At 35.5% G+C, this 144179-nt stretch overlaps 2 protein-coding genes across 12 annotated transcripts; one reads left to right on the top strand and one right to left on the bottom strand.

Moving 5' to 3' along the window:
* Positions 1 to 47660: 47660 nt before the first annotated feature.
* LOC114276858 (bifunctional aspartokinase/homoserine dehydrogenase, chloroplastic) lies at positions 47661 to 124468 on the bottom strand. Of its 10 annotated transcripts, none has more exons than XR_014364433.1 (13): positions 124261 to 124466; positions 122397 to 122464; positions 121904 to 122278; positions 120369 to 120460; positions 119960 to 120263; positions 119303 to 119355; positions 118999 to 119213; positions 118803 to 118890; positions 118610 to 118723; positions 107890 to 107988; positions 107312 to 107506; positions 102518 to 102681; positions 102150 to 102370 (listed from the first exon to the last, which is right to left on the bottom strand). XR_014364433.1 is itself a non-coding variant. In XM_082920590.1 (13 exons), exons 1-12 carry the CDS (start codon positions 124389 to 124391, stop codon positions 102543 to 102545), a joined length of 1788 nt encoding a protein of 595 aa, XP_082776716.1. In that variant the 5' UTR covers positions 124392 to 124466; the 3' UTR covers positions 102150 to 102370; positions 102518 to 102542. The 10 variants fall into 10 exon arrangements, 9 of the variants coding, with proteins under 9 accessions (XP_082776713.1, XP_082776712.1, XP_082776710.1 ...); XM_082920590.1 differs by having other exon boundaries at positions 102518 to 102596; XM_082920587.1 differs by lacking the exons at positions 102150 to 102370; positions 102518 to 102681 and adding an exon at positions 47661 to 47931 and having other exon boundaries at positions 124261 to 124467.
* Positions 53516 to 81524, top strand: LOC145822745 (bifunctional aspartokinase/homoserine dehydrogenase, chloroplastic-like). Of its 2 annotated transcripts, none has more exons than XM_082920594.1 (12): positions 53516 to 53760; positions 55731 to 55798; positions 55917 to 56291; positions 57710 to 57801; positions 57907 to 58210; positions 58815 to 58867; positions 58957 to 59171; positions 59280 to 59367; positions 59447 to 59560; positions 69960 to 70058; positions 70442 to 70636; positions 81399 to 81524. In XM_082920594.1, the coding sequence occupies exons 1-12, from the start codon at positions 53630 to 53632 to the stop codon at positions 81462 to 81464; spliced, it is 1800 nt and encodes a 599-aa protein (XP_082776720.1). In that variant the 5' UTR covers positions 53516 to 53629; the 3' UTR covers positions 81465 to 81524. The 2 variants fall into 2 exon arrangements, with proteins under 2 accessions (XP_082776720.1, XP_082776719.1); XM_082920593.1 differs by lacking the exon at positions 81399 to 81524 and adding an exon at positions 79041 to 79314.
* Positions 124469 to 144179: the final 19711 nt, after the last annotated feature.

Here is a 144179-nt window from a genome sequence, read left to right as displayed (position 1 = left end):
GACAGCCTGTCTGTGTACTCGCGACGCCATAAGCAGTCCCCAGATGGAGATGTCTGCTTGTATCTTCTTTAGCTGTTTCAGTACAGCTTCCTCTTCGATCTGCTTCTCTTTCTGTTTCTAAGCTTCTTTATCCTTCCCAGATGCCTCTAGCTGGTCCAGGTGCGGGGGCTTGAAATACCGCCCGCTTCTTGTCATGTGATCAACCTCATCGAGGTACCAGGTGTCGTCTGGTTGATTGTTTCCCCAGTCTTCGTCTGTATGGGCAAGACATAAGTCATCGTCTTCCCACCATATTCCATTGGCATTCAAAAGGCACCTGTCTGGCTCGGGCATGTTTGTACTTATAGCACTTTCAGCCTGCATGCTCACAGCATCCTCTGTTCTTGTGCCCACAGCATTTCCGATCCCCTCATGGATTTTGGCTTTCCGGGTTCTCTCAGAACCCTGTTGTTCTACTTGCTTCAGTGCAGTTTGTTATTCAACTTTCCCTGTATTCACAATGCTTCTGTCCTGAGCGAAATTCTTTGTACCGGCGCTCTCTGGCAATGCACTTTGACTTTCGGCCCTTCCGGCCATCACTGGTACTCTTGCCCCTGCCAGGCCCTGTTCTGGTTGGGATTCTTCCACCACATCTGGTTGATCATCCAGCCATCCGGTGGCCTCTACCGATTCCTCATAATCAAACCAGTTGACTGCCGTGCCCCCTGATTCTTGGTCATCGAAAAACTGTAGGTTGGCAAAGTCCTCCTCCACAGCCGTCAAATCATTAGCCCCTTGCTCAAATCCGTTCCCCTGGATCACACATAGTTTTGCTTTTTCTGGCAGCCTTACACTTAGCTCAGATTGGCCTACTGACAGGATGTACTCACTTGGGTCGTAGGTTTCCCCAGCAAAGTTTCCAGACTGCTCAAACCTTGTCTCAACCATTCCATCCTTCTCTGCAACCTCTGTTGCACTGTCTTCCACAGTCGCCACCACTGGCTCAGGTTGGGTTGTAGAGATGTCCAACATGCACAAGAAGTCAGTGCAGTCGGGAAGGAGCACCTCCGGCTTAGGTAGATGGGTAGGAGTAATATAGATGCTAGGATCGTAAGACACGACCCCAGTTTGGATAAGATTGACTCTTTTGGGAGGTGGAGCTTGGTTGTGTGTAGGGAGTGGATTGGTCGTGACGTTAGGTTTCTCTGGAGGTAGAATCACATTTTTGTCAACGAGGTCTTGAATCTCGTGACGCAGCCTGAAACATTGGTCAGTATCATGACCGTGCTGCTGGTGATATGCACAGTACGTGGCTGGGTTGTGAGAGGGTGGAAGTGGATTTGGTAATGGCCTCGACTCTAGGGGTTTTAGATGCCCCTTTTTGATTAAGACCCCCAGAGCCTTAGACAAAGGCATGTGCAGTGGGGTGAAGGTTCTTTGGCCTCTGGGTTGGTATTTAGTGGTTTGAGTATTACTTCCAGATGCACCGGAGAAGGGTGTAGCTGCCATGGGCCTTGGAAGGGGAGGGGGAATGGTGGCGACCATGCTGACCTCCGAAGCTCTTGCGGTTGCAGCGCCACTCAGGCCTGCGTTATTGTTGTGGTTAAATGTTCTCCGGGGTTGCTCCCTGTCCTAGTCAATCAGACCTTGCTTCATCGCATCCTCAATTTGTACCCCCATCTCATGTAGATCCGAAAAGGTGGGGAAGGGGAGCACAATCATCTTCTACATCAATTTTGGTTGGAGATTGCGCACAATCATCCTAATTTGGTCCTTATCAGTGGGCCTCAAAGTCATCATCGATGCCTTCGCCCTCCACCGAGTTACGAAATCTGAGAAAGTTTCTTTGGGCTCCTGCCTCGTTGTTTCGAGATCAAGAGTTGTAATCTCGATCTGGGTATTGTACGAGTACTGTGCGACAAAGGCCTCGGCCATTTCATCCCAACTTCTTTTTACCTCATCTTCCAACTTTGCGTACCAGATAACGGCCACACCCGATAGGGTTCGGCCGAACAGCGAAAGCTTTTGTGGTCGGGTTAGGCCCATTGGCCGCAGTATATCTGAGAATAATCGGAGGTGGACCATGGGATCGCCGGATCCGTCGAAACGATCAATCTGTGGCATCTTGAATCTATCTGGCAACGTTACGGCCACATCGGTATAACCGTCCTCGATATCCGGAATAGCCTTTACCCCTTGTGATTTCTTGAAAAGCTTCTCGATCTTGCTCAGTTTCAAAGCTGTATAGTTTATTTCGAACTCGAAGGGAGAGTCCGGGTGGTTGGGTGTATGGGTCTTGGACAGTTGAGGCGGAAACGGGAGCGGAGCTGGCCCCGTTGGAAGGTCTGTGTCCTCTTGGATGTTCTGGACATTGGGTAAGGTGTTTTGGGTGTTCGGCAGGACATTCTGGACAGTAGGTGCTTGCTCGGGTAACGGGACCCCTGGTGGAGGAGGAACTTGATGTGAGGCCGATGTTGCATTTTGCTGTTGCAGTCTAGTGATTAGCTCGGCCTGCTGAGCCATGACTGTGGCCTGCTGTCTAGAGAACTCTGCTTGGCGGGCGGCGTCCTTCTGCATTTGTTTCATGCTCTCTTGGAGCTGACGCATCATTTCCTCCATTCCGGCTACACTCTGTTGATCCTGCTAACTGACTGGTATGTGTATTTCTATGGCAGAAACTAAAACCTTAGCCCGACTGTTCACTGCTAGGGTAGACCACTGTTCTGGTAACCTCTGCTCAGACACACTGCGTCTTCTTGGCCTTCTTCTGACAACTGGGGGTAGAGAATGAAACACTGGCTGTCCGTCAACCAAATCCTCGGATCGATTGAGCTGACGACCTCTTGTCCAAAGTGCTTGGGGAATATCTACTGGGTCGGAAGCAATTGTGCTAAAACTGCCCCTAGTAAAAAGATAAATAAAGCAATAAGGAAATAAATAAACAGATAAACAGACAGCATAACAGCTTAAAGTAAATACACAACACACAGCTGGGCATAACAACACACGGTCGATAAGCTGAATACACACTGTCCTCAAACACTGATCATTATCCCTGAATCACTGTCCTCAAAGACTGAATCTGATACCCACGGATAACTGATTCTCAAATACTGACTGATGCCCGCAGGCCTGGTGCCCAAACTCATAAACTGATACATGCATTTTCCCTGTAGAGACGCACTCTTACAGCACATAACAGATAAGTGAGAGCCAAAACACCCCTATGTTGGGGTAGGGTTTCCCTGTCCTATTTTGTCAGGAGCTAGGGTTTCACTACGCACGCAGCGGTTTCAAACAACCTATAAACGGGTAAGCAACCTGTCATAGTTTGGAATGGTCACTATGGATCCGAATATGTACTAGGTCGAATGGTCAAAAAGGGTGCCCCGGTAAAACTGGGGTTTGTGTTCCCATACTGGCAGAGCCCACAACCGGTCAGCCTTATGGTCATGCCTTGACAAGACAAGCCTCCGGCAAACCGTTCAGGAATAACAGATGGCAAACACGGTGTCCTAGGCGCACCAATGCAAATGCAATGCAAAGAAACACGCAAGTGTAATCAAAACAAGATATCATGAGTTCGAGTCAAGTTCTCTAAATTCCCAGCGGAGTCGCCAGAAACTGTAGACGTCCCCGAACGCCCCTGGGAGGAATAAGTCCCCCCCGTTCCGTTCGATATTGGGCTCACTACAGTTCGGACTCTCATATTGTCACAGTTCTAAATCTGAACCAAAGAGTCTAAATCCGGCAAATCGTTTTAAGAAAACAGATTTTGAAAGAAGTGCCAAACATGGACTGCTTTGCCAGATACAGAGTCGCCACCTAAATATTTTATTTTGGGAAATTTAGGAAACCCTGACTCATTGCCTAAGGCCACGTGTCCGTCATCACCAAAGTTGCCTCAGCTCGGGAACTTGGGTACGATTGGGGAAGGTCACTTCGTGAGCACCCCCGCTCGCCCGATCAAAGATCGGCCTCTACTAACCATGATATCTATTTTTGAAAACATTATGTGTTCTTATTCCGGTTATTAGCCTAGATTTACTATGTGATGCGCACAGCATACAAGTATAGACTGGATCGCCTGAATTGGAACAAAACATTTTATGTTTGTTTGTTTGAAAATGGTTTGATGGTGCTACTCGCAAGTAGGCTAAGACGTGGATTTGCCACCCTCGGGTGGGCTTAGAAAAACATGATTTTGCCACTATCTAGTGGGCTTAAAACACACATTTGAAGAATTGTTCCAATTCAAATAACCCAACCTTCACCCACAGGCATTCAGGCAGTTATGTCACATAAGCATATAGCCTCATGGTAAGCATGCTATTCATGGCAGTCACTCACACGCATGCAAGGATGCTAAAGCATAAAACTTACCGAGTACTCCAAGCCAAAACAAAAGCTAATTAGAAATCCATGCATGATCCTAATTATACAAAAATGCCTAATGCAACACATGCAAAAGTGCAACTATAGCAGGCTCGGCTATTCTAGACATGGCATATGAAATGCTACAGCTAACATGTATTCAACTTGGAATTGAAAATACGATGCAGTTAGTATGATGCGCCGAGCCCGGTGCATGCAAAACAGATGAATGAATGCAAACATGCTATCATACTATATGCTAATTGAAACATGCCCTAATCTAACCATCATAAGCGGGTAAATAAAAGGGAGAAAGACGTGGGGTTGGAAGACATACATCACACACACGCACACTTATTACAGTTGTGCCCTCGCGCAGAGGGTCCAAATAAATAATATACAGTCCCGAATAAATATTACAGTCCAAATAATTACAAAATCCTAATTAATTAACAAATTAAACTAGGTAAGCTGTAAACTAGCATGCAAGCTAGGGACTACCTCGATGCTGCTTCAGATGATGAATGATGCATGTCCGGGTTGCCTTGCGCGGAAATCTATTGCGATGCCCCAATTAGCCTCTGTTTGCAATTATTCTTGAGATGCGTGCGAAGCTTCGGAAGGCTGCTGATTCTTGATTTGCTGTAACAGAGAGCAAGAAAGGGGCATGGCAAAGTATTTTCACATATGTATGCATGACTACCCTTCAGAGGAGTGTAGTCCTCGATCCTCGTGCCACCAATCACGCATATCGATGCATGATGGCCGAGGAGTCGAATTGCACGACTCAATATGAAATGAATGCACATATAAACACAACAAAACCTAAACTCCATCATGGATAATCCGGAGTGTCGGTGACTGGGAATTGAGACACGTTCTGTCACTCAGAGTACGAAACGTACCTCGTTTCCCGTGCTCGGGCTAACTCTTATCCCAAGCACAATACAGTATGCATGACATGCATGAATGCAACTAATATACAACCTAGCATGCACAATGCTATGAAATGGCATACACGATGCACGAGGTAACATGGCATACACAATGCGCTAACATACAACCTAGCATACACAATGCTATGAAATGAAATGGCATACACAATGCATAATGGACTTACACCAACATGAGTGGACCTCAGCCACACTCACATTAGTAGTCAGGAGATGAAAAATGAGACACTCGAAATGCGTGCACATATGCGCGCAAACCGAGGACCGATCCTAAGGCACAAATGCCACTCTAACAAAGCATGGCAAGGCGTGAAACATGATATGCAAAAATGCAAATTTCAATACCAAAATATGATGCAAAACAGTCCCGAAACATGGAAACATGGCACCCGATACATGGAATGAACCCGAAACATGAAATTAGGTACATGGAATGACCTATGGCTATACAAAGCATGCATTATTTGAACACGAAGTGTAAAGAAAGAATCAAGGCAGTCCCAAAAAAAGCATATTCACAGTTTTAAGCAAGGCCAAAAAGTGAACACAAATAGGGCTAAGTTAACATGCAAAAATGGCCCCAAAAGAGAGATAATGAAGCAAGTAGCAGCTTCTGGCCCTAAATGGCCATGAGCCCTTCAACAGAGTTGAAGAGAGGCTCAAAACATGGTACTTTACAGTTTACAACAGGCCACGAAAACAAACACAAGTATGGCTAAACTATTGTGCAAGAAATGGGCCAAAAGGGGGACAGAGAAGCAAGTGATGGTTGCTGGCCTCAAACAGAGGAGGGCCCTTCAAAAAAGTTGAAGAGGGACCCAAAACATAGTGTTTTAAAGTTAGTGACCAGACCCAAAACAGTGCACATGCAAGCTTAAAATACTATGCAAAATAAGGCCTAAAAAGAGGTTTAAACACAAAGAGAAAAAAAGGGAGCTTCAAACAGAAAAAGTCCCTTGATCAAACATGAAGAGGGTTCAAAATAAGGCTATTTATAGTTTGGACCAAGGCCCAAAAACACAAGCACGAGGGGCTAACAAAACATGCAAAAAATAAGGCCAAAAGAGGGATAAAGAGGCAAGTGACAAAAGGAAGCCTCAAACAGTGAAGAGCCCTTCAACAATGTTGAAGAAAGGCTCAAAATAAGCCACTTTACAGTTTATAACCAAGCTCAAAACAGTTTACAAATAGGCCTAAAATACTATGCAAGAAAGAGGCATACAAGAGAGGTAAAGAAGCAAGTGGTAGCTAGAGACCTTAAACATGGAAGGACCCTAAAAAAAAAATGAAAAAGACTTCAAAATAATGCTATTTTCAGTTAGGGTCAGAGCCCAAAAATGCAAGCAACTAAGGCTTATATACAAAGCAAAAAAAGACTAGAAAAGGGAAGAAAGTGACTTACCCTTGTAGACCAATGCTCCAACAACCTTTGAGCCAAGTTTAGGAGTTCTTCACCTCTGGAAATCAGCCTCAAGCTGCTGGAATGGAGGATGGGGGTGTGGTGCTATGAGGTGGTGTAGAAATGGTGTAGGGTTTAGGGTTTTGGAGCTTGGAATAGAGAGAGAGAGAGAGAGAGAGAGAGAGAGAGAGAGAGAGAGAGAGAGATAACACCAGTGCCTTAAACCAAATTTTGTAACCCTTCAAATGGGAGCTGGAGGGCCTGATATATAGGCAAAAGTGTGGGAAAAAGAGAGGAAAAAAAGGGGGGGATATGAATTCAAGTTTCCCCCCAAAAGTGCACCCCCCCGGATACACAATCTGGGGGGAAACAAAATACATATCTATAATGTACCTGGAGAGAGGATCAAGGCCGGTTGGTTAGCTAGGGTTTAGGTGGCCGGTCGGCCTTCCCCATGGCCGGCCGACCAAGGGTCAAAAGGCTCAATGAAGATTAATGGCCGGCCATGCCAAAAAGAGGGCCTCTCATGTGTGCTCAACACAACCATGTGGTCAAAAACTGGAGAAAGTGAACCAGGAGAGAGAAAAGGCCACTTTTAAGAGGGGTTCAAAAGGGTCACACACAATTACTGGCCGGCCATGTGATATTTGTGGCCTCCCAGGTGTGTACAACACAAATATGTGGTTTAGGGCTTGAAAAAGTGGCCTTAGGGTGGTCAACATTGGCTTTTCAAGTGAGAAAAACGGGCGACGGAGGGCGATGGAGGAATAAAACTGGTTGTCAGAATAATTACTGGCCTCCCACCCTTCTACGGCCTTCTTAACAATGAAACAGAGGTCCCTGCCAAAAATGAACCCAAATCGATGCAAAATGAAGGTTCGGGGGCCGAAACGCGCAGCCCGAGGCCCCGAAAACTGACTGTTAGGCACCAGAAGTGGTGTTCGACCACGAAGCTGGTCTCTCGAGCCACAATGTCCCTCAAAAGGGAGCAAATAAGACGCATGCCAAAAACCAGCGCAAACGGAGGTGGTTAAGCGGTCCCGAACCGAGGCACACGGCCAACGGCTCCGAAAATTCGGAAACCGGACTCCAAAATGGCCTATGACCACGAAACATAGCCTACGGCCATTGAGAGATGATCTACGAGATCTCTCCCTTCCTTTGGGAAGAGAAAACAGAGAAAGCAGAGCCTGGTTCGCAAACCGAGACAAAGCATGAAAGAGTCCGGAAGTCTGGAGGCTAGGCTCGCAGCCGAGACTCTAAAACCTCTGAACGAGCATGATATGCAATATCACCAAGCGCTCAATCGGTGACGTCTGAGTCTTAAGGTCTGTCAAAAATGGGGTGTCTACAGTTAGACTTGTGAATTTATATCTGCATATTTCACCCTCTTGTACAAGTAATTGGGATAAATGAAAGATAATAATTTCATCATGTGTTGTTATGTAATTAATAGTGTGGGTGGTTTATATCAATTATTTCGGGGCGTTACAGTCATTGTGTGCTCCAGTAGTGGTTTTGGTCGCTCCAGCGGTGTCACTTTTCATGTCTGTTCGCTCGAGCGGTGTTTTGGTCACTTGAGTGCTCTATGCGAATATCAGTCTGAGAACGAAACTTTTGGGATCACTTTTTCATCTATCCCTCTCTCTCTCTAAACATTTCAAAACCCTAAATCTTTACCTTCTCTCTCTAGTTCTTGTACTCTAGCTCCAAATACTCTAAATCCGTTGGTTTCCTCACCCTAGTCCTTTGGAGTAAAAGATTGAGCATGTCGAGGGCTTCGTTCTAATTAGTGAAGTTTGTGTTTTTGGCTCGTCAAGTTCTACTCTTTGTTTCCTCATGTCTTCTACTTTGAGGTAGGGATTCTTTGACTATTTTATATGATTTTTAGCCTAGTTATTTGCTCTTTGAAAAGGTTGATGATTTGGGGATTTTTGGAAAAACCTAGGGTTTGAGTTTGAAATGAAAATAGGGGTTTCCCAAATGGGTTCTTGAAAATGGTTATGGGGATATGGTCATAGTTGAGCTTTGTTAAAATGATAGATATCTTTTCTTAAAATTGATTTTGTAAAAAAAATAGGGTTTTGCCCTAGATTTTAGATATTTGGAATTGTGAAGGGAAATGGAAAATGATGTTAGGTGTTGTGAAACTGGAACAATGTTTATGTTAATGATGATGATGGTGTTGGATATGTAATATCATTCCCATTGGAATTGATAAAATTGTATGTTTTGAAATAGAATTGTCTATTTTGAGCTGTCGGTGGAGGATAGTCTTGATAGTTGTAGATATTGCATGAGGATTAGATTGAATTAAAACTAATTTCTCATACATTGTGCATCGAGCATCATTTCATATTGAACATTGTAAATGTGTTGGTTTTTAATAAAAAAGGGGTGAATACCGTTGTGAATCTAGTTAGGGAGTGTGGTTGTGGTTTTATTATGTTGGCCTGTGTGTCCATGATAAAAGTCCATAAACTCGTGCGGTTAGATGCCGATCCTTCTGGTTAGTATCGGTAAAATGGCCTTGGTAATGCTTGCATAGCTTATTGGCAGACACGTACCTAGAGATTCTTAGTGTTTTGTATCTATTGCCCTATTTTCTGTATTAAAAGATTATTTTCATGAATTGATTTATAATCTGGAATTACATTGTTTTGAGATGGAAAACGAGAAATGTTTGACAAATGGCATACATGTGCATTCACTTTATAATTTTGCTAATATTTATATACTGTGTTAAAGTATCTCTACTGGGCTGTGGCTTGCCCTATGTGGAAAACAACTTTCAGGTGCTAATGATATGCCTCCACCAAGGACATAGCTTGGGAGGACTTAGAGCTTAAGGCTTCATTTTTGGTTTCTTGATGCAATTATTTTTGTTTAAGCCCAACTCTTTAATTATATTGAGTTTAAACTCATTTTGTTATAACCATGCATCATCTTGGAAAGTCGTAGCCATTAAAGCATTTCATTACTTGGTTTTACTTTCTCTTTTTTTTACTCTTGTGTTCATGTCGTATGCTATAGATTCAAGATCTAGGATTTGTGAATATATATTGCATATATCACCTTTTGCAATGATCAAAGATATAACGGAAGAGAATATATAATGTTGTTGATCAATTATACGTAATGATTATGAGTTGGGTTGTGCTATTATTTAGGGACGTTACAACTGTTTTCCACATAGAGTGAGCCATAACCTGATAGATATACTCTAACACAGTATATAAATCTTAGAAAAATTATAAAGTAGATGCACGTGCATGCCATTTGTCAAACATTCCTCGTTTTCTATTTCAAAACAATGCAATGCCATATTATATATCAATTCATGAAAATAATCCTTTTGTACAAAAAACAGAGCAGTGGATACAACACACTAGGAATCTCTAGGTACTTGTCTGCCAGTAGGCTATATACAAGCACTACCAAAGCCATTTTACTGTTGCTAACTGGAAGGATTGACACCTAACTGCGCAGGTTTCTGAATTTTCACCAAGGACACACAGGCCAACGTAATAAAACCACAACCACACCCCTAACTAGATTCACCCTGGTGTTCACCCATTTTTCTTAAAAACCAAAACATTTACAATGTTCAATATGAAATGATCCTCGATGCACAATGTATGAGAAATTAGTTTCAATTCAACCTAATCCTCATGCAATATCCACAACAATCAAGACTATCCTCCACTAATAGCCTAAAACAGACATTTGTATTTCAAATGATTCAATTTCATCAATTCCAATGGGATGATATTACATATCCAATTCCACCATCATCATCAACATAAACGTTGTTCTAATTTCACAACACCTAGCATCATTTTCCATTTCCCTTCATAATTTCCAAATATCCAAAATCTAGGGCAAAACCCCTTTTTCTTACAAAATCAATTTAAAAAAAGATATCCGTAATTTCAACAAAGCTCAACCATGACCATACCCTATAACCATTTTCAAGAACCCATTTGGAAAAACCTCTTTTGATTTCAAACTCAAACCCTAGGTTTTTCCAAAAATTCCCAAATCATTAACCTTTTTCAAAGAACAAATGACTAAGCTAAAAATCATATAAAAGAATCAAGAAACCCCTACCTCAGAGTAAAAGACAAGAGGAGACAGAGTAGAAATTGATGAAGCCAAGAACATAGACTTCATCGATTAGAATGAAGCCCTCGACGTGCTCAATCTTTTACTCCAAAGAACAAGGGTGAGGAAACCAACGGATTGAGATTATTTGGGGCTAGAAATGAGAACTAGAGAGAGTGTGTGTGTGGATCTAGGGTTTTGAAATGTTTAGAGAGAAAAATAAATGAAAAGTGACTAAGAATAGCTTTCTCTTGAACTAATATACGCACAGACCACTCTAGCGCAAGAATGGTCGCACCGCTCGAGCGCACAATGACCCCCAACTAATAGGTCAGACCTGTAAAAGATCACTCGAGCGCAAGAAACACTGCTCGAGTAAAGATATCAAACTCTCAGTAGTTTTGCAAACTATAAAAGACCGCTTAAGCGTAAGAATGGCCGCTCGAGCGAACAAGCAAAATTCTGAGCAACAACTCTTTGAAATACTAACTTCCCAACATATTTCAGACACAACCAAAACTCCCCATAGACAAACTCAACACGCAACAAGATGGAAATGATATGGACAACAGCTAAGTACATGGGTTCTTAGATCCAAAAGTAACAAATGGATCAAGTCTAAATCAGAATCGTTATATTGACTATTTGTTTAAATTTTTTGACTATCTATTCAATTTTTTGCCATTATCTATTCAAATTCTTGCCCTAATTTTTCAATTTTTATTTGTTCAATTTATTATCTGTTTAATTTTTCTATCTGTTAAAATAACAATTCAATTTTTTTTAATCTGTTGAAACGGATATGATATGTAGTATATTCAACAGATCAAATCTATAGACATCTCTCTCTCTCTCATTAATGACAATGAATTCATCATCCAAATTTGATCAAATTCAATAAAACAATAATAACAAAAAAAAATTATCTGTTCATTTTTTTAGGATTGATCTGCTGAGAAAAAGAGAGGGAGAGAGACTTATCTGTGAATGTTTTTATTTGTTCAATTTTTTTTACAAGAAAACCAATCTAGACAGTGTTTTTCAAAGGATTTGTTCAACTCATACGAGAGTACAACACATTAACTTCTAGTATGACTATCATGCCTAGATATATGATAAAGAAAATCAAACATGAGAAATACCAAGTGCTTTTGGTGCTCCCTTAATACAAATCTCACAAACTACTAAGCTTCCATTAACTTATTCAAACCTTATCATGTTATCTCAAGTAGGCAACCCAAGAGGGGGGAGAATTGGATTTCTAAATAAATTGTCAAATTAAAAATTAACCCAAATAATAAATAAATAAATATCCTAAAAAATATTAAATAAAGTAATGAAATAAAATGAGCAAAGGAAAGAGAAAGAAAACTCAGCAATTTATAGTGGTTCGACACACCAGGCCTACGTCTACTCCCCAAGTATCCTCCTCGAAAATTTCTCCACTATTTTTTACATAGTAATTACACCACTACTTTCACGGGTGCTAGTAAACCGTTATTACAAGTGATCAATCCCGATCACTTTGACTAGTTTACAATCTGATGCCTAGTCACACCTAACCCAAGTGATTTTATCCCAAAAAATCACTCACAAAATAGCCAGGCTAGTTTTGAATTTGGTGTCTAGTTACACCTAGCCCAAGTGATTTTATCCCAAAAAAATCACTCCCAAAAACTCTATCTTTTTACAAGTATAAAATGAATAAGGGATATAAAACCCTTTTACAATTTTGCTCAAACTCATAATAAATTTTCTCACAGAAAATATAACTCAATGAAGCACAATACAATATTTCAGAATATTTCAATATCGCATATTTATCTCTTCTTCGCTTCTTATTTTTCTCCAACCAAAACATTTCTATATATACCAAAAATATATCCGTTGGAGAGAGACGCTCCTCCGCTTCAGATCATAAGGGCCAGCACATGGGAACAACTTTTTTCAAAAATGGCAGATGAGGGAATTGAATTAATAGCCAAGTCACTTTCGATGAATAGTGAAATGCACAGTAACTTAATATTTTTTCTTCCAAATCTTACAAATTTCAAAAGTTACACAGTAACTTAAATAGTAACTTTTTAATTAAAAAATATATGATGCACAGTAAAATTTATTTAAATAATATTTATAATAAATACATCCTACAACATATATTATAACACATGTAACTCCCCGAAATAAACACAATAACCTAACTACAATATTAACAAATGACAACAATAAGAAGATAATTATATTCCATTAAGTTCCAGTTAAAGTTTACAAAAGAGTAACATATGCGGATATACATTCAAAAGTCTATCCCTGAATCTATAGCATATGTTACACAATAGAATGAACTTCAAGTAAAAGAAATGCCTTAAAGGCTTACAATTGTCCAAGATAGTGCTTGGTTACAACAAAATGGATTTCAATCCCATACAGTTAAAACCCTAGGCTTGTACAAATAAATATAACAAAATAAACAAGATGAAGCCCTTGCTTCCAAGTCCTCCCAAGTTATTGTCTAGGCGAAGACATATCATCAGCACCAAAAATGGTTTTCCCACATAGGGTGAGCTAAAGTCCAGTAGAAATAATCCAACACAACATATGAATCTTAACAAAAATATAAGGGTGAAATGCATTTGCAATGCTAGTGATGAAACATTTTATATCTCTTTCAAACCATGCAGTGACTGATTCAGATCATAATTCATAAAATATTCTCTTTTCAATGGAAAACAGGGCAGTGAATCATATCTCTAGGAATCTCCAAAACAAGTATCACATTTTATGAAAATTTCGTCAACGAGAAACCGTAAAATGGCACCCATGTAAACGTAGGCTATACAAGCACTACTATTGCCATTTTACGGATATTTCATCCGCAGGATCGGCACCCATCTATATACGCAATTTTTTGGACTTTCACCCAGAACACACAGGCTAACTTATTTGATGTAACAACAATTCCTTCCGAGATTCACCCTTTTTCTCAAAACAACATACATTCTCCACGAAATAAATATACAACAATGCTCAATGCAAATGAGTGGGAAAGTGGTTTTCAATTCTCCTAATTCCCATGCAATTTCTACAACAATCATAGCTATCCTCCACCGATAGCCCAAAATAACTATCTTTAAACAAATAGATAATTTCAATTAAGATAAACTTTCCAAATTTTAAGATATGAGTGATAATACATATCTAACTCCACTATCCTTGTCCATAACAACTCAATGTCACCATTTCAATATCAATTCCATTTATTAATACAAAATCAACATTTGAGATTTCTAGGGCAAAAACCCTCTTTCCTTTATAAAACCATTTCCTAAGGTACAAACCCTTCTTTTCATCATGCCTCAACAATAAACATCTTTTTACAATCATTTTCGATAAATCATTTGAAAACTCGTCTTTTGTTTTCAAACCAAAACCCGAGATTGTTCAAATATCCGTTTCTTTCATAAAGTGGTTTTATAAAAACAAATAACTAAGTTAAAAGTCATAAGGAAGTGTGGGGAATCCTTACCTTAAGCTTAGGAGGTGGTAGAGAAGAACTCGAAAAAACTTGACGTTAACGAAACCACAAGCCACTCAGATTAAAAGGAAACCCTTGAGATGATCTACAATCTATTTCAAAGGACCAAGATGAAAGGATACCTCCAAGTGAGTAGATCTGGGGATCTAAGTGGAAAAAAGTTAAGTTTAGAGAGAGAAGAGAGAAATCACGAGTTGAGAGGAAAAGAGATGGAAAAAAATAAGGGGAAAGTGTTTTGGACTTTATTTATAGTGGCCAGATATTAATAGAATAATAGCTCCAAAGTCAAATGAAAAGTACAAGTCAAAAATTTCCAAAAAGTAGGACCCAAGCCGAACAAAATCTAGAAAAAGAGTCACAAGGGTCGACCCTCGCGACAGTGGTGTTGACCCTCAAGACGAAAAGCTAAGACACTTGTGTTTGGCAGTAGACAAGGGTCGACCCTTGGAAGTAGTGGTGTTGACCCTATATTTCAGTAGACAATCCAGAACAACACATGAAGAGAAGGGTCACCCTTGGGAACCCATGGTGTCAACCCTATATTTCAGTAGCTAATTCCAAAAACATAGCAAGACAAGTGTCGACACCTCCAAGACTGGTGTCGACCCTCAAAGGCCAAAAATCAAGACAAGTGTTGACACCACCAAGACTAGTGTCGACCCTATTTTTCAATAGCTCCACCGAGAATACAGCAACAAGGATGTGTTAACACCACCAAGATGGGTGTTGACCTTGGGAGCAAAACAAAACAAGGAGAGAGAGGATGAACAATAGCTACGAACATGGTTTCCCGGATTCAAAAGCATTAAATGGGTCAGGTCTAACCCGGATCGCTATAACACATAATATTTTATGTCAAAAATATAAAATATGTATATTAAAAAATCAAAATTTATCTCATAATATTTCAGACATCATCAAGATTAAACCACATGATTAACAATTTCCCCCTTTTTGATGATGGCAATCCATACATGAATTTGAAACAAAATTTCACAGGAATAAATGCAATATAAAAATATTCAACACTCATAATGCAGACATTTATTTGCATTATATTTTCTCTCCATTTATTAACAAATTCTTTGTCAAATAAATTTATATAAAAATCATATTTCTTCTCATATTTTAACATCATCAAAATAAAATATTAATATAGGTAAGGAGAATCAATTTTTGAAGTAAATGCAACAAAACATATTTATCAATAATAAGGCATGCATTTGTTTTCTCCCTCTTTAAAACTTCTTTACCAAAATCATGTGAAATTGTTTTAACTTCTCCCCCTTTGACATAATAAAAACATTTGTGAAAATTAGGAGTAAATAAATTTAGAGTAATTTCAGAATATATTTTTAGGAATACTGCCCCTGAGATTATGCAGATAGATATCCCAGATAGGCAACCCAAGAGGGGGGTGAATTGGGTTATTAAAAATAATTTTAGAATATTAAATATAATAATCAAAATATTCAAATTTTAACAAATAAGAACAAAACAATAATAATAAATATAAAATTAAAGGAGATAGGGAGAGAAAATCAAACATAGATATTTATGGTGGTTCGGTACGCTGGGCCTACGTTCACTGTAATGCCCCCAAAATATTACAATAAATACAACCCATAAGCAGAAAGATAATAGAAATAATGTGCTTTCATTCATCAGAATTCGTATTCAAAAGATAACACATCCGATATACATTCACAAATGTTCATTCTGAATCTATAGCATGTGTTATAATGATAGGAGAATTGAAAACTAAATAGGTAATAATATGCCCTATTGACTTACATTTTTCCAAGTCGTTGGTTGGGCCTAGCTCAACACAATTTAAAGCCCTTGGCTATACAAAAGAATACAAGAAAATAAAGAGCTCTTGCTCTCCAAAAGTCCCTCCAAACTATTGCCTTGGCGGAGGCATATCACCAACACCTGAAAATGATTTTCCCAAATGGGGTGAGTCAAAGCCCAACAGGAATAATCTAACACAGTATATGAGATTTAACAAAGATATAAGTACAATGTGCATATACAATGCTTGTGACAAAACATTCTCATTTTTATATCATCATGAAGTACAAAGTTCATATTTTATTCCACTTTCCTTCAATTCGTAAGCCAATTTCATTATCTTTCAACAACCTAACTAAGACTACAACTCAGTGGTTATCTAATCAATACAATTACCACACAAACACTTCAATCTGCCATTTTACGGAAATTTCGTCCACGGGATCGGCACCCTTGTATATACAAGATTTCAGGACTTTCATCTTGGACACTTCGGCCAACTTAATTGCAATGGAGTCCATCCCCTATCTCCTCCCAAACAATGGAGTACATCCCTTTTCTCATCCCAAACAATCATACATATACAATGTATATAAATCATAGTCAAATTCAATGACAACCAACAATAGATTAGTTTCAATTTACTTAATCCTCATGCAATTTCTATAACAATCATAGCTATCCTCTACCGATAGCTCAATACAAATATTTCTAAACATATGTATTATTCAAATTTCCATGGGTGAAAGACAACACGTGTCCAATTCCACCATTTGTATCAACAATCGTCAATTTCACATTACCATTACCAATTTCAGTTATTTGTACAAAATAACAATTTGACCCATTTAGGGCAAAACTCCCCTTTTCCCCAAACATCAACCCAAATGACCCAAATCAAGTATTTGGCCACAATACAGCCTCACATTCAACCCCATAACCATTTATTTCACATTTACTTAGAAATCCCTCTCTTTATTTCACACCCAAACCCTAGGTTTGCTCAAACTACTCTCAAATCCCATCATTGTTACACAATGACAAATAACTAAGCTAAAAACCATATGAAAGTGCAGAAAATCCCTACCTCAAAGAGAAGACGAACCAAGCAAGAGTGAAACTTCAAAGATGTCCAAACCCAACTCTATTTGGATCAAAATGGAGATCTAGAGATGGTCTACCTTTTTATCAAAGGGATTAGGGTGAATAAATCACTAAAACTAGTCGAAAATGTAGAGAGAGTGTGTGTTTTAAAGAGAGAGGGTCTCAACTTTAGGTTTTAGAGAGAAAAGATCTGAAAAAGTGATATAAAAAGTCATTTTCGCGATCTGATATGCACACAGTCCGCTCGAGTGCAAAAGTTGACGCTTGAGTGTCAGACACAAAAGTTGTTCCACTCGAGTGCCAAGACACAATGAACAAGACACTCACCGCTCGAGCTCAAGAAGTGACGCTTGAGCGTAGAAAACACACATCCAGTAGTTTTGTAGACAACAGACCAATGCTCGAGCGCAAGAAATGCCGCTCAAGCGCCCACCCACTCGAGCATAAGAAACACCGCTCGAGCGTAGAAATCACTCTTCTAGTAGTTTTGTAGACCTGCAAAAGTATTGAGAGTTTGCAAAGCCTGCTCGAGCGGAGGACCAAAATTCTAGGCAACACAAGGTTTGAAAGTCAAGCGACCAACCTGCCCAAACAAAACCACAACAACCCAAAAGCCAATTTCAAAGAGATACAAGGGAAACACAAGGTAAACAACACTATGAAAACAATAAACCCGAGTCTGGGATACCACAAAAGCCGAGTCAAAACCGGGATGGCTATAACCTCCCCCCTTAAAGAATTTCGTCCCCGAAATTACAAATCACATTTCAAAACCAAGTTTCCTCCTTGAGAATTTATTCACTATCAAACAAATCAATACAGCACTAAAGCTTCACCAAGCTTGTGGATTTTACGTGTCTTACTCTTATTTATTGAGCCTTACTTAACAATAAATGTCTCACCCTTACGAAATTCCCTCACAAAATAATGAAAAAGGATATGTGGTACTTTAACCCTCTTTTACAATGATTCTCTCACAAAGAGTAGATATGAAAGTGTAAGAACAAAGACAATACTTAGATCTTAAAGTGAAAGAGCAGAGTGAAAAATACAATCACAATTTTGAAGCACACATAATTTTTTATCTTCAAGTTCTCCAATTTTTCTCCACACAAAACACTTCTATATATACTTAAAAATATACTCGTTAGGGAAAGCCAGACGCTCCTCTACATATTACTTTCATGCCCAGATGCTCCTCTTGCTTTTTCTGACTTATCATCATGCAGAGCCTCATGAAAAAAAGAGATGTGAAAAGATACTAGTTGATCTAATTCAAATGATTATAATAATATATATTATAAAGTGTTTTCTATGAAATGGTTTGTCATGTGTATATTTACACATGCCAACATGCATGCATGTAACATGATAAGATATAAACTTAATCAAAAGTCTAATTGTCCACGTGGATATGTTTCTGTATTCCAATTATATCATATATGAAAATTTATACCTTGTTAAAAATTTTGTAGTTTTTGTGGAGATTTTAAATGCACTTTAAAAATAACCCATCACCCCATGTAGGTATACCAATTTGTCAAAAAAAAAAACAACCCATAAAATTTGTCAAAATAATACAACCAATCAATATCAAATTGGTCAAAAGATGAATAGTGATCAATCGAATTTTTCAAAACGTGAATAGTAAAGTTTTCAAAATATTTTTATTTATAACAAATTGATCATACATTATATATTTTAAATATATAATATTTTGTGTCAAATAGTATAAAATATGTATATTAAAAAATCACAATTTTTCAATTAATATTTTAGACATCATCAAAATTAAATAACATGATTAACAATCTTCCCCTTTTTTTGTGATGGCAATATATGTATAGATTTGACACATAATTAAAATCAGCAAAATATTTGATAATTAAAACATATGCACAACAATTCAAATTCATATTTTTCTCCTCCTTTGACATCGTCAAAATAAAACATTGAAGTTTTTTTAGAGAAGAAAATTTTCCATGTCCAAAACGAAAATCATACAGACCTATTGGAGAAAATAATCTGATTTGATAAAAAAAATATAACAATTTTTCTTATTTCTTCCTGTGATCATGTTTGAGATGTTATATCATCTCTAGAAAAATGGTGCAGCAACGCCCAAAATGTTGACAAACAAGAGATTTGAGCAGATATGTATCGATTAATGGATCGATGGAGTGTATAAAAAAGTGACATAAATGATATGCAGAGATACGAAATCTTTAAGTGTTTAGAAAAAAATTATTTACTTTCTGTGTAATCATGTCATTCCTTACCTTAGCCATCAGCGGTTTTGACATGAATGAGGTGCCTAAGATTCAGGCAAACACTATTCTAGTAAATGAGAGTCCAAGTGTTTTTGGTAATCGAAGTGATATCGATGCTATTAATAACACTATGACTCTTAGCACATAGACGATGACTGTAGTTTCCAATATGGCTCGACAACTACAAGCAATAATACAAGAGAATCAGCAATTAAAAGACGAGGTGAGTTATTTAAAACAACAACTGGCTAAGACTCGTCAGGAGAAGAGAGATCTAGATAGGAAAAATTCTTAGTTGGAGAATGCGGTGCAATATTATTCAACCGCTATAATGCCAAGACTCAAAGCAGTCGAAAATAGAGAGAGACATGTATCATGAAACGCTATTGAGAGAAGTAAACGCAAAAAAAATTGTGAAGTCTTCTCAAAACTTACATGTAATCTAGCAATTGTTTCTCCTTCTAAAATAAAATTGCAAGCATTTCTCTTTTTTTTAAAAAAAAAAATTGTCTGTCTTTGCTATAAAAAGAATTTTTGGTGCACTACGGATTAAAAAAAAAATTAGTGGATAACTATATACTCCCCTAAAATTATGCATAGAATATACAACCTCCCATTAAGATTATGCTTCTTTGATTGTTTTAATCTCAAAATATTACATAATACGAGTCTCTCTAAATTAATGCACTAAAAATTACAAAAATTGAAAGAACCAGATTACCAATTTATAATACCAAGGGCCATTAAGATTCGGCCATAAGCAACTTCATCGAGTGCACTAGCATGAAAAGATAAAATACAAATAAAAACAATTTCTTCATACCAGGTAGAAGCAATTGTTATTAAATAGAAGAGAGTTTGTAGCACATACAACCAAATAAGAAATATAACATAGTGCAAAATAATTTTAACATGTTGATAAGGAAATGATGCTTGTGGATGTAAGGATTGATGACGGTAAGAAAAATCGGTGATGGTGATGAAGATCTGTGACAATCAAAAAAGACGGCGAAGATCGGGGATAGATTTTGTGTAGATCGAGGACAGATTTGTGTAGATCGGAGATGAATTTGTGTTGATCTGGGATGGATTTGTGCAGATCGAAGATGTATTTATGTAGATCTGAAACGGATTTGTCTAGATCGGAGATGAAATTGGGTAAATCGGAAATGGTGGATGATGGTATCAGATGATGGTGGTAATGAAGACAGAGTTGAAGGATGAGAGGGAGTGAGAGCGGGCAAGAGAGAGAAAGATATGAAAACAGAGAGAGAAAGGAAGTGAAAGCGAGACGATGAGTGGGTGAGCAAAAAGAGAGAGGAGATTTATAAAAATATAATTTTGCGTTTAAAATTTATTTTATTTTATTTTATTTATTTATTCTATTATTATTATTATTATTATTATTATTATTATTATTATTATTATTATTATTATTATTATTATTATTATCATTATCATTATCATTATCATTATATAGGAATATTCATCACACCAAGTTCAGTTCTAATATAATAAAATTATTCCTCATTAAGAGGCTTGGTAAATATGTCAGCTAATTGACAATATGTAGGCACAAATTGAGTTTAATATCACCTTTGAGTACATGATCTCTTAGAAAATGATGCCTTATTTCAATGTGTTTAGTAGGGGTGGGCAATGGTTTATCCAATCCGCAAAAACCACCCAACCTGTATATAAATGGGCGGTTTCGCAAACACAATGCGGACGGATGCAGTTTGAAATATGACATGTTTGCTGGTTGCGGGTTTAACCTACACCTGCAAGAACCCGCCCGCACTTTTTTTATTTATTTATTTTTATCTTAACCGTTGATTTCATTTCTATATTCTACCTAGATATCTTTGCCCAAAACAAAACGCCCTTTATTCTTTGAACTTACTCTAGCATTACATTTGCTAATAGTATTATATCAACTGAAACTAATATTGATTATATTGTTATTGTTACATAACTGAACTTGTCCCGGATGAAGTGTGATTTGGAATTTTAAATTCTTTAATGAATATGGAGTTCTAGTTCAGGATTTGAAAATATGTGCTTGTATTAGTTTATGATTTGATTTAAGATTTTGAATGATTTGTTTGTGTTACGAATTGATTTTGTTGTGTTTTTAATTTTATAAGTTTTAATTCATTAATTATTAATGTTGGAGCATTTCAAAAAATGGGGAGAAAAGGGCAAAGGGCCCAAAATAAATATTTACAAAATGGGAAAAAAATAAGGCTCAAAAATAAATTTTTGAAGAAAAAAAATCCAATTCGTAAACTGCCTACAACCACCTGCACATCTGCGAACCCTATCCACACGAACCGCAAACCGCACAGCGGGCAGTTGCGGGTTGTCTTTTTCTCAAACCGCATAGATGCAGGCGGGTCCAAACCAATCCGCAAACCGTCCAAATCCGAACCGCGATCACCCCTAGTGTTTAGTGCGTGAGTGCTGAATAGGATTTTTTGAAAGGTTAATGGCATTTGTGTTGTCACATTTTATAGGAATATGATCATAGTGAAATCCAAAATCTTGAAGTTATTACTTCATCCAAAGCAATTGCGCACAACAACCAATGGCGCCAATATATTCCGCTTCAGCAGTTGACAAAGCCACTGAGTTTTGTTTTTTACAAAACCAAGAAGTAAAAGAGTATCCAAGAAACTGACAAGTGCCACTAGTGCTTTTTCAGTCAAGTCTACATCCAGCAAAGTTGGCATCTGAGTAACCAAAAAGCTCAAAAGTGGTTCCCTTAGGATACCATAAACCCAAATTTGGAGTGCCAACAAGATATCTGAAAAGACATTTAACTGCAGTGATGTGTGACTCTTTAGGTGCGAATTGAAAACGTGCACACATACAAACAGTAAACATTATGTCGAGTGTACTAGCAGTAAGATAGAGTAAGGAATTGATCATACTTCAATATTTCTTTCTATCTACCAGTTTACCTTTCTCATCTTTGTTAATTTTTATTGATGTACTCATTGGAGTTGCAACAGGCATTGATGATTCCATTTCAAATCTTTTGAGTAGATTCTTGATATATTTCGTTTGATTTAAATGGATCCCATCCTTGGTTTGTTTAATATTCAATCCGAGGAAGTAATTTAACTCTCCCATCATACTCGTTTCGAATTCACCTTACATATCCTTAGCAAACTCTTTGCACAAAATTTCATTAGTAGTACTGAAAATAATATTATTAGCATAGATTTGAACAATTAGCATATCCTCCTTTTGGATTTTTATAAAAAGTGTTGTATCAATTTTTCCTCTAGAAAAACCTTTGTCAAGTAAGAAATTACTTAATCTTGCATACCACACTCTAAGAGCTTGTTTTAAACCATATAAAGCTTTTGAAAGTTTGAAAACATGATCCGAGTATTTATGATTTTCAAAATTGGGAGGTTGTTCAACATAAACTTCCTTCGAAATGTATCCATTTAAGAAAGCACTTTTAACATCCATTTGATACAATTTAAAATCTTTAAAACAAGCAAAAAAAGTAACATTCTAATATCTTCAAGTCTAGCAACCGATGCAAAAAGTCTCATCAAAATCAATATCCTTTTCTTGATTATAACTTTGGGCTGCCAATCTAGCTATGTTTCTAGTAACAACTCCGGATTCATCCATTTTATTTCAAAAAACCCATTTTTGTACCAATAACTGAATGATCCTTAGGTCGAGAGTCAAAAACCAAACTTTATTTCTTTCAAACTGATTTAATTCTTCTTGCATAGCTAAAATCCAATTTTCATCTTTTTCAACTTTTAAAAAAAAAATTTGGTTCAATTTGCGAAACAAATGCTAGTTTACCACAAATATTTCTAATAGAGTAACGAGTTTTTATTCCTTCCGCTGCATTACCTATAATAAGGTCTTTAGGGTGGCCATGAGCATACTTCCATTCCTTTGGTAGATTTGATTCGTTTTCTAAACGAGCATATTCTTCTTGAAGATTCTTCATTGTTATTTCTTCTTTATGTTCAGGGGATGGATTTTCTTCATTTTCTGTTGTATAAATGCTTTCCATTCTTGGATGTGTTTCTGTGATGCCCCGAAATCCGAGACCGTCAAACAAGTACAATAATACAACACAAGCAGGATAGATAACCAAAACATCTTAATACACATATATAACCAGAGTTAATATCACAGATAATTCGTTTCTGTTCCATTACAGGATTACAAAACATTGCCAAACCAAAATTCAAAAGAAAAAAAAGAAAAAAAAAACCAACTAGTCTAAGTCTTCAAATGAACCACGGGTCCAACACTTTATTTTGTTTGCCTTTAAAATAACCTTCACCATTGTAAACTGCTTCATTACTTGGCATGACACGCCATGAGCTTGGAATGCCCAGTAAAAATGTATACACCCTTCTACCTTTAATTAACTAATCAACCATATACAGAACAAATCGAGTAACACACAATACAATACTATAATAAGGTTCTCTGAATTAGTAGTTAGACTAGACATCTAGAATCCCCCAAAGAGATCCTTCCTTTCTATAGCGATCCTGGTTTAGACCCCACCCGTTTGATATTTTGGATTCGGGTTTCATTGTCATATATAGTTATCCATGTCTTGTTTCCACTTAAATCTCTTTGAGTTTGGCTTTTGGGTTGTGTTGATTACGTTTAGAACAGGTCGATAGCTTGTTTTTCAAACTTTCGTTGCCCAGATTTTTGTTCCTTCGCTTGAGCGCCACTTATTACGCTTGAGCAGTCTTTGTGAACCTTTAGTACTTTTGCAGGTCTGCAAAACTATTAAGAGTTTGTATTCTTTACTTGAACGAAGCTTCTTGCATTTGAGCGACAACCTCTGTCAACAAACCTACTACGAGTGTGTGTTCTGCACTCGAGCAAAGCTTCTTGCGCTCAAGTGGTGAAACTTGTTGTGTCTGGTCACTCGAGCAACACATCTTACGCTCGAGCGAACTGTGTATACATCAATTCGTGAACAGCCCATTTTGAGTCACTTTTTCATCTCTCTCTCTCTCTCTAAACATTTCAAAATCCTAATATCTCTCTAAAACTCATCTATTTCCCTTGAATACACAGATTTGTCAATCCTTTCACTCGTGTCCCTTTGTTAAAAAGGTAAAGCTTGATGAGGGCTTCGTTCTAATCGGAGCAAAGTTAATTTTCGGCATCTTTGAGTTTCCATCCCTCCTTCAATCATCTTCTAAGCTTGAGGTTGGGATACTTTTCACGCTTTTTATGAGTTTTAACTTAGTTATTTGCTATTCTTAAACAATATTGAGATTTTTGGGAGATTTGGAATAATCTAGGGTTTTAGGTAAAATCAAAAGAGGGGTTTTTCAAATAAAACCTTGAAATGGATTTTGATATGGAAAATAATGTTGAGTTGGAAAAGAATGGTTGATTTTGATCTTTGGGATTGATTTTGGAAAGGAAAGGAATTTTGCCCTAAATGCCTCAAATGTTGATTCTATATAAATTATAAAATTTATGTTGAGATTATGAAGTTGGATTAATATTGATGAAAATGGTAAAGTTGAAATGTATTATCACTCACCTCTTGAAATATGGAAAGTCTATCCTTATGGACTATATATTATCTATTTAGAAATATCTGTTTTGGGCTATCAGTGGAGGATAGCTATGATTGTTGTAGAAATTGCATGTGAATTAAGAGAATTGAAACTATTTTCTCATTCATTTGCATTGAGCATTATCTCACACTTATACATTGGAAATGTTACCGTTTTGAGAATGTGAGTGAATCTGGGAAGCAATTGTTGTTACATCAAATAAGTTGGCGTCCAAGGCGAAAGTCCCGAAAACCGCGCATATACATGGGTGTCGATCCCGCAGATGAAATTTCTGTGAAATGGTAATAGTAGTGCTTGTATAGCCTACGTTTACATGGGTCCCGGTTTACGGTTTCCTTTGAATGAAATTTTTGGGAAAGGTTGTATTGTTTTGAAATTCCTAGAGTGTGATTCACTGCCCCATTTTCTATTGTAAATGAAATGATTTATGAACCATGATATTAATTTGGCATTGCATGATTTTGGAAAGAGATGTAAAATGTTTTGGCACAATTGTATATGCATTTACCTTATAGCTTTGTTAAAATTCATATACTGTGTTGGATTATCTCTACTGAGCTTTGGCTCACCCTATGTGGGAAAAACATTTCAGGTGCTGATGATATACCTTCGCCAAGGTAACAGCTTAGGATGACTTGGAGCAAGAACTTCATTTTGTGTACTTGTCATATTTATTTTGTACAAGCCAAGGGCTTTAAATTGTATTGGATCTAAATCCACTTTTGTTGTAACCAAGCATTGGCTTGGAAGCTGTAAGCCCTTAGGGCATTTCTTATCTGTTTAACTTCTATTATTTTCTTTAGTTCACAACATATGCTATAGATTTAGAGCCTGGCATTATCAATGTATACCGCATATGTTTCTCTTTTGTAAACTCATTTGGATATAATGGAAGATAATTACTTTATCATTGTTGTTGTTTATTGATATTGTGGATGGATTATTGTAATTATTTCGGGGCGTTACACTCCCAACCTCAAGGATTGGACACCGAACTATTCAGAACTCTCCAGTTTGCTGCTTTGCAAACCTTAGCACCTATGCCCACACCGGTTATATACCGAGAAAGGATACCGATGAACCTCAAAAGTGAAAGCAAAACAAGTGGGCCTGCTTATACCCAAATCGTGCCTAGGGCTCGCTTATACCCTTCACATACCATACCAAATCGCGTCTATGGCTTGCTTACACCCTGCACATACCATACCAAAGGGCTCGTTCACACCCTGAAACCACTACATAGAGTCTAAATATATTCGTGCCATCCTAGGGTTTCGCTTAGACCATTTGCTTAAGAGTTAACTCATTGGGTTTTAATTCCACCACAATTATTCTCATTCATATGTATGTTACATAAATCATTTTGAAACACTAGTGTGAACGTCATCCATTACCAACCCCTTTTCATTTACCGTTTGTTAGATATTTTGATAAGTGAGTTAGTCATATTCGGTAATATAAACGAGCACGAGGCAAACATAAGAGAGGAAATATAGCTCATGATAATCATACATAAGTATGGTAAGGCAAGCAAACAACATTAGGCATGCTTTGAAATACTTAGAAACAAATAACCCAATCAGGCACAATTTTCAGCACTTTTTAGAACTGCAAAGTTAAAAAGAATGCTTTGGTAAAAATACTTCCAGACCATATTAGGGGTTAAAATTGCACAGAAACAATAAACAACATGTCTATTTTCAGTTCCAATTTTTAGAATTTGCATAACACATCTAGAAATTCATCTACAAGCTATGTTCGAAAACCTATCTAGATTTGTCACCTTTTGGGAAAACTAGCTTTCCTCTCAATCTACCTGATGATTTTCACCCAAATAAATTTTGTTGGAAAGAAGACTCAAAATTCTAAATTTTGACAGAAGAACCAACATGAGATGATTTTTCTAAAATTTTATAAAATTGCAAGAAGTGGACTATTTTTAGAGACTCAGGACCAGATTTTTTTCAAACGAAACATCCATGCCCTAAAAACACATAGTGAGAGGCTAATAGAATTATCATATGCTCTAAACACACCAAATATCCTATCATAGATTCAAATTTGGGAAATCAATAAATTTGATATTTCTTTTAAAATAGAGAACTTGCAGTAGTGCAGATTTTGAACAAAATTGCAAGACCAAGTCACCAATTCATACCCACACTTGCATACACACCAAAAACCCTATTTACTGTTAATATCAACACAAGTGAGCATACTAGATAATAAGATGAGATGGGTGAAAGAATTTGAGAGGACAAGAGAGAGTGAGGTTCTTACCTTAACACAAGAAAACAACTTTTCTTCTTCTTTTTTTTTTTTTTTTTTTTTTTTGTTTTCCCCTCTTCTTCTCCACTTCCCTCTAGTCACAATCTCCTCCTCTCACCCTCTCCTTGGCTGCTGAAAATGTGAGTAAGGAATTGGGGAAAAGGTCTCAATTTATAGGCAAGGAGTTTCAATTGAAAAGACAATTTTACCCTCTATCTTAATCACTAAGGAAAGTAGAAGACTAGTAAATATCTAGTTATTTTTTCTCAAGTCTTCCAGGTGGTTCCACACCCAATTTTCCCCAAAATAATATTTATAAATACCTATGTAAATATTCATGTTCAAATAACTAAATAAATAAATGAAAGAAAAAGGATAAAAATATATGAATTAATTTAGAAACTATGAGGTAAAATAAATAAATACCAAGTGTTAGGGTATTTCTAATTATAAAGTGGTGATCTAAGATTTAATTTTAATAACATACGGGAAAATTATTCTTTATTGGACCACTTTGCAAATTTTTACGAAACTAGGGGATAAAATGCTATTAACCTAAGGCTCAGGATTTCAAGTGTAATTACCAAAAGTTAGGGTCTTTATAGTTTCTGCAGTATCATCACTTACAAGATTCTTGGAAACAATGTTGTTAGATTCATCAAAGGCAATGTGTACAGATTCTTCAATAAGTAAAATTCTTTTATTAAATACTCTATAAGTTTTACTATAATTCGAATAACTAAAAAATATAGTTTCATCCGATTTATAATCTAATTTTTTAAAGTTATCTTTACTGTTATTCAATACAAAGCATTTATAACCAAAAGCACGCAAGTGACTAATATTATTTTTTCTACATTTCCAAAGTTCATAAGGGGTTTTCTTTAGAATATGTCTAATCATGGCACGGTTTACAACATAACATGCGATGTTAACGGTTTCAGTCCAAAAATATCTAGATAAATTATTCTCACAAAGCGTAGTATGAGTCATTTCTTCAAGAGTTCTATTTTTTCTTTTAACCACACCGTTTTGTTGAGGAGTCCTAGGGGCTGAGAAATTATGATATATTTCTAAGTCATCACAAAAAATAATAATACCATCATTTTCAAATTCTTTACCATGATCACTTCTAATACTACAAATATTAAGAGTTTTTTCATTTTGAATTCTTTTACATAGTTTTGAGAAATTGTAAAAAGTTTCATTTTTATGTGCTAAAAATAATACCCATATATATCTAGTATAATTATCAACACAAACAAAAGCATATGATTTTCTTCCTAAACTTAATGTTCTAGATGGTCCAAATAAATCAATATGTAAAAGTTGAAGCGGTCTAGTTGTTGAAACAATATTTTTAGATTTAAAAGAAATTCTAGTTTGTTTTCCAAGTTGGCATGCATCACAAAGTTTGTCTTTTTCAAAACTAATTTTAGGCAAACCAATGACTAACTCATTTTATGAAAGTTTTGAAATTAAATCTAAATGAGCATGTCCTAATCTTCTATGTCATAACCAACCAGTTTCATTTATTGCAGATAAACATTTAACATCAAAATAACAAGACAAGTTATGCAAATCAAACACATATACATTCTTATGTCTATATCCTACAAACAGGGTTTTATTATCTTTGGTGTTCTCAATTGTGCAGTGAGTTGTCTCAAAAATAACTCTATTATTTTTATCACATAATTGACTAATGCTAAGCAAGTTATGTTTTAAACTTTCAAATAGTAAAACAGTTTTTATAATAGGAGAAGAATTTTTACTAATACTATGTACACCAATGATCTTTCCTTTCCTATTGTCGCTGAAGGTTACATATCCGCCATCCTTTGATTGAAGTGTGGCGAACATAGCTTTATTTCCGGTCATGTGCCTCAAACATGCACTGTCGAGACACCATCTATCGTTACTGGATTTTGTCTTAAAACATATCTACAAAAATTTGATTTTTCTATTGGTACCCATATTTTTTTGGGTCCATAAAAGTTAAAATTTGATACTCTTGACGTATCTTTGGGAACTGACATCTTTTTATTTTGGCAAAACGATTTCTTTTAACAGGACATGAAGGTGAAATATGACCCTTTGTACCATAAAAATGACACATGAGATGTGAGTGTCTAGAGATGTATAAATAAAACAATTTTTAAAAGTTTTTCCTTTTGAAAAAGGTTTATATCCAATTCCTTCTTTACCAAATGTACGATTTTGATTTTTAAGAAGTTTATCTAAAGCATCTCTTCCTTGAGTGAATTTTAAAAGAATAGTTTTTAAACCTTCTATATTTTCGTTTAAAATAAGTTTCTCATTTTTTAAAGAATCATTTTCAATTTTCAAATCATTTAATTCCTTTTTTTTATTTTAAAATTTCATTTTCTTCTTTTATTTTTAAAAAAATATTTTTGTAATACTTCAATTTTATTAGATAAAGATTCATATTCTTTTGTTGAACTTGAAAGCAATTTTTTAAGAGCAATATTTTTTCTTTTTTGCCAAGTTTTCAAAACTCATTATGCAATTCTTCAAATGCGGATTGTAATTCATCAAAAGAATAAGACTCATTATTTACCTCATCATTATTTCCTAGTGCCATTAAGCATAGGTTGGCAACTTGTTGCTAACTTTTCGTGCTCCTTGGAAGGGTTTAGTCTCCTTGGATACGATAGCCCTATAGTTCGGACTCTCGTGGTTCTGTATCTGGTTTCACAAGTGCAATGTGAAATAGATAAACACAAAAATGACCAAATCTAACAAATCTTTGGAAATTGATTTTTAATCAAAAATGCCAAAAATGGACCGCTTTGCCAGATTTTAGAGTCGCCACCTAAATATTTTTGGAAAATTTAGGAAACTCGTGACTCATGCCAAAGGCCACTTGTCCGTCATCACCAAAGTGTTTCGGCTTGGGAACTTAGGTATGAGAGGGAAAGGTCATGAATTGAGCACCCTACTCGCCCGATCAAAGATCGGCCTCTACTAATCATGACGTGATTCTTATGTAGAGTATATACTCTTGTTCTGATTATTATGCTATCTTTACTATGTGATACACACAAGTATAGACTAATTCGCCCAATTTGGAACGCTTTGATTTCATATTTAATTGAAAATTGTTTTAAATATGTACCACTTGGAATAGTGATCTCATGTGTATATTTAATCAAATCATCCCAACTTAAGTAAAAAAGCCTTCATCTACCGGCATTCAAACAGATATATCAACCAAGCACTTAGCGTCATGGTAAATATGCTTGACATGGCAACACTGACATACATGTCATATGCTAAAGCAAGAAATGCTTACCTAGTACTCAACCGAGGCAAGCCAAAATAGAAGAAAAATAGTTAGAAAAATGCATGATCCTAACAATGTAAATGACTAATACAACACATACAAAATGCAATTAATAGGCTCAGCTACTAATGTGGCATGTGAGTCAATTCAAGGCATGCGACGAAGCACGTATTCAAGTAAGGAATTTGAAATCGACATTGATTAGTATGATGAGCCAAACCCTTATGCATGTGAACATGGGTATGTACACATGGTAATGATATCAAATCAAAATATGATGCTACCATTATAAGCGAGTAAATAAAAGGGAGAAAGAAATGGAGATTAGAGGACATACACAAATTATTACATATTTGCCCTCATACAAGAGGGTCCGAATGAATGTCCTACTTAGGCTAATTATTATAACACCAAATTAATTAATTAATCAACTAGCTATTACAAGTTTCAAATGAATCTACTAATTTAGGTACAACATACTATTATTAGCATTAATTTCATGAGCCACGGGAAGCGAAGAATCGCATATGCAACCAAGAACACCTCTCGAAAACGCCTCTGTTCTGCTGCCTGATTCTGTTCTGTCCATAGGCAGAAAATAATTTTGTTTTTGCCTCAGCTCCTGCTCTATTTTGCAAGAAAAATGTCACTGTTTTCTTAACAAACGGTGGTCGGCCGGCCAAGGAAAGTGGTCGGCCGGATTCAAGAGGTGGCTGACTGGCCACTAATTTTGGTACTGCCCTGTTGCAACAGAATGGAAACAAAGCAAAAACAGAGTGTTTCTAGGGGATGTTTATCCTCTTTGCCTCTCCCTATCATGAAATTAATCAAGAGATGAGTAAAATCGGTCCACAAATCATCAATGGTCACAAAGTTGTTGCATGATGATCCATGAATCGATGGGACAAGGACTTAATGAATGAAAAGAAAAGACCAACAAAACCTCCTCCCTATTATGGAGTTATTTCAAGGGAAGTGGTAGACATTGATTCTTGAACCATTATCATCATTAAAGAGTATGGAATGACTCAAGACTCAATGGGTTCAATATAACATCCGATTGAACTCAACTCAATTTTATTATCTTGTACCTCTTTTAGTCCAGTTTTATTAGCCTTTTTTATTACCTTTCCATTCTTTAATCATTTTGTCCAAAAGTGATAATTACATCCACTAATGAAGAGAAGTGTCAAATAAGGAGTCATTCTTGGCATGAGAGAGATGTAATGCCTTGGTAATGAACCTCCGAAGAGATTAAACCATTAAGCATAGAAGGTCTCTTTTGCATGACTTAAACAACAATTGTTTGAAACAACTCTCAAACAAATAAAACCAAGAAAGGAAGGAGGGTGCAGAGATGGTTATTGCAAGAGTGAGGCAAAAGCAATTACATGTATGAAAAGCTATGAAATAAAAGCTATTAACTCAAATAGCTTGGTGTCTAAAACCTAAACTACCAAACCTATGAGGAATTACAACAACACAAGCCTAGTATTCAAAGCATGAATGAAGTAAACACACTAAAACAATCCTAAACTCACAAAACAGTACTGGAAATTAGTTTGAAAAGCTAAAAAAGTGAGCAAAAAAAGAGAGCTAATTAAAGCTAGTAAGCAAGCCTACGGAGGGGTGGCTAACCCCTCCACTTTTTGAACCTCAAAACCACATATTTTAGCCTCTGAAAACTTTGAAAATCAGTGGCCAAAAGTTGAGAAACAAGTGGGAAACAGGATAAAAGCTTATGGAATAAGGTTCAAAGAATGATGGTTAACCCCTCCACCTTTGGTAGCTTTAAATCACAAGTTTTAGCCCACCAAAATAGTCTAAAAATAGTATGAAAACAGCAAAAAAATAGAAGAAATAAGTAGTCTAAAGATGACTAAAATTATACCTGTAGTGGCCCGGATTTTAATACTTATCAGATTGGTGTAAAGTGGTGCTCGTCACCTTAAACTTATGTGGTTTTCGGACTCTTGGTATTGATGGGTTGGCAAATGAACATTAAATATTATAATTGAGGACCCTTGCGCGATGTTTGGAACCTTTGGGTTTGAGTAGCTTACGTTCAGCCTCTTATTTTAAATTCGGGAACATATACCAAGTGTGTTAAATTAAGAGTTGTGCTCCATCTGTGTTGGGTTGTCTATTGTTTCGGTAACTCCAATTTCGAGGATGAAATTTCCTAAGGTGGGGAGATTGTAGTGGCCTAGATTTTAATACTTATCGGATTGGTGTAAAGTAGTGCTCGTCACCTTAAAACTTGTGTGATTGTCGGACTCTTGGTATTGATGGGTTGGCAAATGAACATTAAATATTATAATTGAGGACCCTTGGGTGATGTTTGGAACCTTGATTGAAGCCTTAACAAAGTGCTTAGGCAAGATTAGATCAAAAGCCCCAAATTTGAGTTTTTATTTTTGACCAGCCTTCACTATTTTGCCCTTTTCTCTTTCCATACTTTGAATTTGGATGTAAGGATAGAACCATTGGAAAACATGTTTCCGGGGCTTCGATTTGGACACAAGAACGACCTAAAACAGAGTCCGAACGAGAGAGTTATACCTGTTTGAATTCTTAGTGCCTCTGTTGGTTTTTTATAGGGTCGACACCAGTCTGGGAAGGGTCAACCCTCTTATGTTGCAGAATTTTTGTGTTGGTTGCTAGAAAATAGGGTCGACCCCCTCTTGTCTAAGGGTCAACCCCCTTTGCTTGTGCCAGATTGTCTTTTCTACCTAAGGGTTGACCCTCTTGCCCGAAGGATCGACCCTTGCATTTTTTTTTACAGATTTTGGGGTTCAAATAGGCCCCATCTTTGGGGGGTTTTGGGCCAATTATTTTATTGACCTTAGGGCTACTTCTCTACTACTATAAATAGGCCCCAAGCATGGTTTCATTTCACTTTTCTCCTCCTTCCTCTCTCTCAAACCGTGAGCCTCTCTCATCTCTCTCTATACCTAACTTTTTCTCACTTTGATTGCTAGATCTACACATCTAGAAGCATCATCTCACCTAGGTCCCTTGAGGAAGGTTATAGAGCGCGCCAAGGGCTTTCAATCCATCCAAGCGGATCGTGTTTTCGTTGAATTTGAAACTTCGGGTTTCTCTCTCTCTCTCCTTGCTTAAGGTAGGGATTCTCTTACTTCTCTTCAATATTGTCTTGTGAATAGATGGGTGATACTTTTTATTGCATAAAACCCTCATTTTGAGGAGATTTTTAGAAATGGCATGTGAAAGGAGCTAGGGTTTTTGATTTATGGAATTTGAATTGATGATTTAAGTGGAATACATGATGTTTGGGTCATGAGAATGTGGTTTTGTGTTAAATAGAAAAAAGCCCTAATTTATGTTTAACCCTAGTTATGGAATCTATGTTGGGAATAAAGAAAGCTTTAATTGACATTTGATTTATGGAATTGAGCTAATGTTTTGTAGAAGATGAGAATAAATTATGATGAATAATGGTTAGAAAATAACTATTGTAAAGAAAGGTTATTTTGAAGAAATTAAGATGAATAATTAAATTAATTAATTGGGGATAACTTATGGTGATTATTGTGTTATGAAATTGAGTATGAAGATTTGATAATTTTGTGGAAAAGTTAAAAGACCTTTGAAATAAAAGAATTGAGAATGCTTCTAAAAATGCGCCAAAAGCTCTTAGTGGATGTGTTATTGAATGAATTTTGTGATAAAAATAATGAATGTTATTATTGATTTTGTTGGGATTGTAACAACGAATGACTTGATGAATACTAGAGAATGGTGGAAAATAATGAGTACGTGTTCTTGAGCTAATAAGTAATGGAAATGATGAATGAATGTGTTGGCTTTGCCCACAATTCATAATGAGCAATGACTTAAGAAATTGATGGATTGTAATGTTGCCTTGGGGTCTGTTTCCCACTGTATTTGAGCCGGCAAAGCGTGGCGCTTAATAAAGGTTCTGCCTTCCTTCCGAAGTAGTGCCCGGTAAAGCGTGTGGGTTCCACGTTCCTTCTGGCTTGTGACCGGTAAAGTGTGAGGTTCCACGTTTCTTCCGGCTTGTGACCAGTAAAGCATGAGGTTCTGTATTCCTTCCGGCTTGTGACTGGTAAAGCGTGTGGTATGATGTTAAGGCTTGGTAATGGAGCCGGTGTCCAATTTGGACTGTGTGGAATAATTATAATAAGGTTTGTACATGGGTTTGAGATAATGGAAAGTGAGTAATCTTGATTGGGCAAAAATCGAATATATGGAAGTGTATGGGTTATTTTATGTGGATTATAATGGGTTATAATGTGTTGTGACATGTAGGAGTATAACTCGTTGCTATGTTTATAATTCTAGATAAAGTTAGCAAGGAATTCTTGAAAAGACTCTTTTTTTTTAAACACATATTTGACTGATATAGAAACAAATGAAAGGGTTTTCTTTGAAAAGTTTTCATGAATTTCCTTTATGAGAATGGTGTTACCTATACATATTGTAATTTGAGTATATTAAAGAGCACAAAGAATTTATGTTTATATCACTCTTTAGCACTTTATGATCTCATGTATTTAAGGACTATATTGTTTAGAATCAGGGAAGATTCGTACTGAATTTCGTGTTCATCCCAATTATTTTAACCATTTTTCAGGAACAAAGTTTGGAACGCCTGATTGAGGATTGAAGAGTTTATTTTCTATTATTTGGTCATAGTGTAAATGAGAGATGCTTGTTGTAAATGAGAGATTCATGTGTATTTCTGTCACGCCCCAAACCCGCCCCTAAAAGTTTGGGCATGACCTACTTAAAAACGGATATTTAACCTGGTATACTTAACATACGGGGCCTTATCGGAAGCATTAAATAGTAACATAACACTGATACAAACAAACTCCACTGAGCTACCTCTAATATGCCAGGATCAAATACATCACATACATCAGCATAGGCAGATAAAGTCCAATAATATGTCCCTGAGCATCTGTTATATATACATATATACAGTCCCAGCCCCATGGTTGGGCGTATACAAAAATATTGAAGTTATGTACAATCAACCCTAGATGGACAATCAAAACACAAGCCACATCTTAGCAAAACTTCCCAAAAATAAATGGCCTCATCTAGTGCCTGGACACACAAGGGTTGACAAAAGAGGACGGGCGTCCTGGTTTAGAATTGACCACCTGGTTGGTGACCTACAGAAACAGACATAACACAGAGTGAGCCAGGCCCAGTGAATAGTAATACATAAATAATCTGATGCTCAACTTGACACATAAGACATATTAGTGCGTATGTAAATACAGAGAACATGTGGTTAATCTATTTCTGTTTTAATTTCAGAACGGCCTTGGGCCCAAAATGACTTGTAACATAATATCTTGAAACATATTGGCTTTCAGCCCTTGAACGGAATGGCAGTAAGCCCTTGAAACATGTTGGCATTTAGCCCTTGACTATATCGGCATTAAGCCTTTAAACTTGTCGGCATTTAGCCCTTGAACTTATCCATGTATGAACCCAAGAGGTGTCTCACACGGATTCTAGAGGTAACTCACTTCGTAGCACTTAGTTTCCTATAGCACTTTGTTTCATACCATACCATAACAACTTATACGTAATGGCCATAGGCCCAAACATCATCATAGCAAACTTATCTCAGAGTCTTACGGAATTCCAGAGTCATGAAAGTAGATTCATCCTTTTCATTATTCATTTACATTCTTGGAATCATTTACAACTTACATAAATAACAAGATTAATAGAATGCTAATAGCAATCATTAGCTGTAGTAAAGCGTATTACTACTCACAGTGTTGTGGCAGAGCGATGGTTCCTCCTAGAGTGTGTCCTACACACATACATAACACACACATTAGTTTCCTTTTTCTTGTTAAATCTTTCCCGGAGTCATTACGTTTCGAATGAATTTACAACCATCGTATGATCATCAAAAAAATATTTAAAAAATAACAGAGGGTCAAGCACGCAAAACAGAGCAAACATTTTTTTCCGGCCTGGGCCGCACGTCCGGCCGTACCCTCCGCTCGAGCGGCCGAAAGTAGTATTCAAAATCAGTTTTTCTTCTCTTGTCCGCACGTGCGGCCATGACCTCTGCACGTGCGGTGATGACCTCTGTTTTGGGCAGCTCGATTTCAACCCAAAATTTAGCAACACCACTTCATTTTACATGCAACCCAAGATTGGATTAATGCAATACTTTAGCCCAACATCACCATAACATGAATTATAACTTGAGCATCACAAAATAAACATGATTAGAAGCTTAATCAAGTCATAACCTTTCTAAATTCCATCTTTTTAATCTAAGTTTCTCATGTCCATAAAACATAACACATTACATAAATATAATTTCATAGGGTTGGCATAAAAACCAAAGATTGAAGTGTAAATTTCATACAACACCTAAATTAGGTTTCAAAACAACCAATTGATGAGAATACCCTCTTTAATCAAACATGAATCATACATAATCCACAACTACAAATCCTAAGTTGTCAAAACAAGAAATAAACCCTTCCTTAAGTCCAAGTGAAGGTTAAATAGGTGGGATTGAGCTTACCTTGAATTAAATCCCACGACTTTCCTCAATTTGACAATCTTCTTTGTTGAATTTCTTCTCCCCCAATTCTTCTTCTCCACACTCTCTATTTTCTCTCCTAGGAGATTTTGGATGGAAAAGTTCCTAAGTCTTAGCTCAATAATACTCTTATAGATATGTACGCATATATAAGGTTGAATAGAGACAAAATTCAATCATTTAAGCATCCCAAATTGAAATTTCACAGAAACACTTAATATTACTTAAAAATTATGCTGATCACATATATGAAATCAATTTCAGATAATTAAGCCCCTAAGGTGTCCAATTTCTGATTCAAATATTCTAAGTGTAACAGATACTTTTCTTGTTAAACAGATAGACATCCTTAAACATGGGATTCGCTTACTTAACCTTAATTACTCAGAGAATTTCACAGTAAGCATTCGAAAGCACAAAACAAGAACTGAAGATATATCAGAAAATATGTACGAGGGTCGGGTTATTACAATTTCAATGTGAATGTTGTACATGTATCATTGTTGTATTATTCAAGAGAGAACAATGTTGTTGTTACCCCATGTAATGGGTGTTTGCAATAATAACTGTAGTTAATTAAATGGACTTGTATTAAAGGTTTTGGTTATAGTTTTGAGTAATAAAACTTGGGGCATGACAATACCTCTTGAAGAGGAGTTACTCTTTTGTTCACAAACCACAAGGCCTTCACTCTTAAAGGCTGATATTTGAGCTCAAAAACCTCAGCAAGGAGCCTCAAATTTTTGGTTTAGGAAGTGTATGTATATTGCAAGATAGAAAGGGAGAGTGTTTAGCAAGATTTTAAGCTTTGGCAAATTTTTCTAACCTAAAACCATAAGGGATGGTCAAGTATATATAGAAAAACAGACTGCTATCTCGAAAATATTTGTATTAAGCCAGCTGGTGCAGTGCATGCACATGAGGGGACAAATAGCAACAAATATCTATTCTGCCAGAGAACCTAGCTGGCCAGCCAGGTAGCGGACGGCTGGCCACTAATTTTTGGCCATTCAACCACCTGTTGGCCAGCAGGCCTCTGGGTGGTCAAGTTTGGAAAAGCTAGGTTTTGGCTCAAAGGAGGTGCAAGGTTTTTAGGCTTTGAAACTCAAAACCGAGGCTCCTTGCTGAAGAAATCGAACGTTTACGCAGTGTACTAATTCATCATTGAGTGTTCACAAGCACCCAAGTCTTAAGGACGGTCAAAAATGGGGTGTCTACACAACCTCATTATTGTTGTCATCATTTTCTGAGTCACTTTCATCGCCGTCTCCCCATACAGCAACTATGGCTCTTCTTTTGTCTCTCTTGTATTGTTTCTTGATTTCAGGACAATTGACCTTGATATGACCTAGCTTATTACACTCATAACAAGTGATTTTAGTTTTCTTATTGTTTTCTCCTATTGTAAAATCTTTTCTACTATATTCTTCTTTGTTAAAATCTTTTTTAAAAAATCTTCTTCCCCCCTTGATTCTTTTTCATAAATTTTTGAAACCTTTTTGTTAAGAAAGCCATCTCTTCATCATCAATTTCTGAGTTGTCTTCATCCTCATCTTCATGAGTGGAAGTGGTTTTGAAAGCTATTTCCTTTTTTTTCTTACTGTTTTCTTCTTCGTCTCTTTCTTTTATAATGAGCTCATGTGTGAGAAGAGATCTCATTAGCTTGTCTAGACTTAGCTTTGATAAGTCCTTGACTTCTATAATAACAATAACTTTTGTCTCCCAACTTTTAGTAATGACCTAAGCATTTTTCTTACAATTTCAGCATTAGTATATGTTTTGCTAATATCAATAAAACGAGTAAAAATTTGAGTAACAGTTTCATCAGGTTTCATCCTAAAAAGCTATAGCGATTCTAGTTTAGACTCGACCCGTTGATGTTTCAAATCTGGGTTTCATTGTCATGTTCAGATGTTTATACCTTGTTTCTCCTTATTCCTCATTGAGTTTGGTTATTGGAGTGTCTTGGTGGTGTTTGGAACAGGTTAGTTGTTAGTTGGTCCAAACTGTTACTGCCCAGAATTCGGCCTCTTCGCTCAAGCGAAGCTTCTTGCGCTCGAGCGAGCTTTGTGAGCTCCCAGTACTTTTGCAGGCTTGCAGAGATACTGGGGAGGTAGTGTTCTTCGCTCGGGCAAGACTTCTAGCGCTCGAGCAACGATCTTTTACCTGTAAAACTTTTGAGAGTTAGTATTCTAGGCTCGAGCGAAGCTTTTTGCGCTCGAGCAAGAAAACTTATTTGTGTCTGGTAGCTCGAGCGAGACTCCTTGCGCTCGAGTGAGCTGTGCATATATCAGTTCGTAAAAGTCACTTTTTTATTTCTCTCTCTCTCTAAACATTTCAAAAACCCTTGATCTAAACTCTCTCTCTTTCTTTAAAACTCACATTCTCTCTACAAATACACCTAGATTTATTGATTTCTCCATCCTATTCCCTTTGTTAAAAAGATAGAGCTCACTTAAAGCTTCGTTTTGATCCGAAACAAAGTTGGGTCTCAATGTTGTTGGAGTCTCTTCACACTTTCTCTCGTCTTCTAAGCTCGAGATAGGGATTTTTTACACTCTTTTAAGATTTTTAACTTAGCTATTTGTTTTTATAAAACAATCTTATGATTTTGGAGGATTGTAGACAAACATAGGGTTTTGGTTTAAAATCAAAAGAGAGATTTTTAAATGGATGTATTGAAAATGGTTGTGGGAGCGGAAATGAGATTGAGTTGTGATAAAATTATTGATTTAGATACTCAGAATATGCTTTGGAAGGAAATGAGGTTTTGCCCTAAATGTCTCAAATGTTTATTTTGTATTAATAAATGGAATTGATGTTAGAAATGTGAAATTAGATGGATATTGATATGGATGGTGAAGTTAGATATGTATTATCACTCACATCTTGAAATATGGAAAGTTTATCTTTGTTAGAGATTTTATATCTGTTTAGAAATATCTGTTTTGGGCTATCGGTGGAGGTTAGCCATGGTTGTTGTAGAAATTGCATGAGAATTAGGTGAATTGAGACAAATCTCTCATCCATTTGCATTGAGCATGATTATATCTTGAACACATTGTACATGTATAATGTTTTTGAGAAATAAAGGGTGAATCTGGAAAGGAGATGTATTTCATTGAATTAAGTTGGCCTGTGTGTCCAAGGTGAAAGTCCTGAAAACCGTGAGTATACATGGGTGCCGAATCACGCCATCAAAATATCCGTAAAATGGCAATAGTATTGCTTATATAGCCTAAGTTTACATGGGTGCTGAATTCCGCGGATGAAATTTTGATAAAATGGTTGTACTAGTGAGAGATTCCCAAAATTAGGATTCACTGCCTTGTTTTCTAATGTAAAGGAGATGATTCTTGAATTATGATATAAACCGATATTACATGGTTTTGGAAACAGATATGAAATGGTTTCATCACAAGCATTGCATATGCATTTCAGCCTTATATGTTTGTTAAGATTCATATATTGTGTTGGATTATTTCTGCTGGGCTTTAACTCATCCTATATGGGAAAACCATTTTCAGGTATTGATGATATGCCTCCGCCGAGATGGTAGCTTGGTAGGATTGGAGCAACAGCTTCATTTTGTTTGCTTGTATAATTATTTTTGTACAAGCCTAGGGCTTTATCTATATTGGATTTAAAATTCATTTTGTTATAACCAAGCATTATCTTGGAAGATTGTAAGCCTTTAGGGCATTTATTATTTGCTTACCTTTTATTCCATATCTCTTGTACATGATACATGCTATAGTTTCAAAGTTAGAACCTATAAATGTATCAATGCATGTGTTACACTTTTGTACCAGTGAATCTCGTGAAATGGAAGGACATCATACTCTGATTTATATTGTTATTTACTTATTATCATGGATGGTTTAATATTAATTATTCGGGGCATTACAAAAGCTAATAATTATGGACTAGCAAACTGACTTTGGACTCTTGAACTTGATCTGTTCCCACATGAGTCACTATGAGTTTATCCCAAATTTCTTTTGCAGTCTTACATGTAGAAATTCTATTGAATTTGTTGGCATCTAAGTCACAATATAACATATTTGTGGCTTTAACGTTAACTTGAGACATTCTTGTATCAGATTCAGTCCACTCATCTTCAGGTTTTTGTATCTTTTAGTCATTTACGGTTTTGGTAAGAATTTTTTAACCATTACAAATAATTTTTCAACACTTATAATCATTAGATTGTACGCGTATGGTCATCCTAGTTTTCCAATAGCTAAAGTTGGTACCGCTAAACAATGATGGTCTATTGGATGCTTGTCCCGCAGGTAAAGAATAGTTAGGAGTTGTCATAATCTACTCTAAGACGGTTAAGTCACAAAAATTAGATTGCTTGCTTTGATACCAATTGTTATCCCAGGTAGGCAATCTAAGAGGGGGGTGAATTGGGCTAAAATAATTTCACAATATTAAATATAATAATCAAAATATTCAAATTTTAACAAATAAGGACAAAGCAAAAATAATCAATATAAAATTAAAGGAGTAGGAAGAGAAAATCAAATACAGAGATTTATAGTGGTTCGACAAGCCGAGCCTACGTCCACTCTTCAAGGATCCTCCTTGAAAATCTCTGCACTATCAATAAACCACCAAAGCTTCACCAAGCTTGTGGAGTTTACACAGGTCTTACTCTTATCTATTGAGCCTTACTCAATAATAAATGTCTCACCTTTACGAAATTCCCTCACAAAATAATGAATAAGGATAAAAGGTATTTCAACCCTCTTTTACAATGATTCTCTCACAAAGAGTAGATATGAAAGTGTAAGAATAAAGACAATACTTAGATCTGAAAGTGAAAGAGCAGAGTGAAAAATACAATCACAATTTTGAAGCACACAATTTTTTTTTTTCAAGTTTTCTAATTTTTCTCCACACAAAGCACTTCTATATATACTCAAAAATAAACTTGTTTGGGAGAGCTAGACGCTCCTCTACATATTACTTTCATGCCCAGAAGCTCCTCTTGCTTTTTCTGACTTATCATCACGCGGAGCCTCATAAAAAAAGATGTGAAAAGATGCTAGTTGGTCCAATTCAAATGATTATAATAATATATATTATAAAGTGTTTGCTATAAAATGGTTTGTCATGTGTGTCTTTACACATGCCAACATGTATACATGTAACATGATAAAATATAAATTTAATCAAAAGTCTAATTGTTCACGTGGATATGTTTTTGTATTCCAATTATATCATATATGAAAATTTATACCTTGTTAAAATTTTTGTAGGTTTTGTGGAGATTTTAAATACACTTTAAAAATAATCCATCACCCCATGTAAGTATACCAATTTGTTAAAAAAAGACAACTCATCAAATTTGTCAAAATAATACAACCAATCAATATCAAATTTGTCAAAAGATAAATAGTGATCAGCCGAATTTTTCAAAACGTGAATAATAAAGTTTTCAAAATATTTTCATTTATAACAAATATAGCATACATCATATATTTTAAATAGATAATATTTTGTGTCAAATAATATAAAATATGTATATTAAAAAATCATAATTTTTCAATTAATATTTTAGACATCATTAAAATTAAATAACATGATTAACACGTATAATCATAATATAATTTTTCATAAAACTCCCCTTAAGATGATATTTTCTCTCTAAAAAAATATTTCTCCCCTGGACCATTTTCAAATATATAAATTACAACATAAGATTTAAAAAATAAATTTATGCAGTCTCTTCATTTGTATTGTGACTTTAAAAAAATATCCAATCATAATAAAAGTCATCATGAAAAATACATTTTATAAGATGTAATCATATCAGCTCATGCATTTGTTATGTGAAACTCAAATGAATATTCTAATATTTGATTATATAGTCTCATGCTCAATGATTATATCAATTCACATGTAAATATACAAATTTAATCAATCAAATTCAGCACATGTCATATCATCAAAATCATTTTAATAATAATGTGACTCAATGAAAATAATTAAATTTGAGATTAAATCACAATTTTTCAAACATTCTTGTGCGTAAAAAATCATATTTTTCAAAAATATATATATATATATATATATATATATATATATATATAACCACCTTTTTAGTCAAAACATCAAAATAGTAATAACTTTGTTTTCTTCTCTTTTTCTCCTATCTTTTGTGTCATGGTCAAAATATAAGTATATATGGCATGGAATGACAATCATGTATGTATTGGAATAAGATATTCATATATGCAAGAGAGTATAAATATTATCATCAAATAAAATATTTTGAGATTTGAAAACTGACTTTTACCAAGTTACCTATACCAATTATTTATTGTTATTTTTGAATATTACGTGATTACTATTTATCCGAAAAGATGTGATGAATATTGTCTCCGGTTATGCGTTATGAACATCCACTGTCCAATTACCATTTTCTCTTATCGGATTTCACCTTGAAGCGCACCTATAAATAAATCAAGGCTGCGTTTGGAGAAGCTTTTGAAATATAATTCCACCCCTTCCCTTGAACCTTCTGTTTGGATAGAGTATTCAAAAATTAATTCCACACCACTTTTGAAAACTCATTTCAGATGGGATTTGAATTTTGAAATTTTGCCTACCTGGTTGTCCGGCCGGCTGACTAGAACAGTGCAATTTTTTTTTTTTGGGGGGGGGGAATTGTCACCTGTAATTTTTTATGTATTAAATAAAAAATATTTTTCAAATTTTATAAAAAAAGTATGAGTTTTGAATGGAATTTTGAGTTGTGTATTTGGTTATGAGTTGTAAGTTTTTGAATCAAATATCATATGTCACATCAATTATTCCAAACTCAGTTCAAAACTTTTTTCAAAATTCATAACCAAACAAATTTTCTACACTCAAATCATAATTTCAAAACTCACAAACTCAAAATACAACTCCATTCTCAAATCATAATTTTAAAACTCTACCAAACGCAACCCAAGTTTTCGATTTTGGTACCCAAATTTTGAATTTGGTACGCAAATCTTTTTGGGTCCGTGATTGTTAGTTTCAAGATTACTTGATTTTGGAACTCATTTCATATTTCTTCCATGTAATCTTTTTTAAAATTGACATGATGAAATTGAGTGCGCTTTTCTAAAACAATAATGACAAGTAATATGTGTGGTACTAGATGAGTAAGCTTTAGTAAAGAAATTTTTATAAAAAAATTGTTTCTTGTTGGGTTTGAACTCAATATCCGCTTTGTCAAAAAAACATCTTTGATTTCCAAGTAATTTATTTAAATTTTTTTTCTCTTGTATAAACTTGAAAATTATTTTATTTAAATCTTCAATTTTTTCTTTTAAAGAATTATTTTCAATTTTCAAATCATTTGAAGAATTTTTTAGATAGTCATTTTCCTTTTTTAAACTTTCATTTTTATTTTTCAAAATTTCATTTTCATTTTTAAAGATTTCATTTTTATTTTTCAAGATTTCATTTTCATTTAAAAGACATTTATTGGATTTTTCGAGAAAAGATTTTTTGAAATATTCTTTTGAAAATCATCATGTAACTCCTCAATAAAATCTAATAATTCATCATATGTAGGAGAATTTGTATTTATCTCATCATCTTCAACTCCCATGAAACAAATATTTGTCACTTTGTTGTCGTTACTTTCTCCATTGGGGTAATTTACATCATCGTCATCATTTCCACATGCAAATTTTACTTTTTTTGTGATTTCATTTTCTTGAGTCATGTCTTCGTGTGTGACTTCTAATTTTTTCCAAATCTCTTTTGCTGTGTCACAAGCACAAATTCCATCCTATATTATTAGGATCAAGTGCACAATGTAAAATATATTTTGCTTTAGCATTTATTTGAATTCTTCTAATATCATCTCCATCCCATTCCTCTTCTGTTTTAGGAATTTTCTTTGTATCTACGAATTTGGAAGGAATAATTGGACCATTTTTAATAATCTTCCATACCATGTAGTTTGTCCATTGAATATATATCATCATTCTATTTTTCCAATAGTTGTAATTATCACCAGTAAAATATGGAGAGTTGGAAGGTGAGTGGCCATCAAAAATTTCTTTTCCTATAATGGTTGCCATTGATCAATTCTAAAACTGTTAAATCAAAAAAATATTGAAGCCCTTACTCTGATACCAATTGCTATCCTAAGTAGGCAATCCAAGAGGGGGGTGATTACGTTTCTAAATAATTTTCCAAATTAAAAATTAACCTAACTAATAAATAAATAAATATGCTCAAAAATATTAAATAAAGTAATGAAATAAAATAAGCAAAAGGAAGAGAAAACAAACTCAGCATTTTATAGTAGTTCGGTACACCAAGCCTACGTCCACTCCTCAAGTATCCTCTTTGAGAATTTCTCCACTATTTTTTAAATAGTAATTACACCACTAGCTTTACAGGTGTTGGTGAACCTTTACAACAAGTGACCAATCCCGATCACTCTAACTAGTTTAGAATCCGGTTCCTAGTTACACCTAACCCAAGTGATTTTATCCCATAAAATCACTCACAAAAATATTCCAACTAGCTTTGAATCCGATGCCTAGTCACACCTAACCCCAGTGATTTTATGCCAAAAAAATCACTCACAAAAACTCTCTCTTTTTACAAGTATAAAATGAATAAGGGATATAAAACCCTTTTATGATTTGGCTCAAACTCTCAATAAATTTTCTCACAGAAAATATAACTCAATGAAGCATAATACAATATTTGAGAATATTTCAATATCCCATATTTATCTCTTTTTAACTTCTTATTTTTCTCCAACCAAAACACTTCTATATATACCAAAAATATATCTATTGGAGAGAGACGCTCCTCCGCTTCAGATCACGAGGGCAGCATGCGGGAATAACTTTTTCAAAAATGGCAAACGGAGGAATTGAATTAATAGCCAAGTCACTTTTGATGAATAATGAAATGCGCAGTAACTTAATATTTTTTCATCCAAATCTTACAAATTTCAAAAGTTACATAGTAACTTAAATAGTAACTTTTCAATTAAAAAATATATTATGTACAATAAAATTTATTTAAATAATATTTATAACAAATATATCCTACAACATATATTATAACACATAATATTTTATGTCAAAGAATATAAAATATGTATATTAAAAAATCACAATTTATCCCATAATATTTCAAACATCATCAAAATTAAACCATATGATTAACATATCATAATCACCCCATCTTTCTCTATAGTAACTGTAACATCTACCAATTGTAACGACTTACTAGTTTCAGAGCACACATCCAAATTATTTTTGTCTATGTATTTGTTGATTTCGAAGAACCCACCAAACCCAAAGCAATGAGAGAAGAGAGGAGAGCGACATATGAGAAAGAGGATGTTGTTTTAGTTGTACGTGTGTGCTGTTTCTAGAGATGTGTGCGATGCGGTTCAATGTCGTTTGAGGCTAAAAGAGAAACCATGTGGTAAGTGGCAGATTGACAAATAATCAAATTGCAATTTGAGTGGTTTTGGACGATTTCAATGTGTTATTTGATTGAAGAACAGTTTTAAACAATTATCAAATATTTGCATAGCATAGAACACTAATTTGTATTATATTTTTCATATATATAACACAAACTAGCTTTATATAATATTTTTTTCATATATATAACTACTAATTTGTAACAAATTTTATATCTTAAATCTCTTTTACACTTAATTTTATTTTGATATTTACTTAAAGGTTAAAAGAAAATATGTATTAGCCATAACAGAGTGAAGTGGTTTCGAAGGCGGATTATAAATTTCAAAGTATAATCCGCTGTTAGTGGATAGAGTAGTGTAGATTGGTGCGGTTTTAGCGAATTTGGCGGTATTTTGTACAACCCTAGTTGTTTTATGATCAACGACAGAAGAAGCTATTACGGGCAGTGGAGCATGATGGGAGGGTCGCTACGACCACCACTCTCCTAAAAGAGTGCTTTGCAACTCCTTGAAGACGACCGCCACCCCTTCTGCCGTCGTCGATGGCAGCGTAACAAAGAAGAAATGGCACCACCGCGGTGGATCGCCATCGATGACGAGTGAGATCTACAAGTACACTATCAACGCAGTGTTGTGAGCATTGGCGACAAGTGATCTGGATCTCGATCGTGAGTCAGAGGAAGACGCGGCGGAGGGTGGCATAAGAGGGTGATGGATCTTGCGGCGCACCATCAACGTCTAGATTTTGATCTCTCGTTGATCGTGAGTGTCATGACTCGAACCCGCCCCTAATGGTTTGGATCATAACTGGCCAGTAATCATGAGGTTACCTACGGCCTCAGACAAAAATTGAATCGTAATTAAGTATATGGGGCCAGAAACGGAAGCTGATTAATAAATATTTTGTCCAATGAGCTGTGCATATATGGCATAGACAAAAACTTCTTATGTATATTAATAACTCACACTCATACATTCATAAAAAGGTGCCATATGTCCAAGATCATACATAGATCATTAACATATAAACACCAAACTTATATACAGAAGCGATCGAGCATGACCAACAAAAGGAAACAAAAAATCAAAAGACAAAAGAAACAAAAGCCTTGCTCATGAGGCGCTCATAACAAACTTCACAAAACTCGGTATCCTTCACAGGTTCAGTGAGGCTGGGGCTAGGGTTGGACATCCCGCTGTTCACCTACATACATATAAATACAGAGTGAGCTAATGATTGGTGAATAACATCAAAGTAAAAGGGTTATGTGAATAAGTTCTAGTAATTGACATAAGCATTTCTATATCATAAGCAATACATAACGGAACGACCTCGGGTCCAACAGATAACAGAACGACCTTGGGTCTAACTTATAATAGATGTACAGAATGGAATTGATCATATCATAACAGAACGACCTCGGATCTAATCATTTACAGTCTTATAAGTAATATTTTAGTAAAGATGTTTTCTTACTTACTTTATATCATAACAGAATGATTTTGTAAGTGTGAATGAGTTTTCCAAAATTAAAGCTCAAAACTTCAAGAATTCTTCAAAATGAAACCCAAATCTTTATATATGTTGATTTTGATTCCAAATTCGGTTTCAAAGCTTCAAAAACTGCAATTCACTTTCAAAACCTTGTAATTTATGCATGCATGTTCAATTCATCTTCCAAATTTAACATGGATGACAAAATCATGATAAAAAAATGGTGAAACTCAACAAAACTATGCATGCATGTATGAATTGCCTCAAAATTCATTTATCTCTAGCTCAATTCTAGTTCAATACTTACATTTAAACACATAATCTTCTTGAATTCAAATATGAAATGACTTAGTTTCATGAATTAGGGTTCAAAAGCTTACCTAGGGTCTTCAATTGAGCTTAATTTAGTAAGTTCATGAGCTTCTACTTCACAATACATAAGCCTGTTAGCAAATTCTTCAAGTCTAAGCCCTTCTCTCTCTTTAAAAGTCTCTATCTCAGAATTTTTGAGCTCAAATTATGATTAAGGGGGTTCGAGCTCTTAATTACAACATATATATATACTTGAGGATTAGATTAGGGTGTTAATCAAGGCTTAAGATTAACTAATTAATTACATTTAGTTCTAATTAGTTTAATCTAATTAATTTAACCTCAATCAAATTTTAATCAAGCAACTCATTAGACTCTAAAAATTATGCCAATCTTAATAAACCAACTAATTTCGATTTCTGTCGCCATTAAGGCCTTCAATTTTCAGATTATAACGAAAATCATAATACATATTTCTACGATCAACAGATATGAAGTCAAAAGCCACATTAATCACATAATTAACATTCAAATTCACACCTAGCACATAAGCACATGTACAATTAAAGAATTAAGAACATAGTGTGTGACGGGGGTTGTCATAGTGAGGGACAAGCAGCGCTCGGCGATGGGCTCTAAATTTGCCTCATGAAGGAGCGACGAACGTGGTGGAGGAGGCGCAGACGTGACCAAATCTACGCATCGAGAAGAAGTCGTTGTCGAGGGTAAGGTGGAGGAAGAGAGAGAGAAGAGAGAAAGAGAGAAAGACAGAGTTTGTTCAGTTTTACATGTTTGCACCGTTATAACATATATATAGGTGGGTACTTTAGTCATTTCACTTAACCATGTCCTTATAGACATAATAAATTAGCGCTTGAACATTTAAGCAAAAAAAAATTTAAATTAAATATATCGCCCAAACGCCCTAGAATTTATTAATTTTAATAAGGAAAAATTACTCATAAATCTTATTTGGGGAAATGTTAGTCCATTTAGTCCTACATGGTTTTTTATAAACCAAATAGTCCTTTTTATTTGTAATATGTGTTATTGATTTGATTTAGTAATATTTGAGTTTACTTGTTTGCCCCTTATTGTGATTTTTTTTTTTATCAGAGGAAAACAAACAGGACTCACAACCAAAACAACACCAACTAGGCCAAGCTTAATAAAGCAGTAAGAGCCAAAGATGGATAAAAAATCCAATCTAGGGGGAGAGCATTCCTGAGAGAAGCTTGGGCCCCTCATTGTGATAATGTTTATGATTTTTTTTGGGGATTAAGTGTATGTGGATAAGGTATGGTTTAAAATTTCTATTTCTTTTAGAGATTTCGTGGAGTGATTATGGAGATTATTGATGTTACTTGGTGTTACATTATTAATGTTAAATCATTAGCGTTTTCTAGGGGAGGTGTGTGGGTTGTAACATTCACATTTACCTACATAACATCAACCCAGAGCCACATTGCCGTACCATTAAGCCTCCTACTAACAGCCTATAACATTAGCACCAAACACCAACTACATAACATAATATCAACACAGTTCGACAATCCTCAACAATTAACAGCCACTACCCCCTACTATCACCAAATCCTACCAATACTTTCAGGTATATATCCTTCCACTAACATTACAAAATACACACCCAATCATACAAACATTAGCTATAATACCATGTGTCTATTACATTATAACATGCACAACATCACATTTACAATCACTTGTAACCCCAAACCTGTGAAAATATTACAACATTAACCAACAAAACCATGTGTTTGTCACATTATAAGCATACACAACATCACATTTGCAATCAATGGTAAATCCCAAACCCGCAACGTGAACAAGATCACCTAAAACCCCACATGATGCACCAATTAAACAAAAATTCCACTTCAAGCATCAATCTTGATGTTGTATTGTCCCACAAACAACCAAACTAACATCGAAGACACCCATACTTGTTGTCATCGCACTAACTAACAATCAACGATGTCGTTGATGAATCGTCGACGTTACATCCTCAATGTTAATCGCACTCCAAGATGTCCTAGTGCCCATGCCGCTTTGCCTTTGTAAATTTGATAAAAGGGATTTCCATGATTTTCTAGGATTTTTTGGGGGTTTTGTAATGTTATTTAGGGAATAATAAATTATGGGTATAACATTTCCAGATCTAGCATTCAACTCACACAAACTGAGGATCAACACTGCAACATCGTCAAGAAAACGTTGACGTTCCCATTTTTGAACTTCTGTTTGGTTCGCAATGGAGGGAAAAGGAAAAAAATGCTATAGTAAATTTTTGAACTTTTTACGCTGTGTTTGGTTGGGGGATTTGGGGAGGAATTTGGAAAGGAAAGGGAAAATGTGTGTGAAACTATGTAAAATGTATGTATATTTTTTTCACATTTCACGTACTTTTTCCATTTCTCTTTCTAAATCTCTCCTCAAATCCCTCAACCAAACACAACATTAGTAACTATAACATCACCTAAATACCCAATATACCCCCTCCAAACATCCAACTCATGTGTTACATTCGTGGCCTTAAGTATAATTAATTTTGACATAGGACCAATCAATCTATAAAATAAATTACAGTACTAAATAATTTAAACTATCTCAACTTAAAATTTATTGGTATTTTTCCCTATTAATAATTAAAATTATAAATTTTATTTCCTCCCATCATGCCTAGATAATTTCTCGAATATTATTTGCACAGAGTTGGGTAAAATTGTGAGCGTGCTCCTAGCCTACTGATTCCATAATTTGTACAAAATATACAGAAGCTCGCTCACACGAAGAAGGTTAGAATTTAAAGCCGGGGCATTTCCCTAAATAAGCCAAAATAGTAAATCAATTCCCAAACTAAGCCTAGTTTTGAAAGAATTCCCAAAATAGGCTAAATCGTGGTTCACAACTACGATTTCAACATATATGCGCCTGTCTCGCGTGGAATTTGGGAAGTCTTAAAATCGTGGTTACAAAACGCGTTTTTGATTAAGAAATCGTGGTTACAAAAGGCGCTTTTAATTAATTTTTTTTCCTTCTAAACTCGCTGTTCTAAACTATGCTTTTATCGAAAAAAAATTTTCTTCTGAACTCGCTATTCTAAACCACGCTTTAAAGATTTTTTTTTTTTTTAAAAAAACATGATTTCTAACCACGCTTTTAAACAAAACTGTGTTGTAAAGAAAGCGTGGTTAGAAACCACGCTTTCAAGACTCACAACCCACACACTCACTCACAGCCACACCACACACTCTCTCCCCCTCTCTCTGACACATCACTCACACACAACTCACACTCACACACAACTCACATCAAAATAAATATAAATAAATTTTAAGAATTAAATAAATATAAATAAATAAATAATGTTTAAAAATAAATAAATTTTAAGAATTAAACCCTAAATCTTAAAATAAAAAAAAATAAATTTTATCCCTAAACAGTAAAGTAACATTTGATAACATTTACGTTTTTAGTTTATGTTTACAAAAATTTTATAAACTGATTTTTGTTTATTTTTAGGAAAACATAAATTACAAATGCGTTTAGTTTGAACAAAATATTTTAAAAAATTTTAAAAAATAAACTAAAAAATATGTTTGTTCAAACTTAAAATATTTATATTTATATTTATTATTTATGACAATAATATCACACATATTATAATTGAAAAAAAAATTAATTAAAAAAAATAATTGAAAAATATTTAATTGGAAAAAAATACTATTTGAAAAAAAATATATTTCAAATAATTTTTTTTTTCAAGCTTAAAATATTTATATTTATATTTATTATTTATGACAATGGGATCACACATATTATAATTGAAAAAAAATTAATTAAAAAAAATAATTGAAAAAAATATATATTTGAAAAAAAAATTAATTGAAAACAAAATTAATTAAAAAAATAATTGAAAAAAAAATTATTTGAAAAAAAAAATTATTTGATCAAAAAATAATATTTGAAAAAATATATATTTCAAATAATTTTTTTTCAAATAATGTAATTGGAAAAAAATATATTTCAAATAATTGAAAAAAAAATTATTTGAAATATAATTTTTTCCAAATATTATTATTTTTTTCAATTCAATTGTTTTCCAATTAATTTTTTTCAATTATTTTTGTAAACATAAATTAAAAACGTAAACGGTATCAAACGTTACTTTACTGTTTAGGGATAAAATTTATTTTTTTTATTTTAATATTTAAGGTTTAATCCTTAAAATTTATTTTATTTTTAAACATTATTTATTTATTTATAATTATTTAATTCTTAAAATTTATTTATATTTATTTTGATGTGAGTTGTGTGTGAGTGATGTGTCAGAGAGAGGGAGAGAGAGTGTGTGGTGTAGCTGTGAGTGAGTGCGTGGGTTGTGAGTCTTGAAAGCGTGGTTTTTAACTACGCTTTCTTTACAACACAGTTTTGTTTAAAAGCGTGGTTAGAAGTCATGTTTTTTGAAATTTTTTTTTAAAGCGTGATTTAAAATAGCGAGTTCAGAAGAAATTTTTTTTTCGATAAAAGCGTGGTTTAGAACAGCGAGTTCAGAAGGAAAAAAAATTAATTAAAAGCGCATTTTGTAACCGCAATTTCTTAATCAAAAGCGCGTTTTGTAACCACGATTTTAAGACTTCCCAAATTCCACGCGAGACAGGCGCATATATGTTGAAACAACAATGATAGAGACCACTAATTTTGGACCACTAATTTTGGACCTCTAAAAAGACCACTAATGACATGGCACTCAATAAAAAAAGAAAAAAAATACAACAGTAAAGCCAAAACATTAAATCATTCCTGGTGGGGCCTACTGTCACGTCATTAGTGATAGTACTAATTAGTGATCTCACTCATTTTCCATGTTAAAATCGTGATGGTAAACTACGATTTAACCTATTTTGAGAATTCTTTTAAAACTAGTTTTAGTTTGGGAATTGAATTACTATTTTCACTTATTTAGGCAAATGTCCCTTTAAAAGCCGCCTCTCTCTCTCTCTCTCTCATACAATCAGTGAGTCAATCTGCTGTGTTGGTTAGGTAACTCTGCAACTCAAACTCATAGCAGCCAATGGCGTTTTCTTCTTCGATAGCTCCTTCGTTGCGTGGCCTCTCGACCAATGCATCCTCACGCGACTCCTATGCAACCAAGAAGATCTACCCATCATCTCTCTCTCTCCCCCAATGCTCTCCCATCTCCAAGTGAAGTTTTTTCCTCTTTTCCTTCTTTTTTTTCGCTTCCCTAATTTGCTTCTTGTTTGGCTTTCGAGAAAAATGGAGGAAAATTGGAAGAAACTAGATATCTTTTGACGTGATTATTGTTTTCTTGTGATTACTGTGCCAATTTCACTTGATTGGAGTCTGTTTTTATCTGTTTTATGTGATTCCAACAGTGGAAAAAATTGATATTAAACCAAAGGGAACTAACTCACTCTCTTGCGCTTCTATAATTTGCTGCTTGTGAATCTATGAATCTAATATTTTTATTCCTTCTCCTTTCCATGTAAAGAGAATCTGTGTACGTATCGTGTTCAATAACAACAAAATAGGTTTAGAATGAAACAAGGAATGCTAGTTGATTCTGCCATGGCTATGCAATCTATGCTATCACGTTCTCTTGATATATAAATTAAACAATACAATTGACCATATGCTACCTAAATATCTGTTGATTAGAAGAAAATTGTTATATGTAAGGTTGATATGCACTGTTGAATGAGTTAGCCTTTGTGAGGCATTGGCCAACATGTATGTTCTTCCTTTTTTTTCCTTTTAGGAAGTAGGAAGGGGTCCATTTAAGGCCAAATTTACTTGCCAAACTCTCAATGTCCTGCATGTCATCAACAGGGATCAAAATGCAACAAGAATTTTAAATTTTAAATCTAAATCACCATAAGTCCATTATATTAATAGGGAAAGAACTTATGTTACATGGACTCTTCTATTTTCCCTACACTACCCGTGTCTACTGGATATGACAAGGGTAAGGGTGTGGGATATTTGTTTGTCACATGTACCCAATTTAGGCCAAGTTTGGCATCATTGAAAAAAGACAAAAAGTCAAAAAGTCATTATCCTATTTAAGTCACATCATCTTATTTAAGTTACATCACCTCTCTAACATATCACTTCAAACCCAACCCATATTTCATAAAAAGTCAAAAAGTGCACTTATTTAGTCTTCCCAAACTAGGCCTTAATCTTCAACTTTTTGCAATGTTTGAAGAATAAGAAACACGTAGTCTCTAACATAGATGAGAGATAGAACTTCTAGAGTCTCCGTAAATTCTATTTAATTTCAAGTACATTTCTACATAATTTATCAAAGAGTATTATGTAATATGTAACATATATAACTGTCCATAAAGAGTCCTTGTACTTATATCCTATGTTGGATACATATCCCAATATCTTAACACTTAAGTTAATGAAGGTTTGACGCTTGGACACACACCTGTACCCGATAATTCTATCCAAGTCCATGTAGCACATAGGTCACAACTTTACAATACCTAAAACACCATTCCTAACAACCATAACCACCAACATGTAGCTCATAAATATGGTTTAAAAAGAATACCCTATTATTTATGTTCTACAATAAGGTAGGTATTGTATGTAGCTGGTAGGTTGGGGTGATCTTTTGCACTTAACCATGTCAAGAAGTATGGCATTTTTTTTCTTCTTTTTTCTTTCAGATTACTAGTAAGGTTATGGAAATGTATTGTAACATGTTTTTTTGGATAGTTTCATATAACTATTGTTTTGCTTGTTTCTTTGTATATAACATAATTCACAAATTTGTCAAAAGAAAAAAAAAATCATTATCATTCTGTGGTGGGCTGCATTGTGATAATGTTTGAATGTTACATCCTGACCTCAATATACCATCAGTGTTTGATTCTATGTTTGGGTGGGTGTGTACCCTTATTTATTTGCATACATATTCCTAGAATCTGTTTTACATATCAATTTTTTTTTCCAATATTTCTTCAAGGGACTTCTTTCCTGCCTTTTTTTTTTTTCCTTAAATAAATTTGTAATGCTATGCTGTAAATTGCAATCCAGAGTCATGTGAATCTCCAGTCAAGGTTTTCTGTCATAGATTTAACTCACATGCACTTTTTCTGTTGATTGAAATTGCTGATGTAGGCTTTTGTTTCTTGTTTCAGAATGGATTTTATTTGTCAATGGAGTCAAAGGAAGTTGTCAACCTTTCCTATTTGTGCTTCACTTGCAGGTTCATTATATGCCATTACTTTCAAATTATGTTTTGAAAATTGAACTCGTGTTATGATGTTATGAAGTTTTACTTTGCAATAGGTCTAATATATACCTTCCGTCACATTTATTGGCAGATGCTATGCAACAAACTTCTTCTGAAAAAGTTGAGTTTCCCAAAGGCGACACTTGGTCTATTCATAAATTTGGTGGTACCTGTGTGGGAAGCTCCGAAAGAATTCGGAATGTTGCGCACATAATTATCAATGATGATTCAGAGAGAAAGTTAGTTGTTGTGTCTGCAATGTCAAAGGTGACCAATATGATGTATGATCTTGTCTGCAAGGCGCAATCACGGGATGATTCTTACATAGCTGCATTGGATGCTGTTCTAGAAAGGCACAAGTTAACAGCCCTGGATCTACTTGAGGGGGATGACCTTGCTAGTTTCTTATTGCAGTTGCATGATGACATCAATAACCTTAAAGCAATGCTTCGTGCAATATATATAGGTATCAGAACAAATTTTTTCTTGTTGTCTTTTGCCCAATATGTAATTAGAAAGATCTGTTATGTCACCTGATAGGTTCAAACTCTTGCTGTGATACCCCCACTTAGCAGGCAAGTGCCCGAATGATGGCCAAACTTGAGGTCGCTGTTAAATCACATGCTTGTCCCTTGTATGTCATGCAACCCCAATTCTCACATATACATGATATTATCTTAGTCCTACCTGCCTTCCCAAATTGATTTTCCCTTTTTTTTTTTTTGCATTTTTTTTCCTTTTCTTTTCCCTCAATCAAAAAGCAATTGGCACATGGATGATGAGGATTTGAATCCATCAGTTGAGTGACTAATGTGTTGCACTGCCATTGTGCAATGTCATGGGTGAAGTATATTTCTATGAGAGTTACAAATTGTGCAGCTTGACATTTATAGTAGTGTTTGAAGGTGATTATAATGATTGCAACATTACTTGGTTTGCTATCAGTAAGCAATGTTCTTTAATTTATCTGTAATATGAGCTATTTTTAGTTGACTGCTGTTGAATTTATTTCATGATGTTTTTAAGGCTCCATTTGTTTTGATGTAGAATAATTTACTCTAAAAATTATTTACATTCTTCTATTTTTAAGTGTTTGGCTGCATCTCTAAAAACATATATTTGGAACATTATTTTTTGCACTTCATCATTTGTTCCACCCTCCCACCCACTTTATCTACATCTTGTTCAATTCAGACCATTTTTCCGTTCCCCCCCCCCCCCCCCCCTCTTCTCCCACCCCCCACCCACACACAGATTTTAGAGTACAGCCAAAGCTTTCAATTTGGAAGTCGGAAAGTAACTTACTGGTTCGGAATCTGTAAGTTACATTTCAGCCACTTGATGCAAATAGTTTATAGAAAAAAAAATGTTTTCCCAACTTATTATGCAAACAAACATAGGAAAATGAGGAAAATATGCTTCACAAAAATATTTTACGGCAAAACAAATGGAGCCTAAGAGTCTTGTGATATTTTGCAAACTATTACATTGATGGGTGAATGGGTCACCCGTATTGGGTAATTCTATTTACATACCATAGAAAATCTCAGTACACACCATTTCAGTGGTTCAAATATCAACTTTCGAACAAAAGTCAAATGTTTGGGCATAAACTTTTAAACAAAAACTAGTTGTTTGGACATAAATTGTTGAATGAAATGTATATTTGAACAATTTATTTTTGTTCATAAGTTTATATTTGAACATTTTTCTTTTGTTTGGAAGTTTGTATCTGAACGACACAAATGATGTGTATCAAGATTTTCTATGGTGTGCGAATAAAATTTTCCATAATTTTTGCTTCCTGCTATTACCTTTGGTTCTTTGTGCCCAAAAAGACTTTTTTTACATATTATATTGATTTACATGCTTAATGTACTGCAGCCGGACATGCAACAGAATCGTTTACAGATTTTGTTGTAGGACATGGAGAGTTATGGTCTGCTCAGATGTTGGCATCTCTTGTCAGAAAAGTGGTGCTGTGCTTATTTGCACTTTATTTTGAAAGAATATCTAGAAGTTGTGATTTTGAAATTTTCTGAATTAGTTTTTTCTTTTTATTTGATTTTTCTCTGCTGCAGAGTGGGATGGATTGTAATTGGATGGACACGAGGGAGGTCCTTATTGTAAATCCTAGTGGTTCTAATCAAGTTGATCCAGATTACTTGGAATCTGAAAAAAGACTTGAGAAATGGTTTTTGCAAAATCCATCTAAGACTGTTATTGCAACTGGTTTCATAGCTAGTACACCTCAAAATATTCCTACAACTTTGAAAAGCGATGGAAGTGACTTCTCTGCAGCTATAATGGGGGCTTTGTTCAGGGCACGCCAAGTCACAATCTGGACAGATGTTGATGGTGTTTGCAGTGCTGATCCCAGAAAAGGTTTGTGCAGTTTGTGCATTTGAATCACCACTTTTGAAAAATCTCTGGAAGATTGTTGCTTGTAAAATTAATCATTTATTCTGATGATGGAAGTAAATTTCTGGACTGGTACTTCTACTAACAATGTTAATTTTGTGTTTGATTATGGACTTGGGTACGAGTATTAGGTGCGGGTTTGTATCCAAGTGTCAGACCTTCATAAACTTAGATATTAGGATCTTGCGATTCATATTCAAAGATATGGGTATGGGGACGCGTCATATATACATATATATTAAAAAATATATAATATTCTCGGATGAGATGTTGTAAATTATGTAGAAGTATACCAGAAATTAAATAGGATTCAAGAAAAATATGAAATTTCTATCTATAATTAATGTGAGAGGCTAAAAATATTGCTTTACTAACAAATGTGAGTTTCTTCTTCTTTATATATTGTAACAAATTAAAGGATCCGAGTGACTAAATTGGGTACGGGTGTCGGACACATATCCCACGCCCTTACCCTTGTCATATCTGATAGACACAGGTATTTTGGGCGAAATAGAAGAGTCCATGTAACACACTGATTGGAATGACTAATGAACATTTCTTTTTGCAGTTAGTGAGGCTGTGGTATTGAAGACGTTGTCTTATCAAGAGGCCTGGGAAATGGTGAACTTTAATCTCATTTTATACCTGTTAAAGTTGCTGACACTTGCTATTTAGCGTTCTTAACAAGAAAAATTTACATGCTTGTGCAGTCATATTTTGGGGCAAATGTTTTACATCCCCGAACCATCATTCCAGTGATGCAATATGACATTCCAATCATTATTAGAAATATCTTCAATCTTTCAGCACCTGGAACGATGATCTGCCAGCCTTCCGTTAATGAGTTCGAAGATGGGCAGAGGCTGGAATCTTATGTCAAAGGGTTTGCAACTATAGACAATTTGGCCCTTGTAAATGTTGAGGGGTGAGCTTGTATTGCAATGATATTTCTGTTCATCCTATTTGTAGTTGTATGCATTCTCTTTAATTTCCTTTTCCCATTTAAGCTGCACCTTGCACATTCTTTTTGCAGAACTGGAATGGTTGGTGTTCCTGGTACAGCTAGTGCCATTTTTGGTGCAGTGAAAGATGTAGGAGCCAACGTTATCATGATATCCCAGGTATCTTCATCTTCTTATATCTGTTAAATATTTTTCCATATTGTAAAATTCATGTAGTTAGTGATTGGGTCTAATGCAGGCTAGCAGTGAGCATTCTATCTGCTTTGCTGTTCCTGAGAAAGAAGTAAAAGCTGTTGCTGAGGTTTTACAGTCTAGATTTCGTCAAGCTCTGGATGCTGAGCGTCTTTCTCAGGTGGTTTGATAGAATTCTAGAAGCTGATGTTATTTATCAATACTTTGTGAACGCTTTTTGGTTCCCTGGCTTTTCTATAGAGTTGTTTTCCAAACTAGTAATATGTAGTATAAGGGTTATCCTTTCTCTATATTGCACAAGATTTTAAAGGATTGTGATTGACAGTATAGTCGTCAAGGTGGACAATATTAGACAAACACACCGTTGTAGCTTTTGTGTTAGTTCGCTTCTTCGGTGACTGAAGAAGTGATTGCCTAGGATAGTCCTTCCTCCCGTCCCTCGAAGGCAAAAAAGAAGGAAAAAAGGAGGGTTTTGGTGATGACTGCAGACATGAAGCTTCCGGATTTTAGTAGAGCATTTGATTCAGTGTATAAATCATTCATACGCCTACCCCAAGTAATTGGGTCTAATGCTTAGTTGTGACAGTTAACAAAGGAATCTTTTCAGTAATCATTTCAATGCAGCAGAAATGATGTGATTGAGGACACTGTCACCTATATATATTAGCGGGATTAAGGTGGACACTGGAATTATGAGTGAAGTATTAGGGGTTCAGAATGAAGAAAGCATTATGAATTGGTAAAACTAATTAAAGAAAAGGAGGAAGAAGAGAATGAGACATATCTTCTTACTAGAAGAAAAGAACTGTCACAATTCTTGATCTAGTTTTTTGAATCTCAAAATATGGGATGTATGGTGGTTTCCCACCATGATCTAATACTGAGGGTGGTTATGAAAACCACCTTCTATTCATTTCTTCTTCTATATTAGAAGTTACGGTGGTAGCTAATAATCACGAGTAGCTACCTGAGAAGAACATGAATCCTAATATGAATATGCGAATAAAGGCTAGGGCGTTCCCCGTAAGCAACGACTTGTGCCTGCCTTTGGGTGTTCCCAAAAATGGCTAAGGGGCGCTACATCATCTCTCGAGTGCAGTGAAAAATAGGCAAGGTCCCATGCTCTTTCCTGGACAAGTGTGGGTAAAGAAGTTAACTCAGGATTGTAGGTTTAGATTAGCAGCTTGGAATATTGAAATATTAATTTGTAAATTTTTGGAATTAGTAAATACTCTGATTAGAAGGAAAGTTACTATAACATGTTTACAAGAAACTAAGTAGGTAGGTGAAAAAGCAAAGGAAATAGAAAAAACTGTGCATAAAATTTACTATGCTAGAAAAGATGAGACATAGAAATGGTTTAAGAATAATTGTGGCTAACATCTTGATGGTAATGTGTTAGAATAGCATATTATTAGTTGGGTTATTTATCCATTGTAATTATTCTATGCTTTGGTTCCTTGTAATTATTATTAATTTTCATTAATATAAAAGGGGGATGATATCACAATCATTCCCTAATCTTGGTATTCTCTAAAATTATCATGGTATCAGAGCCACAACCCTAAATCCATACACCACACAGCCACCACAAAGCCTCCACAGATATGCCACCGTCCTAGGTCAGTCGGCTATTGTCGAAGGGATTTTTGGCCTAGCTGCTAACTGCTGGCAGCCCTAGTCCCTTCTATCACCATCGTAGACAGGCCATTTGGCCTAGGTTGAACCCTTCGTCACTGCTGACGGGCCTTCTAGCCTAGGTCGAACCCTTCGTCATTGCCGACAGGCCTTTTGGCCTAAGTTGAACCCTTAGGCAGTCGGCGAGGCAAGACGTCATCTCTGGATTCCTTTGACATTCCTCTGTTGTGCGTCTCTATGTTTGGTTGAACTGCTGTTGTCGTTGACTTTGTAATGAGGTAGTGACCTAAAAGTATTTGTTCCTGTTCTGTTTCTTTTCTTCTTAAATTTTTTTTTTTTTTTGATGTGTTTAATTCGTTAATATTCTTAGTGGTCATTGTGCTTACTATTCCTCCACCATCTTCCGAGTTTGTGATTGACACTGGTTTTGTTGAGGGTTTGGTAATACAGTATCCATGGTAGATTCCACTAGCGTGTCCACTACTTCGCAGACATTTAGGAGTGAGAGTTCCATTCTACCTATTACTATGACTGATAACCCCAACCCTACTCTTAAAATCACCACCTCTCCATTTAATGGTCAGAATTATCTAGCGTGGTCGTAGAGTTTGACTATTTTTTTGAAGAGCAGAGGGAAGATGGGATATGTTGATGGCAAAATACAGGCACCCAACATCACTGACCCTGGTTATGACCAATGAGAGATTACCAAAACTTTGATTATGGGTTGACTTATTCATTTGATGGTACCAGACATTGGTGAGGGCTACTTGTCTATGGAGATTGCCCAGGATATTTGGGATGCTGTGACTTCCACCTATTCCCGCAAAGGGAATTTCTCACAGGCATTTGAGATGCGCCGCTCTATTGAGAGCTTTGTTCAACGGGAGCATACTGTTCTTCAGTATTTCACCTTCTTTATCAATGGCTGGAAATGCTTTGATCACCTATAGGACTATAAGCTTGTTTGCATTGCTGATTCAGTTGGGTACATGAAGTTCATTGTACAGGAAAGGGTTTTCAAGTTTTTGGCAAGTCTTAATGTGGAGTATAATCCTGTTTGGAGTCGGGTTCTGGGTATGGACACTCTTCCTTCACTTTCGGAGGCATTCGGCTATGTACAAAATAGGTAGCCAACTATAAACGACTAAATGAAAATTTAGAATTTGATGGATATTTTATTCCAAGAAAAGATGTTTTGATTAACTTAACCAAAGGATCAACAATCTTTAGCAAATTCGATTGTAAGAGTGGATTTTGGCAAATTTAATTGACTGAAGAGTCAAAAAAATTGACAATTTTCAGTATACCTAGAGGACATTACCACTGGAATGTTATGCTTTTTAGTTTAAATATAGCACCACAGGTATTTCAACGGTGGATAGATACAATGTTTAAAGATCTTAAGAATTGTTGTGTAGTATATATTGATGATATACTTATCTTCTCTAAAACTTGAGAGGAGCATAAGAAACATTTAAAATTACTCTGTGAAAAATTTCAAAAACATGGAATTGGTGTCACCCAAAAAGATTGAACTAGAAAAAGAATCAATTGAATTTTTGAGAATAATTATAGACCTGAAAGGCTTAAAATTACAAAAACATATTTTGTTTAAAGTATGAGATTTTTCTGATACTCTTGAAAATATAACACAATTACAGAGTTTATTAGGTATTTTAAATGATGGACGAAATTTCATCAAAAATCTTTCAAAAATAGAAATTTCTTGGTCAACCAAATTAAGAAAAAATGTTATGTTTGAATGGACATCAGATGATGTTGCTTTAATAAAACAAATTAAAGAAAATGTCAAAACTTTACCAAACGTTTATCTTCCTAAAGCAGGTGATAAATTAATTTTAGAAACAGATGCCTCAAAGTTATATTTGGGATGTATGCTTTAAAGCAATACCAAGTAAATTATAGCATGATAAAGAGATACCTTTATTAGAAAATGGGATTAGACCAAGAAAAATTCTAGTACCCATAAAATTACAAAAAGAACAACTAATTTGTGGATATAATTCTGGAACATTTAAACCCAATGAATAGAAATATATTATTTTTGAAAAAGAATTACTTGCAATAATATTAGCAATAAAAAGTTTTCATATTTATTTAGCCCCATAAAATTTTATTGTACGTACTGATAATAAGGTAGTAAGAGATTTCTTGATCAATAAAAAACCTATTGAGCAAGGAAGAAGATTAGCCTGGTATAATAAAATTTATGAATATACTTTTGAAGTAGAGCATTTTACAGGTACTAACAATTTTTTTGCAGATTTTCTTAGTAGGAATTGTTTTAGAAAATTAAATTACTAAATAAGTAATTTTAATTTTTTGCAGAAGACCTCTAGACCAAGAGGAAAAAATGAGCAACGGTAAACAACCCAGACAAGAAAAAGTTTATGTTGTGTTTGTAGGAAGACATCCTGAAATTTACATAGAATGAAATGATTGGAATAAGCAACTTCGCGCATTTCCAGAGCAAGTGATAAAGCCTATGATAGCATGACCAAAGCTAAAAAAGCTTTTTACAGTGCACCAGTGATGCTTGTTTATCAAAATAATTTGTCAAATGAGAACTAATCCAGTTCCAACTAATATTCAGACATCTAAACTAGATGAATCTGAAATAAAAGATTTTTTTAACCTTGGTCTATCCAGAGAAATTTATACAGAACTCAATGGAGTTTGGAAAACTCACATTGTAAACAACAATGTGAAATTTCAAAAACATATGGGAGTTTTGGCCAACAAATTAGCTGAGCAAATAGCTAAGTTAAAAGATTTACAAAACCTTTGTTTCAATATCCTTAAACAAATAAATTGGAATTAAGATTTTAATTTCGAAAAAATCAACGACTGTGTTTGGAAAGGTGTTCCAAACACATTTCCACCCACTAATTTGAGTGTGGTGTTTGTTTTGAGTTTGTTTTGGGTTGTGTGTTTGGTTATGAGTTGTAAGTTTTTCAATCAAAAAACTTTCTGATTTCAAAAACTCAAAACTTCCTCTAAAACTCATAACCAAATAAATTTTCACACTCAAATCATAATTTCATAACTCACAAACTCAAAATACAATTCTATTCTCAAATCATATTTAGAAAACTTTACCAAACGCTACCAACAATTTTTTTCAGCTATTAGATCTCATATTAAATGAGTTTTCTAATCTAGTTTTTAAACAAATAAAAAGAATGTCTTTTTGAAAAAGCAAGAACTTTGCTTCCAAAAGAAAATTTTCTTTCAATAAAAAATCAAGTTAAGGATCATCGTGATAAGATTAGACAAATCTTAGAACGAGTCTACGATAAATTAAATTTTAAAGATGGAATTCCCAAAATAACCATCATGGCAAATCATGACATGTGGTTTTCTGAAGATATAGATTGGGAAATAATTAATCAAGTTATTTTCTAAATTTTAGATCCATTCCAGTGGATAGAATATCCAAGATCATAGTGTAGTAAAAGGCTTCCGATAGAGTAAATACTTTATTTTTTGGATCTCTAGCACAATTGATTGGCGAGATTGAAAACATTTTTTTCCAACCATACCAAATTTGGTATCTCAAAGAAACTGAAGATTTCGAATTTGAAGATGATTATTTTGGATGAAGATCGCAGGAGGGAGCGATTAGAAAATATTCAAAAACTTCATTTGATAGAATATTGGATAGACAGTCTAATAATTGTTTCACAGGTAGCTTCTAATATCCATGGGTCAACAAAATTGCCATTCATGATTACAGATGGTAGAATACTATTTGTAATTCATTTTCCCATAACATATCAAAGGTCTCCTACACAAATTAATGAGACTCTTGACATGTTATTAAATCTCAAAAAGAGAAATAATTTGGATCTTCCGTTGGAACTAGCCATGACCACGGATGATCTGGAACAATTTCGGAATGAGCGATACAGCCAGGATCGTGATTCCCCTCTATTAGAGACTGATGAAGAATATAACAATCTCGTAAACAGGATGGAAGCATAGTGGACCCCACTATCACATGCAGTTGTCTCATGATCGACTCCAACCTTATCCAGGACATGTGGAGCAACCTGCATTATTAGGCAGAAAGTGGTCAGACAAATCTTTTCGGCCGACGCTACAAAACAGAAAAGATTAGCCAAATCTTATCTATTTCAGTCTATTCCTTTGAAAACCGAGGACGGTAGACAGTCATGTATATTTGTATATAATTGTAGCTTAGTTGGAGTTTGGTAGAACCTCCATAACTCTGTTATCAGAATCTTATGATTCGCGATTCGATTCACAATTTTTGCAAAATCGATAGTAATCTATAGGTGAATCTATTTTGGAAGTGAATTTCTATTGAATCACATGATTTACAACTGATTCACGATTTGATTCACTTTTTACGATTCATGCAATTTTTGAAATTATTGTGTCCGGCATATTTTTCATTCTTTTCTTCATCTTTTTAGTGAACATGACATAACACAACTTCTAATAGCGTTTAGTACCAAAATAACCAATATATACACATGATTTGTTGTTATTTTAGTATTTATGGATTTTTTAATAGAATCCAAACAGATTCAGTCAGGCCCAACATATTTTTAACCTTTCTTCTCATTTTTTTCCCTTTAAAAATTATAATATATCTTCTAAAGATGTTTAAGATTAAAGTTATACTATGAATTATCTATTGCTATTTTATTAAATTGAATATTACATGTGTGATGTTAGTTATACCTTTTAAAATGTTTTAGGCTTTAAAATAAAATATTCTAAATAATTATTTTTTATAATTTGCTCACTGTTACTTAGAAAAGTATATATGCTTATTGTCCAAATATCAATATCGTTAATTATTATTACTTTGGAAATTAATAGTTTGTCTATTCGGTTATTATTTTTATTAAAAATGGTTGATATGAAATATGTAAAAAAGAAAAAAGTAAGATGATTTTACAGAGGAACCTTTATTAACTTCTTACCTACTAAATTACGTGATTATCATTGAAAATAATATTTTCATTGATTTAAGTTTAAATATTTCATATTCATAAGATATATTAAACATCTAAATATGTAGATATATGTTAAGTAATTTAGAAAAAGTGACCGAATCTTTATGATTCACGATTCGATTCAATTAACGATTTAGTACGAGGCCATTTTGATTCACGATACGAATTCCAATTTGACAACTATGCTCCATAAATATGTCTAGGTGTCATGTATAATTGTCAAGTAGTATTTATAAGCCTTAAGTCTAGGCTAGTAAACTTTTGGAGTACAGACTTTTGGAAAACTTTGCAAATTTGGACGTATGTATTTGATAGTCTAACCAATTAGGTATGTATTAAATTTAGACTAGACTTTTTGGTTTTATTTGTTTATGGAGTTGTATTCTATAAATTGGCTTTCAAGCCAACATAATACAACATTGTAAATTCTCTCCATCTTCGTTGCCTAAACTTTGCCTTTCCTTGTTCTGTTAGAGGGATAGACTGAAAGCCGATTTGACACCTAGACATATTTATGGAGGTTCTGACAAATTCCAACTAAGCCACAATTATATACAAATATACATGACTGTCTACCCTCAGTTTTCAAAGGGATAGACTGAAACAGCTGATCTTTTCTGTTTTGTAGTGTCGGCTGAAAAAATTTGTCTGACCACTTTCCGCCTAATAACATAGGTTGCTTCATTTGTCCTAAATAAGGTTGGAGTCGATCATGAGACAATTGCATGTGATAGTGGGGTCCACTATGCTTCCATCCTGTTTACGAGATTGTAATATTCTTCGTCAGTCTTTGATGGAGGGGAATCAGGATCTTGGCTGTATCGCTTATTCTGAAATTATTCTACATCATCCGCGGTCATGGCTAGTTTCAACAGAAAATCCAAATTATTTCTCATTTTGAGATTTAATAACATGTCAAGAGTCTCATTAATTTGTGTAGGAGACCTTTGATATATTATGGAAAAATGAGTTACAAATAGTATTCTACCATCTGTGATCATGAATGATAATTTTGCTAAGCCTGCATGTGGAAAAATTATTAGACTGTCTATCTAATATTTTGTCAAAAGAATTTTTTGAATATTTTTCAATCGCTCCTTCCTACGATCTTCATCCAAATAATCATCTTCAAATTCGAAATCTTTAGTTTCTTTGAGATACCAAATTTGATATGGTTGGAAAAAGTGTTCTCGTTCTCGCCAACCAATTGTGCTATAGATCCAAAAAGTAAAATAATCCAATATTTCAACAATATTTTCATATTCAGTCCTATTATAGGTATTGGTTTGAAGTACCAGAATATCTTCTGTACCATAAAATAGCCTAGGAATAGAGTTATCTTCTGGACTATTCATTCCATCATTGTTTATGAAGGATATAGTTTCTAATTGAGTTATCAAATTGTTTATTTGGATTTTTGCTTCTTTGTTTAAGTCAATAGTTATTATAGAACCTAAATTGTCTATTTTAGATTCTATAGACTCAACTTTGGTTTCTAGATAATTCTGATTTGTGTTTTGATTTTTATTTAATTTAAAAAACCAAGAACACATAATATCGGTAATATTATTTAAATTAGAACACATACTATTTATATTTGTAGCCTCTTTAGTAATATGTAAACTATAGTCATATTTATTATTAACATTATTTTTGTATTTCCAAAACATATTGTATCTTCAGGGTTAATTGCCATTATAGATTGTTGTTGGTATCTAAGATCCTTCTAGTGTATTTATTTGGTGCTTAAAACCTCTCTTTATGATCTTAAAGACTTAAAAATGCCTAATTATGACCAATAGTTAAAAGATCTTAACGAGTATATGGGCTTTGACATACACTAAACATATAGGTTTTACAACAACTATAAATAAAACAAATAATTATGAAGATATAAAATACAAAAGATACACAATTTAAGATTAAACTTGACGAATAATATTTTATGATTTTCTTTTTAAATTTCATTAAGCACACCACACACAATTATATATATCAAAATTTATACATAGATAGAAATACTTACATAACTTGATCTTGCTTTCAAAAGCTCTTCACTAAGCTCTGATACCTTGTCTTGTCTTGTCATGTCGAACGGACTAATGAACTATATTAATGGCTACCTTATTATCACAATACAATTTCATGGGTTCTTTGTTATACAATCTGAAGGCCTTTAGTAAAATCTGAAGCCATATAAGCTTGCATATACCATGAGCCATGTTCTTGCACTCTACCTCTGCACTAAATCTGTCCACTATGGGTTGCTTCATACTTATCCATGTAACTAAATTTCTCCTTACAATAGTACAATATCTGGAAGTAGACTTCCTATCATCAACTGTACCTGCCCGATCTACATTAGTAAAAACCTCCAACCACTCCAATCTCAGATGACTATGATTAGAGAACAAGATCCCTTTTCTTGGAGCCTACTTAAAGTGCATAAGAATCCGATGAACATGTAGATGTACCATACGAGGATCATGTATAAACTGATTGACTACCCTAGTGTATGTCCAATATCCGATTGAGTATGAGACAGGTACATCAGTCTCCCAAAACAAAATCTCTGGTACCTACCCTTATCAACTAGATCGCTAACACTACAATTGAGTTAGTGATTTGCATCAATAGAAGAATTTGGTGGTCTACACCCAACATGCCTGTTTCCTTAAGAAGATCAGAATGTACTTTCTTTTATTAATAAAATGCCCTAGTTCGATCTTGCAAGTTCAATTCCAAGAAAGTATCTCAACAAACCTAGATCTTTGATTTCACATTCCTTGACTATATGTACTGTAAGCTGAGACTTCTTCTACATCATTTCGTGTTACCACTGTTATTCTAATACACAAGAGGGTAATTTTATCCTCATCTTGTTTAATGAATGTGGTATGATCTACATTGTCTTGCTTATACCCAAACCTCAGAACTCCACTCCTCCCACCTGCCTTGTAACCCAAGTACAAGTTTTACTTGCCTACCCCCAAACCTGCCCCTATGGTTGAAGTGCCTGAACCTATCTCATTAGGGTCAGGGTGGGGCAGGGACCATGGTATGGGATTTTTTGCCATTCCTTTGCAGGTTCTTGCTGTCCACATTGCTTGATTGATAGTTGTGGGAGGGGGATCACAAAATTGAAGTAGATGAAGAGGGGGAGGAGGCCGTACTAGCAGTCAAATTTCAAACTAAGTCAGGAAATGGTTATACCAAAAAACCAGATCACTGACCTGATGGATGTTAAAATGAGTATCACACGACTGTATCCTGTTCCATTCATTTTAGACCTACGGATTGTAGTTAAGATAATAAAGCCTTAGAGCAGCTTTTTCCCTGGAGGCCTCTAATTTTTACAAATGAGGTGAAAATAAAGAGTTTTTGCCTTTCTGGGTGTGGCCCTTATAAATCACCAGAGGTTAGGAATTTAGAAGGTATATATTTAGAAGGTATATATGCCGATTGTATGCCTTTGGTGTAATATAATACCTCTAAAAAGATAATGATGTACATGTACATTTACCAACATTATTTGATTTGTTGAGGTTTGAACCATCTATTGCTTTAATATATTGGTTTTAAATTTTATTTGTTTGAATGGGCCTTTTGATGGGCTTCAGCATACAATTCTGCTTGTGGTCCTGTCAGATGCCTATATCATATAATCATGAATTCAATTTCAAGCTTATCCACCCTTATGTGACACCTCTGTATTATATTAACATAGGCCAAGTTTGTTAGCTGACTGCTATCCACATATCCCTGGACCCCAAATCTCGAACATTTAGTTCTTGTTTTACTTCTGTGGTACTTGAGGACACGGACATCATCTTGTATTCATGCCTAGTCTAATTAGATTTCTATATACCCACTTTGGTTCCTATCTTAAATAATTTCAGCTCTTCTCAGGTTGCGGTCATCTCAAACTGTAGCATTTTGGCAGCAGTAGGCCAGAAAATGGCAAGTACTCCTGGAGTCAGTGCTACACTTTTCAATGCGCTTGCAAAGGTTGGTAAAGTTATTAAATTAGAATTATACTCTGCTAAATTTTCATGTGCAGTGCTATTGTCATCCCCTTTCAGCTTCATGCATTCTACATTGTGACTGCCTAGATTCCTGGAAATTCAAAGTTCATGAGAAGTGGAGTGCAGTGAGAAAAAGTTGGTGTGTCAATAGGGCACTCCAGAATTATTCTTCCTGAACATTCAATAAGTAGACATTTTGCCTCCGGAATTACACCTGATTACTGGCATGTGTACATTATGATAGATACTTAACTGCAAAATAAATTTTATCTGTCCTTTTCCCTGTGGTGGAGCCCAATTTCTAGGTTATATGCATGCTTCTCATAAATTTCATGAAAAAGTTAATGAATAGGTACTATACTGCAGGCTAATATTAATGTCCGTGCTATAGCCCAAGGTTGCTCAGAGTACAATATCACTGTGGTTGTCAAACAAGAAGACTGTGTGAAGGCCCTAAGAGCTGTCCACTCAAGATTTTATTTCTCTAAAACCACGATAGCAGTGGGTATTGTTGGATCTGGATTGATTGGTGGCACCTTGCTTGACCAGCTCAGGGATCAGGTACGTTCCATTTTCTTTATCAGTCAATTAGTATCATATCTATGATGGATTGTAGTTTATTGATTAAGTTTGAGTCTAGACAGTACAAGTCGATTCATGATAATTGATAGATTAAGGTTCAATGGTTAAATACTAGAATTGCAACTGTCCGCTTTTCTTTTATGAAGAGCATGAAGTTCACATATTGAATCCTCTTGTGTTTATGAATTTGGACAACATGGTCTTAAAATGAAGCTCTTAAATTCCATCATCTTTGTTGCGTACATGTATTTTATTTTTTTGGGTGAATTACCGTATCGTACCTTATTTTCAAAATACATTAAAGAGGTTTAAGAATACATAACTTTGATCTCAACCCAACTCAACAGAGCCTTGTTTCCTTTTTTAATATCTGGGAGCACCTTCAGGGTAGGGTCTTTTGGACCAACCCCATAGGATAAAACCTGGGATGTACCCCAACGCCCCCACAAGTGTACATTAGGTGAAGTTGAGGTGGCTCGAATTGGGACTTGCTGCTTTATTGGTATAAGTCTCACCGCTGAGCTACTCGCCGTTAGACAATTCAATGAAGCCTTTGTGACGACCCCATTCCACGCCAAACTATAGTCATTTCATACCAAAGCATAAAAGTGCATCCTATTCAAGGAATTATGTTTCTAAACTATGTTTCAAGGATTCATTAAGCATGCTTCAAAACATTTTAGGTAGAAAAGGAAACTAAACCAAACTAAGCCTTAAGTTCCATCAAATGAGATCAGCTACATGAATCTTTTTTCTCCACTTGACTCCTATCAACTTCCGTTTAGTTAGTCAAATTTAGGAAATTCATATCTTTATTTACTACACTATCTCACGTCAATCTAGGTCTGCCCCTGGCCCTGCCCCTAACACTTCCATCTGTCATCACTGTATCATATCTCTTCACTACCGCTTCTGTTTATATGACCAAACATCTCAATCTATTCTTTCTCAACTTATCTTCTATCGGTACTACTCCTACCCATTCATGAATATACTTATTCCTAACTCTGTCTTTTCTAGTCTTGCCACATATCCACTGTAGCATCCTCATCTCAGTAATACTCATCTTATCTACATGTTGTTTCTTAATTGCCCAACATTCTATCCCATACAATATCGCTGGCCTAATAGTCGTTCTATAGAACTTTTCTTTTAGTTTAGTGGGTACGTGCTTATCACATAGTACCCCAGACGCACTTCTCTAATTAAGCCATCTCGCCTTAATTTTATAGACCGCATCCGCTCCAATCTCCCAAGCCGTTGTGATAATCGATCATAAATAACGAAAATGTTCACTGTTAGATAGTTCTTGGTTCTCAATCTTCACTTATCCTCTGCTTCCATTATTACTATTACTAAAATTATACTTTATGTACTCTGTTTTAGTTTTGCTTATCCTAAATCTTTTAAATTCTAGTGCTTGTCTCCAAGTCTTCAATTTAGTGTTAACTCTTTCTCTAGTCTCATCTACTAACGCGATATCATTTGCAAAAAGTATATACCATGACACATCTTGAATATTTCTTATCAACTCATCTATAGCTAAAGCAAAAAGGTAATTGAGATTGAACCTTGGTGTAACCGCACAGTAATTGACAATTCACTAGTCTTTCCAGCAGACGATCTAATGTAACTTTTTTGTCACCATTTTCTTCTCTAGCACCCACCATATTATATACCGAGACACTTTATCATATGCTTTCTCAAGAAGAGATTCCGGCAGTTCAGGAGGGAATTGGCCAGGCCAATGTGGCCGAGCCAGTAGGCCAGCAGGCTATGGGCGCTTTAGCCCGAGAGATAGCAGGGGCATTCAGGGAGTCAGTAGGCATTCTCAGAGCTGAGAATCAAGCTCGGGCTGTTGTTGCGGATGCAGGACCTTCCTTTCTGAAGAGGGAGTTCTTTCGGTCTAACCCGGATGAATTTGTGGGTGATCCTAAAGAGCCGCTTAAGGCAGATGAATGGTTCGAACAGACAACGAAGACGTTTGAGATGCTTGGCATCGAAGACGAGGGGTTGAAAGTGATCTTGGCATCTTTCCAGCTGAAGGGGGATGCGGGTCAGTGGTGGAAGTTCACTAAGGGTCGGATAGGAGGTACATGGGAGGCTTTTGTGAATGCTTTCCAGGAGAGGTTCTTATCTCCAGCAGTTAGGGAGAGGCTGAAAGACCAGTTTTGCCAGCTTAAGCAGTCGAGTTCTTCAGTGGCCGAGTTTGAGGCTGCATTTACTAGCTTGTCCAGGTTTGCACCTGAGTTGGTGGCGTCAGAAGAACGCCGTTGTATTGAATTTGAGAAGAAGTTGAGGCGTGGTCTCAAGCTGCGAGTTGGGAGAACTATGATTCGGGATTATGGGCGTCTGGTTGATGCTGCAGCCCACATGGAAATCATGATGCAGGAGGAGGAGGAAGGACAGAAGGGCTCCAAGAGGAGGAAGGATGGTCAGAGTGATGGTAGGAGACAGAAGGGTTTTAATCCCCAACAGTCTCAGAGTAGCTTTTCTAGATCCACTTTTCCTGTGCCGAGTGCTAGTTTGGGGAAAGGCAATCAGGGAGACATTACCTGTTTCAAGTGTGGCCAGCTGGGTCACAAGTCCCCAGTTTGTCCTCAGAGGGGAGGAGTTCAGAGAGCAGCATCATCTTCGGCTCGATCTCAGAGCCAGAGTCAGGGTAGAGGCCAGCCACTCTCGTGTTATCAGCGTGGTCAGCCAGGGCATATGAAGAGGTATTGCCCTCAGTTGGGTGGCACACCTGGTGCATCTGGTTTGAGGCAGATTCAGGGTCAGCAGCCAGCTCAGTCGGGTCAAGCCTCGAGGGCCAATCAGGGGGCTTCATCGTCCCAGTCGGTGCAGCAATCTTATGCCCCTAGGGGTGAGCATGTTGATCAGAGGTCGTCTGGGCGCGTGTATGCTGTTACCGCGCAGGATCTTGTACCGGCTCCATCAGTTGTGAGAGGTACTTTCTTGTTTTGCAACTCGGTTGCTAATGTTTTGATTGATACGGGTGCATCTCATTCCTTTATGTCTGCTGCATTTGCATCTGTTTTGGAGTTGGAGTTAGCACAGTTAGCATCTCCTATTTGTGTAGTGTCACCTCTTGGGGGTGAATTGATTTTGAAACAAGGTGTTAGGGGTTGTGATATAGAGGTTGATTATCATAGAATCCCATTTTCCTTTGTAGTTATGCCTATGAGGGGTTTCGATGTTATTTTGGGTATGGACTGGTTATCGTCATACCGGGCAGTTATTGATTGCTACCGCCAGAGGGTCACTTGTTGTACCGTTAGCGGAGAGTATTTTCATTTTTTGGGGGACTGGGTTGGTAATGTGTTGCCACCGGGGTATGTTCCGTGAGGACGGAGTGAGCTTAGTGATCTACTTGGTAACCTTTCGATTAGTGAGGATGATGAGACTCAGATTGTGTTGCCAAGGGTGGTTTGTGAGTACTCGGACGTCTTTCCCGAGGATCTTGTTGGTTTGCCACCGCATCGAGAGATTGAATTCTCTATTGACCTAGTGCCCGGCACGGCGCCGATTTCTATGGCACCTTATCGTTTTGCCCCAGCCGAGTTAGTTGAGTTGAAAATCCAACTCCAGGAGTTGCTAGATAAGGGCTATATACGTCCTAGTGTGTCGCCATGGGGAGCACCGGCCCTCTTTGTTAAAAAGAAAGGTGGTGCTTTGAGACTTTGTATAGATTACCGGAAATTGAATCGGGCTACGGTTAAGAATAAGTACCCTATGCCTCGTATAGATGATCTGTTCGATCAGTTGAAGGGTTCCCGTTGTTTCTCGAAGATAGACTTGAGATCGGGTTATCATCAGTTAAGAGTCAGGGAAGAGGATATTCTGAAGACGGCATTCCGTACGCGGTATGGCCATTATGAGTTTTTGGTGATGCCATTTGGGCTCACCAATGCACCGACAGTTTTTATGGATTTGATGAACCGGATATTCCGGGAATTTTTAGATCGTTTTGTAGTTGTCTTCGTGGACGACATCCTTATCTATTCACCTTCTGAGGAGAAGCACAAGGAACACTTGAGAGTGGTGCTTGAGTTACTTAGAGCCCATAAGCTTTATGCTAAGTTTGGGAAGTGTGAGTTCTGGCTAGAAGAGGTCAAGTTCTTAGGCCATGTAGTTTCTGGAAAAGGAGTGTCTGTTGATACATCCAAGACTGAGGCAGTGCAAGATTGGGCACAACCTAAGAGTGTGTTTGAGATCCGCAGTTTTCTGGGGTTAGCTGGGTATTATCGTCGGTTTGTGAAAGATTTCTCCAGGTTAGCTTCGCCTTTGACTAGATTGACTCGGAAAGGAGTCAAATTTGTATGGAGTGAGACTTGTGAAAAGTCGTTCCAGGAGTTGAAAGTTAGACTGACTACCGCACCAATCTTGATTATTCCAGAGAGAGGGTTGGGTTATGCAGTCTATTGTGACGCCTCACGAGAGGGTCTGGGTTGTGTGTTAATGCAAGAAGGGAAAGTAGTTGCCTATGGCTCACGTCAGTTGAAAATTCACGAGCAAAATTATCCTACGCATGATCTAGAGTTAGCAGCTGTGATATTTGCCTTGAAGATTTGAAGGCATTATCTTTATGGTGAGAAATTTGAAGTATTCTCGGATCATAAGAGTCTGAAATATTTGTTTACACAGAAAGACTTGAACTTGAGGCAGAGGAGGTGGATGGAATTTATAGAGGATTATGATTTTGAGTTGCATTATCATCCGGGAAAGGCCAATGTGGTGGCCGATGCCCTTAGCAGGAAACCTGTTGGTGACATAGCTAGTATAGCTATCCGAGAATGGGAGATGTTGGGTGCACTTGGGGAGTTTGATTTACTTCTGGGCGAATCTGTTGAGGCTGCGGCCTTGTTTTCTGTTGTTGCACGGCCTATACTTGTGACTTGAGTGTTAGAGGCTCAGAGAGGTGACCTTGAGGTAGAATCTCTCCGTGAGAAGATTTCCGGTGGGAAGGTTGAGAAGGGTTTGACGGTGTATTCCGACCTGAGTGTGAGATACCGAGACCGTCTGTTTGTGCCGGAGTCTTGCAGGGAGGAGGTACACCGAGAGTTTCATCATTCACGCCTTGCGGTGCATCCGGGAGGCACTAAGATGTATCGGGATTTGGGTCGCCAGTTTTGGTGGCGGGGTATGAAGAGAGATGTGGCAACTTTCGTATCTAAGTGCCTTACTTGTCAGCAAGTGAAGGCCGAACACCAGAGGACAGCAGGTTTGTTGCAACCCTTGCCTATTGCCGAGTGGAAGTGGGAACACGTCACTATGGACTTCGTTGTGGGTCTTCCGAGGACTCAGCGGGGTAGTGATGCTATTTGGGTGGTTGTAGACCGGTTGACTAAGTCGGCGCACTTCATTCCGATGCGTGTGAGAGATTCGGTAGATCATCTTGCCGACCTGTACATTCGGGACATAGTGAGATTGCACGGGGTCCCAGTGACGATTGTTTCAGATAGAGATCCTCGTTTTACTGCCAGGTTGTGGCAGAGTTTGCAGAGTGCCTTAGGCACTAAGACTGACGGGCAGTCCGAGCGTACTATTCAGATCCTTGAGGATATGCTTCGGGATTGTGTTCTAGACTTTAGTGGGTCGTGGGAGAGGCACTTGCCGTTGGTGGAGTTTGCCTACAACAACAGTTTCCAGTCTAGTATCGGTATGGCACCGTTTGAGGCCTTGTATGGCCGACCGTGTAGATCTCCTGTTTGTTGGGCCGAGGTGGGTGATGCACCTCTATTGGGTCCGGAGTTGGTGAGGGAAACGACGGAGAAGGTTGAGCTTATCCGTAAGAGGCTTGTTACAGCACAGAGTCGTCAGAAATCTTATGCAGACCGTAGGAGGAGACCTTTGATGTTTGAGGTGGGTGATCATGTCTTTATGAAGATATCACCTAGGCGGGGTTTGATGAGGTTTGGGAAGAGCGGGAAGTTGTCCCCTCGGTTTATTGGCCCTTTTGAGATCCTTGAGAGGATTGGCGAGGCTGCTTATCGTTTAGCTTTGCCGCCGCAGTTATCCGGAGTACATAACGTGTTTCACGTGAGTATGCTCCGGAAGTATGAGCCGGATCCATCGCATGTATTGGATTGGACCGACTTAGAGGTAGATGAGGATGTCTCGTATGAGGAGAGACCGGCTCGGGTCTTGGATAGACGGGATCAAATTTTGCGAGGCAAGACCATCCCTTTGGTAAAGGTTTTGTGGAAACATCACGGGGTGGAGGAAGCCACTTGGGAACGCGAGTTGGAGGTCCGAGAGAAATATCCGGATCTATTCGTAGATGCTTGAGCATATGTTGCTTATTTTATTATAATATTGCACCTTAAGTGTATTGAATATAACTTAAGTTGTGAAACATAGTTTATGTTTTGATTAATGAATGTATTTTGAAACTCGCCTCATAATGGAAGTTAGTGTAACACTGCATATGTTGAATGTGTTGTAGAATTTGAGTTATATCATGAGATTGAATATGATATGGAAATGGAAATTATAGATATTGAAAATTGTGGAATTTGAAAGGAAAATGCATGTTGATAATGCAAATTGTTATGTATAATGTGAAATGCCTCTTGAAAAGAGATGGGATTGATTGGTAATGGTCAGGTTGTTAATAGAATGTTGGCATATTGAGAGAAGTAGAGAAAACTCTTTTAAAAAAAATTTTCTTGTACCTAATTTCGGGGACGAAATTCTTTAAGGGGGGGAGGTTATAGCGATCCCGGTTTTTCCTTCCTTTGTATACTGTATTCTAGACTTGGTTTCGTGGATTTGTTTTGTATCATTATCACTTCTAGCCTTTACTCTTTGTATTTGAGTCTTGGGTTGTGATGGGCAAGTTTAAAACAGGTTGGTTGCACTTTGAAACCAAAAGGTGATGCCCAGGTTTTTGCCTTCACGCTCGAGCGGAAGTTTTAACGCTCGAGCGGGCTTTTCGTTGTTGCTTCTTCGCTCGAGCGGGAGTTTTTACGCTCGAGCGTGGTTTTCCATCTCCCAGTACTTTACTCTGCAGTCCGTCCGCTCGAGCGATATTTTTACGCTCGAGCGTGATCTATTGATTTTGTCCCTCCGCTCGAGCGGAGAGTTTTACGCTCGAGCGGATACCATTGCCTGCAAAACTTCTGGAAGTGTGCAATCGACGCTCGAGCGGCTCTTTTCACGCTCGAGCGTGAGTCTGTCTTACGCTCGAGCGGGGTTTTTTACGCTCGAGCGTAGAGTCGACTACATCAGTCCGTGATTTTACTTTTTGGATCACTTTTTGACCTACTTTTTCTTTCTTAACTTTTAAAAACCGCCATTTGAGAGTTTCTCTCTCTACTCTCACCTTCTCTCTAAGATTTGATCTATTCCTTGTGGTCTTCTACCCTAGTTCCTTTGGAAGAAAGGTAGAGCTTCGTGAGAGCTTTCTTTTAATCTGAAAAAGAGAGGATTTTGAGCACTTTGGAATTTGAGTCTTCATCTCCGTCTTCTCCATTCGGGTTATTTTCTTCAAGGTAGGGATTTCCTACTCCATCTTATAAGTTTTGTTCTAAGTTTTGGTATTTTGATATGTTGGGAATACTTTGGTAATTTTGGGAAAAACCCTAGTTGTAATAATGAATTAATTTGTATAATTAATTTCAGGAAATTGGGGAATTTGGTTAAATTCATGAAATTGAGGAATTCATTGATTAAATGGTGTAGTTGTATAATTTAAATCACTCACCTATTGAATTGTTGATGTATTTATTTCCAGTCTAGAAATAACTGTTTTGGGCTATCGGTGGAGGATAGTCGTGTTTGTTGTAGACATTGTATGTGGATTAGGAAAAATTGAAACTAATCAAATTGTTTAAGTCATAAATTTAGACTATTGAATTAATACAGAATATACATGTATTGATTGAGCATTGCATATGCATATTGTTTGGGAGGAGATAGGGGATGTACTCCACGGTTTAGGGGAAGATAGGGGATAGACCTCTAAACCGGAATTTTGTTTGGGAGGAGATAGGGGATGGACTCCATTAGCATCACTATTATGTGTGCTTATTATATTGAAGTGTTTTTACATGTTATTGATATAGCACTAAAATGTGTATCAAACGGGAAGTATGAAGTGTTTTAATATGAGCCTGATTCTCATTAGTGATGTTGATATTGGAAGTAATGTGAATGTGATGTATAGTTCATTGTTGTAAGTTTGGCCAGGTTCTGAGCCATATTGATAATAATGAGAATTGAAACATGTCATAGACATTAGTGTCTTCAGACGGTATTAAGTCACAATTGATTATCTTGGTTAACCATCTATTGAATGCTATAGCTTTATTCAATGCTTATATTTGGTTTAGTATTTTTCTACTGGGCTGTGGCTCACCCTTTATGGGAACATCATTTTCAGTTTCAGGTTCAGGTGATAAGCTACCTCCAAGGACTTAGCTTGGAAGGAATTGGAGTTGGAGACTTTGTTTAGTTTATTTGTTATTTATTTATTTGATATTACATGTAAACATTCAAGCCTAGGGCTTTATTTGTATTTGAGTTAGAACTCATATTTTGTGTCCAAGTGTTGGCTTGGAAAGATGTTAGCCCGTAAAGCATTTAATTTGATGTTACATGTAATGTTTTTCAATAAGAATACTCTGATGAATAGAATAACGGTTGGTTTTCCTTTATTAATGCATGTCAATGTTATGTATATTATGGGTTTATTTTGGGACGTTACACAGCCAAAGCTTCCTCTGTCCTCTTCTAGGCCTATCGGCAGTCCTAGCTTGTCATCCTAGGTCTGTTGGCAAACCTGGAGGCCTTTTCTGTCTCTCTCTAGGCCATTCGGTAGCCTCTGGTTGGTCGACGGGGCCTTCATTACCTTTGTTGACTACTGCCTTATCAATCTGAGTGCTTTTCTTTTTTGTCTTTCATTCTTCTCTGTTTTTCTTCTCTTTTAAAACAAAAGGAAAAACAAAAAAGGGGCAGTAAGAGAGGGGGGGGGGGGGAAACCCTTAATTCTTTATGCTTTTATAGGCGTAGTAGTGTCTTTTCTTCTACTATTATCTTTCGGGTTTGTGATTGGCATTGTGCTTGAGAGTTAAATAGTAGAGTATCCGTGACAAATTCCCTTAGTGAGTCCTCTACTTCTCAGCGACCTAAGGGCGAGAGTACCATTATTCCTACTACTATGACTGATAACCTTAACCATGGCCTTAAGATCACCACCTTTCTATTCAATAGTTAGAATTATCTAGCCGGGTCGCAGAGTTTGACTATTTTTTTGAAAAGCAAAGGAAAGATGGGGTATGTTGATGGACGGATACAGACACCTAGTACCACGGATCCTAGTTTTGACCAATGGGAGATCACCAACTCCCTAATCATGGGTTGGTTGATCCATTTTATGGTACTTGAGATTGGAGAGGGCTACCTGTCTATGGACATTGCCCAGGATATTTGGGAGGCTATAGTTACTACTTACTCCTGGAAAGGGAACTTCTTACAGGCTTTTAAGTTACGTCGCTCCATTGAAAGGTCGGTACAACGTGAGATGACTATCCTCTAGTATTTTACCTTCCTTAGCAATGGGTGGAAGCGGCTTGATCACCTCCAAGATTACAAGCCTGTCTGTCCCACTAATTCTGCTGGTTACCGGAAGTTTGTGATGCAAGAACGGGTTTTCAAGTTCTTGGAAGGCCTAAATGTGGAGTATGATCCGGTTCGGAGTAGAGTACTTGGCATGGATTTGCTTCCTTTTGTGTAGAATGAGGAGAGTCGCCGCTTTGCGATGCTTCCTTTTGCTACTACTGATCGCTCGGCCTTGGTTTCTGCCCCTTCTCGCGCTAGCGACCATGTGACTCGTGGTTCTCGTCCTTCCTCTGAGAAGGATAATCTTTTCTGTGACTACTGTTGTAGACCTCGCCACACCCGAGAGACTTGTTGGAAGCTGCACGGGACTCCTTCTAGTGGCCGCAGAGGTCGTCCTGGTACTCGAGGGGGGCGGTCTAGTCTGTCTAGAGGCCGAGGGGCCAATGCTTGGGCCCATCTTTCAAACACGGTGTTGCCATCATCTTCCTTTCTAGTTGTCTCATCTGTTGCTGATGTTTCAGGATTATCTGTCTCGGAATTTGAGATTGCTCTTTGCCACTTGCTAGACCATCGAGCCTCCACTTTTGCTCTAGGTGCATCTCCTTTTTCCTTTGCCAATTCAGGTAACTTAGCTTTCTCTCCATGTGCATTGCTATCTCATACGACTGTACCATGGATTATTGATTCTGGTGCTTCTGACCATATGTCTGGCTCCTCTAATTTATTCTCAGAGTATAACCCCTTCTTATGTCAAGAAATAGTGCATATTGCCGATGGTACTATTTTGTCTGTGCTAGGAAAAGGTTTAATTTATGCCACCTCTTTCCTTCCTTTGTCCTCTGTATTCCATGTTCCCAATTTTAGTGTTAATCTTTTATCTTTGAGTTGTCTTAGACCTCGTTTGGGAACAGGCTAATTTAGTAACTTTTTGACTATTTGGCTAAAATATGAGCTAAAAAAAACTAGTATGTTTGGGATGACTTTTTGGCTTTTTACGAAAAGATATGCAAAAAGTAGAGAGAAAAGAGAATCTTTGACTTTTTGGTATGGGTTGTTGGCTTTTTTGCTAATTTAATAATTTTTTGGCTTTTTGACAAAAAAGAAGGGTTCCCAAACGAGGCCTTACTCGTGATTTAAATTGTAGCGTGACGTTTTTTTTCCTGATCGTTGTCTTTTTCAGGATCTTATCACGAAGAAGAGGATTGCTAATGGTAGAGAGGAACATGGTCTCTACATTCTGGATTAGACATACCAGTGTTTTTTAAGGCGAAAAGCGAACCGATGCGACAAGGTCTCCTAATGCTTAAGCGCGAGGCGATAAGGCAAGGCGAGGCGAGGGCTTCATTGAATTGAGGCGACCAGAAATGATATTTTTTTTAAATAAATGGTATAGACAAAAATATAAATATTTTCAAGAACCATAATGCAGTTATCATTCCAAATGCTAAATATCCATAAACAAAAGAAAATATCCAACAAAGACAAATACAATCCACCCATCCAAAAATTCTAAAAATCATCTTCAACATCAAGCAAATGAACTTCTTCTTCATTATCATTGGCTTCAGCATATCCCTCTGCATGTTCTTCCTCTCCCCATCTGAAATTGACTCTTCCTCATCAATAAGTTGCAATCTAGGTCTAGATTTTGAAGTTGAGCAACCCCTTTCTATTGCCCTTGTTGATCTAGTTCTTTGGCTACTTTCCTCAACTCCAGCAGTTCTAGCAACATCATCCCATGTCAAAGTATCATCCTCAAAGACAAGTTCCTCCTCCATCCTCCCAACCAACCACTCGTTACTTTCATCAATATCCGTCAAAGCAATGGGATCAATAGTGTCACGGGAATTGTATCGACATCTCAATGCTCTATTATACTTGACAAATACCAAATCATTCAGACGTTTTTGAGCTAACCTATTTCTCTTTTTGGTGTGAATCTGCAAAAATTCAAACCAAATAAAAATATTAAAATTTTTATCTAGGTATTAATAAATTTATTGGTATTCATATTCACTATAGTTAAAAATAGGTATTCACATGTTCAAACACACTCCAATTCTGCTCACATCCAGATGAGCCACAAGTTAGACTAAGAATTTTGATGACGAATGTTTGCAAATTTGGCCTTTCAAAACCATATGCACTCCACCAATCAGCTGTTGATTATAACTAACCAAAATTACGTAAGTATAAAATATAGATCACTTGGTGCCCTTGTAGTTCTTTGTCTAATGGCCAAAGCCATCCCAAAGAGACCTTCAGCTTTCTTATAGGTAGTCAACTCTGCGCAAACTTTATCTTATGTCTCATTGTTTGGGACCAACCTTTGTATGCATTTATACAGGCCTGACATGACTTCCTTATCTTTCTCAATATTCGGATTTGCGTAAAAATACTCTGGGTTTAAATAATACCCAGCTGCATGCAAAGGCCTATGCAATTGAACATGCTGAAAATTTGTGTTAATGTATATAATAAGATAGTGGCATGTATATAATATGATAGTGGTGTTGGTGGCAGATAGTGGCATGTATAGAATATGATAGTGGTGTTGGTGGCAGATAGTGGCATGTATATAATATGATAGTGGCAGATAGTGGTAATATATAATATGTAAGTGGCATATAATGGGTTATAATGATGTTTGTAATATCTCCTATATAAGGAGTGTCATTTGGTCTTGTAAGATAAGAAGTTTTGAATATAACAGAAATATATTCCTTCTTCCTCATATTTTCGGAGTTCTTCCTCATATTTTCTAAGTTGGTATCAGAGCAACAAAAAACACAACAGCCCTAAACCGTCATGGCCATGTCGGAAGTCACGTCCGAAACCACTTCAACCCTTGCCGCTGCCATTCCGGTGAAAACGTCCAGCTCTCACTCTGTCCAAATCACCACCATCTGCCTAAATGGTGATAATTTTCTCCGCTGGTCACAATCTGTCCGGATGTATATCCGTGGGCAAGGAAAGATCGGTTACATCACTGGTGACAAGAAGGCTCCTGCTGTTAATGATCCGCTGTTCGACAGTTGGGACGCTGAAAACTCCATGGTTATGACATGGTTGGTCAATTCCATGGAGGAGGATATAAGCTCTAATTACATGTGCTATACTACTGCACAAGAATTGTGGGATAATGTTAGTCAGATGTATTCTGACCTAGGAAATCAATCTCAAGTTTTCGAATTAACTTTGAAGTTGGGAGAGATTCGTCAAGGAGATGATTCCGTCACCAAATATTTCAATTCGTTGAAAAGGTTGTGGCAGGATCTTGACATCTTCAACACATACGAATGGAAATCGGTTGACGACTGCAACCACCACAAGAAAACTGTGGAAGACAGCCGTATTTACAAGTTTCTTGCCGGCCTCAACATTGAGTTCGATGAAGTGCGAGGAAGAATTATTGGCAGACCTCCTCTCCCATCCATTGGCGAAGTATTTGCCGAAGTCAGAAGGGAAGAGAGCCGAAGGAGCGTCATGCTTAAGAAAAAAGGTGCTGGTGAATCAATTGAAATTTCTGCTTTAATTAGCGATGCTGCGGCCAACAAGGCTGCAAATTACCAGCTCAGGTTTGATGATAAGCCACGGGTCTGGTGTGATTTTTGCAACTAGCCTCGCCATATACGCGAAACGTGTTGGAAGATCCATGGCAAACCTGTCAACTGGAAAAGCAGCAAACAATGAGAGAAGAATCGTGGCTTTCCTACCGCTAATGAAGCCGATTCAGGTCCCTTCAACAAAGAGCAGATTGATCAACTCTTAAAGCTGATAAAATCCAACTCCTCATCCGGTACTCCTAGTGTTTTGTTGGCACAAACAGGTAGAAATCCTAAAGCCTTCTCTTGCCTAAACTTCTCTCCATGGATCATAGATTCCGGTGCCTCCGATCACATGACTAGTTTTTCCCATTTATTTAGTACCTATTTCCCTTGTTCTGGTCATGACAAAATCAGAATAGCCGATGGTAGTTTTTCACCTATTGCAGGAAAAGGATTTATTAAACTAACTGAGAAAATTAATCTCAATGCTGTTCTTCACGTCCCCAACTTAGCCTGTAACCTTTTGTCTGTCAGTAAACTATCTAAGGATTCTAATTGTCGTGTTACATTTTTTGAATCCCATTGTGAATTTCAGGACCAGAACTCGGAGATGATGATTGGGCGTGCTAGGATGCTTGAAGGTCTTTACTACTTTGATGAAGTACCTGTTAGTAATAAAAAAGCTCAGAGCTTTAATAGTACTAGTCAATCTCTGTTCGAGAAAAAATAATGCTATGGCACTATAGGCTAGGACATCCTAGTTTTCTTTATCTGAAACATTTATTTCCAGAATTATTTAAAGGGATTGATTGTTCTTCTTTTCATTGTGAAAGTTGCATTTTTGCAAAATTTCATCGCTCTACTTATTTGCCAAAATCTTACCAGGCTTCCAAACTTTTTTATTTGATTCATAGTGATGTTTGGGGCCCTTCTAAAATCACTACTCTTTCTGGTAAAAGATGGTTTGTTACATTTATTGATGACCATACCCGCTTATGTTGGATTTATTTGATGAATAAAAAATCTGACGTGAAAAATTTATTCACAAATTTTTACAATATGATTGAAAACCAACTTCAAACCAAAATTGGTATTTTACATTTTGATAATGGAACAGAATATTTCAATGAGCAATTGGGTGAGTTTTTGAAAAAAAAAAGGGATTTTTCATCAATCTACATGTCGGGATACCCCTCAACAAAATGGCATTGCAGAACGAAAAAATAAGCATTTACTTGAAGTAGCACGTGCTATAATGTTTTACATGCATGTTCCTAAATATTTATGGGATGAAGCAATTTTAACAGCCTCTTATTTGATAAACAGGATGCCTACAAAGGTGTTAACATACAAAACAACTTTTGATTGTCCCAAAACTTTTTTTTCCTGACACGAGGTTGTTTTCTGATTTACCCGCCAAAGTTTTTGGATGTACTGTCTATGTTTATGTTCCCAGTCAATTTCGTTCAAAACTTGACCCCCGTGCTATAAAATGTGTTTTTTTGGGTTATCCCTCAAACAAAAAGGGGTATAAGTGTTTCGGTCCTCAAACCAAGAAATTTCATGTGAGTATGGATGTATCATTTGTGGAAACAAAAACCTATTTCCCCAACACTTCTCTTCAGGGGGAGACAAGTGGAGTAGAAGACCATTTTTGGGATATTTCTATCCCGCTCCCCAATGTCATTTATCCTATACAAAAACCACATCTGTCTGATAATGATCACTTAGGAGAACCAAGTTCTATGGTGCCTAGTCAAGAAGATTCTTGTTTAGGGGGAGAAATACTACAAAATGATCTAAATTCTGAGCTTCAGGTTTATACTAGGAAGCGATTTCATCTGAGGAATAATGACCCGAATGTCCATCCTAATGACCCGAATGTCCACCCGAGTTCTGGCATCGAAATTTTAGGTAATCCTATTCCTTCTATTTCCGACCTTGATGTTCCTATAGCAATTAGGAAAGGTGTCCGAAATTGCATTAAACATCCTATTGCAAATTACCTCTCCTATCAAAGACTGTCTAAAAACCATAGAGCTTTCACATCTAGGATTTCACACTTGTTTGTTCCAAGGAATATACAGGAAGCATTGGATGATCCGAATTGGAAATTAGCAGTCATGGAGGAGATGAATGCTTTAAGGAGAAGTGGTACTTGGGAGATAGTTGATCTACCCAAAGACAAGAAAACAGTTGGGTGTAAATGGGTGTTTACGATAAAATGTAACGCAGATGGAAGCGTTGAGAGATACAAGGCGAGACTGGTGGCTAAAGGCTTCACTCAAACTTATGGGATCGACTATCAGGAGACGTTTGCTCCTGTTGCTAAAATAAATTCCATCAGAGTACTGTTATCTCTTGCAGTAAATTCAGATTGGCCTCTACATCAACTTGACATTAAAAATGCATTTCTCAATGGTGATCTTGAAGAGGAGGTGTTAATGAGCCTACCGCCGGGATTTGAGCAGACTTGGAAGCGACAGAGTATGCAGATTGAACAAGTCATTATATGGACTCAAACAATCACCAAGAGCGTGGTTTGAACGCTTTGGGAAGGCAGTTATCAGTTGTGGCTTCTCACAGAGTCAAGCAGATCACACAATATTTTATAAACATTCAAAAGACAGTAAAATTGCAATTTTGATTGTTTATGTTGATGACATCATTTTAACTGGTAATGATGAAGCAGAGTTAGCAGCCCTCAAAGAGAAACTCGCAAAAGAATTTCACATTAAGGATCTGGGAGCCCTCAAGTATTTCCTCGGAATGGAATTTGCAAGATCCAACGAAGGTATATTCGTTAATCAGAGAAAATATGTTCTTGATCTCCTTGGAGAAACAGGTATGCTTGGTTGTAAGATGGTGGAGACTCCGATCGAGCCTAACTTGAAGTTACAAGCTGCTAAGGCTGAAGAAGTCAAAGAGAGGGAACAATATCAGCGACTTAGAGGAAAATTGATTTACTTGTCTCATACGCGGCCTGATATTGCCTTTGCAGTCAGCATAGTAAGTCAGTTCATGCACTCACCAGGGGCAGAGCACTTTGAGGCCGTTTATAAGATCTTAAGATATTTGAAAGGAACTCCAGGGAGAGGTTTACTGTTCAAGAAACATGGACATCTTCAAGTTGAAGTATACACAGATGCAGACTGGGCAGGAAGTGTTACAGACAGGAGATCAACATCCGGATACTGCTCCTTTGTAGGTGGGAACCTAGTTACATGGCGGAGTAAAAAACAGAATGTGGTAGCTAGAAGTAGTGCAGAAGCAGAGTTCAGAGCTGTTGCCCATGGAATCTGTGAAGTAATGTGGATTAAAAGAATTCTGGAAGAATTAAAGCTTTCTCACCCGACACCTATGAAGGTCTATTGTGACAACAAAGCAGCTATATCTATAGCTCATAATCCAGTTCTACATGATCGCACAAAACATATAGAAGTGGATAAACATTTCATCAAGGAGAAAATCAATGCTGACATAATCTGTATGACCTACCTTCCAACAGGTGAACAATTAGCTGATGTGCTAACGAAGGGACTACACAAGAAGCAATTTGATAAGCTGACTAGCAAGCTGGCTATGGACGATATCTTCAAACCAGCTTGAGGGGGAGTGCTGAAAATTTGTGCTAATGTATATAATAAGATAGTGGCATGTATATAATATGATAGTGGTGTTGGTGGCAGATAGTGGTATGTATAGAATATGATAGTGGTAATATATAATATGTAAGTGGCATATAATGAGTTATAATGATGTTTGTAATATCTCCTATATAAGGAGTGTCATTTGGTCTTGTAAGATAAGAAGTTTTGAATATAACAGCAATATATTCCTTCTTCCTCATATTTTCAGAGTTCTTCTTCCTCATATTTTCTAAGTGAACATTCCATCTATTGTCAATTATTTCAAAAAACTCCTTGTACTTCTCTTCATTTCCATTAAATGATTTTGCAATGGCTTCTTTAGCCCTATCCATTGCCTCATAAATATATCCCATGGGAGGCTTTCTCTCACCATCAACCAATCGCAGTACACGAACAAGAGGACTTGATATTTTGAGAGCATAAAGAACAGTGTTCCAAAAAGAAGGCATTAATATGACTTGTGCTGTCTTTTTACTCTGTGGTTCTTTCGCCCATTTGCTTGTGGTCCATTCCTCTGAAGTGAACATCTTCTTCAAGTTAGTTTGTTGTTGATGTATCCTTGATAAAGTTAGAAAAGCAGTTGCAAATCGAGTTTTTTTTTGCTAGCTTGATCAAATCTTTGCACTGGGTAAATTGCCTCATCATATTCAACAAACTAGAGCGGTTCACAATATAACCATGCACTGCAATTGCCTTTTCAAATGTTTTGTTGAAGTTGGGAATTTTGAAAACGTCCTCCAACATCAAGTCCAAGCAATGAGCTGCACATGGTGTCCAATACAATTGTGGCCGCTTTGCCTCCAAAAACTTCCCTATTACAAGTTTAAAAAAAAAAAAAAGAACGAGTTTTTAATATAAGAATTGCATATTCATATTGTAAGTACTAAGTAAATGTATACTACTAAGTTACTAACCTGCCAACACATTTGCTGAGGCACTATCTGTAACAACTTGAACCACGTTGGCTTCACCAATACGCTCCACAAAGTTGTCAAGCAATTCAAACATCTTATTTGCATCTTTGGATAAGCTAGAAGCATCAACAGATTCAATAAACATTGATCCTCTTGGGCAATTAACCAAAAAATTAATTAATGCCCTGTTTCTTTTGTCCTTCCACCCATCGGCCATTAAAGAGCATCTATATGTTACTCAATCTTTTTTATGATCCTCCATGGTCTTATTTGTGTGCTGCAAATAAGGAACCCGCACCTCGTGGTAGCTTGGTGGTTTCATGCCAAGACCATATTGCCCAAAAGCTTCAACCATTGGCCCAAAACTATTGTAGTTCACAACATTAAAAGGTATACCCGTATCATACATCCACCTCGAAAACCAAACAAGAGCCCGATCTCTCAACACCTTCTTGCTAGGATCATTATCATCAATTCTTGTTTGCTTTCCCTAGGCTTTACGATTTTACACCGCAACTTCCGGATCAGGGGTGAAGTACACATCCATGGGTCCCTTTTGCTTTGGTTGTTTGGAAGCAACAGATTTGGAGGAGTTACTTCCTTGTTCTCGATGGGTAGAACCTTGAGTAGAAACAGGCCTTTTACCATGTTGATTTATCTCAAGAATTTCATCATCATCATCTTCATCATTATCCATCTCATCAAAATAAGGAACCATTCTCAATTGCACCTTTGATTGACTTTTTTGAGACATATAGTCTTTAATCTCATTTTTAACATGAGATGGACATTTTTTACAAGGAACAACATTTTTATAACCACCAGCAAGATGTTGCTTGACTCGATAAACGCCGCCATTCATTTCTTTGTCGCTAAAGTTACAAATGAACTTTGAAAGCTATTGGGGATTTACCATCCGTGCATATTCCCATGCCGGACCTTTTTTGCTTTCACTCGACGTCGACATCTAATTCTATCCAACAAGCAATTCAATGTTTCAGCATAAAGATATTAAAGAACATATTTTTAGTAGCAAAATAATTGAAATTTTTCAGCAAAATTAATTGAAATTTTTTCAACAAAATAATTAAAATTTCAGCAAAATAATTGAAAATTTTCAGCAAAATTACTTGAATTTTTTCAGCAAAATAATTAAAATTTCATCAAAATAATTAAATTTTTTCAACAAAATTACTTGAAATTTTTTCAACAATATAATTAAAATTTCAGCAAAATTAATTGAAATTTTTTCAGCAAAATAATTAAAATTTCAGCAAAAATAATTGAAAATTTTCAACAAAATTAATTGAAAAATTTTCACCAAAATAATTACACAATTAACATAGCAAAATAATTGTAAAATAACACAGAAAAATAATTAAACAAATTAATTGAAAAAAAATTCTGATGGAAAAAAAATAACACAGAAAAATAATTAAACAAATTAAAATAACTAGGAAAAAAGGGGGGGGGGCGACATTGTTCTAGAAGATGAAGTAAAAAATGAAGGAAGGACAGTGTTGAAGAAAGGAAGAAGAAGAAAAGAAGATGAAGAATCAGCGGCAGAAGGAGAGGACGAAGGGGAGAAAGGAGGAAGAAGAAGAAGAAAGGAAGAAGAAGAGCACCTCTGTTAGTCGACTGGAACGATGTCCGAAGAAGGAAGAAGAAGACCCAAGTGAAGTCGACTTCAGGTATGCCTGTCAATGTCGACTGGAATGAAGTCGACTTAGGGTTTTTGACTTCTTATTTAGTAGAAAGCAATTATAAAGTGCAACGCATGTCCATAAATTGCACAACAGTCATCCAAATGAAGGGCCCAGATGATTCGAACTGAAATCAGGTAAAAATCTGGTAAAGCGTTGCTTTGTTTCGCCTCTCGCTACATCACCCAAGCCTCGCTTTAGGCGCTTCTCCTTCGCCTCACCATTTCGCCTCGCCTCACTGTGCATGAAGCGTTACAGCCTCGCCTCGCCTCGCCTCGCCTCGCTTAGCGCTTAGGCGCGCCTCTGATAACACTGAGACAGATAAGCTGGCTCATTTATCTATTCAGTTACCATCCACCAAGGAAGACAGTTGGCTGTGGCACAATCGCTTAGGACATCCCTCTTTCTTATTGCTTAAACATTTATTTCCTTCTGTTTTTTAAAAAAATAATGTGTTAGATTTTTCAATGTGAGTCTTGTCAACTTGAAAAACAACATAGAGCCTCTTTTGCTCCTTCTATTAATAAAAGTTTAGTTCTATTTTTTTTTATTCATTCTGATGTGTGGGGTCCATCCCATTTTGTGTCTTTAACCGATCAGAAATGGTTTGTTACCTTCATAGATGATTGTTCCAGGGCCACTTGGGTCTATTTGATGAAAGATAAAAGTGAGGTCTTTTCTGTGTTTCAAAACTTCCATAAAATGGTTTGTACTCAGTTTGGGGCGGTTGTCAAAATTTTACGTTCTAATAAAGGGGGGGGGGGGAATATATTGACTCTGGTCTTGCTTTTTACTTCGCCACTCATGGTAGCATTATTTACCAGCCTTCATGCACTAATACCCCTCAACAAAATGGTGTTGCAAAACGCAAAAATTTCCATCTCCTTGATGTCGCCTGTTGTCTATCCTTTGAGATGCGGGTTCCTCGATCCTATTGGGGGGAAGCGGTTCTCACTACCGCTTATTTGATTAATCGTCTTCCTACACAAGTCCTTTACAAGCAAACACCTCTTCAAGTTTTGTTTGAGTCTACCCCTTCTAAGTTCTCCATTCCTCCTAAGACTTTTGGTTGTATTTGCTTTGTCCATAATCATTCACCCACTCATAGTAAATTGGATCCTAGGTCTCTAAAGTGTGTTTTCCTGGGTTATTCTGCCACCAAAAAGGGTTATAAGTGTTATCATCCTCCCACTCGCAAGTGGTTTGTCTCCATGGATATCACTTTCTTTGAGTCTTAGCCCTATTTTCCGACCCTCCCGGTATCATAGTCATCCCTCAGGGGAGCCTTGGTGAAAAGAGATTCCTATTCCACTTCCGCAAAGGGTTGAACAGTTAGAGGATGATGAGCTAGTAGTTGTTGAGGAAAAGGAAGCAGGCAAAGTTTATATCAGGAACAAGGACATACAACAAGTCACCTGGATGCAAGAGACTACTTTTCTTCCTTTACTGCCGACTACTTTTCTTCCTTTACTGCCAACTTCTTCTCCGGATGAGTGTCCAGAGTCACCCACCTCTCCTAAGAGTCTAGGCAATTCTGATTCTAGTGCTTCTCTTCCTGCTTTTTCAGATTTTGACGTTCCCATTGCTAATAGGAAGGGAGTTAGGTCATGTACTTAACATCTTATTAATAATCCTGTCTCTTATTTTCATCTATCTCCTTCATATAAAGCTTTTCTGTCTAAAGCATCTTTTGTGAGTCTACCTACCAATTTTTAGGATGCTTTATCTATTCCTGAATGGAAACATGCCATGATAGAAGAGATGAGAGCTCTCAGCAAGAGTGGCACTTGGCAGTTAGTGAAGTTACCTAGAGGCAAAAATCCAGTTGGGTGTAAGTGGGTGTACACGGTAAAACGCAAAGCAGATGGTTCCACAGAATGATACAAAGCAAGACCGGTTGGTATGGGCTTCACTCAGACTTATGGGGTGGATTACCAAGAGACATTTGCATCGGTTGTTAAGATGAATTCTGTGAGAATCTTACTCTCTCTTACTGCAAATTTGGATTGGCCACTTCATCAGTTTGATATGAAGAATGCCTTCCTTCATGGAGGCCTAGCAGAAGAGGTCTATATGGATATTCCTCCTGATTTTACGGATGCTAAGTCCAACGGTAAAGTATGCAGGCTTTGAAAGTCACTTTATGGGCTAAAGCAATCTCCTAGGGCTTGGTTTGAAAGGTTTGCTCAAGCTATGCTGAAATATGGGTTCAAGCAAAGTCAAGCTAATCATACTTTGTTTGTGAAACACTCCTCATATGGTAAGACCACAGCTCTTATTGTCTGTGTTGATGATATTGTTTTGACAGGAAATGATGTTGAGGTGATTCCTCGTTTGAAAAAATAGTTAGCCAAAGAGTTTGAAATCAAAGACTTAGGCTATTTGAAGTATTTTTGGGCATTGAAGTAGCTCGGTCAAAGGATGGCATCTTCATATGCCAGAGGAAGTATGTACTTGATTTGCTAAAGGAAACTAGAATGCTTAGAGGTAGACCATGTGATGCACCTCTAGAATCGGGCTAGAAACTGAGTGAGGATCAAGAGGGAGATCCAGTGGACAGGGGGAGATACCAGAGACTAGTGGGCAAGCTCATATACTTACCTCACTCCTGTCCAGACATTGCCATTGCCGTGAACATGGTGAGCTATTTTATGCATGCTTCTAGAACTTCCCACTTGTAGGCAGTTATGAGAATCCTGAGATACCTGAAGTCTTCTCCTAGAAAGGGTCTCTATTTCTCAAAACATGGTCGTCTCAATGTAGAGGCATTTCCTGATGCAGATTGGGCTGGATCAGTCACTGACAGACGATTAACTTCCAAATACTGCACATTTGTGGGTGGCAACCTAGTCACATGGCGAAATAAGAAACAGAATATGGTGGCTAGATCTAATGCTGAGAGGGTGTATGTGAGTTACTATGGATTAAACTATTGTTGGAAGACTTGGGAATCCATCAAATTGACGCTATGAAACTTTACTGTGACAACAAGGCCGCAATCAACATAGCTCATATCCCAGTTCAACATGATAGAACTAAACATGTGGAGATTGATAGGCACTTCATTAAGGAAAAACTCACTAATGACATCATATATATACCATTTGTGAAGACTGGAGACTAACTAGCCGATGTTCTCACTAAGGGGCTGGGGAGCAAACCATTTCATGGCATTCTCAACTAGCTGGGCATGAGAGATATCTTTGCACCAGCTTGAGGGGGAGTGTTAGAATAGGAAACGAGTTAGAATAGGAAATATGTGATTGTATTTTCTTCTTCTTTATTCCCTTGATTGGTGTTATGGGTTGAACCATATATTATGCCTTATGACACTCATGTAATTACTCAGTATTATTAATATAAAAGGGAATGAAATCTATTTCATTCCCTAACTATTTCTCTTCTTTAAACCTACAAGAACATCCCTCATGAGATTCTCCAATCTCTGTGCAATAGATGCTAGAATAACAAATAAGGGCATATAATAAGTTGACAAGTTAAAAAGAGTACTTTTGATAATGAGCTTGACCTCTTAGATAGATATTGTCTCTTCCACCCTACCAACCTATTTTGGAACCTCTGAATCATCGGATCCCAAATAGCCCTATTATCCCAGATAGCTTTAGCTTTGAAGGAAGCACCTAGAGGCAAAACCAAATGAGAAGGAATAGGCCCAACCAACTCTACATTCAAAACATCACATAAGGATTTCACATTAGAAAGCTCAACTTAACTTTAAGGCCTGAGACTGCCTCAAAAACATAATAGAAAATACCTCTAGAATAACTGTGTTACATTTTCCCCACAAAAAATGATAGTATCATCTGCATACAAGTGACACACAACTAACTTCAAACAATTCTCTTATCCACCCTAAATTCCTCCAGAAAGCTACCTCCCACCACTTTTTTGATCATACGGCTCAATGTCTACATAACTAGAATGAACAAAATGGATAGGGTCTCCATTATTTGAATCCTTAGTTGTTGAAAAAAAAAAGGCTTGACATTATAGTGGGCTTGTTTGGTGCAGCTTGTCTCAAGCTAAAAGTTGAAAATCAAAAAGCAGAAGCCAAAAGCACCTCTCCCCTAGCTTTTAGATAATCAATTTTTTTTAATTTATTTAGAGTGATGCTAGGGAACCCAAATATCTATCAATTTTTCTACCAAACCTCACATGAGTGTGAGACCCATACACATGTGGGTTTGTGTGGGTCCCACACCCATGTGAGAGGTTTGGTAGAAAATTTGATAGATTATTTGGGGTTCATAATATTTTCCATTTATTTAAGCTATTTCTACCTAATAAGCTGTAAGTATAAGTTGCACCAAATATTCTGGTACAGACTCCTAGAATAAATTAGGTTATAAGTAGCTCAGATAAGTTGCAACAAACTGCCCAAGAGTTCTATTTAGTTTTTCCATCTATAGGTCAGTGTTATCAGAGGCGTGAGTAAGCGCTCGCCTAAGTGCTAAGCGAGGCGAGGCGAGGCGACGATGTAGCGCTTCAGACTCACTGAGGCGAGGCGAAATGGTGAAGCGAAGTTGAAGCGCATGAGGCGAGGCTTAGGCGACGAAGCGAGTGGCGATTCGAAGCGACGCTTCATTAATTTCGGTCTTATTTCAATTCGACAGATCTGGGTCCTCCATTTGGATGACTTTTGTGCTAATTGTGGACATGCAATGCACTTTATGATTGCTTTCTTCTTCATATGTTGACTTTTTCTCAGTCGAAACCCTAAGTCGACTTCCTCTCAGTCGACATTTGCTTCGAACGACTGACTGACTACCTGCGGCTGCTTCTTCCTTCTTCGGACAAAGGTGAGTACCTTCCTTTTTTCTTAGGTGAGTACCTTCCTTTTTTCTTCCTTTCTTCTTCTTCTTCCTTTCTTCTCCTCCTACTGCTGCGTCTTCGTCTTAGTCTTCTTTTCTTCTTCTTCCTTTCGTCTCTTCTTCCTTTCTTATCTTTTTTTTTTTTCACTCTGATTTGAAAAATTATACCCTGTAGGCAGACCTTTTATTTTATTTTATTTTTTAATTAATTAATTTATTTATTTTTAAAAAAAATTTTTTTACTCTGTTGCTTTGAAAAATTATACTCTGTATACTCTCTTCTTCCTTCCTTTCTCTCTCTCTCTCTCTCTCTCTCTCTCTCTCTCTCCTAGTTCTGTTAATTATTTTGTTAACTCTACTTTGTTAATTTTTTTCTCTCCTTGTCTTCTTTCTTTTTTTTAATTATTTTTTTGTGTTATTTTACAATTATTTTTCTGTTTTAATTATATAATTATTTTACTGAAAAAATTTCAATTAATTTTGCTTAAAAATTTCAATTATTTATTAAAATTTTTTCAATTATTTTGTTGAATAATTTCAATTATTTAATGAAAAAATTTCAATTAATTTTGCTGTAAATTTTTAATTATTTTGCTAAACAATTTCAATTATTTAATGAAAAAATTTCAATTGCTTGGTTGGCTAGAATTAATGAAAAAATTTCAATTATTTAGAACCTTTGGATTGTTGAATTGTATTTGTCTTTGTCAGATATTTTCTGTTGTTTATGGATATTTAGTATTTGGAATGATAAATTCATGATAGTTCTTGAAAATATTTATATTTTTGTCTATACTATTTATTTAAAAAAAATATCGTTTGTGGTCACCTCGATTCGATGAAGCCCTCGCCTCGCCTCCTCGCCTTGCGCTTAGGCGTTAAGAGACCTTGTCGCCTCGGTTCGCTTTTCGCCTTAAAAAACACTGCTATAGGTACATGAGCCCACACCCACTATGTGGCATTGCCATATCGCCGCTTCATCACTGTCGGGAGACTTCTCCTAGAAGACTCACATGCCACTTGTCAATCTCCCATAAGGAAACTTATGGGCTCAGTTACTTTTGCAGGCCCCCGCTATGCTTGCCCTTGTCAACATGCTCATTTGAGCTAGCACTATACTTAGATGTGGCACCGTGTTCTCTTGTTTTTTTGGCTTGCTGAGTGCCTTGTCGAGTGAGGCTTCAACCTTGAAGATCCATGACACAACACCTGCATTGTGCTACCTAGACTAATAGAAAGGCCTAGGTACCTTGCTCGGGACCAATGGAGGATTTATGGATTGAAGGCTAGAGTTTAAGGTTGTCTGGACGCTTGCTAACCTCCCCTCAAGAATAAGGGGTGCTTGGATCAATCTTAGAGAGAAGAGGGCCTTTGTCCAAGAGACGCCATACCGTGATGGCTGTATGATACTTTACCTTTGAGCCACTATGCCATCGGCCAACAAGATGTATCATACTCACCAACTATCTGCATGTGATACGTGTCCCAATGTTGTATATTTGATCGAGTTTTTCTCCATTTGCCTAGCCAAGGGAGTTCACCACTTGTCTTCATCTGAGCTGGCTCCCACTAATTTGCCACCATATATAAAGGAAACCTCCATGCATGCAACGGCACACTTAACATCCTCTTGCTCCTCTCCGGATTATAGCTCTCCACTGCAATTCTCTCTCTCTCTCTCTCTCTCTCTCTCTAAAGCCCGCCTTTGTTCTCTCCTCTCTCACCTTTGGTGGTCTCTAGCCATCTTTCTGCCTGCCATATTCCTTACTCACCTCCAACTATCCACACCATCAAACATATGACGTACAAGTACAATTATAAAGCAGTAAGGACAAACAAGAAGTTATGAGCCAATGAATGGGCTTTAAAAAGTTACAGGTTCATACTTACATGTAAATGAGAAGGAAAACATAAACACACCCGACCAAGCATATGTTCAGTTTTCAAAAGCATACTTACACATCCGTACATTTTCTGTTATATTTGTCATATTATGAGAGAGAGGAAGAAGTACCTGAAACTATTTTTCCTGGAAACAATTTTTTTTTTTTTTTTTTTTGAAATGACAATTTGCAAAAAGAAGAAAATAGCTGAAAAGAGAAAAAGAAAAGAAAATTATAAGAAGAAATGGATGTAATGATTGGAATCTGAGTTGGAAATTGAATGTAGAGATGTAAAATGAAGTTGAGAAGGGAGTTCATAGCTTGATTGAAGGAAATCGAATGTAGATTATGGGTTCAAGTCTTGGGACAACCACTTTGTGCACTGTGCCAAAGGTTAGGTATATATTCAATCTTTCCCCTTCCAACCACACATTAATGTGTACTAATTGGGCGTCGTTGTTGTTAGAGCCAAGCAAATTGGAGTTTCTGATCTGAAGACGTAGGCTAATCTATAATGTTGGCCTCCAAATTCATGTAGGATGAAATTGGCCAAGCAGAGTTCTACTAATTTTAAAACTTAAATCAGGTAGGACTGGATGAAATTGTTTAAAGTAAAAAAAAAAAAAAAAAAAAAATCTGAGGAAGTATTTTGGAAAGGATAGTACTATACAAACAAAATTTCTATACAAAAATTGTATACAGAATGATGTGACTCATTTATAGCCATTCATTGGAAATCAAAAAGCTCACTGCTATGAGTCATAATTGCATAAATGCCATTGCTATATCAATTTGTATGACCTTTTTGTATGAAAATTGGGAAATCAAAAGTAAGAAACACTTGGGGGACCTAAAGTACATATGTATAATATTATTGATCATTCATGTCCTTGGATCCTAGGACCCTGGTAGCCGTTGGTCGAACTGTTCAACAAGCATGCACTTCGTATGTCTCCTAGTTCATGTTGGATTACATAGCTTAATAAACTTATTTTAATCATATTACCAGATTTTTATCAATATGGAATTGTAATTAAAAAAAAGCAGGAAATAGAATTTTAATACACAATTACTAATCAAAACAAATATTTAAATAGACGACAAATTGACATATTTTCTTCAGGATGACTCTCTTCCCTAGTGAAGCCATTGCAAATTGATATTGAAGGCCTATATTCTTTTTAACTCTAGTCTTCAAAGCCACAAAGATTGTGTTGTCCAAGTGAAAAGCAACTAAGGTATTTTGAAACTACTGAGCTAAAATGGGTCTAAAAATTTTGAATGCATTTGAGTCTAGGTTTTGTGAACTTACTCAACAAACGGATACTTCAGGAGCGATGAAATTGTTAACCATAAGGTAGTTTTGCAGTGAGAAGCCAAGGGCTAACATATTTTGAGTGAAAAGCATTCTGGAAAGCTTTGATATTAAGTTCAGAAAGCTAAGGCTAACATATTTTTTATGCTGACCGTGATACATAAATTCTTTTTGGCAAGCAGCGGTCCTCAAGGAACAGTTTAACATCGACTTGCGTGTTATGGGTATCACTGGCTCAAGGAGAATGCTTCTGAGTGACACGTAAGTTTTACATTTAAAGGATTTTTATGCTGGGGTTTTTTCCTTTTAGAATGGGTGCGACACAAGTATGGTTCCTTGGTTTTCTAGTTGGGGTGATATGTGTGTGTGTGTACCAATTTTGCACTGAACCAAAAATGGTATGAAGTAGAATGAAAAATGAATCTATGCTCAGATCATGAAGGTTGTAACTCATTTTGGGATTGATGTCAATGAGATGAAGTCTTTACTTTTGGTTTGTGATTACATAACAAATGATGAAGGGAAATCACATCGAACAAATAAACTGCTGTTGCTATTCTTTGATTTTTGAGTTTTTTTTTTTTTTTTTTTTTTTTTTGGTGCTGTTTTTCTTTTTTGTGCGTGTGCGTGTGTGTGGCTGTGAGTGTTCCTTAGGCTCTATGAAGCACGGATACTTCAAAAAGGGTGACGTATCCGTATTGGATACTTATCGGATACCGATACTCTTCGGATACTCGCGGATACGTATCGGATACTTCTTAAAAGTATCAGATACTTCTTAATTAATTTTTTATTAATTTTGAAGTATCGGATACTTAATTTTGAAGTATCGGATATTCGAAGTTATATATTACTTATAATATTTTGTTTAGTTCTTTGATAAGAGGAATATAGTGAGAGTTAAAGTAATAGAATTTGTCAAATTGATGTATCCTTGTTGTCTCTCTCACTTCTCTCTCGCTTTTTCACTCTCTCACGTTTCTTCTCTCTGCTCTCATTCTTTTATTTTTTGAATCCCTTCTTAAATCCCATCTTTCCTTTGCTTTTCAAAAAAATAGTCAAACTCTGCGACCCGGCTAGATAATTCTAACTATTGAATAGAAAGGTGGTGATCTTAAGGCCATGGTTAAGGTTATCAGTCATAGTAGTAGGAATAATGGTACTCTCGCCCTTAGGTGGCTGAGAAGTAGAGGACTCACTAAGGGAATTTGTCATGGATACTCTACTATTTAACTCTCAAGCACAATGCCAATCACAAACCCGAAAGATAATAGTAGAAGAAAAGACACCACTACGCCTATAAAAGCATAAAGAATTAAGGGTTTCCCACCCCCCCCCCCTCTTACTGCCCCTTTTTTGTTTTTCCTTTTGTTTTAAAAGAGAAGAAAAACAGAGAAGAATGAAAGACAAAAAAGAAAGGCACTCAGATTGATAAGGCAGTAGTCAACAAAGGTAATGAAGGCCCCGTCGACCAACCAGAGGCTACCGAATGGCCTAGAGAGAGACAGAAAAGGCCTCCAGGTTTGCCAACAGACCTAGGATGACACGCTAGGACTGCCGATAGGCCTAGAAGAGGACAGAGGAAGCTTTGGCTGGCCTGGGAAAGAGCCGATTGACCTTCTTCTTAACTGGGCAAGGGCCGAATGGCCAGAAACTTTCTTCGGTTGGCCTGGGTGGGGGTCGACTGTCCCAGGCAAGGGTCTGGGTGGCCTGGGGAGTCCTGCGGTGGAAGAAGGTGACCGTGCTTAGGTTTCTCCCACTAGTTCTGATACCATGTAGGTTTAAATAAGAGAAAGAGTTAGGGAATGAGATAGATTTCATTCCCTTTTATATTAATAATACTGAGTAATTATAGGAGTGCCATAAGGCATAATATATGGGTCAACCCATTACACCAATCAAGGGAATAAACAAGAAGAAAATACAATCACATATTTCCTATTCTAACAATTCTTTGGTGTGGCCTACGGAAGGAGTTTAAGTAACCATTTGGGGGATTAGGACACAATTTGTGCTCCTATCAATGAGGGGGCCTAGGCATTAGGAAGCTTGAAATCGTTAATCAGGCATTATTAGGCAAGTGGTTATGGAGGTTTTCTTGTAGTTAAGAGAAGTAGTGAAAGGTGGTGACTTCAAAATATGAGAGGAGTTAGGGCGATTGGACCTCTCTTGATAATTATGTCTTAGGTAGGCCTTCGAAAGGTATTGGGAAATGTTGGGACTTTGGTAGCAAGAACTCCTACTTCGATGACGTTTCTCACTCAAAAACGTGCTTTTGAGCGAAACTAGTAAGAAACTTGCTCCCGTCGAGGAAAAAATACTCGCTTCTAATTGAGATAGAATCTCTCAAACATATAAATCTCACATATAAAATAAAAAATAAGTATAAATAAAAACTCAAACTTATTTTAGTAATTTCTATTTACATAATATTTATTTGTACTTAACAAAGATAATTCGTAATTGACATCAATCTCTAATATGTGTTCATATTTTAACATATATATTATAACTAAGCAAAAAAAATAATTGTTAGAATATATTTATATATTTAATATATAAAATATAGGCGTTTCTAGCCTTAAAAACTTCTACATACCTTTGCTCCTCTGAATCGCCCCCACCACCGCTTTGTGCAACTAAGGGTGGGACAAGTTTCTGGGCAATTCTACCATGATGGTGGGGGATGGGAGGAGGGTGACGTTTTTGGTTTGGCATAGAAAGACTCCAAGATGCTTTTCCAGTGGTGTTGGGATTGCAACATATCAGAGTGCTTCAATTGCAAATTGTTTTCGCAGATTAAAATTTTGCTTTGAAGGGAGACTAAGGATTAGGAGATAGCCGAGTTGATGAGGCTTTGGAAGAAGCTATATAGACGGCCCACCTTGAGACAAAAGATGACTCTTTGAGATAGAATCTTTCTAAATTGAGATTATTCAGGTTAGATCTTTTTATGAAGCTTGGTGAGAAAGGCATCTCTTATTTGCCGTGGAGATCCATTTAGAATTGTGGGGTCCATCATAAGGTTGCTTTTCTTGCTTAGTGTACAGCTCCAAGGAAAGATTCTTACTATTGACGACTTAATCAAAAGAAGACATATTTTGGTGAATTGGTGTTATATGTGTAAAAGGGAGGGTGATTCAGTGAGCCATCTTTTAATTCGTTGTCAAATGGCTCAAGAGCTTTGGTCCCCGGTTCTTTCTTAGTCCCCATTGGAGTTGAGGATCTTTTGCATTGTTGGCTTGGTGCTAGGATCGCAAACAAGAGCAAGAAGGTGTGGAGATTGATTCCCTTATGTATTATGTAGATTGTTTGGGGAGAAAGGAATCAGAGGTCTTTTGACGGTAGAAAAAAGTCCTTTGTATAGGTTAAAAAGTATACTTCGTAAGTTCTATGTATAGTTGAGAGTCAGGTGTCGCCTATGAAACACGGGTATGGGTACAGATTAGAGTACTGGTACTGGTACGATACGAGCATGTTGATACAGTAAAATTCAAAAAAAATTAGGATACGGGTACGGCTTGATACACTTGTAAAAAAATATTTATTTTTAATTTAGAGCAATGCAAAAATTAATTAAATGGTTTAATTTGTTAAGGTCCAACCTATAATTAACATTTAATGCTAAAAGTAAATGTATAAATCAAAACTAAACTAAATGTCAATATATTAAATAACTTCCAAACCATAGTTTAATTTAAAATCATGCTCAGCATAAAACAAAAAATAAAAAAGAAGTCTAGTGAATGGAGTTTTATCTCTGTAGTAGAAGAAAATATTGTTTCAACTGAGGTACGGTACGGTACGGTACGGTACAGTACGACACGGCTTGGGTATATACTAGATACGTCTGGGTACACCAAAATAAGAAGAAAAAACTTCGATACATGTTTCGTGTACCCGGTACGTATGCAGAAGTACCATACAAAGTACCGTACGCCAGTAAGTATCCGGTATGGGTATAGCATGTTTTTCGAAGTACCCATGCTTCATAGGGTGTTGCTAACCCTTCTCTTGACCAATTTGTGGATTTCATAAAGCCTTTTCATACTAGCAGTGTATAATGATCTTTTGTTTTCTTGGTCCTTTTTGTACTTGGGTGGCATTCCCTCAATAGTTTTTTTGAATAATTTTTTTTTGTTACTTAACAAAAAACAGACACATCTGATGTTTGTAAAAAGTTTAGTGATTGACCTGGCATTGTGAATGTATGGATGAGCATAGTGTCTATTTATGAGGCTAGAATGTTTTGTTGCTACACCACAGCTCCCATTTTGTGGTGTTTAATTTAGAGAATCTGATGTTACCTATGTGAAGCGAAGTCCCACATTAGCTTGATACAAAAAGGATATGTGATATATATATATATGTATTTGAGGGCACCCTCACTTTACAAGCTAGCTTGTAAAGTTGCTCAAGATAGTAGCACATGGTGGTATAAGAGTTGGACGTACCACAGGGAAGGGTAGGGTGCATGTCTCAAGCCTTGCACCCTAGGCATGAGGGAGAGTATGAAGTGAAATCCCGCATTGCCTAGGTACAAAAGAGATGTGCAATGAATAAGCATGAGGGCATCCCACTTCACAAGCTACTGTATGGAGGTGAGTTCTATTCAAGACTGCATCACAACCTTGTCACAGTCTATACCATTGAATCTAATGCATAGAAAATATCAATAGCAATCCTACATCGTGACCAGTAAAATCTTTCTTAAATGACTTAAATGAATATCATAGTTTAAGTTTCTCTTGTGCAAGTTACAATGAATAAATTAAAATTTATATTAGAAATAAAAGTTAACAAAAATGAACGCATTAGCTTCAATCAGTATAACAATATAAGTCATAATGAAACATTGAGTTTATGAGTTGAGAGAGAGAGTTGGAATTAGTTTATAATTATAGAGCTTAAAGTTACAATCATCTTCTACCTTCACTATATGATTAGCCCTACTCAACTAAGTAGTGTAAATCTCTGAATAACAATCCTCCAGGAATCTAACTAAACGAATCAAGCATTGTTGTCTTATGGGGTTTGCTCCTAATTATTACATTTTTTTTTTTTTTTTTGAGCATCAACTAAAAATTTTATTAAAAATAAGAAAAATGAAAGAGGACAAGAAGTCCTCATACAAAGAAGGAAATAGAGCAAAACAAAAGCACAAAACTCCTAGCATTAGGGATGGCAAACAGCAGCCCAATTCCTAGAGATCAAGAACAAAGGAACTCCTTTAAAAGGAGGGGATACAAATGCCCAAAACGAAGCCAAATACCCCACCCTATCCCACAAAACCTCTACATTCCATTCCTTTCCATCAAAGATTCTTGCATTTCTCTCCAACCATATAGTCCAAAAAATAGCAAAAGCAATACTTGACCACAATGTTTTAGCACTTTCGGTGTTTCCAAACCCTTGGAACCTAACAAGAAGCATTTGAATGCAATCCTGCGGAGCAACCCACTGATTATCACATAAGCCAAAAAGGTGCTACCATAATGCAAAAGCTATCGGGCAATGAAGGAATAAATGATCTGCCGCCTCTGAATTCCTCTTGCACATCACACACCATTGAGGGCAAAGAGAGTGATTAGGCTTCTTCTTTGGAAAACATCATTAGTTTTGACACCCCTTTGAGCTAAAGACCACATCGAACCACCAGTTTCCAAATTTTTTTTTTTAAAGAGAACACAGGAACAGAGGGATTATCAATAAGCTTATCAAAAAAAGATTTACAGGAAAAGACCCCTAAGAAATAATATTCCAGACCCTAGTGTCACGAGAGGAAGAAAGAGAACCCTATCAAGCAATACCAACCAAGATACCAAGTCAACAACCTCCCTATCATTGAAGTTTCTAGAGAAGTCAAAACTCCAAGAGATGGATGCAATAGAAGAACATGCCACTGATGCTATCGAAACAATCCAAGAACGAACCAACCGATATAGAAGTGGAACAGCTCTATCAAACAAGTTGTCCTAATTATGACATCCTCCTTCACCTTACTGAGTATGATTGTAAGTAAAATTGAGCCAACATTGCATTTCTTGACATTTGATCCTCTATTAATATTCTCCAAATATTAGCCAACTAAAAGGTGAAAACATATTTCAAACATGTTTGTGGAACAAGGCTCTCTAACAGCTTCGTGTTATTGCATGACATGTGCATTTTTTATTAAACTAGGTTATGAGATGGTGCATGGTGGGTATGATTTTGATAATAGAAATGAGGTAGGAGAGAGTACTTTAAATTTTGCATTGGCCTCTAACCTGGTGGTGGTCAATACTATGTATAAGAAGAGGGAGAATCATTTGATAACATTTAAGAGTGGGTCAATTAGGAGCCAAATAGATTACTTTCTAGTAAGAAAAGTGAAGCATCTAAAATACAGCGACTATAAGGTGATTCCTGGAGAGAGCCTGGCGTCTCAACACAGGATTTTGGTACTAAATCTATACTTTAAAGGGCAATACCAATTTAGGAAGGATAGTGGGCGTCGTAGGACGAGATGGGAGGACCTAAAAGGGAGTAAACTAGAAATATTTAAGAATAAAATAGGTAAAAAAAAGTACTTGAGACTTGGAAGATGATGCTAACACTGTGTGGAACGCAAAGGCTAATTATATGACAAGAATCTCAAGGGAAGTCCTTGGAGAGTCAAAAGAAAAGGGACCCAACTCTAAGGAAACTTGGTGGTGGAAGGAGGAGGTTCAAGCGGGTAGTAAAGACGAAAAACTAGTGCTTTAAAGAGTGGCAAAAGAATAACTAAGGAAAACCTTAAGGGCTATAGATTGGCTAATAATGAGGTCGCTAAGTTGAAAGCCTATGATGACCTATACACTAGATTAGATAATAAGGAGGGAGAGAAGAGAATACACAAACCTGTTAAGATAAGAGAGGAAAACAAGAGATTTTAATCAAGTTAAGTGCATCAAGAGTGAGGACTCTAAGGTGTTGGTGAAAGATGAAGAGATAAAGGAGAGATGGAATAACTATTTTGAAAAATTGTTAAATAAGGAACATGGAAGAAGGTCGAAAGGGGAGGAAGTAGCCACTAATAAGGAAACCAAGATTATGCGTTCTATCGAAGGATTAGAAACTTTGAAGTGGAGATTACACTTAAGAAGATTCCAATGATATCCCTATTGAAGCTTGGAAATGTTTGGATAAGAAGGGGGTTGCTTGCTTCACTAAGTTATTTAGCAAGATTTTGTTGACTAGAAAAATGCCAGAGGAGCGGAGGAAGAGTATTTTAGTGCCAATCTATAAGAATAAAGGAAATATCCAAAATTGCAACAACAATAGAGGAATCAAGCTCATGTGTCATATAATAAAAGTGTGGGAGAGAGTGATGGAACATCAATTGCGAGATATAACAAAGGTGTCAGAGAATCAATTTGGATTTATGTCTGGTAGGTCAACAATAGAAACGATCTATCTTTTGAGGAGAGTAATAGAAAATTATAGAGAAAAGAAAAGAGACATTAATATAGTTTTTATCGATCTTGAGAAAGCATATGATAAAGTGCCTCAGGATATAATATGGTGGGTGCTAGAAAAGAAAATGGTAACAAAAAAGTTACATTAGATCGTCTGCTGGAAAGACTAGTGAATTGTCAATTACTGTGCGGTAACACCAAGGATCAATCTCAATTACCTTTTAGCTTTAGCTATAGATGAGTTGATAAGAAATATTCAAGATGATGTGTCATGGTATATGCTTTTTGCAAATGATATCGCGTTAGTAGATGAGACTAGAGAAAGAGTTAACACTAAATTGAAGACTTGGAGACAAGCACTAGAATTTAAAAGATTTAGGATAAGCAAAACTAAAACAGAGTACATAAAGTATAATTTTAGTAATAGTAATAATGGAAGCAGAGGATAAGTGAAGATTGAGAACCAAGAACTATCTAACAGTGAACATTTTCGTTATTTATGATCGATTATCACAACGGCTTGGGAGATTGGAGCTGATGTGGTCTATAAAATTAAGGCGAGATGGCTTAAGTAGAGAAGTGCGTCTGGGGTACTATGTGATAAGCACGTACCCACTAAACTAAAAGAAAAGTTCTATAGAACGACTATTAGGCCAGCGATATTGCATGGGATAGAATGTTGGGCAATTAAGAAACAACATGTAGATAAGATGAGTATTACTGAGATGAGGATGCTACAGTGGATATGTGGCAAGACTAGAAAAGACAGAGTTAGGAATGAGTATATTCATGAATGGGTAGGAGTAGTACCGATAGAAGATAAGTTGAGAAAGAATAGATTGAGATGTTTGGTCATATAAACAGAGGCGGTAGTGAAGAGATATGATACAGTGATGACAGATAGAAGTGTTAGGGGCAGGGCCAGGGGCAGGGCCAGGGGCAGACCTAGATTGACGTGAGATAGTGTAGTAAATAAAGATATGAATCTCCTAAATTTGACTAACTAAACGGAAGTTGATAGGAGTCAAGTGGAGAAAAAAGATTCATGTAGCTGATCTCATTTGATGGAACTTAAGGCTTAGTTTGGTTTAGTTTCCTTTTCTACCTAAAATGTTTTGAAGCATGCTTAATGAATCCTTGAAACATAGTTTAGAAACATAATTCCTTGAATAGGATGCACTTTTATGCTTTGGTATGAAATGACTATAGTTTGGCGTGGAATGGGGTCGTCACAAAGGCTTCATTGAATTGTCTAACGGCGAGTAGCTCAGCGGTGAGACTTATACCAATAAAGCAGCAAGTCCCAATTCGAGCCACCTCAACTTCACCTAATGTACACTTGTGGGGGCGTTGGGGTACATCCCAGGTTTTATCCTATGGGGTTGGTCCAAAAGACCCTACCCTGAAGGTGCTCCCGGATATTAAAAAAGGAAACAAGGCTCTGTTGAGTTGGGTTGAGATCAAAGTTATGTATTCTTAAACCTCTTTAATGTATTTTGAAAATAAGGTACGATACGGTAATTCACCCAAAAAAATAAAATACAAGTACGCAACAAAGATGATGGAATTTAAGAGCTTCATTTTAAGACCATGTTGTCCAAATTCATAAACACAAGAGGATTCAATATGTGAACTTCATGCTCTTCATAAAAGAAAAGCGGAAAGTTGCAATTCTAGTATTTAACCATTGAACCTTAATCTATCAATTATCATGAATCGACTTGTACTGTCTAGACTCAAACTTAATCAATAAACTACAATCCATCATAGATATGATACTAATTGACTGATAAAGAAAATGGAACGTACCTGATCCCTGAGCTGGTCAAGCAAGGTGCCACCAATCAATCCAGATCCAACAATACCCATTGCTATCGTGGTTTTAGAGAAATAAAATCTTGAGTGGACAGCTCTTAGGGCCTTCACACAGTCTTCTTGTTTGACAACCACAGTGATATTGTACTCTGAGCAACCTTGGGCTATAGCACGGACATTAATATTAGCCTGCAGTATAGTAACTATTCATTAACTTTTTCATGAAATTTATGAGAAGCATGCATATAACCTAGAAATTGGGCTCCACCACAGGGAAAAGGACAGATAAAATTTATTTTGCAGTTAAGTATCTATCGTAATGTACACATGCCAGTAATCAGGTGTAATTCCGGAGGCAAAATGTCTACTTATTGAATGTTCAGGAAGAATAATTCTGGAGTGCCCTATTGACACACCAACTTTTTCTCACTGCACTCCACTTCTCATGAACTTTGAATTTCCAGGAATCTAGGCAGTCACAATGTAGAATGCATGAAGCTGAAAGGGGATGACAATAGCACTGCACATGCAAATTTAGCAGAGTATAATACTAATTTAATAACTTTACCAACCTTTGCAAGCGCATTGAAAAGTGTAGCACTGACTCCAGGAGTACTTGCCATTTTCTGGCCTACTGCTGCCAAAATGCTACAGTTTGAGATGACCGCAACCTGAGAAGAGCTGAAATTATTTAAGATAGGAACCAAAGTGGATATATAGAAATCTAATTAGACTAGGCATGAATACAAGATGATGTCCGTGTCCTCAAGTACCACAGAAGTAAAACAAGAACTAAATGTTCGAGATTTGGGGTCCAGGGATATGTGGATAGCAGTCAGCTAACAAACTTGGCCTATGTTAATATAATACAGAGGTGTCACATATGGGTGGATAAGCTTGAAACTGAATTCATGATTATATGATATCGGCATCTGACAGGACCACAAGCAGAATTGTATGCTGAAGCCCATCAAAAGGCCCATTCAAACAAATAAAATTTAAAACAAATATATTAAAGAAATAGATGGTTCAAACCTCAACAAATCAAATAATGTTGGTAAATGTACATGTACATCATTATCTTTTTAGAGGTATTATATTACACCAAAGGCATACAATCGGCATATATACCTTCTAAATTCCTAACCTCTGGTGATTTATAAGGGCCACACCCAGAAAGGCAAAAACTCTTTATTTTCACCTCATTTGTAAAAATTAGAGGCCTCCAGGGAAAAAGCTGCTCTAAGGCTTTATTATCTTAACTACAATCCGTAGGTCTAAAATGAATGGAACAGGATACAGTCGTGTGATACTCATTTTAACATCCAGCAGGTTAGTGATCTGGTTTTTTGGTATAACCATTTCCTGACTTAGGTTGAAATTTGACTGCTAGTACGGCCTCCTCCCCCTCTTCATCTACTTCAATTTTGTGATCCCCCTCCCACAACTATCAGTCAAGCAATGTGGACAGCAAGAACCTGCAAAGGAATGGCAAAAAATCCCATACCATGGTCCCTGCCCCACCCTGACCCTAATGAGATAGGTTCAGGCACTTCAACCATAGGGGCAGGTTTGGGGGTAGGCAAGTAAAACTTGTACTTGGGTTACAAGGCAGGTGGGAGGAGTGGAGTTCTGAGGTTTGGGTATAAGCAAGACAATGTAGATCATACCACATTCATTAAACAAGATGAGGATAAAATTACCCTCTTGTGTATTAGAATAACAGTGGTAACACGAAATGATGTAGAAGAAGTCTCAGCTTACAGTACATCTAGTCAAGGAATGTGAAATCAAAGATCTAGGTTTATTGAGATTCTTTCTTGGAATTGAACTTGCAAGATCGAACTAGGGCATTTTATTAATAAAAGAAAGTACATTCTGATCTTCTTAAGGAAACAGGCATGTTGGGTGTAGACCACCAAATTCTTCTATTGATGCAAATCACTAACTCAATTGTAGTGTTAGCGATCTAGTTGATAAGGGTAGGTACCAGAGATTTTGTTTTGGGAGACTGATGTACCTATCTCATACTCAATCGGATATTGGACATACACTAGGGTAGTCAATCAGTTTATACATGATCCTCGTATGGTACATCTACATGTTCATCGGATTCTTATGCACTTTAAGTAGGCTCCAAGAAAAGGGATCTTGTTCTCTAATCATAGTCATCTGAGATTGGAGTGGTTGGAGGTTTTTACTAATGTAGATCGGGCAGGTACAGTTGATGATAGGAAGTCTACTTCCAGATATTGTACTATTGTAAGGAGAAATTTAGTTACATGGATAAGTATGAAGCAACCCATAGTGGACAGATTTAGTGCAGAGGTAGAGTGCAAGAACATGGCTCATGGTATATGCAGGCTTATATGGCTTCAGATTTTACTAAAGGTCTTCAGATTGTATAACAAAGAACCCATGAAATTGTATTGTGATAATAAGGTAGCCATTAATATAGTTCATTAGTCCATTCGACATGACAAGACAAGACAAGGTATCAGAGCTTAGTGAAGAGCTTTTGAAAGCAAGATCAAGTTATGTAAGTATTTCTATCTATGTATAAATTTTGATATATATAATTGTGTATGGTGTGCTTAATGAAATTTAAAAAGAAAATCATAAAATATTATTCGTCAAGTTTAATCTTAAATTGTGTATCTTTTGTATTTTATATCTTCATAATTATATGTTTTATTTATAGTTGTTGTAAAACCTATATATTTAGTGTATGTCAAAGCCCATATACTCGTTAAGATCTTTTAACTATTGGTCATAATTAGGCATTTTTAAGTCTTTAAGATCATAAAGAGAGGTTTTAAGCACCAAATAAATACACTAGAAGGATCTTAGATACCAACAACAATCTATAATGGCAATTAACCCTGAAGATACAATATGTTTTGGAAATACAAAAATAATGTTAATAATAAATATGACTATAGTTTGCATATTACTAAAGAGGCTACAAATATAAATAGTATGTGTTCTAATTTAAATAATATTACCGATATTATGTGTTCTTGATTTTTTAAATTAAATAAAAATCAAAACACAAATCAGAATTATCTAGAAACCAAAGTTGAGTCTATAGAATCTAAAATAGACAATTTAGGTTCTATAATAACTATTGACTTAAACAAAGAAGCAAAAATCCAAATAAACAATTTGATAACTCAATTAGAAACTATATCCTTCATAAACAATGATGGAATGAATAGTCCAGAAGATAACTCTATTCCTAGGCTATTTTATGGTACAGAAGATATTCTGGTACTTCAAACCAATACCTATAATAGGACTGAATATGAAAATATTGTTGAAATATTGGATTATTTTACTTTTTGGATCTATAGCACAATTGGTTGGCGAGAACGAGAACACTTTTTCCAACCATATCAAATTTGGTATCTCAAAGAAACTAAAGATTTCGAATTTGAAGATGATTATTTGGATGAAGATCGTAGGAAGGAGCGACAGAAAAATATTCAAAAAATTCTTTTGACAAAATATTAGATAGACAGTCTAATAATTTTTCCACATGCAGGCTTAGCAAAATTATCATTCATGGTCACAGATGGTAGAATACTATTTGTAACTCATTTTTCCATAATATATCAAAGGTCTCCTACACAAATTAATGAGACTCTTGACATGTTATTAAATCTCAAAATGAGAAATAATTTGGATCTTCTGTTGAAACTAGCCATGACCGCGGATGATGTAGAACAATTTCAGAATAAGCGATACAGCCAAGATCCTGATTCCCCTCCATCAAAGACTGACGAAGAATATTACAATCTCGTAAACAGGATGGAAGCATACTATCAAGAGTCACATGCAGTTGTCTCATGATCGACTCCAACTTTATTCAGGACAAATGAAGCAACCTATGTTATTAGGCGGAAAGTGGTCAGACAAATTTTTTTAGCCGACACTACAAAACAGAAAAGATCAGCTGTTTCAGTCTATCCCTTTGAAAACTGAGGGTAGACAGTCATGTATATTTGTATATAATTGTGGCTTAGTTGGAATTTGTTAGAACCTCCATAAATATGTCTAGGTGTCAAATTGGCTTTCAGTCTATCCCTCTAACAGAACAAGGAAAGGCAAAGTTTAGGCAACGAAGATGGAGAGAATTTACAATGTTGTATTATGTTGGCTTGAAAGCCAATTTATAGAATACAACTCCATAAACAAATAAAACCAAAAAGTCTAGTCTAAATTTAATACATACCTAATTGGTTAGACTATCAAATACATACGTCCAAATTTGCAAAGTTTTCCAAAAGTCTGTACTCCAAAAGTTTACTAGCCTAGACTTAAGGCTTATAAATACTACTTGACAATTATACATGACACCTAGACATATTTATGGAGCATAGTTGTCAAATTGGAATTCGTATCGTGAATCAAAATGGCCTCGTACTAAATCGTTAATTGAATCGAATCGTGAATCATAAAGATTCGGTCACTTTTTCTAAATTACTTAACATATATCTACATATTTAGATGTTTAATATATCTTATGAATATGAAATATTTAAACTTAAATCAATGAAAATATTATTTTCAATGATAATCACGTAATTTAATAGGTAAGAAGTTAATAAAGGTTCCTCTGTAAAATCATCTTACTTTTTTCTTTTTTACATATTTCATATCAACCATTCTTAATAAAAATAATAACCAAATAGACAAACTATTAATTTCCAAAGTAATAATAATTAACAACGATATTGATATTTGGACAATAAGCATATATACTTTTCTAAGTAACAGTGAGCAAATTATAAGAAATAATTATTTAGAATCTTTTATTTTAAAGCCTAAAACATTTTAAAAGGTATAACTAACCTCACACATGTAATATTCAATTTAATAAAATAGCAATAGATAATTCATAGTATAACTTTAATCTTAAACATCTTTAGAAGATATATTATAATTTTTAAAGGGAAAAAAATGAGAAGAAAGGTTAAAAATATGTTGGGCCTGACTGAATCTGTTTGAATTCTATTAAAAAATCCATGAATACTACAATAACAACAAATCATGTGTATATATTGGTTATTTTGGTACTAAACGCTATTAGAAGTTGTGTTATGTCATGTTCACTAAAAAGATGAAGAAAAGAATGAAAAATATGTCGGACACAATAATTTCAAAAATTGCATGAATCGTAAAAAGTGAATCAAATTGTGAATCAGTTGTGAATCATGTGATTCAATAGAAATTCACTTCCAAAATAGATTCACCTATAGATAACTATCGATTTTGCAAAAATTGTGAATCGAATCGCGAATCATAAGATTCTGATAACAGAGTTATGGAGGTTCTGCCAAACTCCAACTAAGCTATAATTATATACAAATATACATGACTGTCTACCGTCCTCGGTTTTCAAAGGAATAGACTGAAACAGATAAGATTTGGCTAATCTTTTCTGTTTTGTAGCGTCGGCCGAAAAGATTTGTCTGACCACTTTCTGCCTAATAATGCAGGTTGCTCCACATGTCCTGGATAAGGTTGGAGTCGATCATGAGACAACTGCATGTGATAGTGGGGTCCACTATGCTTCCATCCTGTTTACGAGATTGTTATATTCTTCATCAGTCTCTAATAGAGGGGAATCACGATCCTGGCTGTATCGCTCATTCCGAAATTGTTCCAGATCATCCGTGGTCATGGCTAATTCCAACGGAAGATCCAAATTATTTCTCTTTTTGAGATTTAATAACATGTCAAGAGTCTCATTAATTTGTGTAGGAGACCTTTGATATGTTATGGGAAAATGAATTACAAATAGTATTCTACCATCTGTAACCATGAATGGCAATTTTGTTGACCCATGGATATTAGAAGCTACCTGTGAAACAATTATTAGACTGTCTATCCAATATTCTATCAAATGAAGTTTTTGAATATTTTCTAATCGCTCCCTCCTGCGATCTTCATCCAAAATAATCATCTTCAAATTCGAAATCTTCAGTTTCTTTGAGATACCAAATTTGATATGGTTGGAAAAAAATGTTTTCAATCTCGCCAATCAATTGTGCTAGAGATCCAAAAAATAAAGTATTTACTCCCTCGGAAGCCTTTTACTACACTATGATCATTGGATATTCTATCCACTGGAATGGATCTAAAATTTGGAAAATAACTTGATTAATTATTTCCCAATCTATATCTTCAGAAAACCACATGTCATGATTTGCCATGATGGTTATTTTGGGAATTCCATCTTTAAAATTTAATTTATCGTAGACTCGTTCTAAGATTTGTCTAATCTTATCACGATGATCCTTAACTTGATTTTTTATTAAAAGAAAATTTTCTTTTGGAAGCAAATTTCTTGCTTTTTCAAAAAGACATTCTTTTTATTTGTTCAAAAACTAGATTAGAAAACTCATTTAATATGAGATCTGATAGCTGAAAAAAATTGTTGGTAGCGTTTGGTAAAGTTTTCTAAATATGATTTGAGAATAGAATTGTATTTTGAGTTTGTGAGTTATGAAATTATGATTTGAGTGTGAAAATTTATTTGGTTATGAGTTTTGAATTGAGTTTTGGAGGAAGTTTTGAGTTTTTGAAATCAGAAAGTTTTTTGATTGAAAAACTTACAACTCATAACCAAACACACAACCCAAAATTCTATTCAAAAGCTCATATAAAAATTAAAAAAATTCCGAAAATATTTTTTATTTACAATATAAAAATAACAGGCGCCAAAAAAAAAAACCCGAACACTGTTCCGGTCAACCGGCCGGATGTCTGGAGGTACGTCCGAGAGGACAACTGCGTTAGCCAAATTTTCCCGCCTGGAAAAGAGTTTTCAAAAGTGAGTGGAATTATAATTTAAAAACTCAAAACAAACACCACACTCAAATTAGTGGGTGGAAATGTGTTTGGAACACCTTTCCAAACACAGCCGTTGATTTTTTCGAAATTAAAATCTTAATTCCAATTCATTTGTTTAAGGATATTGAAACAAAGGTTTTGTAAATCTTTTAACTTAGCTATTTGCTCAGCTAATTTGTTGGCCAAAACTCCCATATGTTTTTGAAATTTCACTTTGTTGTTTACAATGTGAGTTTTCCAAACTCCATTGAGTTCTATATAAATTTCTCTGGATAGACCAAGGTTAAAAAAATCATTTATTTCAGATTCATCTAGTTTAGATGTCTGAATATTAGTTGGAACTGGATTAGTTCTCATTTGACAAATTATTTTGATAAACAAGCATCACTGGTGCACTGTAAAAAGCTTTTTTAGCTTTGGCCATGCTATCATAGGCTTTATCACTTGCTCTGGAAATGCACGAAGTTGCTTATTGCAATCATTTCATTCTATGTAAATTTCAGGATGTCTTCCTGCAAACACAACATAAACTTTTTCTTGTCTGGGTTGTTTACCCTTGCTCATTTTTTCCTCTTGGTCTAGAGGTCTTCTGCAAAAAATTAAAATTACTTATTTAGTAATTTAATTTTCTAAAGCAATTCCTACTAAGAAAATCTGCAAGAAAATTGTTAGTACCTGTAAAATGTTCTACTTCAAAAGTATATTCATAAATTTTATTATACCAGGCTAATCTTCTTCCTTGCTCAATAGGTTTTTTATTGATCAAGAAATCTCTTACGGCCTTATTATCAGTACGTACAATAAAATTTTCTGGGGCTAAATAAATATGAAAACTTTTTATTGCCAATATTATTGCAAGTAATTCTTTTTCAAAAATAATATATTTCTATTCATTGGGTTTAAATGTTCCAGAATTATATCCACAAATTAGTTGTTCTTTTTGTAATTTTATGGGTACTAGAATTTTTCTTGGTCTAATCCCATTTTCTAATAAAGGTATCTCTTTATCATGCTATAATTTACTTGGTATTGCTTTAAAGCATACATCCCAAACATAACTTTGAGGCATCTGTTTCTAAAATTAATTTATCACCTGTTTTAGGAAGATAAACGTTTGGTAAAGTTTTGACATTTTCTTTAATTTGTTTTATTAAAGCAACATCATCTGATGTCCATTCAAACATAACATTTTTTCTTAATTTGGTTGACCAAGAAATTTCTATTTTTGAAAGATTTTTGATGAAATTTCGTCCATCATTTAAAATACCTAATAAACTCTGTAATTGTGTTATATTTTCAAGAGTATCAGAAAAATCTCATACTTTAAACAAAATATGTTTTTGTAATTTTAAGCCTTTCTGGTCTATAATTATTCTCAAAAATTCAATTGATTCTTTTTCTAGTTCAATCTTTTTGGGTGACACCAATTCCATGTTTTTGAAATTTTTCACAGAGTAATTTTAAATGTTTCTTATGCTCCTCTCAAGTTTTAGAGAAGATAAGTATATCATCAATATATACTACACAACAATTCTTAAGATCTTTAAACATTGTATCTATCCACCGTTGAAATACCTGTGGTGCTATATTTAAACTAAAAGACATAACATTCCAGTGGTAATGTCCTCTAGGTATACTGAAAATTGTCAATTTTTTTGACTCTTCAATCAATTAAATTTGCCAAAATCCACTCTTACAATCGAATTTGCTAAAGATTGTTGATCCTTTGGTTAAGTTAATCAAAACATCTTTTCTTGGAATAAAATATCCATCAAATTCTAAATTTTCATTTAGTCGTTTATAGTTGGCTACCTATTTTGTACATAGCCAAATGCCTCCGAAAGTGAAGGAAGAGTGTCCATACCCAGAACCCGACTCCAAACAGGATTATACTCCACATTAAGACTTGCCAAAAACTTGAAAACCCTTTCCTGTACAATGAACTTCATGTACCCAACTGAATCAGCAGTGCAAACAAGCTTATAGTCCTATAGGTGATCAAAGCATTTCCAGCCATTGATAAAGAAGGTGAAATACTGAAGAACAGTATGCTCCCCTTGAACAAAGCTCTCAATAGAGCGGCGCATCTCAAATGCCTGTGAGAAATTCCCTTTGCGGGAATAGGTGGAAGTCACAGCATCCCAAATATCCTGGGCAATCTCCATAGACAAGTAGCCCTCACCAATGTCTGGTACCATCAAATGAATAAGTCAACCCATAATCAAAGTTTTGGTAATCTCTCATTGGTCATAACCAGAGTCAGTGATGTTGGGTGCCTGTATTTTGCCATCAACATATCCCATCTTCCCTCTGCTCTTCAAAAAAATAGTCAAACTCTACGACCACGCTAGATAATTCTGACCATTAAATGAAGAGGTGGTGATTTTAAGAGTAGGGTTGGGGTTATCAGTCATAGTAATAGGTAGAATGGAACTCTCACTCCTAAATGTCTGCGAAGTAGTGGACACGCTAGTGGAATCTACCATGGATACTGTATTACCAAACCCTCAACAAAACCAGTGTCAATCACAAACTCGGAAGATGGTGGAGGAATAGTAAGCACAATGACCACTAAGAATATTAACGAATTAAACACATCAAAAAAAAAAAAAAAAATTTAAGAAGAAAAGAAACAGAACAGGAACAAATACTTTTAGGTCACTACCTCATTACAAAGTCAACGACAACAGCAGTTCAACCAAACATAGAGACGCACAACAGAGGAATGTCAAAGGAATCCAGAGATGACCTCGATCACTGTCGTCTTGCCTCGCCGACTGCCTAAGGGTTCAACTTAGGCCAAAAGGCCTGTCGGCAATGACGAAGGGTTCGACCTAGGCTAGAAGGCCTGTCAGCAGTGACGAAGGGTTCAACCTAGGCCAAATGGCCTGTCTACGATGGTGATAGAAGGGACTAGGGCTGCCAGCAGTTAGCAGCTAGGCCAAAAATCCCTTCGACAGTAGCCGACTGACCTAGGACGGTGGCATATCTGTGGAGGCTTTGTGGTGGCTGTGTGGTGTATGGATTTAGGGTTGTGGCTCTGATACCATGATAATTTTAGAGAATACCAAGATTAGGGAATGATTGTGATATCATCCCCCTTTTATATTAATGAAAATTAATAATAATTACAAGGAACCAAGGCATAGAATAATTACAATGGATAAATAACCCAACTAATAATATGCTATTCTAACACATTACCATCAAGATGTTAGCCACAATTATTCTTAAACCATTTCTATGTCTCATCTTTTCTAGCATAGTAAATTTTATGCACAGTTTTTTCTATTTCCTTTGCTTTTTCACCTACCTACTTAGTTTCTTGTAAACATGTTATAGTAACTTTCCTTCTAATCAGAGTATTTACTAATTCCAAAAATTTACAAATTAATATTTCAATATTCCAAGCTGCTAATCTAAACCTACAATCCTGAGTTAACTTCTTTACCCACACTTGTCCAGGAAAGAGCATGGGACCTTGCCTATTTTTCACTGCACTCGAGAGATGATGTAGCGCCCCTTAGCCATTTTTTGGAACACCCAAAGGCAGGCACAAGTCGTTGCTTACGGGGAACGCCCTAGCCTTTATTCGCATATTCATATTAGGACTCATGTTCTTCTCAGGTAGCTACTCGTGATTATTAGCTACCACCGTAACTTCTAATTTAGAAGAAGAAATGAATAGAAGGTGGTTTTCATAACCACCCTCAGTATTAGATCATGGTGGGAAACCACCATACAGCCCATATTTTGAGATTCAAAAAACTAGATCAAGAATTGTGACAGTTCTCTTCTTCTAGTAAGAAGATATGTCTCATTCTCTTCTTCCTCCTTTTCTTTAATTAGTTTTACCAATTCATAATGCTTTCTTCATTCTGAACCCCTAGTACTTCACTCATAATTCCAGTGTCCACCTTAATCACGCTAATATATATAGGTGACAGTGTCCTCAATCACATCATTTCTGCTGCATTGAAATGATTACTGAAAAGATTCCTTTGTTAACTGTCACAACTAAGCATTAGACCCAATTACTTGGGGTAGGCGTATGAATGATTTATACACTGAATCAAATGCTCTACTAAAATCCGGAAGCTTCATGTCTGCAGCCATCACCAAAACCCTCCTTTTTTCCTTCTTTTTTGCCTTCGAGGGACGGGAGGAAGGACTATCCTAGGCAATCACTTCTTCAGTCACCGAAGAAGCGAACTAACACAAAAGCTACAACGTTGTGTCTGTCTAATATTGTCCACCTTGACGACTATACTGTCAATCACAATCCTTTAAAATCTTGTGCAATATAGAGAAAGGATAACCCTTATACTACATATTACTAGTTTGGAAAACAACTCTATAGAAAAGCCAGGGAACCAAAAAGCGTTCACAAAGTATTGATAAATAACATCAGCTTCTAGAATTCTATCAAACCACCTGAGAAAGACGCTCAGCATCCAGAGCTTGACGAAATCTAGACTGTAAAACCTCAGCAACAGCTTTTACTTCTTTCTCAGGAACAGCAAAGCAGATAGAATGCTCACTGCTAGCCTGCATTAGACCCAATCACTAACTACATGAATTTTACAATATGGAAAAATATTTAACAGATATAAGAAGATGAAGATACCTGGGATATCATGATAACGTTGGCTCCTACATCTTTCACTGCACCAAAAATGGCACTAGCTGTACCAGGAACACCAACCATTCCAGTTCTGCAAAAAGAATGTGCAAGGTGCAGCTTAAATGGGAAAAGGAAATTAAAGAGAATGCATACAACTACAAATAGGATGAACAGAAATATCATTGCAATACAAGCTCACCCCTCAACATTTACAAGGGCCAAATTGTCTATAGTTGCAAACCCTTTGACATAAGATTCCAGCCTCTGCCCATCTTCGAACTCATTAACGGAAGGCTGGCAGATCATCGTTCCAGGTGCTGAAAGATTGAAGATATTTCTAATAATGATTGGAATGTCATATTGCATCACTGGAATGATGGTTCGGGGATGTAAAACATTTGCCCCAAAATATGACTGCACAAGCATGTAAATTTTTCTTGTTAAGAACGCTAAATAGCAAGTGTCAGCAACTTTAACAGGTATAAAATGAGATTAAAGTTCACCATTTCCCAGGCCTCTTGATAAGACAACGTCTTCAATACCACAGCCTCACTAACTGCAAAAAGAAATGTTCATTAGTCATTCCAATCAGTGTGTTACATGGACTCTTCTATTTCGCCCAAAATACCTGTGTCTATCAGATATGACAAGGGTAAGGGCGTGGGATATGTGTCCGACACCCGTACCCAATTTAGTCACTCGGATCCTTTAATTTGTTACAATATATAAAGAAGAAGAAACTCACATTTGTTAGTAAAGCAATATTTTTAGCCTCTCACATTAATTATAGATAGAAATTTCATATTTTTCTTGAATCCTATTTAATTTCTGGTATACTTCTACATAATTTACAACATCTCATCCGAGAATATTATATATTTTTTAATATATATGTATATATGACGCGTCCCCATACCCATATCTTTGAATATGAATCGCAAGATCCTAATATCTAAGTTTATGAAGGTCTGACACTTGGATACAAACCCGCACCTAATACTCGTACCCAAGTCCATAATCAAACACAAAATTAACATTGTTAGTAGAAGTACCAGTCCAGAAATTTACTTCCATCATCAGAATAAATGATTAATTTTACAAGCAACAATCTTCCAGAGATTTTTCAAAAGTGGTGATTCAAATGCACAAACTGCACAAACCTTTTCTGGGATCAGCACTGCAAACACCATCAACATCTGTCCAGATTGTGACTTGGCGTGCCCTGAACAAAGCCCCCATTATAGCTGCAGAGAAGTCACTTCCATCGCTTTTCAAAGTTGTAGGAATATTTTGAGGTGTACTAGCTATGAAACCAGTTGCAATAACAGTCTTAGATGGATTTTGCAAAAACCATTTCTCAAGTCTTTTTTCAGATTCCAAGTAATCTGGATCAACTTGATTAGAACCACTAGGATTTACAATAAGGACCTCCCTCGTGTCCATCCAATTACAATCCATCCCACTCTGCAGCAGAGAAAAATCAAATAAAAAGAAAAAACTAATTCAGAAAATTTCAAAATCACAACTTCTAGATATTCTTTCAAAATAAAGTGCAAATAAGCACAGCACCACTTTTCTGACAAGAGATGCCAACATCTGAGCAGACCATAACTCTCCATGTCCTACAACAAAATCTGTAAACGATTCTGTTGCATGTCCGGCTGCAGTACATTAAGCATGTAAATCAATATAATATGTAAAAAAAGTCTTTTTGGGCACAAAGAACCAAAGGTAATAGCAGGAAGCAAAAATTATGGAAAATTTTATTCGCACACCATAGAAAATCTTGATACACATCATTTGTGTCGTTCAGATACAAACTTCCAAACAAAAGAAAAATGTTCAAATATAAACTTATGAACAAAAATAAATTGTTCAAATATACATTTCATTCAACAATTTATGTCCAAACAACTAGTTTTTGTTTAAAAGTTTATGCCCAAACATTTGACTTTTGTTCGAAAGTTGATATTTGAACCACTGAAATGGTGTGTACTGAGATTTTCTATGGTATGTAAATAGAATTACCCAATGCGGGTGACCCATTCACCCATCGATGTAATAGTTTGCAAAATATCACAAGACTCTTAGGCTCCATTTGTTTTGCCGTAAAATATTTTTGTGAAGCATATTTTCCTCATTTTCCTATGTTTGTTTGCATAATAAGTTGGGAAAACATTTTTTTTTCTATAAACTATTTGCATGAAGTGGCTGAAATGTAACTTACAGATTCCGAACCAGTAAGTTACTTTCCGACTTCCAAATTGAAAGCTTTGGCTGTACTCTAAAATCTGTGTGTGGGTGGGGGGTGGGAGAAGGGGGGGGGGGGGGGACGGGGAGAGATAGCGTGTCATGGGCCAACGGAAAAATGGTCTGAATTGAACAAGATGTAGATAAAGTGGGTGGGAGGGTGGAACAAATGATGAAGTGCAAAAAATAATGTTCCAAATATATGTTTTTAGAGATGCAGCCAAACACTTAAAAATAGAAGAATGTAAATTATTTTTAGAGTAAATTATTCTACATCAAAACAAATGGAGCCTTAAAAACATCATGAAATAAATTCAACAGCAGTCAACTAAAAATAGCTCATATTACAGATAAATTAAAGAACATTGCTTACTGATAGCAAACCAAGTAATGTTGCAATCATTATAATCACCTTCAAACACTACTATAAATGTCAAGCTGCACAATTTGTAACTCTCATAGAAATATACTTCACCCATGACATTGCACAATGGCAGTGCAACACATTAGTCACTCAACTGATGGATTCAAATCCCCATCATCCATGTGCCAATTGCTTTTTGATTGAGGGAAAAGAAAAGGAAAAAAAATGCAAAAAAAAAAAAAAAAGGGAAAATCAATTTGGGAAGGCAGGTAGGACTAAGATAATATCATGTATATGTGAGAATTGGGGTTGCATGACATACAAGGGACAAGCATGTGATTTAACAGCGACCTCAAGTTTGGCCATCATTTGGGCACTTGCCTGCTAAGTGGGGGTATCACAGCAAGAGTTTGAACCTATCAGGTGACATAACAGATCTTTCTAATTACATATTGGGCAAAAGACAACAAGAAAAAATTTGTTCTAATACCTATATATATTCCACGAAGCATTGCTTTAAGGTTATTGATGGCATCATGCAACTGCAATAAGAAACTAGCAAGGTCATCCCCCTCAAGTAGATCCAGGGCTGTTAACTTGTGCCTTTCTAGAACAGCATCCAATGCAGCTATGTAAGAATCATCCCGTGATTGCGCCTTGCAGACAAGATCATACATCATATTGGTCACCTTTGACATTGCAGACACAACAACTAACTTTCTCTCTGAATCATCATTGATAATTATGTGCGCAACATTCCGAATTCTTTCGGAGCTTCCCACACAGGTACCACCAAATTTATGAATAGACCAAGTGTCGCCTTTGGGAAACTCAACTTTTTCAGAAGAAGTTTGTTGCATAGCATCTGCCAATAAATGTGACGGAAGGTATATATTAGACCTATTGCAAAGTAAAACTTCATAACATCATAACACGAGTTCAATTTTCAAAACATAATTTGAAAGTAATGGCATATAATGAACCTGCAAGTGAAGCACAAATAGGAAAGGTTGACAACTTCCTTTGACTCCATTGACAAATAAAATCCATTCTGAAACAAGAAACAAAAGCCTACATCAGCAATTTCAATCAACAGAAAAAGTGCATGTGAGTTAAATCTATGACAGAAAACCTTGACTGGAGATTCACATGACTCTGGATTGCAATTTACAGCATAGCATTACAAATTTATTTAAGGAAAAAAAAAAAAAGGCAGGAAAGAAGTCCCTTGAAGAAATATTGGAAAAAAAAAATGATATGTAAAACAGATTCTAGGAATATGTATGCAAATAAATAAGGGTACACACCCACCCAAACATAGAATCAAACACCGATGGTATATTGAGGTCAGGATGTAACATTCAAACATTATCACAATGCAGCCCACCACAGAATGATAATGATTTTTTTTTTCTTTTGACAAATTTGTGAATTATGTTATATACAAAGAAACAAGCAAAACAATAGTTATATGAAACTATCCAAAAAAACATGTTACAATACATTTCCATAACCTTACTAGTAATCTGAAAGAAAAAAGAAGAAAAAAAATGCCATACTTCTTGACATGGTTAAGTGCAAAAGATCACCCCAACCTACCAGCTACATACAATACCTACCTTATTGTAGAACATAAATAATAGGGTATTCTTTTTAAACCATATTTATGAGCTACATGTTGGTGGTTATGGTTGTTAGGAATGGTGTTTTAGGTATTGTAAAGTTGTGACCTATGTGCTACATGGACTTGGATAGAATTATCGGGTACAGGTGTGTGTCCAAGCGTCAAACCTTCATTAACTTAAGTGTTAAGATATTGGGATATGTATCCAACATAGGATATAAGTACAAGGACTCTTTATGGACAGTTATATATGTTACATATTACATAATACTCTTTGATAAATTATGTAGAAATGTACTTGAAATTAAATAGAATTTACGGAGAATCTAGAAGTTCTATCTCTCATCTATGTTAGAGACTACGTGTTTCTTATTCTTCAAACATTGCAAAAAGTTGAAGATTAAATTGGGTACATGTGACAGACAAATATCCCACACCCTTACCCTTGTCATATCCAGTAGACACGGGTAGTGTAGGGAAATAGAAGAGTCCATGTAACATAAGTTCTTTCCCTATTAATATAATGGACTTATGGTGATTTAGATTTAAAATTTAAAATTCTTGTTGCATTTTGATCCCTGTTGATGACATGCAGGACATTGAGAGTTTGGCAAGTAAATTTGGCCTTAAATGGACCCCTTCCTACTTCCTAAAAGGAAAAAAAAGGAAGAACATACATGTTGGCCAATGCCTCACAAAGGCTAACTCATTCAACAGTGCATATCAACCTTACATATAACAATTTTCTTCTAATCAACAGATATTTAGGTAGCATATGGTCAATTGTATTGTTTAATTTATATATCAAGAGAACGTGATAGCATAGATTGCATAGCCATGGCAGAATCAACTAGCATTCCTTGTTTCATTCTAAACCTATTTTGTTGTTATTGAACACGATACGTACACAGATTCTCTTTACATGGAAAGGAGAAGGAATAAAAATATTAGATTCATAGATTCACAAGCAGCAAATTATAGAAGCGCAAGAGAGTGAGTTAGTTCCCTTTGGTTTAATATCAATTTTTTCCACTGTTGGAATCACATAAAACAGATAAAAACAGACTCCAATCAAGTGAAATTGGCACAGTAATCACAAGAAAACAATAATCACGTCAAAAGATATCTAGTTTCTTCCAATTTTCCTCCATTTTTCTCGAAAGCCAAACAAGAAGCAAATTAGGGAAGCGAAAAAAAAGAAGGAAAAGAGGAAAAAACTTCACTTGGAGATGGGAGAGCATTGGGGGAGAGAGAGAGATGATGGGTAGATCTTCTTGGTTGCATAGGAGTCGCGTGAGGATGCATTGGTCGAGAGGCCACGCAACGAAGGAGCTATCGAAGAAGAAAACGCCATTGGCTGCTATGAGTTTGAGTTGCAGAGTTACCTAACCAACACAGCAGATTGACTCACTGATTGTATGAGAGAGAGAGAGAGAGAGGCGGCTTTTAAAGGGACATTTGCCTAAATAAGTGAAAATAGTAATTCAATTCCCAAACTAAAATTAGTTTTAAAAGAATTCTCAAAATAGGTTAAATCGTAGTTTACCATCACGATTTTAACATGGAAAATGAGTGAGATCACTAATTAGTACTATCACTAATGACGTGACAGTAGGCCCCACCAGGAATGATTTAATGTTTTGGCTTTACTGTTGTATTTTTTTTCTTTTTTTATTGAGTGCCATGTCATTAGTGGTCTTTTTAGAGGTCCAAAATTAGTGGTCCAAAATTAGTGGTCTCTATCATTGTTGTTTCAACATATATGCGCCTGTCTCGCGTGGAATTTGGGAAGTCTTAAAATCGTGGTTACAAAACGCGCTTTTGATTAAGAAATCGCGGTTACAAAATGCGCTTTTAATTAATTTTTTTTCCTTCTGAACTCGCTGTTCTAAACCACGCTTTTATCGAAAAAAAAATTTCTTCTGAACTCGCTATTTTAAATCACGCTTTAAAAAAAAATTTCAAAAAACATGACTTCTAACCACGCTTTTAAACAAAACTGTGTTGTAAAGAAAGCGTAGTTAAAAACCACGCTTTCAAGACTCACAACCCACGCACTCACTCACAGCCACACCACACATTCTCTCTCCCTCTCTCTGACACATCACTCACACTCACACACAACTCACATCAAAATAAATATAAATAAATTTTAAGAATTAAATAAATATAAATAAATAAATAATGTTTAAAAATAAATAAATTTTAAGGATTAAACCTTAAATATTAAAATAAAAAAAAAAAATAAATTTTATCCCTAAACAGTAAAGTAACGTTTGATAACGTTTACGTTTTTAGTTTATGTTTACAAAAATAATTGAAAAAAATTAATTGGAAAACAATTGAATTGAAAAAAATAATAATATTTGGAAAAAATTATATTTCAAATAATTTTTTTTCAATTATTTGAAATATTTTTTTTTCCAATTACATTATTTGAAAAAAAATTATTATTTGAAAAAAAATTATTTGAAATATATATTTTTTCAAATATTATTTTTTGTTCAAATAATTTTTTTTTCAAATAATTTTTTTTTCAATTATTTTTTTAATTAATTTTGTTTTCAATTAATTTTTTTTTCAAATATATATTTTTTTCAATTATTTTTTTTAATTAATTTTTTTTCAATTATAATATGTGTGATCCCATTGTCATAAATAATAAATATAAATATAAATATTTTAAGCTTGAAAAAAAAATTATTTGAAATATATTTTTTTTCAAATAGTATTTTTTTCCAATTAAATATTTTTCAATTATTTTTTTTAATTAATTTTTTTTTCAATTATAATATGTGTGATATTATTGTCATAAATAATAAATATAAATATAAATATTTTAAGTTTGAACAAACATATTTTTTAGTTTATTTTTTAAAATTTTTTAAAATATTTTGTTCAAACTAAACGCATTTGTAATTTATGTTTTCCTAAAAATAAACAAAAATCAATTTATAAAATTTTTGTAAACATAAACTAAAAACGTAAATGTTATCAAACGTTACTTTACTGTTTAGGGATAAAATTTATTTTTTTTTATTTTAAGATTTAGGGTTTAATTCTTAAAATTTATTTATTTTTAAACATTATTTATTTATTTATATTTATTTAATTCTTAAAATTTATTTATATTTATTTTGATGTGAGTTGTGTGTGAGTGTGAGTTGTGTGTGAGTGATGTGTCAGAGAGAGGGAGAGAGAGTGTGTGGTGTGGCTGTGAGTGAGTGTGTGGGTTGTGAGTCTTGAAAGCGTGGTTTCTAACCACACTTTCTTTACAACACAATTTTGTTTAAAAGCGTGGTTAGAAATCATGTTTTTTTAAAAAAAAAAAAAATTTAAAGCGTGGTTTAGAATAGCGAGTTCAGAAGAAATTTTTTTTTCGATAAAAGCATAGTTTAGAACAGCGAGTTCAGAAGGAAAAAAAATTAATTAAAAGCGCCTTTTGTAACCACGATTTCTTAATCAAAAACGCGTTTTGTAACCACGATTTTAAGACTTCCCAAATTCCACGCGAGACAGGCGCATATATGTTGAAATCGTAGTTGTGAACCACGATTTAGCCTATTTTGGGAATTCTTTCAAAACTAGGCTTAGTTTGGGAATTGATTTACTATTTTGGCTTATTTAGGGAAATGCCCCGGCTTTAAATTCTAACCTTCTTCGTGTGAGCGAGCTTCTGTATATTTTGTACAAATTATGGAATCAGTAGGCTAGGAGCACGCTCACAAATTTACCCAACTCTGTGTAAATAATATTCGAGAAATTATCTAGGGATGATGGGAGGAAATAAAATTTATAATTTTAATTATTAATAAGGAAAAATACCAATAAATTTTAAGTTCAGATAGTTTAAATCATTTAGTACTGTAATTTATTTTATAGATTGATTGGTCCTATGTCAAAATTAATTATACATAAGGCCACGAATGTAACACATGATTTGGATGTTTGGAGGGGTATATTGGGTATTTAGGTGATGTTATAGTTACTAATGTTGTGTTTGGTTGAGGGATTTGAGGAGAGATTTAGAAAGGGAAATGGAAAAAGTAGGTGAAATGTGAAAAAAATATACATACATTTTACATAGTTTCACACACCTTTTCCCTTTCCTTTCCAAATTCCTCCCCAAATCCCCCAACCAAACACAGCATAAAAAGTTCAAAAATTTACTATAGCATTTTTTTCCTTTTCCCTCCATTGCGAACCGAACAGAAGTTCAAAAATGGGAACGTCAACGTTTTCTTGACGATGTTGCAGTGTTGATCCTCAGTTTGTGTGAGTTGAATGCTAGATCTAGAAATGTTATACCCATAATTCATTATTCCCTAAATAACATTACAAAACCCCCAAAAAATCCTAGAAAATCATGGAAATCCCTTTTATCAAATTTACAAAGGCAAAGCGGCATGGGCACTAGGACATCTTGGAGTGCGATTAACATTGAGGATGTAACGTCGACGATTCATCAACGACATCGTTGATTGTTTGGTAGTGCGATGACAACAAGTATGGGTGTCTTCGATGTTAGTTTGGTTGTTTGTGGGACAATACAACATCAAGATTGATGCTTGAAGTGGATTTTTGTTTAATTGGTGCATCATGTGGGGTTTTAGGTGATCTTGTTCACGTTGCGGGTTTGGGATTTACCATTGATTGCAAATGTGATGTTGTGTATACTTATAATGTGACAAACACATGGTTTTGTTGGTTAATGTTGTAATATTTTCACAGGTTTGGGGTTACAAGTGATTGTAAATGTGATGTTGTGCATGTTATAATGTAATAGACACATGGTATTATAGCTAATGTTTGTATGATTGGGTGTGTATTTTGTAATGTTAGTGGAAGGATATATACCTGAAAGTATTGGTGGGATTTGGTGATAGTAGGGGGTAGTGGCTGTTAATTGTTGAGGATTGTCGAACTGTGTTGATATTATGTTATGTAGTTGGTGTTTGGTGCTAATGTTATAGGCTGTTAGTAGGAGGCTTAATGGTACGGCAATGTGGCTCTGGGTTGATGTTATGTAGGTAAATGTGAATGTTACAACCCACACACCTCCCCTAGAAAACGCTAATGATTTAACATCAATAATGTAACACCAAGTAACATCAATAATCTCCATAATCACTCCACGAAATCTCTAAAATAAATAGAAATTTTAAACCATACCTTATCCACATACACTTAATCCCCAAAAAAAATCATAAACATAATCACAATGAGGGGCCCAAGCTTCTCTCAGGAATGCTCTCCCCCTGGATTGGATTTTTTATCCATCTTTGGCTCTTACTGCTTTATTAAGCTTGGCCTAGTTGGTGTTGTTTTGGTTGTGAGTCCTGTTTGTTTTCCTCTGATAAAAAAAAAATCACAATAAGGGGCAAACAAGTAAACTCAAATATTACTAAATCAAATCAATAACACATATTACAAATAAAAAGGACTATTTGGTTTATAAAAAACCATGTAGGACTAAATGGACTAACATTTCCCCAAATAAGATTTATGAGTAATTTTTCCTTATTAAAATTAATAAATTCTAGGGCGTTTGGGCGATATATTTAATTTAAATTTTTTTTTTGCTTAAATGTTCAAGCGCTAATTTATTATGTCTATAAGGACATGGTTAAGTGAAATGACTAAAGTACCCACCCATATATATGTTATAACGGTGCAAACATGTAAAACTGAACAAACTCTGTCTTTCTCTCTTTCTCTCTTCTCTCTCTCTTCCTCCACCTTACCCTCGACAACGACTTCTTCTCGATGCGTAGATTTGGTCACGTCTGCACCTCCTCCACCACGTTCGTCGCTCCTTCATGAGGCAAATTTAGAGCCCATCGCCGAGCGCTGCTTGTCCCTCACTATGACAACCCCGTCACACACTATGTTCTTAATTCTTTAATTGTACATGTGCTTATGTGCTAGGTGTGAATTTGAATGTTAATTATGTGATTAATGTGGCTTTTGACTTCATATCTGTTGATCGTAGAAATATGTATTATGATTTTCGTTATAATCTGAAAATTGAAGGCCTTAATGGAGACAGAAATCGAAATTAGTTGGTTTATTAAGATTGGCATAATTTTTAGAGTCTAATGAGTTGCTTGATTAAAATTTGATTCAGGTTAAATTAATTAGATTAAACTAATTAGAACTAAATGTAATTAATTAGTTAATCTTAAGCCTTGATTAACACCCTAATCTAATCCTCAAGTATATATATATGTTGTAATTAAGAGCTCGAACCCCCTTAATCATAATTTGAGCTCAAAAATTCTGAGATAGAGACTTTTAAAGAGAGAGAAGGGCTTAGACTTGAAGAATTGGCTAACAGGCTTATGTATTGTGAAGTAGAAGCTCATGAACTTACTAAATTAAGCTCAATTGAAGACCCTAGGTAAGCTTTTGAACCCTAATTCATGAAACTAAGTCATTTCATATTTGAATTCAAGAAGATTATGTGTTTAAATGTAAGTATTGAACTAGAATTGAGCTAGAGATAAATGAATTTTGAGGCAATTCATACATGCATGCATAGTTTTGTTGAGTTTCACCATTTTTTTATCATGATTTTGTCATCCATGTTAAATTTGGAAGATGAATTGAACATGCATGCATAAATTACAAGGTTTTGAAAGTGAATTGCAGTTTTTGAAGCTTTGAAACCGAATTTGGAATCAAAATCAACATATATAAAGATTTGGGTTTCATTTTGAAGAATTCTTGAAGTTTTGAGCTTTAATTTTGGAAAACTCATTCACACTTACAAAATCATTCTGTTATGACATAAAGTAAGTAAGAAAACATCTTTACTAAAATATTACTTATAAGACTGTAAATGATTAGATCCGAGGTCGTTCTGTTATGATATGATCAATTTCATTCTGTACATCTATTATAAGTTAGACCCAAGGTCGTTCTGTTATCTGTTGGACCCGAGGTCGTTCCGTTATGTATTGCTTATGATATAGAAATGCTTATGTCAATTACTAGAACTTATTCACTTAACCCTTTTACTTTGATGTTATTCACCAATCATTAGCTCACTTTGTATTTATATGTATGTAGGTGAACAGCGGGATGTCCAACCCTAGCCCCAGCCTCACTGAACCTGTGAAGGATACCGAGTTTTGTGAAGTTTGTTATGAGCGCCTCATGAGCAAGGCTTTTGTTTCTTTTGTCTTTTGATTTTTTGTTTCCTTTTGTTGGTCATGCTCGATTGCTTCTGTATATAAGTTTGGTGTTTATATGTTAATGATATATGTATGATCTTGGACATATGGCACCTTTTTATGAATGTATGAGTGTGAGTTATTAATATACATAAGAAGTTTTTGTCCATGCCATATATGCACAGCTCATTGGACAAAATATTTATTAATCAGCTTCCGTTTTTGGCCCCATATACTTAATTACGATTCAATTTTTGTCTGAGGCCGTAGGTAACCTCATGATTACTGGCCAGTTATGATCCAAACCATTAGGGGCGGGTTCGAGTCATGACACTCACGATCAACGAGAGATCAAAATCTAGACGTTGATGGTGCGCCGCAAGATCCATCACCCTCTTATGCCACCCTCCGCCGCGTCTTCCTCTGACTCACGATCGAGATCCAGATCACTTGTCGCCAATGCTCACAACACTGCGTTGATAGTGTACTTGTAGATCTCACTCGTCATCGATGGCGATCCACCGCGGTGGTGCCATTTCTTCTTTGTTACGCTGCCATCGACGACGACAGAAGGGGTGGCGGTCGTCTTCAAGGAGTTGCAAAGCACTCTTTTAGGAGAGTGGTGGTCGTAGCGACCCTCCCATCATGCTCCACTGCCCGTAATAGCTTCTTCCGTCGTTGATCATAAAACAACTAGGGTTGTACAAAATACCGCCAAATTTGCTAAAACCGCACCAATCTACACTACTCTATCCACTAACCGCGGATTATACTTTGAAATTTATAATCCGCCTTCGAAACCACTTCACTCTGTTATGGTTAATACATATTTTCTTTTAACCTTTAAGTAAATATCAAAATAAAATTAAGTGTAAAAGAGATTTAAGATATAAAATTTGTTACAAATTAGTAGTTATATATATGAAAAAAATATTATATAAAGCTAGTTTGTGTTATATATATGAAAAATATAATACAAATTAGTGTTCTATGCTATGCAAATATTTGATAATTATTTAAAACTGTTCTTCAATCAAATAACACATTGAAATCGTCCAAAACCACTCAAATTGCAATTTGATTATTTGTCAATCTGCCACTTACCACATGGTTTCTCTTTTAGCCTCAAACGACATTGAACCGCATCGCACACATCTCTAGAAACAGCACACAAGCACAACTAAAACAACATCCTCTTTCTTACATGTCGCTCTCCTCTCTTCTCTCATTGCTTTGGGTTTGGTGGGTTCTTCGAAATCAACAAATACATAGACAAAAATAATTTGGATGTGTGCTCTGAAACTAGTAAGCCGTTACAATTGGTAGATGTTACAGTTACTGTAGAGAAAGATGGGGTGATTATGATATGTTAATCATATGGTTTAATTTTGATGATGTTTGAAATATTATGGGATAAATTGTGATTTTTTAATATACATATTTTATATTCTTTGACATAAAATATTATGTGTTATAATATATGTTGTAGGATATATTTGTTATAAATATTATTTAAATAAATTTTACTGTACATAATATATTTTTTAATTGAAAAGTTACTATTTAAGTTACTATGTAACTTTTGAAATTTGTAAGATTTGGATGAAAAAATATTAAGTTACTGTGCATTTCACTATTCATCAAAAGTGACTTGGCTATTAATTCAATTCCTCCGTTTGCCATTTTTGAAAAAGTTATTCCCGCATGCTGCCCTCGTGATCTGAAGCGGAGGAGCGTCTCTCTCCAATAGATATATTTTTTGGTATATATAGAAGTGTTTTGGTTGGAGAAAAATAAGAAGTTAAAAAGAGATAAATATGTGATATTGAAATATTCTCAAATATTGTATTATGCTTCATTGAGTTATATTTTCTGTGAGAAAATTTATTGAGAGTTTGAGCCAAATCATAAAAGGGTTTTATATCCCTTATTCATTTTATACTTGTAAAAAGAGAGAGTTTTTGTGAATGATTTTTTTGGCATAAAATCACTGGGGTTAGGTGTGACTAGGCATCGGATTCAAAGCTAGTTGGAATATTTTTGTGAGTGATTTTATGGGATAAAATCACTTGGGTTAGGTGTAACTAGGAACCGGATTCTAAACTAGTTAGAGTGATCGGGATTGGTCACTTGTTGTAAAGGTTCACCAACACCTGTAAAGCTAGTGGTGTAATTACTATTTAAAAAATAGTGGAGAAATTCTCAAAGAGGATACGTGAGGAGTGGACGTAGGCTTGGTGTACCGAACTACTATAAAATGCTGAGTTTGTTTTCTCTTCCTTTTGCTTATTTTATTTCATTACTTTATTTAATATTTTTGAGCATATTTATTTATTTATTAGTTAGGTTAATTTTTAATTTGGAAAATTATTTAGAAACGTAATCACCCCCCTCTTGGATTGCCTACTTAGGATAGCAATTGGTATCAGAGTAAGGGCTTCAATATTTTTTTGATTTAACAATTTTAGAATTGATCAATGGCAACCATTATAGGAAAAGAAATTTTTGATGGCCACTCACCTTCCAACTCTCCATATTTTACTGGTGATAATTACAACTATTGGAAAAATAGAATGATGATATATATTCAATGGACAGACTACATGGTATGGAAGATTATTAAAAATAGTCCAATTATTCCTTCCAAATTCGTAGATACAAAGAAAATTCCTAAAACAGAAGAGGAATGGGATGGAGATGATATTAGAAGAATTCAAATAAATGCTAAAGCAAAATATATTTTACATTGTGCACTTGATCCTAATAATATAGGATGGAATTTGTGCTTGTGACACAGCAAAAGAGATTTGGAAAAAATTAGAAGTCACACACGAAGACATGACTCAAGAAAATGAAATCACAAAAAAAGTAAAATTTGCATGTGGAAATGATGACGATGATGTAAATTACCCCAATGGAGAAAGTAACGACAACAAAGTGACAAATATTTGTTTCATGGGAGTTGAAGATGATGAGATAAATACAAATTCTCCTACATATGATGAATTATTAGATTTTATTGAGGAGTTACATGATGATTTTCAAAAGAATATTTCAAAAAAAATCTTTTCTCGAAAAATCCAATAAATGTCTTTTAAATGAAAATGAAATCTTGAAAAATAAAAATGAAATCTTTAAAAATGAAAATGAAATTTTGAAAAATAAAAATGAAAGTTTAAAAAAGGAAAATGACTATCTAAAAAATTCTTCAAATGATTTGAAAATTGAAAATAATTCTTTAAAAGAAAAAATTGAAGATTTAAATAAAATAATTTTCAAGTTTATACAAGAGAAAAAAAATTTAAATAAATTACTTGGAAATCAAAGATGTTTTTTTGACAAAGCGGATATTGAGTTCAAACCCGACAAGAAACAATTTTTTTATAAAAATTTCTTTACTAAAGCTTACTCATCTAGTACCACACATATTACTTGTCATTATTGTTTTAGAAAAGCGCACTCAATTTCATCATGTCAATTTTAAAAAAGATTACATGGAAGAAATATGAAATGAGTTCCAAAATCAAGTAATCTTGAAACTAACAGTCACGGACCCAAAAAGATTTGCGTACCAAATTCAAAATTTGGGTACCAAAATCGAAAACTTGGGTTACGTTTGGTAGAGTTTTAAAATTATGATTTGAGAATGGAGTTGTATTTTGAGTTTGTGAGTTTTGAAATTATGATTTGAGTGTAGAAAATTTGTTTGGTTATGAATTTTGAAAAAAGTTTTGAACTGAGTTTGGAATAATTGATGTGACATATGATATTTGATTCAAAAACTTACAACTCATAACCAAATACACAACTCAAAATTCCATTCAAAACTCATACTTTTTTTTATAAAATTTGAAAAATATTTTTTATTTAATACATAAAAAATTACAGGTGACAATTCCCCCCCCCCCCAAAAAAAAAATTGCACTGTTCTAGTCAACCGGCCGGACAATCAGGTAGGCAAAATTTCAAAATTCAAATCCCATCTGAAATGAGTTTTCAAAAGTGGTGTGGAATTAATTTTTGAATACTCTATCCAAACAGAAGGTTCAAGGGAAGGGGTGGAATTATATTTCAAAAGCTTCTCCAAACGCAGCCTTGATTTATTTATAGGTGCGCTTCAAGGTGAAATCCGATAAGAGAAAATGGTAATTGGACAGTGGATGTTCATAACGCATAACCGGAGACAATATTCATCACATCTTTTCGGATAAATAGTAATCACGTAATATTAAAAAATAACAATAAATAATTGGTATAGGTAACTTGGTAAAAGTCAGTTTTCAAATCTCAAAATATTTTATTTGATGATAATATTTATACTCTCTTGCATATATGAATATCTTATTCCAATACATACATGATTGTCATTCCATGCCATATATACTTATATTTTGACCATGACACAAAAGATAGGAGAAAAAGAGAAGAAAACAAAGTTATTACTATTTTGATGTTTTGACTAAAAAGGTGGTTATATATATATATATATATATATTTTGAAAAATATGATTTTTTACGCACAAGAATGTTTGAAAAATTGTGATTTAATCTCAAATTTAATTATTTTCATTGAGTCACATTATTATTAAAATGATTTTGATGATATGACATGTGCTGAATTTGATTGATTAAATTTGTATATTTACATGTGAATTGATATAATCATTGAGCATGAGACTATATAATCAAATATTAGAATATTCATTTGAGTTTCACATAACAAATGCATGAGCTGCTATGATTACATCTTATAAAATGTATTTTTCATGATGACTTTTATTATGATTGGATATTTTTTTAAAGTCACAATACAAATGAAGAGACTGCATAAATTTATTTTTTAAATCTTATGTTGTAATTTATATATTTGAAAATGGTCCAGGGGAGAAATATTTTTTTAGAGAGAAAATATCATCTTAAGGGGAGTTTTATGAAAAATTATATTATGATTATACGTGTTAATCATGTTATTTAATTTTAATGATGTCTAAAATATTAATTGAAAAATTATGATTTTTTAATATACATATTTTATATTATTTGATACAAAATATTATCTATTTAAAATATATGATGTATGCTATATTTGTCATAAATGAAAATATTTTGAAAACTTTATTATTCACGTTTTGAAAAATTCGGCTGATCACTATTTATCTTTTGACAAATTTGATATTGATTGGTTGTATTATTTTGACAAATTTGATGGGTTGTCTTTTTTTAACAAATTGGTATACTTACATGGGGTGATGGATTATTTTTAAAGTGTATTTAAAATCTCCACAAAACCTACAAAAATTTTAACAAGGTATAAATTTTCATATATGATATAATTGGAATACAAAAACATATCCACGTGAACAATTAGACTTTTGATTAAATTTATATTTTATCATGTTACATGTATACATGTTGGCATGTGTAAAGACACACATGACAAACCATTTTATAGCAAACACTTTATAATATATATTATTATAATCATTTGAATTGGACCAACTAGCATCTTTTCACATCTTTTTTTATGAGGCTCCGTGTGATGATAAGTCAGAAAAAGCAAGAGGAGCTTCTGGGCATGAAAGTAATATGTAGAGGAGCGTCTAGCTCTCCCAAACAAGTTTATTTTTGAGTATATATAGAAGTGCTTTGTGTGGAGAAAAATTAGAAAACTTGAAAAAAAAAATTTGTGTGCTTCAAAATTGTGATTGTATTTTTCACTCTGCTCTTTCACTTTTAGATCTAAGTATTGTCTTTGTTCTTACACTTTCATATCTACTCTTTGTGAGAGAATCATTGTAAAAGAGGGTTGAAATACCTTTTATCCTTATTCATTATTTTGTGAGGGAATTTCGTAAAGGTGAGACATTTACTATTGAGTAAGGCTCAATAGATAAGAGTAAGACCTGTGTAAACTCCACAAGCTTGGTGAAGCTTTGGTGGTTTATTGATAGTGCATAGATTTTCAAGGAGGATCCTTGAAGAGTGGACGTAGGCTCGGCTTGTCGAACCACTATAAATCTCTGTATTTGATTTTCTCTTCCTACTCCTTTAATTTTATATTGATTATTTTTGCTTTGTCCTTATTTGTTAAAATTTGAATATTTTGATTATTATATTTAATATTGTGAAATTATTTTAGCCCAATTCACCCCCCTCTTAGATTGCCTACCTGGGATAACAATTGGTATCAAAGCAAGGAATCTAATTTTTGTGACTTAACCGTCTTAGAGTAGATTATGACAACTCCTAACTATTCTTTACCTGCGGGACAAGCATCCAATAGACCATCATTGTTTAGCGGTACCAACTTTAGCTATTGGAAAACTAGGATGACCATACGCGTACAATCTAATGATTATAAGTGTTGAAAAATTATTTGTAATGGTTAAAAAATTCTTACCAAAACCGTAAATGACTAAAAGATACAAAAACCTGAAGATGAGTGGACTGAATCTGGTGCAAGAATGTCTCAAGTTAACGTTAAAGCCACAAATATGTTATATTGTGACTTAGATGCCAACAAATTCAATAGAATTTCTACATGTAAGAGTGCAAAAGAAATTTGGGATAAACTCATAGTGACTCATGTAGGAACAGATCAAGTTCAAGAGTCCAAAGTCAGTTTGCTAGTCCATAATTATTAGCTTTTGTAATGCCCCGAATAATTAATATTAAACCATCCATGATAATAAGTAAATAACAATATAAATCAGAGTATGATGTCCTTCCATTTCACGAGATTCACTGGTACAAAAGTGTAACACATGCATTGATACATTTATAGGTTCTAACTTTGAAACTATAGCATGTATCATGTACAAGAGATATGGAATAAAAGGTAAGCAAATAATAAATGCCCTAAAGGCTTACAATCTTCCAAGATAATGCTTGGTTATAACAAAATGAATTTTAAATCCAATATAGATAAAGCCCTAGGCTTGTACAAAAATAATTATACAAGTAAACAAAATGAAACTGTTGCTCCAATCCTACCAAGCTACCGTCTCGGCGGAGGCATATCATCAATACCTGAAAATGGTTTTCCCATATAGGATGAGTTAAAGCCCAGCAGAAATAATCCAACACAATATATGAATCTTAACAAACATATAAGGCTGAAATGCATATGCAATGCTTGTGATGAAACCATTTCATATCTGTTTCCAAAACCATGTAATATCGGTTTATATCATAATTCAAGAATCATCTCCTTTACATTAGAAAACAAGGCAGTGAATCCTAATTTTGGGAATCTCTCACTAGTACAACCATTTTATCAAAATTTCATCCGCGGGATTCAGCACCCATGTAAACTTAGGCTATATAAGCAATACTATTGCCATTTTACGGATATTTTGATGGCGTGATTCGGCACCCATGTATACTCACGGTTTTCAAGACTTTCACCTTGGACACACAGGCCAACTTAATTCAATGAAATACATCTCCTTTCCAGATTCACCCCTTATTTCTCAAAAACATTATACATGTACAATGTGTTAAAGATATAATCATGCTCAATGCAAATGGATAAGAGATTTGTCTCAATTCACCTAATTCTCATGCAATTTCTACAACAACCATGGCTATCCTCCACCGATAGCCCAAAACAGATATTTCTAAACAGATATAAAATCTCTAACAAAGATAAGCTTTCTATATTTCAAGATGTGAGTGATAATACATATCTAACTTCACTATCCATATCAATATCCATCTAATTTCACATTTCTAACATCAATTCTATTTATTAATACAAAATAAACATTTGAGACATTTAGGGCAAAACCTCATTTCCTTCCAAAGCATATTCTGAGTATCTAAATCAATAATTTTATCACAACTCAATCTCATTTCCGCTCCCACAACCATTTTCAATACATCCATTTAAAAATCTCTCTTTTGATTTTAAACCAAAACCCTATGTTTGTCTACAATCCTCCAAAATCATAAGATTGTTTTATAAAAACAAATAGCTAAGTTAAAAATCTTAAAAGAGTGTAAAAAATCCCTATCTCGAGCTTAGAAGACGAGAGAAAGTGTGAAGAGACTCCAACAACATTGAGACCCAACTTTGTTTCGGATCAAAACGAAGCTTTAAGTGAGCTCTATCTTTTTAACAAAGGGAATAGGATGGAGAAGTCAATAAATCTAGGTGTATTTGTAGAGAGAATGTGAGTTTTAAAGAAAGAGAGAGAGTTTAGATCAAGGGTTTTTGAAATGTTTAGAGAGAGAGAAATAAAAAAGTGACTTTTACGAACTGATATATGCACAGCTCACTCGAGCGCAAGGAGTCTCGCTTGAGCTACCAGACACAAATAAGTTTTCTTGCTCGAGCGCAAAAAGCTTCGCTCGAGCCAAGAATACCAACTCTCAAAAGTTTTACAGGTAAAAGATCGTTGCTCGAGCGCTAGAAGTCTTGCCCGAGCGAAGAACACTACCTCCCCAGTATCTCTGCAAGCCTGCAAAAGTACTGGGAGCTCACAAAGCTCGCTCGAGCGCAAGAAGCTTCGCTCGAGCGAAGAGGCCGAATTCTGGGCAGTAACAGTTTGGACCAACTAACAACCAACCTGTTCCAAACACCACCAAGACACTCCAATAACCAAACTCAATGAGGAATAAGGAGAAACAAGGTATAAACATCTGAACATGACAATGAAACCCGGATTTGAAACATCAACGGGTCGAGTCTAAACTAGAATCGCTATAGCTTTTTAGGATGAAACCTGATGAAACTGTTACTCAAATTTTTACTCGTTTTATTGATATTAGCAAAACATATACTAATGCTGAAATTGTAAGAAAAATGCTTAGGTCATTACTAAAAGTTGGGAGACAAAAGTTATTGTTATTATAGAAGTCAAGGACTTATCAAAGCTAAGTCTAGACGAGCTAATGAGATCTCTTCTCACACATGAGCTCATTATAAAAGAAAGAGACGAAGAAGAAAACAGTAAGAAAAAAAAAGAAAATAGCTTTCAAAACCACTTCCACTCATGAAGATGAGGATGAAGACAACTCAGAAATTGATGATGAAGAGATGGCTTTCTTAACAAAAAGGTTTCAAAAATTTATGAAAAAGAATCAAGGGAGGAAGAAGATTTTTTAAAAAAGATTTTAACAAAGAAGAATATAGTAGAAAAGATTTTACAATAGGAGAAAACAATAAGAAAACTAAAATCACTTGTTATGAGTGTAATAAGCTAGGTCATATCAAGGTCAATTGTCCTGAAATCAAGAAACAATACAAGAGAGACAAAAGAAGAGCCATAGTTGCTATATGGGGAGACGGCGATGAAAGTGACTCAGAAAATGATGACAACAATAATGAGGTTGTGTAGACACCCCATTTTTGACCGTCCTTAAGACTTGGGTGCTTGTGAACACTCAATGATGAATTAGTACACTGCGTAAACGTTCGATTTCTTCAGCAAGAAGCCTCGGTTTTGAGTTTCAAAGCCTAAAAACCTTGCACCTCCTTTGAGCCAAAACCTAGCTTTTCCAAACTTGACCACCCAGACGCCTGCTGGCCAACAGGTGGTTGATTGGCCAAAAATTAGTGGCCAGCCGTCCGCTACCTGGCTGGCCAGCTAGGTTCTCTGGCAGAATAGATATTTGTTGCTATCTGTCCCCTCATGTGCATGCACTACACTAGCTGGCTTAATACAAATATTTTCGAGATAGCAGTCTGTTTTTCTATATATACTTGACCATCCCTTATGGTTTTAGGTTAGAAAAATTTGCCAAAGCTTAAAATCTTGCTAAACACTCTCCCTTTCTATCTTGCAATATACATACACTTCCTAAACCAAAAATTTGAGGCTCCTTGCTGAGGTTTTTGAGCTCAAATATCAGCCTTTGAGAGTGAAGGCCTTGTGGTTTGTGAACAAAAGAGTAACTCCTCTTCAAGAGGTATTGTCGTGCCCCAAGTTTTATTACTCAAAACTATAACCAAAACCTTTAATACAAGTCCATTTAATTAACTACAGTTATTATTGCAAACACCCATTACATGGGGTAACAACAACATTGTTCTCTCTTGAATAATACAACAATGATACATGTACAACATTCACATTGAAATTGTAATAACCCGACCCTCGTACATATTTTCTGATATATCTTCAGTTCTTGTTTTGTGCTTTCGAATGCTTACTGTGAAATTCTCTGAGTAATTAAGGTTAAGTAAGCGAATCCCATGTTTAAGGATGTCTATCTGTTTAACAAGAAAAGTATCTGTTACACTTAGAATATTTGAATCAGAAATTGGACACCTTAGGGGCTTAATTATCTGAAATTGATTTCATATATGTGATCAGCATATTTTTTAAGTAATATTAAGTGTTTCTGTGAAATTTCAATTTGGGATGCTTAAATGATTGAATTTTGTCTCTATTCAACCTTATATATGCGTACATATCTATAAGAGTATTATTGAGCTAAGACTCAGGAACTTTTCCATCCAAAATCTCCTAGGAGAGAAAATAGAGAGTGTGGAGAAGAAGAATTGGGGGAGAAGAAATTCAACAAAGAAGATTGTCAAATTGAGGAAAGTTGTGGGATTTAATTCAAGGTAAGCTCAATCCCACCTATTTAACCTTCACTTGGACTTAAGGAAGGGTTTATTTCTTGTTTTGACAACTTAGGATTTGTAGTTGTGGATTATGTATGATTCATGTTTGATTAAAGAGGGTATTCTCATCAATTGGTTGTTTTGAAACCTAATTTAGGTGTTGTATGAAATTTACACTTCAATCTTTGGTTTTTATGCCAACCCTATGAAATTATATTTATGTAATGTGTTATGTTTTATGGACATGAGAAACTTAGATTAAAAAGATGGAATTTAGAAAGGTTATGACTTGATTAAGCTTCTAATCATGTTTATTTTGTGATGCTCAAGTTATAATTCATGTTATGGTGATGTTGGGCTAAAGTATTGCATTAATCCAATCTTGAGTTGCATGTAAAATGAAGTGGTGTTGCTAAATTTTGGGTTGAAATCGAGCTGCCCAAAACAGAGGTCATCACCGCACGTGCGGAGGTCATGGCCGCACGTGCGGACAAGAGAAGAAAAACTGATTTTGAATACTACTTTCGGCCGCTCGAGCGGAGGGTACGGCCGGACGTGCAGCCCAGGCCGGAAAAAAATGTTTGCCCTGTTTTGCGTGCTTGACCCTCTATTATTTTTTAAATATTTTTTTGATGATCATACGATGGTTGTAAATTCATTCGAAACGTAATGACTCCGGGAAAGATTTAACAAGAAAAAGGAAACCAATGTGTGTGTTATGTATGTGTGTAGGACACACTCTAGGAGGAACCATCGCTCTGCCACAACACTGTGAGTAGTAATACGCTTTACTACAGCTAATGATTGCCATTAGCATTCTATTAATCCTGTTATTTATGTAAGTTGTAAATGATTCCAAGAATGCAAATGAATAATGAAAAGGATGAATCTACTTTCATGACTCTGGAATTCCGTAAGACTCTGAGATAAGTTTGCTATGATGATGTTTGGGCCTATGGCCATTACGTATAAGTTGTTATGGTATGGTATGAAACAAAGTGCTATAGGAAACTAAGTGCTACGAAGTGAGTTACCTCTAGAATCCGTGTGAGACACCTCTTGGGTTCATACATGGATAAGTTCAAGGGCTAAATGCCGACAAGTTTAAACGCTTAATGCCGATATAGTCAAGGGCTAAATGCCAACATGTTTCAAGGGCTTACTGCCATTCCGTTCAAGGGCTGAAAGCCAATATGTTTCAAGATATTATGTTACAAGTCATTTTGGGCCCAAGGCCGTTCTGAAATTAAAACAGAAATAGATTAACCACATGTTCTCCGTATTTACATACGCACTAATATGTCTTATGTGTCAAGTTGAGCATCAGATTATTTATGTGTTACTATTCACTGGGCCTGGCTCACTCTGTGTTATGTCTGTTTCTGTAGGTCACCAACCAGGTGGTCAATTCTAAACCAGGACGCCTGTCCTCTTTTGTCAACCCTTGTGTGTCCAGGCACTAGACGAGGCCATTTATTTTTGGGAAGTTTTGCTAAGATGTGGCTTGTGTTTTGATTGTCCATCTAGGGTTGATTGTACATAACTTCAATATTTTTGTATACGCCCAACCATGGGGCTGGGACTGTATATATGTATATATAACAGATGCTCAGGGACATATTATTGGACTTTATCTGCCTATGCTGATGTATGTGATGTATGTGATCCTGGCCTATTAGAGGTAGCTCAGTGGAGTTTGTTTGTATCAGTGTTATGTTACTATTTAATGCTTCCGATAAGGCCCCGTATGTTAAGTATACCAGGTTAAATATCCGTTTTTAAGTAGGTCATGCCCAAACTTTTAGGGGCGGGTTTGGGGCGTGACAGAAATACACATGAATCTCTCATTTACAACAAGCATCTCTCATTTACACTATGACCAAATAATAGAAAATAAACTCTTCAATCCTCAATCAGGCGTTCCAAACTTTGTTCCTGAAAAATGGTTAAAATAATTGGGATGAACACGAAATTCAGTAGGAATCTTCCCTGATTCTAAACAATATAGTCCTTAAATACATGAGATCATAAAGTGCTAAAGAGTGATATAAACATAAATTCTTTGTGCTCTTTAATATACTCAAATTACAATATGTATAGGTAACACCATTCTCATAAAGGAAATTCATGAAAACTTTTCAAAGAAAACCCTTTCATTTGTTTCTATATCAGTCAAATATGTGTTTAAAAAAAAAGAGTCTTTTCAAGAATTCCTTGCTAACTTTATCTAGAATTATAAACATAGCAACGAGTTATACTCCTACATGTCACAACACATTATAACCCATTATAATCCACATAAAATAACCCATACACTTCCATATATTCGATTTTTTCCCAATCAAGATTACTCACTTTCCATTATCTCAAACCCATGTACAAACCTTATTATAATTATTCCACACAGTCCAAATTGGACACCGGCTCCATTACCAAGCCTTAACATCATACCACACGCTTTACCAGTCACAAGCCGGAAGGAATACGGAACCTCATGCTTTACTGGTCACAAGCCGGAAGAAACGCGGAACCTCACGCTTTACCGGTCACAAGCCAGAAGGAACGTGGAACCCACACGCTTTACCGGGCACTACTTCGGAAGGAAGGCAGAACCTTTATTAAGCGCCACGCTTTGCCGGCTCAAATACAGTGGGGAACAGACCCCAAGGCAACATTACAATCCATCAATTTCTTAAGTCATTGCTCATTATGAATTGTGGGCAAAGCCAACACATTCATTCATCATTTCCATTACTTATTAGCTCAAGAACACGTACTCATTATTTTCCACCATTCTCTAGTATTCATCAAGTCATTCGTTGTTACAATCCCAACAAAACCAATAATAACATTCATTATTTTTATCACAAAATTCATTCAATAACACATCCACTAAGAGCTTTTGGCGCATTTTTAGAAGCATTCTCAATTCTTTTATTTCAAAGGTCTTTTAACTTTTCCACAAAATTATCAAATCTTCATACTCAATTTCATAACACAATAATCGCCATAAGTTATCCCCAATTAATTAATTTAATTATTCATCTTAATTTCTTCAAAATAACCTTTCTTTACAATAGTTATTTTCTAACCATTATTCATCATAATTTATTCTCATCTTCTACAAAACATTAGCTCAATTCCATAAATCAAATGTCAATTGAAGCTTTCTTTATTCCCAACATAGATTCCATAACTAGGGTTAAACATAAATTAGGGCTTTTTTCTATTTAACACAAAACCACATTCTCATGACCCAAACATCATGTATTCCACTTAAATCATCAATTCAAATTCCATAAATCAAAAACCCTAGCTCCTTTCACATGCCATTTCTAAAAATCTCCTCAAAATGAGGGTTTTATGCAATAAAAAGTATCACCCATCTATTCAC

Source organism: Camellia sinensis, chromosome 3, assembly GCF_055761805.1.
Source record: "Camellia sinensis isolate YWXY chromosome 3, ASM5576180v1, whole genome shotgun sequence".
In the NCBI taxonomy this organism is placed as follows: domain Eukaryota; kingdom Viridiplantae; phylum Streptophyta; class Magnoliopsida; order Ericales; family Theaceae; genus Camellia; species Camellia sinensis.
Note: the sequence above shows the minus strand (reverse complement) of the source record. Positions and strands in the feature narration are given on the sequence as shown.

Bases quoted from the DNA above. Each gene is read 5' to 3' on its own strand.
- LOC145822745 (XM_082920593.1), top strand. From the start codon at position 53,630: ATGGCGTTTTCTTCTTCGATAGCTCCTTCGTTGCGTGGCCTCTCGACC. The intron at 53,761-55,730 runs GTGAAGTTTTTT...TTCTTGTTTCAG, and splicing joins CAATGCTCTCCCATCTCCAA to AATGGATTTTATTTGTCAAT. The intron at 70,059-70,441 runs GTTGGTAAAGTT...ACTATACTGCAG, and splicing joins TTTTCAATGCGCTTGCAAAG to GCTAATATTAATGTCCGTGC.
- LOC114276858 (XM_082920584.1), bottom strand. From the start codon at position 124,391: ATGGCGTTTTCTTCTTCGATAGCTCCTTCGTTGCGTGGCCTCTCGACC. The intron at 120,461-121,903 runs GTATTAGAACAA...AATGTACTGCAG, and splicing joins GCTTCGTGGAATATATATAG to CCGGACATGCAACAGAATCG. The intron at 119,214-119,302 runs GTGAACTTTAAT...ATGCTTGTGCAG, and splicing joins ATCAAGAGGCCTGGGAAATG to TCATATTTTGGGGCAAATGT.